At 39.2% G+C, this 139,585-nt stretch overlaps 1 protein-coding gene and 2 non-coding genes across 3 annotated transcripts; all 3 read right to left on the reverse strand.

Moving 5' to 3' along the window:
* Nucleotides 1–31,709: 31,709 nt before the first annotated feature.
* TRNAY-AUA lies at nucleotides 31,710–31,781 on the reverse strand. The gene has a single exon. It is a non-coding gene; the product is annotated as a tRNA-Tyr (tRNA).
* A 6,219-nt stretch (nucleotides 31,782–38,000) lies between these two features.
* Nucleotides 38,001–38,135, reverse strand: LOC122436202. The gene has a single exon (XR_006267959.1). It is a non-coding gene; the product is annotated as a small nucleolar RNA SNORA48 (small nucleolar RNA).
* Nucleotides 38,136–47,276: 9,141 nt separating this feature from the next.
* LOC122435193 (putative MAGE domain-containing protein MAGEA13P) lies at nucleotides 47,277–118,307 on the reverse strand. The gene is made up of 2 exons (XM_043459168.1): nucleotides 118,187–118,307; nucleotides 47,277–48,636 (listed from the first exon to the last, which is right to left on the reverse strand). The coding sequence occupies exon 2, from the start codon at nucleotides 48,570–48,572 to the stop codon at nucleotides 47,577–47,579; it is 996 nt and encodes a 331-aa protein (XP_043315103.1). The 5' UTR covers nucleotides 48,573–48,636; nucleotides 118,187–118,307; the 3' UTR covers nucleotides 47,277–47,576.
* Nucleotides 118,308–139,585: the final 21,278 nt, after the last annotated feature.

The following is a 139,585-nucleotide window of genomic DNA, read 5'->3' on the forward strand; positions in this document are numbered from 1 at the left end:
CATATATATGTGTTAGTATACTATATTGGTGTTTTTCTTTCTGGCTTACTTCACTCTGTATAATGGGCTCCAGTTTCATCCACCTCATTAGAATTGATTCAAATGTATTCTTTTTAATGGCTGAGTAATATTCCATTGTGTATATGTACCACAGCTTTCTTATCCATTCATCTGCTGATGGGCATCTAGGTTGCTTCCATGTCCTGGCTATTATAAACAGTGCTGTGATGAACATTGGGGTGCATGTGTCTCTTTCAGGTTCTGGTTTCCTCGGTGTGCATGCCCAGCAGTGGGATTGCTGGGTCATATGGCAGTTCTATTTCCAGTTTTTTAAGGAATCTCCACACTGTTCTCCATAGTGGCTGTACTAGTTTGCATTCCCACCAACAGTGTAAGAGGGTTCCCTTTTCTCCACACCCTCTCCAGCATTTATTGCTTGTAGACTTTTTGATAGCAGCCATCCTGACTGGAGTGTAATGGTACCTCGTTGTGGTTTTGATTTGCATTTCTCTGATAATGAGTGATGTTGAGCATCTTTTCATGTGTGTGTTAGCCATCTGTATGTCTTCTTTGGAGAAATGTCTGTTAAGTTCTTTGGCCAATTTTTTGATTGGGTCATTTATTTTTCTGGAATTGAGCTGCAGGAGTTGCTTGTATGTTTTTGAGATTAACTCTTTGTCTGTTGCTTCATTTGCTATTATCTTCTCCCATTCTGAAGGCTGTCTTTTTACCTTGCTTATAGTTTCCTTTGTTGTGCAAAAGCTTTTAAGTTTAAACAAAATTATTTTTTTAAGTAAAAAGACATACCATACATTAGGAGAAATATTTGCAATGTACATAACTGAAAACAGGATTAGCACCCAGCATATGTAAAGAAATCCTACAAATCAGTAAGGAAAATGTCACTTCAGGAGAAATTATGAAGACATTAGTTTAGCTCATGATGTGATGACTCCACAGAGAGGGGACTGAAGGAATGAAAATTCTACTGTCCATTCAATTTCTTTCTAATGCTCTCCATTTGAAACCAAATAGAAGTCAAAGACAAGGGAACTCTTGGCTGTCATGCATAGCATTCAACCCCTGAAACTAACACAACATTGCAAATCAACTATACTTTTAAAAAAAGGAAAAGAAAAAAAAGAATTCATTTTAGTCAGTAAGACTTTAAGTTTTATTCATTTAGAAACTACAATTTCTCCCAGGAAAATTTATGCTCAGTTCACAAAGAACTGCTCAAGGTAAAGGAATTTGTTATGCTATGGCTGTCTTCCCTTAAATTTGTATTGTGCTCTGCTGCTTACAAAGCCTGTAAATCCTCACAGTCCTGAGAGGTGGGAGGGCAGGCAGCTTTACCCCCATTTTATGGACACAAGTCAAAGCCTGAGAGAGGTACAATGACTTGCCCATGGTTACCCAATGAGTGATGGGGACAGGTCTAGAACTTATTCTTTCAAAATTTTAAGTTCAAAATTTATTCAGCTACCCTCTGCCTGTTTCACATTCTCACAGCTGAAGTTAGATCAACACTTGGAACACCTTCTCTTACATAAACACAAATCTACTGAAGAGCTTTTTAGCAAATTTGAATAGGATGAGAGTGCTCACAGACACATTGCTAATAATTTATTTGCACAAGGAAATGATTTATTGCAGTGGGGCAAACTGCCCAATCCCTTGGGAACAGTAAGTAATTGGGATATTCCAATAGGGCTTCCTATGTATAATGTCTTTCAAAGTACACAATCTGATTAAAAGTGTATTCTGGTAATAAATGGCTTCAAGGTTACATTTCTTCTACAAGACTAGAAATTCTATAAATGAAGTCAGTGGAATAAAGCTGATGTGTTCCGTTAATAAAGTGGTCATGAAAATTGTCCTTTGGCCACTAGGCTATAGAGTTTTTTAATAGAGACTGGAAAAACACTGTTAGAAATGTGTCTAATTTACACTTCTATTTTTCTCCCAGCAGCAGGTCAGCAAGCCTATGTAAGAGTCCACAGAAGGGACAAAAAGTGATCTCAGTGCAGTTGCAGATGATCGATTGGGCTAAAAAGTTTAATTTATTGGATTTTATACTCGGAGAGATTCATATAGCCCAAATGAAGTTAGTGCATTGAATGAGAACCGGCACTGAAACACATCAATGTTTACTTTTGGAAACCCCCTCTGACCTGACTTTTTTTTCTCTTGATATTATGGGGACAAACAAAGGTATGACATATCTTCTGCCTTCAAGAAATTTACGGTTGCGTTTGGAAACAGTAAAACATTTTGACACAGTTAATTATGAGGTGTAGACTGCAAGCACTGTTTGGAAGACAGTAATTGGAATACCTAGCAGATAGTTACTACTCAATAAAACTTGATAGAATAGCATCTGGTGAAATTTTGTCCTTGTGGTTGCTTTCTTTCTAAAACAGTTTAGGCATATTGTGAAACCACTGTGTTCCTGAGATGGTTTGAGCCCCACACTATATGAAAGGCAGCAAAGTGCAGAATGACTCCCGGACTGATTAGTCAATCAACCAAGGGGGTTGCTTCTGAAGCCACTGATTTGCAAAGAAGATGCAATTTAGTTTTAAACTGCATATACCTTGAGCTGAGAAAAGTTTAAATCAATAAAAATGGTTTGTTTAAAAATTTCAAAACAGTATTTTGTAACTTGTATTATTTCCCAAGTAACAAAGAGATGAGACTTCATCCACTCATCCACTCGTTTATTACATGTACCCCCCCATGAAGCATTTAACCATGATTTTAAATACAACTGGAAATATTTTATAATTAGGACAAGATCTAAAAAAAGTCTCATAAGAAAAAATAATAAAGCTAGTGTTTAGGACTAAGAAAACCAAAGCAGTATGCAGTAATTGGATGAGCTCAAAGAAAAAGAACAAAGGATAAGCAATAACATATTAAATTATTGTTAATTGGAAAAGCCAAGATGTTCCTCCAGGCAGAAATCAGTAATTAGAATGTGGTGAAGCTCATTATCATCATCTGGGTTGGAAATAAAAAGTAGATTGCATCTCCTCCCTACTCAAGTTGCTCTCAGTCAACATTGCGATATTTCCGCTGGTGAGATAAAGCCAGGAAAGAGGTAAAATGGAGCATCTCAACCCTTTTCTCCCTGAGAGATGGAGTACATCTGCAGGTTTCTGAGGTCCTTCTGTCTTTCATCAGCACCTATGAGCTCAGGGCCACCCCCACTCAGTGGGAAGTATGAAACAAGGCAGACAGCAACCCGCCTTAGAAAGAGGCTTCCACTCTTGCAGGTCTCAATGATGTACTGATTTCTGATAGTTGGAACATTGATTAAACCCATCAATGTTGATCTCCCCACCTTAGTTCATCTCCTTACCCCCATGGCCTCTTCAGTCTTGAATAACAAACCTACCAGCTTCCACCTGGCCTGCTTATTTCATTGTCTGTGCCTCTAGGGTCCCAAGATTCTAGGGATTCTTCCTCTTAGCCCAAAGCTCCTGATTCCCCAACCTATCTTGGGCTTCAGTATGAAAATTCATCCCCCCACACCAAGAAGCAGGCCTGAGATTTGTGTTTCTCCAAATGTGATTCATAGACCACCAGAATCAGCAAAGCCTTAGGGTGGGCATGAAGCTTGTTCAGTCACAGATCTGGGAGCTCAGCTCAGATCTACCGAACTCAAAGAGGGGAATTGGAGCTCAGAAATTGTCATTTAAATCAGTCCTCTTGGAGATTTTCACCAACATGAATATTTAAAAACCAGTCCTTGTTGCTTGCTGTTCCTTCCCTTGGATGTGTCTTACTGCCAATCCACATCTAGCTTACTTTTGATCCAGAGGCTTTTACAGGTCCCTCAAGAGAGAGATGCCCTGCCACTATCTTAAATCATTCTCTTGTCATTCTCTTTTATTTTCTTCACTGGAGTTAACACTATGGAAATGAGAATGCAAACTCTACACAAGCAAGACTCTGATCTTTATTTTTTTCTTCTGATCTTTCTTTCATCACACTTTCTTCCTGTGCTGAAGATAGTGCCTGACACATAATAGGTAGATTCTCAATAAATATCTCTTGAATTAATCACTGATCTAGTGGAAACACTCAGATATTGGAATGCCACGGTATATTAGATCAGTGAGAATGGGGAAGCTATTTGCCTACTCAAGACCTTCCTTTGCATAAAGCCAGATGTGGAAATACACAAAATTGAATCTGAAGCAGTTAGGTATGTGCATTTTGAATATGCCACAATGGTTGTGTCATATCCTTACAACTTTACAGTGGTTGATTAAGCTTTATAAAATTGAAATCTTTGAAGAAGTAGTTGTTTGAATAAACACTTTTTCTAGATAGGTGAAGATTAACCCTTTGGTGTCAAAAAAGTGTTAATGGTTTACTGACATTGTTTCTATAAGTTTTTAATGTATTTGCAATATTATAATTTATTAAAAATCTATATTTGGTCATTCATATGACCAAAATATATTTATCATATTTGGTTATTGCCCATATTTCCTGGCTTACAGCTCCATAGAACCTAGAAATTTCTTAACTGATAAGACTTTAAAGGTGTCTTTTGTTATATTTCCTCATAACTCAGTTGGTAAAGAATACGCCTGCAATGAGGGAGACCTGGGTTCAATCCCTGGGTTGGGAAGATCCCCTGGACAAGGGAAAGGCTACCCACTCCAGTATTCTGGCCTGGAGAATTCCATGAACTGTATAGTCCATGGGGCCGCAAAGAGTCGGACATAACTGAGTGACTTTCACTTTCACTTTTGTTATATTAATGAAATGACTTTTGTAAAGCTCGTAAGGATGGGGGCTGGTTGCCAGAGGAGTCAACCTCCTGAATGGAGGGTTGGAAATTTCAGTCCCACCCCTACATCTCCAAGGATGGGAGAGGGGCGGGAGGTTGAGTTCAATCACCCGTGACCACTGGGTTAGTCAATCATGCCTATATAAAAGAAGCCTCCATAAAAAGCCCAAAAGACAGGGTTTGGGTAAATTTGGGTGGATTCACCAGTTTGGTGAATTTGTGATTTGGGTAGAGTGGCGCTCCTGGAGAAGGCATGGAAGTTCTGCACCCCTTCTTCATATCATGCCCTATGCATCTCTTCCATCTGGCTGTACCTGAGTTATATCTTTTTATAATAAACAGGTGATCTAGATAGTAAAATGTTTCTGGAAGTTCTGTGAGCTGCTCTAGCAAATTAATCAAACCCAAGGAGGAGGTTGTGGAACCTCTGATTTATAGCCAGTTGGTCAGAAGTACAGGTAAATATCTGGACTTGAGGCTGGTGTCTGAAACCCAAGGTGGAGGTTGTTGGGAAGCCCCACTTTGTGGTCAGTTGGTCAGAAAGACAGGTGACAACCTAGACTGGTATCTGAAGTTGGAGAGAGGACAGTGAGTGGAGGGCAGTCTTGTAGGACTGAGCCCTTAACCTGTGGCATCTAATGCTGTATCTCTGGTAGAAATGGTGTCAGAATCAAGTTAAATTCTCAGGCATCTTGGTGTTGTTCCTTCATTGCTGTGGGGGAAACCCCCTCTGCCTGCCTCCTCCCCACACACATTGGAAATTGAGTCTTAGAACACCAGAAGCGTATTTCTTGGCCTTAAAAAATATGTTAAGGGCTGGGAACCATGCATATGACTTTGGTTCACCTGAGCAAAGATTCCCAGGCATTCTGATGTCAGGGATTCATTGAGGATGAATTAATAAATTTATTCTGGCAGTTTATCAATGATTTTCTGAGCATTTGGGCTCCTATGGTGGTTCTTTTGAAGAAATGGACCTTGTTTCATTGAAATCCAGCAATTCAAATGATCATCAATCATTTTTTTTAGCCACTCTATTTTGATTTATTAATACTAATCATGGGGGCTAAGACCTTCAAAGTAGGCCTTGTTTCACCCATGCATTTGAATATGCCACCTAATTAAAAGTTACAGCCTTATATTATTATCTCTATTTTAACATATGAGCAACAAAAGCTCAGGAAATTTAAATAACTTGTCTAAAGTCCAAACAGGTGTGTGAGTATGTGTATACTGATCTTCCTGAAATTCATTACTTGCCTGTCCAGATCTCTTTTATTCAATTTTTTATTTTAGTCTTTCCTCTAGAGATTACCATGTGCATGTATGCTAGGTTGCTTCAGTCATGTCTGACTCTTTGAGACTGTGTGTACTGCAGCTCACCAAGCTCCTCCGTCCATGGGATTCTCCAGGCAAGAATACTCTAGGCAAATGGGTTGCCATGCCCTCCTCCAGGGGATCTTCCCAACCCAGGGATCAAACCCGCATCTCCTATGGCTCCAGCATTGCAGGCAGATTCTTTACCACTGAGCCACCAGGGGAGCCTGATTACCATAAATGTGTTTCAATTTAACAGTCTACTTAGAGTTAATATTTTATTACGTCATGGAATATATATATATATACACACACACACATATATATACCTTGAGTCGTATAGGTCCACTTTCTCCTTTTCTCATCCTTTATGCTATCTTTTTGTCACGTTCAATGTATAGTTCTACCCAAGACACTGTATTGTCTGTGAGAAAAGTTGAAATTTCATGGTACATCTTAAAGAAAAATAATTTCAAAATCACTTGAAAAGTGATTTTATAGGTTCCCAATGCTAGTAGACTACATATTAACAGAGTGAATCTAAGAGAGGCAGGTATCACAGGATCATAGAATATCAGACCTGGAAGGGATCTTAAAAATCCCATCTGGTCTTTCCCCAGAGGAGCACTACTGGTATTTTGAGGGGGACAATTCTTGCTCATGCAGTTACCTGCTAAATGCCAAAAAATAATGTCCCCATACATCTCCAAAGTCCCAACTGGGTGTATTATACAACCCTCAGTTAAGAACCATTATGAATTGAGAGAGTAGCATTGATTATATACACTACCATGTGTAAAATAAATAGCTAGTGGGAAGCTGCTGTTTAACATAAGGAGCTCAGCTCAGTGCTCTGTAATGACCTAGAGGGAGGGAGGTTCAAGAGGGAGGGAATATATGTATACATACAGCCGATCCACGCTGTTGTACAGAAACTAACACAACATTGTAAAACAATTATCCTCCAATTAAAAAAATTATTTAAGGGGAAAAAAAGAACCATTGCTCTATAATGACCTATAAGGGAAAATAATCTAAAAATAAGATATGTGTATATATATAACTGAATCACTTTGCTGTACACTTGAAACTAATATAACATTGTAAATCAAGTGTACTCCAATAAAATTTTTTTAAAAACAACCATTGTTACTAAAGTGTTAGTCTCTCAGTTGTGTCCAACCCTTTGCGACCCCATGGACTGTAGCCTGCCAATCTCCTCTGTCCATGGGATTTTCCAGGCAAGAATACTGGAGTGGGTTGCCATTTCCTTCTCCAGGGTATCTTCCCAACCCAGGGATTGAACCCGGGTCTCCTACATTGCAGGCAAATTTTTTACTGTCTGAGCCACCAGGGAAGCCGCATGGTTACAAAATGACCCCATTGTCCAGATGGAGAAACTGAGACTCAGAGAGGATAGGTAACTGGCTTAGAGTTGAACACAAATTTTTTTCAACAGAACTATGATTAAATCCTGGTTCACATTTCTATTCTCTTTTAATTCTATCATGCTCTGAGATTGGGCATGAAAAATATGCTAACTATAACTAAACCATTAACTAAACCCGGGGATATTTTTATTTTGGGGGGTCCTAAATTAGTATTATCTGTTGGAAAAATCACCCTAAAGAAAATAAGAGTTGAGGATTCTGGGTATGACTCTAGTATAAATTTCATGGACTTTCTATAGCCTTTTAACCGATGAGTAAGAGTTGCATTTCCTCTTATTCTCTCTGCTAGACTGATTTAGCCACTTTTATCTGCCTACAATGCATAAGACCCGGGTTCAATCCCTGGGTCAGGAAGATCTCCTGGAGAAGGAAATGGCAACGCACTCCAGTATTCTTGCCTGGAAAATCCCATGGATGGAGGAGCCTGGTAGGCTACAGTCCATGGGGTCACAAAGAGTCAGACACGACTGAGCGACTTCACTTTCACTTCCATAAAATGCTCCACCTAAAACCTTCACAGGCAAAAGGCCCAATATAATTTCAGTAGAATAATTAGTGTTTTATTTTGGTTCTGTATAAATAGGTATACCTTTCTATTTTTAAATTCCGAAAAACTCAGTATTTTTTTCTAGAGTTTAGTGAGCATGAATACAATCTTCTGCTGTGTACTGTCATAAGCATAACGACTCAAACGGCTCTTAAAAGCAGCTTGAAAACTCATTCCCCCGCGCTACCTCCCACACACAACTCAACTTGTCCGGACATTACCAGTAGGAGGTGGGTACTTGGTCTGTACAAGATCCGAACCTGCTTCAGATCAGTCATGTGGTGAGCAGGGCAGGAGGCGTGGCTGTGGAATAACCACTGAGAAGAGGAGCCTGTGGTTCAGAAGTCCTGGGAAAAGACAGAACACCAAGTCTCGAGCAGGAAAAGGCTAAATATGTACCAGACACCTAGATTATGCTTCTTCCTTTGGGCAAGAAGAAGTTTAGATGGGGCTGAAAACAAAGCCACAAGGCAAATATATGAATAGAAACGTTTAGCAGATGGATGGGGCAGAGGGGGTTCTGAGTGGGTGTTGGCAAAGATTGTCAAAGTTCCTGGATTCTATCCAACCAAATCGATGCTGCTTAAGTATGGAAGACTTTCTTTGTTAGCATTAGTTAGTAACTGATAGGAAAAGTTTTCATTAGGGTATTTCATCACTATGTTGCATTGGATTATTTATTCTTTTTTATATGGTGGTTTAGTTGCTCAGTCATGTCCAACTCTTTGCAACCCCATGGACTGTAGTCCACCAGGCTCCTCTGTCCATGGGGATTCTCCAGACAAGAGTACTGGAGTGGGGTGCCATTTTCTTCTCTAGGGGATCTTCCCAACCCAGGAATCAAACCCCAGCGTCCTGCATTGCAAGCAGATTTTTTTTTTTTTTATCGATTGAGCTACAAGGGAGATTCTTTTTATATAACAAATATTTATTTAATACCTACTGTAAGTCTAGTATTGTTCTAAACTGATGTAGTGAGAATGACACTGTATGATCTCAAATGTGGACTCTAAAAATAAACCTAATTCATAGATATAGAGGATAGATTGGTGGGTGCCAGAGGCAGGGTTGTGGGAGGGTGGGCAAAATGGGTAAAGGGGTCAAAAGGTACAAACTTCCAGTTATAAAATAAATAAGTCCTGAGGGTGAAATGTACAGCATGATGACTATAGTTAATAATACTGTACTGCATATTTGAAAGTTAAGAGGGTAGATCTGAAATGTTCTTATTGCAAAAAAAATTGTAGCTATGTATGGGTGATGGATGTTAACTTAATGTTTATTGTGGTGATTATTCTGCAATGTATACAAGTGTTGAATCATTATGTTGTACACCTGAAGCTAATGTAATGTTGTATGTCACTTATATCAATTAGAAAAACTGCTCCAGACACTCTAGGGATGAAAAGAAAGAGGAAAGGAAAAATATAGAAGAACTTACCCCTTTGAAGCTAACCCCCTCAGTGGGGGTGGTATATAGACAATATATAGACAATAAGAGGGATAGTAAGCACAGGTGAGGAGGGTTGGGGAATCTTCTCTGATAAAAAATGATATGAGCAGAGATGTGAAATAAATGAGGGAGAAAGTAGTGAGAATACCTGGGAGAAGATGGGTCCAAGCAAAGGCAACAGCAAGTTTAAATCCTGAAGGCTGAGGGAAGCCTAGTATATTCCAGGAATAGGAAAGAAACAAGGTGGCAGCAAAGGAATAAGAGAGTAGGGTGTGTTAAGAGATGAGGAATACTACCAGTACCATGAGTGCTAAGTTGCTTCAGTCGTGTCCAACTCTTCATGATCCCATGGACTGTAGCCCACCAGGCTCCTCTGTCCGTGGGATTCTCCAGATAAGAATACTGGAGTGGGCTCCCATTTCCTTCTCCAGGGGATCTTCCCAACCTAGGAACTGACCCCACGTCTCCTGTGTCTCCTGGATTGGCAGGCGGGTTCTTTACCACTAGCACCAACTGGGAAGCCCCATCAGTACCATGGCTCCTGTTTAATTAGAAATATATGGTGAGATTGATTGTGTGACTTTGCAAGAGGACAGAAGAGGCTATGGATGATACATTTTCTCATTGCTTTAGATCATTTTTTGTGTCCCTTTCTTTCCCAGTACTGACCCTCTGTTCCGTTTAGCCCTGTCTTCATCCACATCTCTCTGTTTATGCTTTCTCCTCTTCTAGAGAACTGAACCTAGCCGATATAGCTAAATCCAGAAGCTAGAGCAGGCATTTGTGGAAAATAAATGCCAGTTTAGAGTACTGAGATTTTCAGGTGGCTGCATTGCATCCGCAAAGGCAGGCTGAGGACTGTCATAGGAGTTATGGGGAGAAGAGTTAACTTCTCCCCAGAAAATGAATCCAGGCTTCTCAACTCCTGAGTCCTATCTCTTGTAGACTCTACTAATCTTTTCCTATCAACTGTAATCTTAAACTGTTCCACATAAAGATGGGTTTCTGTCACAACAGTCTCCTTAAAGATGACCATCTCTTCTCCTGCACAGAAACTAAGTTCTGGCCATGACCCCCTGATTTTATTCCTCTCCAGTGGCTTGAGAACCTTCAGAGTTGAGCAACTCTTTAGGGTGCCATTAACATTGTATTCCATATATGCTGTGTGGAAAGTAAATTACAGCAGTCCAGGTGAAATAGGGTGATGGCTTAGACTAGGGGAAAAGCTGTAGGAAGGGAGATATGTGGACAGATTTAAGAAATCTGTCGCTGAGGATCTTGACAGGACTTGGAGATAGATTAAATGCAGAAGGAGGAGGTATTATAGCTGACATATAGGTTTCTGACTTACAGAACTGAATAGAAACTCTTCACTGGGGCATAGAGTATTGAAAGAGGACCTAGCTGGTGGGGGAAGATTATAAGGAAAAACTGAGTTTGGAATGTCTTTGGAAAGTCAGATATCAAATAGACAGAGGAACAGGTGGATTTCTGGAGACCAGAAAAGAGATTTATGTTAGAAATATAAATTTTGGGAGTTTTCAACATGTAGGTATTAAATGTCTTTAGGTATCAAGGAAAGTCCCTAAAAAAGAATATAGTATGAGAAGAGATGTCCCCATGACCGAACCACAATGCACACCATTAATTTGAAGTCAGTTGTGGAGGAAGGACCTAAAAAGGACACTGAGTGGGACGGAAGGAAAACCAGGAGAACATGTGGTCACTCTCAGTCCCTTGAATTCTGATTTGCTTTCTTGAATGAGAAGAAAAGGGATGCAGTTATGATGACTGCACTGAGACTTTCTCAGAAGAATGGTGTAAGCATATTCATGCCTTCCATTCTATGTACCATGGGAGAAGCATGTTGAGAATTGCTGCATTGAATCATACTATCTTACAGTAGCCAGATAAATATGAAGTCTTTTTATTTAAAAAAAAATTATTTATTTGGCTGTGCAGAGTCTTAGTTGGGGCATGTGGCATCTTTAGTTGCTGCATGTGATCTCTTATTTGTGGCATGTGGGTTCTAGTTCCCTGACCAGGGGTCAAACCCAGGCCCCCTGTGTTGGGAGTGCCTACTTTTAGTCCCTGGACTACCAGGGAAGTCCCTAAAGTCTTTTTAAAAATGTATTTAACTAGAGCCAGGAAATTTCAAGTATATTAACACAAAAATGTTTTTTCAAGTTAAAGAAGAGTAACTTTGGAAGATGAGTTGATGGTGGTAGTATTGTAATGACACTGGTGAAGCACATGAAACCCAAGTTGTTTTAAAACAGCTTATTCCTTGCAAACTATCTCATTAATATTTTAAACTGCTTCCATGTTGATTGCTTAATATTTTGTATTAACTATATTAAATAATATAATTTTAAATAGTTTATTCTTAAATCCCTTTAATTCCTGGAAATATTTTAGCCCATAGAGCCAAAATATTCTGCAATTTGATCTCAGCCATAACTGGCCAATACGTGTCATTGCAGAGACTGCAGGTAACAGCTGGTAGGGAGGACAGTACTACTGAACCAAATGCAGTAGTCTGGGTGGGAGCAGTGAAAATGCTTTTATGGCTCACACTTAGCAGAAAGTAATGGGCTAATATCATTTAAAAATGCTGAGAATGCATTTTTTTTGTGCTTTTGGCTGCTAATCAACTGGGGCAGCCAATGGTCTTTGATATAGAGCCACTCTGATCTCTGTGGTAGCTGGGACTACAGATACTTTGTAATGAAGAAAATTACCAGTTCCTGTTCCTAAGGACAGAGTAGTGCCAAAGATGGAAAATTCATTTTGTATCCAAGAAAGGAGGGTGAATTTGAGTTAAGAAGGGAAGGGAGAGAGATTGGTTTCTTGGTGCATGGCCAAGAAATAGTTCATCCCTGACATGAGTATCATGTACAGAAATTGTCTAGGATAATGTCTGGTTCTCACTGAATGTTCAGTAAATGTTTGTTGGAGTTGATCTTCTCTTTAACTCTTTCCCTGACATGGAATAATTATAATTAACTCATTATTCTGATTAGCATCTGGCATCCTGATACCAGATCATTAAATGAAATAAATAGCAACTGAAGAAGTGGTTAGATGTTAACCCTTAATTCTGTATTGCATTGTGGGCTTGTGGTTTATCTTACACCAATAACTTAGTTCTTCACAAGTCTTCTGACCATTCTTCAGTACTTCTTAGTAGGCATTGAGTAGGAGTGGCCTGCCAGGAGAGGGATATTGACCAGGTGATGTTGAGCAGCTGTTGATCTTTACTGAGATAAGGGCAAGAGAAAATGGATTTCCATTGTATAAACACCTCCTGTGATAGCAGATAAAACTCAACTATATAATCATTTGAAACTGAAACAATATGCCCAGATTAAACTTCCAAAAGCATAGCTCTGATTTTATAATTCTGTATCAAAAACGTTGGATGGCTCCCCATTGGCTGGAGAATAAAATTAATCCCTTAATCTGGCACTCTATGGTGTATATTCTACCTTTCAAGGTTATATCCTGTTCTCCTTCACAGATCCTGAAACTTGACCTAAGCAATACTTCACATGTTTCCTTGTCTTTCCATCCAAGGATTTTCCCTTATGCTATGCTTTCTAATATGTATGTCTTCCCTCACATTCAGATTTATTCAAATTTTATTCATCCTTTATGTTAGATTGGGTTCAGATGTTATGCTCTTCAATAAGTCATCCTTTATTCTTTCAGAATAATCGCATTTTCCTTTCCCCAGAAACTTTGATGAGGCTTTATGGTGCTGACAGAGATAGGCTGACCATCTTTTTCTTGCAATTCTCAAACCCCCAAAGCTACGAAAATAAAAAAATTTTCAAAATTCATTAAAAAATCAGATCTGACCTGAACTCATTTGATAGTAAAATTCAACCTGAAGTGATGTGAGACTCTCTCTAGTCTTTATTTATCTCAGTTAATAAGCATTTATTTCAGTTCAGAAATAGAAATGTATTTGATAATGCACTACTCTCTCAAATCCCTCTGTGTGTTATTTAATCACTGGCAGGTAAAGAAGAAGCTGCCTTCCAATGCAGGAGACATGGGAGACTCAGGTTCGATCCCTGAGTTGGGAAGATCTCCTGGAGGAGGAGATGGCAACACACTCCACTATTTTTTGCCTAAAAAAATCCCATGGACAGAGGAGCCTGGTGGGCTAGAGTACCCATGGGGTCACAAAAGAATCAGCCATGACTCAGTAACTGAGCATGCACGTATGCTTGGTATACTACTTGTACTTGAATACTACGTGTATATGAATCTTATTACTGTCCTAAGTCTGAAAATGTATGAATCCTGAAATACATCTGTTTCCAAAATTCTTGGAGAGGAACTGTAAACTTGATTAGATTTATATGCAGTTGTATTTTTTTATTCTGCCTATATCTAGACAACCATTCAATTCTGAGAGAACCTGCCATCATGTGAGTCAGTGGGAATTAGGGCTCCATCTCCATCATGAATTTTGAAGTCACCTGGTACTTCAACCTCGTCTTCCCTGATATTTGGTCACAGATGTATAACCTAGGCTTCACCATTTGAATGTTCCCTCCTGGGACTTGGAATTTTGAGAGTGATGCAAAGGAACAGAGAGATTTAGAGATTATTCCTTGAGGCAGTAGTTAAGTGACCTGTGGCAGTGGTGCCAACACCAGTTGTTCCTGTGGAGTGACTGGCTGTATTTCTTGCTGCCTAGTTATTTTTGGTTCTTGATTGTTTTTTTCCTAGTTTTCTTTCTTTTTTAAAATTTATTTACTTTAATTGGAGACATTACTTTATTACAGTATTGTAGTTGTTTTTTTTGCCATACATTGACATGAATCAGTCATGGGTGTACATGTGTTCCCCATCCTGAACCCCCCTTCCCACCTCCCTCCCCATCCCATCCCTCAGGGTCATCCAACTGCACCAGCCCTGAGCAGTCTCTCTCATGCATTGAACCTGGACTGGCGATCTATTTCACATATGACAATATGCATGTTTCAATGCTATTCTCTCAATTCATCCCAACATTGCCTTCTCCCACAGAGTCCAAAAGTCTGTTCTATACATCTATGTCTCTTTTGCTGTCTCGCATATAGGGTCATATTTACCATCTTTCTAAATTTCATATATATGCATTAATATACTGTATTGGTGTTTTTCTTTCTGACTTACTTCACTCTGTATAATAGGCTCCAGTTTCATCCACCTCATTAGAACTGATTCAAGTGCATTTTTTTTAATAGCTGAGTAATATTCCATTGTGTATATGTACCACAGCTTTCTTATCCTTTTGCCTGCTGATGGACATCTATGTTGCTTCCATGTCCTGGCTATTGTTAACAGAGCTGTGATGAACATTGGGGTATATTAGTCTCTTTCAATTCTGGTTTCCTTGGTGTGTATGTCCAGCAGTGGGATTGCTGGGTCATATGGGAGTTCTATTTCCAGTTTTTTAAGGAATCTCCACAATGTTCTCCATAGTGGCTGTACTAGTTTGCATTCCCACCAACAGTGTAAGAGGGTTCCCTTTTCTCCACACCCTCTCCAGCATTTATTGTTTGTAGACTTTTTGATAGCAGCCATTCTGACTGGCGTGAAATGGTACCACATTGAGGTTTTGATTTGCATTTCTCTGATAATGAGTGATGTTGAGCATCTTTTCATGTGTGTGTTAGCCATCTGTATGTCTTCTTTGGAGAAATGTCTGTTTAATTCCTTGGCCCATTTTTTGATTGGCTCGTTTATTTTACTGAAATTGAGCTGCAAGAGCTGCTTGTATATTTTTGAGATTAATTCTTTGTCTGTTGCTTCATTTTCTATTATTTTCTCCCATTCTGAATGTTATCTTTTCACCTTGCTTATAATTTCCTCAATTGTGCAAAAGCTTTTAAGTTGAATTAGGTCCCATTTGTTTATCTTTGCTTTTATTTCCATTACTCTGGGAGGTGGGTCATAGAGGATACTGCTGTGATTTATGTCAGAGAGTGTTTTGCCTACGTTTTCCTCTAGGAGTTTTACAGTTTCTGGTCTTACATTTAGATCGTTAATCCATTTTGAGTTTATTTTTGTGTATGGTGTTAGAAAGTGTTCTGGTTTCATTCTTTTACTGGTGGTTGACCAGTTTTCCCAGCACCACTTGTTAAAGAGATTGTCTTTTCTCCATTGTATATTCTTGCCTCCTTTGTCAAAGATAAGGTGTCCTTAGGTGTGTGAATTTATCTCTCGGCTTTCTATTTTGTTCCACTGATTTGTATTTCAATCTTTGTGCCAGTACCATACTGTCTTGATGACTGTAGCTTTGTAGTATAGTCTGAAGTCAGGCAGGTTTATTCCTTCAGTTCTGTTCTTCTTTCTCAAGATTGCTTTGGCTAGTCAAGGTTTTTTGTAATTCCATACAAATTGTGAAACTATTTGTTCTAGTTCTCTGAAAAATACCATTGGTAGCTTGATAGGGATTGCATTGAATCTATAGATTGCTTTGGGTATTATACTCATTTTCACTGTATTGATTCTTCCAATCCATGAACATGGTATATTTTGTCATCTATTTGGGTCATCTTTGATTTCTTTCATCAGTGTTTTATAGTTTTCTATATATAGGTCTTTGGTTTCTTTAGGTAGATTTATTCCTTAAGTATTTTTTTCTTTCTGTTGCAATGGTGAATGGAATTGTTTCCTTAATTTCTCTTTCTGTTTTCTCATTGTTAGTGTATAGGAATGCAAGGGATTTCTGTGTGTTAATTTTATACCCTGAAACTTTACATTGATTAGCTCTAGTAATTTTCTGGTGGTGTCTTTAGGGTTTTCTATGTAGAAGATCATGTCATCTACAAACAGTGAGAGTTTTCCTTCTTTTCCTATCTGGATTCCTTTTATTTCTTTTTCTTCTCTGATTGCTGTGGCTAAAACTTGCAAAACTGTTGAATAGTAGTGGTGAGAGTGGGCACCCTTGTCTTGTTCCTGACTTTAGGGGAAATGCTTTCAATTTTTCACCATTGAGGATAATGTTTGCTGTGGGTTTATCATATATGGCTTTTATTATGTTATGGTATGTTCCTTCTATGTCTGCTTTCTGGAGGGTTTTTTTTTTTTTATCATAAATGGATGTTGAATTTTGTCAAAGACTTTCTCTGCATCTATTGAGATAATCATATGGTTTTTATCTTTCAATTTGTTTATGTGGTGTATCACATGGATTGATTTGCAAATATTGAAGAATCCTGGCATCCCTGGGATAAAGCCCACTTGGTCATGATGTATGGTCTTTTTAATATGTTGTTGGATTCTGTTTGCTAGACTTCTGTTGAGGATTTTTGCATCTATGTTCATCAGTGATATTGGCCTGTAGTTTTCTTTTTTTGTGGCATCTTTGTCTGGCTTTGGTATTAGGGTGATGGTGGCCTCATAGAATGTGTTTGGAAGTTTACCTTCCTCTGCAATTTTCTGGAAGAGTTTGAGTAGGATAGGTGTTAGCACTTCTCTAAATTTTTGGTAGAATTCACCTGTGAAGCCATCTAGTCCTAGGCTTTTGTTTGTTTGAAGATGTTTGATTACAGTTTCTATTTCCATGCTTGTGATGGGTCTGTTAAGATTTTCTATTTCTTCCTGGTTCAGTTTTGGAAAGTTATACTTTTCTAAGAATTCATCCATTTCTTCCAAGTTGTCCATTTTATTGGCATATAGTTGCTGATAGTAGTGTCTTATGATCCTTTGTATTTCTGTGTTGTCTGTTGTGATTTCTCCATTTTCTTTTCTAATTTTGTTGATTTGATTCTTCTCCCTTTTTTTCTTAATGAGTCTGGCTAATGGTTTGTCTATTTTATTTATATTCTCAAAGAACCAGCTCTTAGTTTTGTTGATTTTTGCTATAGTCTCCTTTGTTTCTTTTTCATTGATTTCTGGCCTCATTTTTATGATTTCTTTCCTTCTACTAACCCTGGGGTTCTTCATTTCTTCTTTTTCTAGTTGCTTTAGGTGTAGAGTTAGGTAATTTGTTTGAGTTTTCTCTTGTTTCCTGAGGTAAGCTTGTATTGCTATGAACCTTCCCCTTAGTACTGCTTTTACTGAATCCCATAGGTTTTGGGTTGTTGTGTTTTCATTTTCATTTGTTTCTATACATATTTTGATTTCTTTTTTGATTTCTTCTGTGATTTGTTGGTTATTCAGAAGCATGTTGTTTAGCCTCCATATATCTGTATTTTTGTAAACCTCCTTTGCCAGATATCCTGTTGATTATGTGAACTCTCCAATATCCTTTCAACAAACTTCTCCCCTTAAGTTATCCAGTTAGTTTTTGCTATTTGTCTCTAAAAATCCTAACTGATTTTAGACTATCTTTTCTTTCAACCTTCATCTTAGTTAGTTCAAGCTTCTATAAACAAAGTACCATAGACTGGGTAGTTTACAAACACAACAGAAGTTTATTTCTCACATTTCTGGAGACTGGCTTTCCTGGTGGCTCATATAGTGTAGAATCTGCAGACAGTGGAGGAGATCCAGGTTCTATCCCTGAGTCAAGATCCCCTGGAGGAGGAAATAGCAACTCAATCCAATATTCTAGCTTGGAGAATTCCATGGGCAGTGGAGCCTGGTGGGCTATAGTCCATGAGGTCACAGAGTTGGACATGACTGAGCAACTAAAACTTTCACTTCACTTTTCTGGATATTGAAAGTTCCATGTCATGGTGTCCATATGGTCAGGTTCTGAGGAGGACTCTCTTCCAGGCTATAGATTTCTGACTTCTCCTTGTATCTTCACAGTGTTGGAAAGGAAGCTAGCTAGATCTCTGGCCTCTTCCTATATGGGCACTAATCCCCTTCATGAGAGCTCCACCCCCATGACTGCATCTAAACCTAGTGCAACCCCAATTGCTTTCCAAAGACTCCATCTAATAAATATCACACTGGGATTGGTGTTTCAACATATGAACTTGCGGGGCACAAGCATTCAATTCATAATGCCACCCTCATCTAGATTTTTATCTTTGTGTACTCAAAGCACCTAGCAACAACAGATAATCGATTACTTCTACATATGGCACTGACAAGACCATACTGGTATTTTAGAGAGATCACTCTCTTTGATGTATAGAAAACGGGATAGAAGAGGAAATATTGGAGTATTCCAGTTGGGAGCTAATACTGTTGTGATTAATGTAGTAGATATGGAGATGGGGAGAAATTTTATGGATTTGAGCAATGTTTTAGGAAATAAGTCAGGATTTGATGATTGATTGATTGTGGTGGGAAATGAATAGGGAGGAGGAGAATGACTACCAAATATCTGGCTTGCATTATCAGTTGGATAATGGTGCCATTCAAAGAGTCAAGGAACATAGGAGCAGTAGCAGTTTGGGGGTGGTAAGGGAGAGAATTGGGTCACCTGGCAATGTATTGAGTTTCATGACCAATGGACAAGTCCTGTAGAGAATGACTGGTGGATCTAAAGGTCAATCAGAGTCAGAGATTAGGCATCACCACAATATTGATGGTACTTTAATCCATGGGAGTAAATGAAACCTCCCAAGAGGTTAGTATAGATTGGGAAGAGTACTGGACCTAGGACAGAGCAATGAGGGATATGAAAGCGATCAACTAAAGCCAAGGGAACCATCGAAGGGGGGACAAGAAAGGACAATCAATAACAATCAATAACACATGATCTTTGTTTTCAAAGGTTGCAGGAAAGGGAAGAACAAGCACATCAGCGTTTGCAACACAATGTGACAGGTATTAAATCTGAGGTATATTAGTGCAGAAGAGGTGAGTATAAGGAGAAGCCTAGTAATGAATGGGACACATCCATTATTTTGAAGTGTAGTTGACCAGTTATCTGTATGGCATAATATATTCATGGGTATATTCATGTCGGTCACATGACCAACAGACTACATATTTAATATTAAGCTTCCTTTGATTAAATTTCCTTTCAGCATCTCTTTTGTCTGCTAAGCAAGATTTCTCTACTATTTCTTTCAATCTGCTTTGTGGTGGTAACTACTTACAGGTCAATAGAGATTTCTTTTTTTTTGTTTTTGCCAGTGAAAAAAGTCCATGGGTTTAGTTAAAAATAGTTAAATATCTGATAATTTCTTTAAAAACTTTCTAGATAATTTTATTTAGTATGATTACAATCTGAAGAGAGATATTTTCATTGAATCTGGAAGTGGCTGAAAGTGACTGAGTATGAAGTGAGTCAACCATCTTTATCTTCTTGGCTTGTACTTAGCCATTGATTTTTTTCTTTCCAGCAGTAAATATTTTAAAGCACAAAGAGCTCAGTAGTGAAAAGAGGCCCCTTGGTTTCTAATTCTACCTCTGCCACTAGTTAAATGTGTAACCTAGAAAAGTCGCTTTTGCAGTCTGGGTCTTGGTTGCTACTTCTTGACAAAGGAGTTGCTATCTGTCCCAGACACCTCACAGAATTGTTGTGGGAATCAAGTGATAAATTGATGCAGAACTCCTCGGATAACATAATGGTGCTTGTGGAAGACATCAGTCCTTTCCCAGCTTTCCATGTGATCCCATAAACAGCCCAGTATCCTTTTAGTTATGTTGGAACAATGTGAAAACTCTGCTAATGGACTGAGTGGGTGTGACATGTAACTGCTAAGTCAAAGCATTAAGAGTTCATAGGCATCTCCAAGCTCTCTATTCCCTTTCTTTAGTAACCATGGAGAATATATGTTCTGAGGACAGAAGGAGCCTCAGTCTCCGAGTCACTAAATGGTGGAAAACCCCACCTCCCAAATGCTCCCCAGTTGATTTTGCATCAGTGAGAAATGTTTGTGTCTTTAGTCTCTGTGATTTGGGGGCTGTGTGGTTGAAACATATCTAAGCCCCTTCTGGTGAACAGTGTCACAAACCTAAGGCATGATGATGTGAGATTTTCTGTGGAAGTCTATGGGAAACTAGAGATATGCAACTCTAAACAGCTTTTAATGGTAGTTCCTGCTAGAGAAAGGAGAGGGTTTATTGTTTCTTTAGCAAAGACCCTTCATTTCCCATTGTCTTTCCAAATCATCTCAAAATTCAGTATTTCAGCCAAGATACCAGTGCTGCCATGGGTCCTATTTTGATGCTAAGGCTGAGAGCTCACCCCTGCCATTGCTTCCTCCCTTTTAGATTATTCAGACCAACCAAAAGAATGACACTAGGTAAAGAGAATAGAAGCATGGTAACTGCTCCACTAGGGCGAGTCCAACAGAGGTAGAGTGGGATAGGATAGGGAGATCTCACTTTGTAAGGGTATTTTTGCACAGGAAAACCCCCTTTGATTTCCTCTGATTATTTTCTCCTTGTCTGCTTCCTATTATTCTGCCTTCTATTTATTTTTTACTCATGAGCTTCTCTTATTTTAAGAGAGAGGGAGTGGCCACTCTGTGCCCAGGGCTGTAAGACATACAGAGCAGTTTAAGCTATGCTTGCCTTTAAGGGGTTTATAATACATTGGGGAAATGAGCTTTCCACACAGCAGTGAAAACCAGTGCAAAATTATGGAATTTAGTGCTAAACTGAGAGACACAAATTGGAAATGCTGTAGCAGATAGCAGAGAGGGAGAACAATGGAGGTCATTTGGGGTGAGAGAGAACTCGGAAAGTGAGGGCTGGTATAGGAGGCTATTGTCATCATCCAAGAGTAAGCAGACAAATCTTTGGAAATGGGCATAGAGAAGGGAAAGGGCTTCCCAGGCGGCACTAGTGGTAAAGAGCTTGCCTGACAATGCAGGAGACTTAAGAGACACAGGTTCGATCCCTGGGTCAAGAAGATCCCCTGGAGGAGAGCATGGCAACACACTCCAGTATTCTTGCCAGGGGAATCCCATGGACAGAGGAGCCTGGTGGGCTACGGTCCATAAGGTCACAAAGAGTCAGACACAACTGAAGCAGCTTAGCATGCAGGCATGCATAGAGAAGAACACATTTGGATGAAATGCATGCATTTGGATGAAAATGACAGTCATTTTGAAAGAAAATGGATAGAGTCTATGACTAATTGAAATGAGAGTTCTGTGAGTAGGAACTGCCAAAGATGATTCAAGGTTTTAAGCCTGAATAGGTTGAGAGAATAAAAGTGTTACTACCAGGGACAAAATTATTTGGAATAAAACTGAACGTGATTGGAAGAGGGGACTATGGAAAAGTGTGTTTGCTTGGTTTGGGATGGAAGAGCTCACAGCTCAGGAAGACATGTCTAGTATCTAGGCAGAGCTATTAGCCTTGAGATTCAAAGAAAAAGATCACATTGTAAATGTATATGGTGTGTGATGCATTCTTTAGCACTCCCAACTCGGGAGGATGGGATAGAGGATAAGGGGTTCATGAGAGAGACTGATCAAAATCAACTGAGGATGTTCATTCCCTCATTCACTCACTTGATAAGCGTTACTAACCTTAAACCATGTGTCACATATATTTGTTAAAACATTAATTACTCAACACACTGGTAATTAAGATTTGGGTTAATTTAACTATTTCAGTGCTTCCAATATGGAAAGCAGGTCCAATAGTCAAATTAGTACATATTTGAAAAGTTGTTTTATAGGCATGCTTTCTATTTAGGGCCTACCTGATAAAAGACAACTAATACGAAAATTCTTTCATTTGAACCATAAGATACTTTGTTTTGAATGATGTAGCTTGTTGAGTCTATAGCTATAGCTTTAATACTGTTATATCCATGCAGAAATAAGAGTTAGTGTGCCACTTACATATTCAGTGTTTATGACCATTACAGAGAAGTCTGATTGATACTAGGCATTTTCAACATTTATCCTCAAGGAAGAGGGGAGACCATTTTAGTTGTCAATGAAAAGTCATAGAACCTAGACACAGATGATTAAGTTTTATTTCCAATTCCATTAAATACCTTACAGATATGTAAGTTCTTTTAAAGAAATACAGATATGTAAACCAAATATAATTTGACATTCAAATATATATTAGCAGGGAATTGAAAATGTATTTCAAATGAAACCATCTCCAAATCTCACTTGTGTGCATGCATAGTTGCTTCAGGCGTGTCCAGCTCTTTGTGACGCTATGGACCATAGGCTGCTAGGCTCCTCTGTCCATGGGATTTCCCAGGCAAGTATACTGGAGTGGGTTGCCATTTCTTCCTTCAGGGGATCTTCCTGACCCAAGTATCTCCTGCATTAGCACGTGGGTTCTTTACTATTTTGTGACACCTGGGAAGCCCCAAATCTCACTTAATTTAATGTAATTGAAGGACAAAGGCTCTTTTGTCAACAAAAGCCTTGTTATCTGTAAAATGAGGAAGCTGGAATACTTGATCACAAAAGCAATTCTTGCTCTGACTTTCTATAAATATGGATCCAAGTCTACAATCATAGAATATTTTGAAGTTACAAAGCATTGCTGCTAGTTTGTATGGATTCCCACATAGCTTTTGGTAATAGCCACTTTTAAAAGACCACTAATATTTGAATTATCATGATCACTAATTTGAGGTAGTTTTTAGCTAAAATTCTGAGGTCATTTTAGAAATCAAAATGATTCTATCAGAAAGATAAGGCTTACTTCCAGCAGAATGGTAACAAGAGTGTGGAGGCCATCCACAGAAATAAAGAGAAAAGCTGGTTTTTAATAAGCCACAATAGCCCTAAAGATTATAGGAGGAGAACCCTGGCCTAACAAATTACCATGTTTAGCTCTAGGTTAAGATACAGTATTTTGTAAAATTTTTCATATGGCCAAATTTGTTTATAGTCCAACTGCAACATTTCTTAGATCACAAGTCCTTTTGTAATTTGTTTTCAAAACTCCAGGCAGTGTATGTGGAATGAATTTCCTAGGAAATGCCCTTGGAGTTGTTTCTCTAATTGTGGACATGGAAATACACTGATTCCTTCACTTCTGCCTGATGCCTGCATCACAATGCAGTGACCTAGCATTAAGTGGCTATTGAATCGGACCAGAAGACTTGGTTTGCTTAGTCAGTTTCTAATCAATCAAGTTAGCTGGCCATAGGTCAAATAAGGATTGGCTGTCTGAAATATGAAATCTCTTCTAGGAAACCTACTAGGCGTCAGATGTTTTCTATATATTTATTTAATGACCACTTTATAGACAGGAATGCAGGCAAGACATCTGCCAGATTGAATTCATTGTAGCAGTGAATATGTGATGAGATCAATAAGATACTTTTGCTATTTACCATTGACTAACGCTTAGTTCCTTTAGTTAATACTGCTTTATTGATTTTGTGATTATTTTTTTTTGAAACAGTATGTGTTTAATATCAGTATTTAATTTATTTCCACAAAATGCAAAGTTCACCCTGAGAAGAAATTGAATGTTAGCTAAAACTAACACAGATCAAGTATCCCTGTACTAAGAAAATACCTCCTGGACGGAGGGAAAGCTTTGCGATTCAGCCAGTAAATCCTGCTTCCTAAGCTATAGTGTGCATAAGGCTTTCCCACACATCTCCCGTTGCTACGGAAACCTCTTTCAGTGTCTAAGCTCTAAACAGCTGACTCATTTCAAAGTCTGGCTCTCAAACCTCTCAGCTCACAGCTTAGAGAGACAAATGGAAACAAAGAAAAACAAAGAAACAATGAAATATCAATATATACTATTTCGTTTTAAAAGTAAGTAAATTATGTGTCTTAACATATAGGCAAAAGGCAAAGTAATGCAAATCCCTAGTTGCTACAGACTGCAGAAAAGATATCTCAGAAGCATTCAGTCCATGGCCTGTAAAAGGGGCTTTCTATCCTTTGGACTTAGTGACACAGAGTAAAACTGAAGCTGAAAGAGAGATCCTCAGTGACTCCCTTATACCAAAACAGTCCAACCAGATACACATGAAAACACAAGCAAACAGCATGATCAGCAAAGCAGTTAGCTTGGAGAGGGAGGGCAGAGGGCGAAGGGGGAGGGCAGAGGTAACTTAGAAAACCCCAAAGTAGTCTTAGGAAGTGTCCAAACAAAGCTTAAGAATGTCCTAGAGGAAACTTCTTGCTTTGGTCTCTGTCTTTGGTTCTATTAAGTCAACTTATTCAAGGAATACACAGAGGCACGTTTATTAAATGGGCAGATGCCACAAATCTAGGAGTTGGATTTTAGTCCAGAGGACTTCATAACATTCCTTTGGAATTTCAAGCTTAGGAAATAAATGTCTGAACACTCTCATTGGTGCCAACTGGCCCAGAATGTATGCTGAGATTTTGTATACTTTTTACATTTACAGCTAGTAATTGTCATGGATAATAATGGAACTTTCTAAGCAGTCTGAATGCCTTTAAAAGTGATTTAGTTTTTGTGTTTTGTTTTCTAGTTTTTGGCCCCACCTTGCAGCATGTGGGATCTTAGCTCCCCGACCAGGGATCGAACCCACATCCCCTGCAGTGAAAGAGCGGAGTCTTAACCACTGGACCTCCAGAGAAGTCCCAAAAGTGGTTTAGTCCCCAAGTGATTTTGTAAATTGAAAATCAACTTTAGTTTGGTAGTGAGAAACCAACCTTTGAAGACCCAATATGGTATGGATTAGGGAAAAATGTTACCATTTGAGCATGCCTTCACATTTTAGTGTGGGGAGAATTGCTTAGTTTCTATGATGTTATTGATATTGTCTCTATTATCCTGTGTCTCTGAAAGAACTGATCAGAATATAGCTCAAGTGAATATTTAATCATCTCTTTGTTTTATTTACCACTATAGATTATTACTGTGATCTTACTGTGGGGAAAAAGCAAATCAATAACACATATCATTAAAATAGTATCTTGGTGGAAAGATGTGGAAAGAACCATTACTCAATGCATATTGAGTCTGCAAAATATCTCAAGCATTGCTCCCAAACAGGCAGAGTGTGGAAAGCAGTAAAGCAAGGCTTGTGTTTAATAAAAGTTATGACTCTTGAGAAGTCATTTTGTGTGTGTCCAGACACATGCAGGATAATTGGCATGTCCAGTTTATTGTGGTACTTTCTACTCAATTCATTCAATGAATTGCAGTTAAATTAATGGATTCAGTTGATGAGCCTTGAAAGCCTAACTAGGCTGGTAAATCAAGGGAATGCTGTTGAACCAAAATGTCTGAAATTCAGGGGAAAAAAAATCTGTGGTAGGTGGAATCAAATATGTTCACATTCTAAACTCTAGAATCTGGGAATATGTTAATTTACATAGCAAAAGGGACTTTTCAGGAGTGATTAAATTAAAGAAATGCAATGGAGAGATTAAGGTGAAATATCCAGGTGGGCTCAAGGTAATCAGTCTTATAAAATCGGGACGGGGAATACATGTAAATCCGTGGCTGATTCATGTCAATGTATGACAAAAACCACTACAATATTGTAAAGTAATTATCCTCCAACTAATAAAAATAAATGGGGAAAAAAAAGGAAGATAGTACAATTAGGGTCAGAGAAAGGGAGGCTGTGATGGTGGAGGCAGAGGCTGGAATGATGCTCTGAAGGTTGAAGAAGGGACTTTGAGGCAAGGGATGCCAGGTTTCTCTGAAACCTGGAGAAGGCAAGGAGTTTTAGTCTCCCCTGGAGTCTCTAAAAGGAACACAGCCCTGCCAATACCTCTTAAGCTGAGTCACTCCCACTTCAGACTTCTGCTTTTCAGAATTTTAAGATAATAAATTCTTGTTGCTTTAAGCCTCTAAGTTTATAGCAATTTGTTACAGCAGCCGTAGTAACTAATACTGATACTTATTAAATTAGGCAAAGAGTTTCACTATAGCTTTAGAAACAAGAGGGAGAAACATGGACTAGATGATAAGATAGGTAAGAGGCATCATACTTGGTAAAAATGTACACAAATATGAATGGAGCAATGTTTATGTGGCTAGAGAATGCCTTCACATGGTTTGTGCTTGGCCTCGGGTCTTTCATCAGTTTCTCTGAAGACATTGACCATTTGGTGATGTCCATGTGTAGAGTCCTCTCTTACGTTGTTGGAAGAGGGTGTTTACTATCACCAGTGCATTCTCTTGGCAAAACTCTGTTAGCCTTTGCCCTGCTTCATTTTGTACTTCAAGGCCAAACTTTCCTGTTGCTCCAGATATCTCTTGACATCCTACTTTTGCATTCCAGTTCCTTATGATGAAAATAACATCTTTTTTTTGGTGTTAGTTCTAGAAGGTCTTGTCATAGACCTACAAGACCTTCTATAAACTAAATCAGATTGATTATATTCTTTGCAGCCAAAGATGGAGAAACTCTATACAGTCAACAAAGACAAGACCAGGAGATGACTGTGGTTCAGATCATGAACTCTTCATTGCAAAATTCAGACTTAAATTGAAGAAAGTGGGGAAAATCACTAGGCCATTCAGGTATGACCTAAATCAAATCCTTTATGATTATATACTGGAAATGACAAATAGATTCAAGGGATTAGATATGATAGACAGAGTGCCTGAAGACCTATGGACAGAGGTTCATGACATTGTACAGGAGGTGGTAATCAAAAGCATTCTGAAGAGAAAGAAATGCAAAAAGGCAAAATGGTTGTCTGAGGAGGCCTTACAAATAGCTGAGAAAAGAAGAGAAGCAAAAGGCAAAGGAGAAAAGGAAAGATATACTCATTTGAATGCAGAGTTCCAAAGAATAGCACAGAGAGATAAGAAAGCCTTCCTCAGTGATCAATGCAAAGAAATAGTGGAAGACAATAGAATGGGAAAGACTAGAGATCTCTTCAGGAAAACTAGATACCAAGGGAACATTTCACGCAAAGATGAGCACAATAAAGGACAGAAACGATATGAACCTAACAGAAGCAGAAGATATTAAGAAGAGATAACAAGAATACACAGAAGAACTATACAAAAAAGATTTTCATGACCCAAATAATCATGATGGTGTGATCGCCCATCTAGAGCCAGACATCCTGGAGTGCGAAGTCAAGTGTGCCTAGGAAGTATTACTACGAACAAAGCTAGTGGAGGTAGAATTCCAGCTGAGCTGAAAGATGATGCTGTGAAAGTGCTACACTCAATATGCCAGCAAATTTGAAAAACTCAGCAGTGGCCACAAGACTGGAAAAGGTTAGTTTTCACTCCAGTCCCAAAGAAAGGCAATGCCAAAGAATGTTCACACTACCCCACAATTGCACTGATCTCACACACTAGCAAAATAATGCAGAAAATTCTCCAAGCTAGGCTTCAACAGTATGTGAATCAAGAAAGTCCAGATGTTCAAGCTGGATTTAGAAAAGGCAGAGGAACCAGAGATCAAAAGGCCAACATCCACTGGATCATAGAAAAAGCAAGAGAGTTCCAGAAAAACATCTAATTATGCTTTACTGACTACACCAAAGCCTTTGATTGGGTGGATCACAACAAACTGGGAAATTCTAAAAGAGATGGGAATACCAGGCCACTTCACCTGCCACCTGAGAAATCTGTATGCAGGTCAAGAAGCAATAGTTAAAACTGGACATGGAACAACAGACTGGTTCCAAATTGGGAAAGGAGTACATCAAGGCTATATATTGTCACCCTTCTTATTTAACTTATATGCACAGTACATCATGAGAAATGCCATGCTGGATGAAGCACAAGCTGGAATCAAGATTGCTGGGAGAAATATCAATAACCTCAGATATGCAGATGACACCACCCTTACGGCAGAAAGTGAAGAGGAACTAAAGACCCTTTTGATGAAAATGAAAGAGGAGAGTGAAAAAGCTGGCTTAAAACTCCACATTCAAAAAATTAAGATCATGGCATCCGGTCCCATCACTTCATAGTAAATGGATGGGGATACAATGGAAACAGTGGCAGACTTAATTTTCTTGGGCTCCAAAATCACTACAGATGGTGACTGCAGCCATGAAATTAAAGGACGCTTGCTCCTTGGAAGAAAAGTTATGGCAAACCTAGACAGCATATTAAAAAGCAGAGACATTATTTTGCCAACAAAGGTCTGTCTAGTCAAGGCTATGGTTTTCCAGTAGTCATGTATGGATGTAAGAGTTGGACCATAAAGAAAGCTGAGCACTGAAGAATTGATGCTTTTGAATTGTGGTGTTGGAGAAGACTCTTGAGAGTCCCTTGGACAGCAAGGAGATCAAACCAGTCAATCCCAAAGGAAATCAGTCCTGAATATTCATTGGAAGGACTGATGTTGAAGCTGAAACTCCAATACTTTGGCCACCTGATGTGAAGAACTGACTCACTGGAAAAGACCCTGATGCTGGGAAAGATCATATCAAGACTGAAAACAGTACAGATAATCATAATGTGTCCTTCCACTCCATCCCCACTATTAACAGTAAAGCATTCTTCCTAATATATTAGTTTTAAACAAACAAACATCATAAAGGAAACATTTTTTCACTCATATGGTACCCTTTCAAGATATAAGGTCTAAAAAAATAATGTTTAAAATACTTTTAGTTCTGTAAAACAAAAGTGAAGCAAAAAGTGGGAAGAACTTCTATAAGAAGTACTGTGGAGGAGTTAGAAGAAAAAATATTTTTTAAAAATAATCTGAATAGACACAGATATCTAATAGGTACATGAAAAACTGCTCAACACCACTAATTATTAGAAAAATGCAAATCAAAATTACAGTGAGGTATCACCTCACACTGGTTAGAATTGCTATTATTTTAAAAAAGAAAACAAAAACAAGAAATAACAAGCATTGGTAAGAATGTGGAGAAAAGAAAATCATGTACTATTGGTGGGAATGTAAATTAGTGCAGCTACTGTGGAAAACAGTATGGCAGTTCCTCAAAAAGCTAAAAATAGAACTACCATCTGATCCAGCAATCGCACAATACCTAGAAAGTATTAAATCCGAAGAAAATTAAAATACTAATTTGAAAACATATATGCCACCCAATGTTCATTGTAGGTTATTTACAAATGCCAAGATACGTAAATAACTTAAGTGTCTAGCAATGGATGAAAGTATAATGAAGTTGTGGTACATATACAAGGAAATATTATTCAGCCATAAAAAGAATGAAATCTTGCCATTATTTGTGACAACAAGGATAGATCTATAATCTTTAGAGGACAGATTTAGGACCTACCACAGCTCCCCAACATTGGAATTGGTGACCTTTCCTCATTTCTGTAGTGTAACGGTTATCACATTCCCCTCACATGCAAAAGGTTTTCTGTTTGAAACCAGGTGGAAACAAACTTTCTCTTTGGGCTTCCCTGGTGGTTCAGATAGTAAAGAATCTGCCTGCAGTATGGGAGACGCGGGTTTGATCCCTGGGTTGGGAAGATCCCCTGGAGAAGGGAATGGCAACCTACCCCAGTATTCTTGCCTGGAAAATCCCATGGACAGAGGAGCCTGGTGGGCTACAGTCCATGGAGTTGCATCACAAAGAGTCGGACATGACTGAGCAACTAACCCACTTTTTTTCCCTCCTAGTCAAATGCAAACATTTGAATGAAAATGAAAAAACCATATGTCAAGAATCTCAAAGAGGGATTCCTACACAGAAAAGGATGTAGGACTTGATAAACTTTAAAATAGTATTCAACACAGATTCTATGGCTTAAATCTAGGAAGGTAAATTGACATAAGGCAAAGCAATATGTTGATTATTTAATTTCATAACTGCTCAGAGAGGGAGGAATTCATGTTACACTCTTCCCTTTAAAGAAGATGTTATGATGCGAACTGTGAACCAGACAGTGAAATTAGAAATGCTTACTTTGACAATGATAAAAAGTAACTAGGCTATGTATTTTCATAAATAAATGTGTTTTAATGTATATATACACAGATATATGTTTGGTACATGTGTATGTATGTATATATGTGTGTATCTGAATTATATATATTGTTGTTGTTGTTTAGTTGTTAAGTCGTGTCTGACTCTTTGTGACCCCATGGACTGTAAGCTCGTCAGGCTCCTCTGTCCATGGGATTTCCCAGGCAAGAATACTGGAGTGGGTTGCCATTTCCTTCTCTAGGGGATTTTCCCAACCTAGGGACTGAACTTGCCTCCTGTGTCTTGTGCTTGGCAGGTGGATTCTTATATATATATATATATATTCTTATATATATATATATTCTTATATTATATATATTCTTATATATATATTAAATATAGACTTTGAAAATTGTCTCTCTGTAAAATGTTAAGCAACTTCTCTGAGTTTGTTTCCTCAATGATAAAATGAGAATGACCATATATCTAGTTTATAGGATTTCTGTGAAAGTTATATGGAATAACATGTAAATTGTTTAATTCTGTGTCTGATACATTAGGGTCTCAATAATCCACCTATATGTTTATTATTGGTATACATATCTTAGAGTCTTGTTAGGCAATGAAAGTCTGTTTTATTTAGCATTTAAATGTTCTTTCCAAGTTAAAGAGTTAAAGTGTTCTTCATACGAACTTAATTTTTCACCCTCTCCTTATTCTATACATTGACATTTAATTGAACAAGCTCCTTTGCTACCTAAAGCTACAACCAACATTGTTACAGAGTAGAAGTTTTAAACTGGATGAAAGGCCAGAAATTCCCTTTTATAAATGCTGACATTGGCTCAGATAAGTCATCTTGCTGTTGATGTTTTGTCATATCTTGTGATGGGAATGATATATGCATTCCACAAAAATATTGACTGTTATCTTTTTCTACAAATTGGCTTATTTCTAGCTCATGTTACACTGAGGTATATTAAATATGAGGTAATTCCACAAACAAGATAAACAGGAACTCCACCACATGATTTACAGTAAGTATTAATACAGTGTCCTGCCATGATAGTATATTCATTGTGCTGAATCTTTTTATGGTACATGGACGAGCCAGGTTTAGAAAGAACTATATAGAGTGACAATTGTCCTTCAAGAAGATTTTTAATTCTACCAATGGCAAGAATGAATGCTCTTAATTGGTTCTCTGTTTTGTTTTTTATAGTTTTAGCTCTATGCTAACAATTCCCAAGTCTACATTGACAAAATGGAACACTCCTCTGATACCTGCTGCTCATTTCCATTTGGTTGGAATTTAGCCAACCAGCTAAATAGAAAACGAAAGAAAGAAAGAAATTGAAGTCGTTCAGTCGTGCCTGACTCTTTGCGACCCCATGGACTGTAGCCTACCCGGTTCTTCCATCCATGGGATTTTCCAGGCAAGAGTACTGTAGTTGATTGCCATTTCCTTCTCCAGGAGATCTTCCCAACCCAGGGATTGAACCTGGGTCTCCCACATTATAGGCAGACGCTTTACCATCTGAGCCACCAGGGAAGTCCAACCAGCTAAATAAACATGCCCAAAATATAACTTGTCATCTTCCTTAAAAGTCCTGCCCTTTCTCCTACATTTTCCATGTCATACATCCTGTCACTAAGACAGGATCTGTGAAGTCATTCTAGATTCCCTCTCTCTTTCTTAACCCCCTTTGGTCAACTACCTAAACTTCTGGACTTTACTCCTAGAAGTTTCTTCCAGCACCTAATCTCCATCTCCCCCAAACATTGCACTAGTTTAAGCTCATCATTTCTATGGGATCAACCTTACATTAGTCTATTTAATAATTTCCCTGTCCCTACCCTTATTTGCTTCGATGAATGCTCCATATATTGCCAGAAGAACCATCTAAAAGAGGAGCTTGACTATATGGCCCTTCTGCTAAAAACTTTTCAATAGCTCACTACTGTTCTCAAAGCTAAGTACAAGTTGTCTGACTTGGCAAACCTGGTTTTTGATGATCTGACATCTGTCTTTCCAGTCCTGTCTCTCACAACCTCTGACTTGCACTTGACCTTCCAGCGACACAGAAATGCATTCAATTCATTTAGAGTTGCCAAGTTTAGAAAATAGAAATATAGGACAGTTAATTAAATTTGAGTTTCAGATAAACACAATGAGTGCTTTTTTAGTGTGAATGTATCCCATGTAACGTGCTGTTTCTTACCTTTTCCTTAGTCCATGCTATCACATCTCCCTTTAATGCACTTGCCAGTTTTAAGGTTCAACTCAATTACTACCTCTTGGAGTGCATCTGTCCTCCACACTCCCTTCCACCAATCCTGAATGAATCAGGTATCTCTCTTATCAGCACATACTATAATTATAATTTTTTGAGTCTTCCTCTATCAGTGAGAATCCTTGAGGACAGGGACACTATCTCATGTGTCTCTGTATTGCCTTTGCCCAGTTTGAAGATAGATACATAGTAGATACTTTGTAAATATTTGATGAATAAATGATTCTCCTTATACTAATGGTTGGATTTTCTCTTTACACCCAATGGAAAGAATATTTTTACCACTGCACAAGAGAAAATAAGAAGAAAATCCAGGGTGGGATGGGATGGGAGGTGGGAGGTTGGAGGGAGGTTAAAGAGGGAGGGGACATATATATACCTATGGCTGAGTTATTTTGATATAGGGCAGAAATCAATACAATAATGTAAAGCAATTATCCTATGATTAAAAATAAATACATTTAAATTAAAAAAGAAAACTCTTTCTAAATTAGAGCCCCAAATTCAAAGTTAATAGAATAATATATTTTCCCTCAGAGATTGAAAAGTTAAATATAATAGAAATAAATTTTTCTTTTTAAAAAAAAAAACATTTTGAAATCTATTCTATTTCATGAATTTTCAGCAGCTTCTTTGACCTCAAAACTATATGATGTAGTAGCTCATATCATCTGATTTTTTACTTATGTTCCCTTATATCTTTTAACATGTATTTTTCCATATTTCCAAGATCTACGGCCACTGGAAGCTGACAGATGTAATCCCAGCTAACTACCTAAGGAGGGACTCACACTAACACTTTAGTAAAGTATTCAGGACAAGTTCACTTGCCTGTTGACTGCATTTTACTTCGCTAAGGATAAGCTTTTACTTAGCACTTGAAAAAGAATGTGAGTATCCATCAAAAAGTGAGTCAGCTGCAAATTTGATATTCAACTCTATGCTTGTGGAGAAGACAGGTAAACACATTAATCAATGAGTAAGCAAAGGTTAGTCACAGCGAGGATCTGAACTCTAGGATGAAATTTCTGCTCCCAGTCTACCTTGTTTTCAAAGCATACTCTTTTGTAGTTCATTAAATTCTGCAACGATTCTTAAGCGGTAGAATATTCTCTAGGTTTAGTCATAGAAATTGCATCAAAATTTGCTTTGTACTGTACTCAAGACATCTTGCTGCTAGGTCTGGCTGCTGAACAAATACCTAAAAATGGAAGGATCTTGGGTTTCACGGGTTGCTTAAAAACATGTGGATGAGACTTTAGGGTGGTAGGGTTAGTGTGCTGGGGATGGTGAAACAAAGTACCACAAACTGGGTAAACTGGGCGTTTTGAAACCGTAGATATTGGTTGTCTCTCAGTTCTGGAGGCTAGAAATCTGAAATCATGGCATCGGCAGGGCTGGTCCCTTAGAAGGGTTCTCAGGGAGTTTCTGTTCCGTGCTCCTTTCCTAGCTTCTGGTGGCGGCCAGCAATCCTTTGCACACCCTGGCTTGTAGATACCTCATTGCAATGTCTGCCTCCACCTCTATGTGGTGTTTGTCCTGTGTCTGTGGTCTGCACATCATTTCCTTTTTCTGTAAGGACACCAGGCATATTGGATTCGAGCCCACAATAATGACTTGATTACATCTGCAAAGAACTTATTTTCAAATAAAGTCAATTTCACAGATACTGAGAATTAGAACTTCTTAACACATTGTGCATGCGTGTGCATGCATGCTCGGTTGTGTCCGACTCTGCGATCCCATGGACTATAGCCCACCAGGCTCCTCTGTTCATGGGATTTCCCAGGCAAGAATACTCGAGTGGCTAGCCACTCTCTTCTCTAGGGGATCTTCCTGACCCAGGGATCGAACTCGCGTCTCCTACATCTCCTGCATTGGCAGGCAAATTCTTTACTTCTAACGCCACCTGGGAAGCCCTCAACATGTGTTTTTTTTGGGGGGGTGACACAATTCAACCCATAACAATCTTCTTTTGCACACCCCCCAGTTCATGTACTTCTTGTGTACAAAATACATTAACTCCAGCCCAACATCCCCTAAAGTCTTAACCCATTCCAGCATCAATTTTAAGTCCAAAATATCATCTAAGTATAATCAATGGAAGTCTTAAATCTTATCCTATGCATCATTTAAATAAGTTATAGGTGAGACTCAGAATATGGTCCATCTTGGGGCAAAATTATTGTTCATCTATATACTTGTGAAACCTGGAAAAGAAATTTGCTTCAAATGTATAATTATAGAACAGGTTTAAGATAGACATGCTAGGGACTTCTTGGTGGCCCAGTGGTTGGGACACTGCACTTCCATCACAGGGGGCATGAGTTCTATTCCTGGTTTGGGAACTAGGATCATGCATGCCACAGGGCATGGCCAAATAAATAAATAAAAGTTATACGTCCTATTCTAAAAGGGAGAAATTGGAAGAAAAAAAAAGGTGTCAGTCTAAAAGTAAGTTCACAATAGGGCAGATTTCACTAGGTTCCAGGGCCTAGGACTAAATCTCTGTGACTTGATGCTCTTCCCTCTTATCCCTGGGCAGCAGCCTTACCTTCTGGAAACAAAGAGGCAATTCTGCCCCCTCGGCCTGTGCTCTCTCTGGCCTTTGCATCCATGGCTCTGCCCTTAGAGTCATGTTTCCTTCAGTTTGTCCCACCTCTGTCCCTTCCAATCTAGGCTAACTATGCCATGTTAGTATACTTCTCAAAAACCTGTCTTCCATGAATGTCAAGGGAATTCACACCATTTGATATGGGGTTTCCCCCAGAGCCTTCTGAGATCACCACATTCCTGTTGCTGACTTTTGCTGAGATGGTTGATTGGATCCATAAGGCACACACCTGAGTGATGTAGCCAATAGTTGTTCAGCCACACCTTTGACCTTATTTCCAGTCTATCTACATAGACAGAATTTTCCAAATCATTAAGTGTTGGTTGCTTTTTGCTTAATAATTTATTCCTTAATTTATATCTTTACTCTTACCTTTTAATAAAAGCAGTACAAAGGAAACAAGTTATATCTTCCACACTTTGTTTGAAAAACTTCTCAGTGAAATATCCAAGTTTATGGCTTTTTTTACATTTCCCCCAACAGCAAAACACAATTCAAACAAACTTTCTGCCACTCTATAATGTGGATTGCTTTTCCTTCAGTGCTCAATAATGCATTCATTTCTTTCTAAGGCCTCACCAGAAGTGCTTTTATTTTTTAATTTTTAATTATTTTTTTATTTTTAAATTTTTTTTATTTTTATTAGTTGGAGGCTAATTACTTCACAACATTGCAGTGGGTTTTGTCATACATTGACATGAATCAGCCATGGAGTTACATGTATTCCCCATCCCGATCCCCCCTCCCACCTCCCTCTCCACCCGATTTTAATATATTTTTATTTATATATTTATGGCTGTGCTAGGTCTTCATTGCTGCACATGGGCTTTCTCTAGTTGTAGTGATCGGGGACTACTCTCTAGTTGTGGTGCACAGGCTTCTCTTTGTGATGGTTTCTCTTGTTGCGGAGCATAGGCTCTAGGCACATGGGCTCAGCAGTTGTCGTACTTGGGCCAAGCTGCCCCACAGCAAGTGGGATCTTCTCGGAGCAGGGATCCAACCAATGTCTCCTGCATTGCAAAGTGGATTCTTAACTACCAGACCACCAGGGAAGCCCCCCATAACATTAATATGCCTGTAATATTCTATTTTTACCATCCTCTCTTAATGGTAATCCAAGTTTTTTTGATCAACACTTAAGAATTCTTCTAGCCTCTACCCATTCAGTTCAGTTCAGTTCAGTCACTCAGTCGTGTCCGACTCTTTGTGACCCCATGAATCTCAGCACACGAGGCCTCCCTGTCCATCACTGACTCCCGGAGCTTACTCAAACTCATGTCCATCGAGTCAGTGATGCCATCCAGTCATCTCATCCTCTGTTGTCCCCTTCTCCTCCTGTCCCCAATCCCTTCCAGCATCAGGGTTTTTTCCAGTGAGTCAACTCTTCACATAAGGTGGCCAAAGTATTGGAGTTTCAGTTTCAGCATCAGTCCTTCCAATGAACACCCAGGACTGATCTCCTTTAGGGTGGACTGGTTGGATCTCCTTGCAGTCCAAGGGACTCTCAAGAGTCTTCTCCAACACCACAGGTCAAAAGCATCAATTTTTTGGCACTCAGCTTTCTTCACAGTCCAACACTCACATCCATACATGACCACTGGAAAAACCACAGCCTTGACTAGATGGACCTTTGTTGGTAAAGTAATGTCTCTGTTTTTTTAATATGCTATCTAGATTGGGCATAACTTTCCTTCCAAGGAGTAAGCATCTTTTAATTTCATGGCTGCCATCACCATCTGCAGTGATTTTGGAGCCCAAAAAAATAAAGTCTGACACTGTTTCCACTCTACCCATTATCCAATTCCAAATCTGCTTCTATATTTTAGATATTTGTTACAGTAGCAACCAAAATCTGTATTAGTTTCCTTGGACTGCCAAAACAAAGTACTACAAACTGGAAGGCTAAAAACAATAGAAATGTATTGTCTCATAATTCTGGAGGTCAGAAGTCTGAAATCAAGATGTCAGCACTGTTGGGCTGCTTCTGAGTGTTCTAGGGAGAATCTGTTTCATGCTCTGCTCTAGCTTCTGGTGACACTTGCAAACTTCAGTGTTCCATGGGCCATAGGTACATCACTTGAATCTCTTTGTCTTCACATGGTATTCTCATCCTGTGTCTATGTCTTCACATTGTTTTCCCTCTCTTGTGAGGACACCAAGCATATTGGTTTAGGGTCCACCCTAATGACCTGGTTACATCTGGAAAGACGCTTTCTCCAAATAAGGCCATAGTTTCTGGGGGTTAGGACGTCAACATATCCTTTGTGGGACACAAACCTCACACAGGGAGGAATCTATCAACGTTCTGAAATTATATACAAAATTATGATTTTGTCTATAATTTTAGACAAAAATTATAGACAAAATTTTATGCACTTAGGAGAGAATTTTCTTGGCAAAATTTCCCATTTCCCTTACTTTCATCAGATTCTGAAAAGGATCCATACCCCAAAACATTAAGAGCCACAGTGATGATGAAAACAATGTTGAAGGGAAGGACACAAAGGGTCTTGGTCACAAAAGTTCTGTAGTGTTCTTTGAAAGTGACTATGTGACTTCAGGATGAACGTTGTGTTTCTGATTCATGACTCAAGAGTCTCTCTACTGCTGACTGTCTGTGAAGAGCCAAGTAGGGGAAAGTGAAAGGCCAACCAGACTCTTTTAACTTCAAGGCATGACTTCAAGTGCTTTGTCCTTTCCCATTTATGGCAAGCAATTATTCCTATTTCCTTATATATCTTCAAGAAATTATTCCAACTTCCTGACTTCATAATACGGATGTTGTAACATTTAACTGTATTGAAAAAATAAAAATTTTTAAAATTGCAGCATCTTCACTGAATAGAATGAAATCCTTTTTTTCCCTTGTGTCCAGGGCATGAGCCAAGCATGGGCACAAGCAAAAAGCCAAGTTGGGATAAACAAGGAGTTGTTTTGTCTCTGGTTAATATGAGACAGGCACCACCAACCAGGTGCCACTCTCCCCAGGTCAGGGATACACATGCCATTTTATGAGCTCAGCCCATTTTCATCTTGTTTACCATGTAAGTCACACATGCTGGGTGACAATTGTTCCACTTCCACAGAATTGGTAAGTTCCAAGAGATTTATTAAAATAAATGCTTTGGTTTAAAAGAGCGTGAGACCTTATAAAATATATATAGCAACCAGACATTTAGATATATGATTTAGGAATTAGGCAGAGATTTATAAGATTCTGATTTTTAACACTAATTATGTCTCATGACAATTACGTTTTAGGTTCTAAGTAGCAATTACTTATAGTTTGAAATGCGTATGTTAAATACAAATATCTACTCCACTAACAACAATTTTAGCCCAAACTGAGCAATTTAACTGACTTGGCCATGGTAATGGTTAAATCAGTCATTCATGTAGATAGTTAAAGTATGTACTAATTAGATGACTAACTAGTGAATTTGTTAGTACATTTAAATTGGCATTTAAATTCAAAGTGACTTGAATACTTAAAGAAATGATCTTTCAGGAGCAGAGAGAAATTCAGTACATGTAACAGCATGATATGGCATAGTTGGTGAGAATGAGTAGCTGACCCTTAGCTACCTCCCTACTTCCTGCCTCCAATCCATTCTATCCTTCAAGACTGTCTTTCTTCAAGCATAGCTCTGATCATGTCAGCACACTTCTCAAAAATCATTAATGATTTCCCATTGGTCAGCACATTAGGTAGAAACTCCTCACTGTAGCATTTAAGACCTTGACATTTATTTTCTTTTATATCATCAAGATCCCCAGATATCTGGAAATTAACCAGTACAATAGTAAACCATGGATCAAAAGAAATTATTGAAGGAAACTGGAAAATATTTTGAACTGAATGAAAACGTAAATACACCATATCACAATTTTGGGGACTTAGCTAAAGAAGTGCTTCGTGGGAAATTTATGTCATTAAATGCTTATATTAGAAAGGAAGAAAAGACTCAATTTGATAATATCAGCTCCTAACTTGAAAAATTATAAAAGTAAATTAAAACCAAGGCAAGAAGAATGATAGTATCACTAATAATATAGATACAAACAGAAATAAATGAAACTGAAATTAGAAAAACAATAAAGAGTAACAATGGAACAAAACAAGGGAGCTAAGAACCTTTTAAAAAAAGACTGTTATAAAACAATGGCTTTGAACACTGTCTTCATCAGCTTCAGTTCAGTCAGTTCAGTTCAGTCGCTCAGTCGTGTCCGACTCTTTGCGACCCCGTGAATCTCAGCACGCCGGGCCTCCCTGTCCATCACCAACTCCCCGAGTTTACTCAAACTCATGTCCATTGAGTTGGTGACGCCATCCAGCCATCTCAGCCTCTGTCATCCCCTTCTCCTCCTGCCCCCAATCCCTCCCAGCATCAGGGTATTTTCCAATGAGTCAACTCTTCGCATGAGGTGGCCAAAGTATTGGAGTTTCAGCTTCAGGATCAGTCCTTCCAATGAACACCCAGGACTGATCTCCTTTAGGATGGACTGGTTGGACCTCCTTGCAGTCCAAGGGACTCTCAAGAGTCTTCTCCAACACCACAGTTCAAAAGCATCAATTCTGCAGTGCTTAGCTTTCTTCACAGTCCAACTCTCACATCCATACATGACCACTGGAAAAACCATAGCCTTGACCAGATGGACCTTTGTTGGCAAAGTAATGTCTCTGCTTTTCAGTATGCTGTCTAGATTGGGCATAACTTTCCTTCCAAGGAGTAAGCGTCTTTTAATTTCATGGCTGCAATCACCATCTTCAGTGATTTTGGAGTCCCCCAAAATAAAGTCAGCCACTGTTTCCACTGTTTCCCCATCTATTTGCCAGGAAGTAATGGGACCAGATGCCATGATCTTAGTTGTCTGAATGCTGAACTTTAAGCCAACTTTTTCACTCTCCTCTTTCACTTTCATCAAGAGGCTTTTTAGTTCCTCTTTGCTTTCTGCCGTAAGGGTGGTGTCATCTGTGTATCTGAGGTTATTGATATTTCTCCCGGCAAGCTTGATTCCAGCTTGTGCTTCTTCCAGCCCAGCGTTTCTCATGATGTACTCTGCATATAAGTTAAATAAGCAGGGTGACAGTATACAGCCTTGATGTGCTCCCTTTCCTATTTGGAACCAGTCTGTTGTTCCATGTCCAGTTCTACCTGTTGCTTCATGACCTGCATACAGGTTTCTCAAGAGGCAGGTCAGGTGGTCTGGTATTCCCATCTCTTTCAGAATTTTCCACAGTTTATTGTGATCCACACAGTCAAAGGCTTTGGCATAGTCAATAAAGCAGAAATAGATGTTTTTCTGGAACTCTCTTGCTTTTTTGATGATCCAGCAGATGTTGGCAATTTGATCTCTGGTTCCTTTGCCTTTTCTAAAACCAGCTTCATCAGTTTAGGCTCCTATAATAAGATACCATAAACTGAGTGACTTATCAACTGTAGAACTTTATGTCTCTTAGTTCTGAAGGCTAGAAGGGTGAGATCATGGTGTCAGCATGGTTGGATTCTGATGAGAGCCCTCTTCCAGGTTGCAGACTGTTAACTTCTCAGTATCCTTATTTGAACTGTGGTGTTGGAGAAGACTCTTGAGAGTCTCTTGGGCTGCAAGGAGATCCAACCAGTCCATCCTAAAGGAAATCAGTCTTGAATATTCATTGGAAGGACTGATGCTGAAGCTGAGACTCCAATACTTTGGCCACCTGATGCGAAGAACCGACTCATTGGAAAAGATCCTGATGCTGGGAAAGATTGAAGGCAGGAGGAGAGGGGGACAGCAGAGGATGAGATGGTTGGATGGCATCACCGACGTGATGGACATGAGTTTGAGTAAACTCCAGGAATTGGTGATGGACAGGGAGGCGTGGCGTGCTGCAGTCCATGGAGTCGCAGAGTCGGACACAACTGAACGACTGAATTGAACTGACTGATCCTTACATGGAAGAAAGAGAACTAGCTAGCTCTCTGGCCTCTTTTAAAGGCACCCATTCATTAGGGCTCCATCTTCATGACCTAATTACCTCCCAAATACTTCACCTCCAAATATATAAGCATTTGGAGAAGACATAAATATTCAGTCCATGGCAGACACAGTTTAAATTATATGAAGCTGTGCATATAGAGGAAATGACATAGAATACAGGAGTTTGCAGAAAAGGCAAAAATGACAGGTTACTTAAAATCTTATACAGGTTACATAAAATCATATTCTTCTTACTATTGTAAGAAGAATGTCTTACAGTAGTAATTTGTTATGTTTAAAAGTGTAGAATAGTGATTAAATGATTTAGATCTAGTGCAAATGCATATAAAGGAAACAAGGTGATGACGTGGGAAAATTAGGAACAGTTTTAATTTTCCAAGAGGAAAATGCTAGCTAACTTATTAAATGACACTGGTAAAAAAAAATGGTATTGGGAAAGTCACTGGTACTTATTAATTCACTTGCACTTTTATTATTCTTTAAATTGAAGTATATTTTCACATGCATCCTTTTTTTTGGAGAATGTGAAACCTACATTTTAAAAATAAAAAATGAAAGTATTAGAAAATATCCTGTTGCAAAGAAATAGATCATATGTATATATTTTACACCTAACAAAAAACATAGAAACACATTTGGATCAAAATGATTTGGTAAAATTCAGGGGCTGATTAATTTCAGAAAGTAGGCTACAGTCCAATAAAGAGAAAATGTTCACATAAGGAAAGAGGCTATGTAGTTGTACTTTTTAAAAAAAAGAAAGGAATGAAAGGAAGGAACAAAGGGAAAAGAGAAAGTAAAGTAAAGAACAAGGAACAAGCAACACAGTGATTAGAATATACTAAGGCACACAAAAGGGCTTTCCTGGTAGCTCAAATGGTTAAGAATCCACCTGCAATGCAGGAGAGCCTGGCTTGATTCCTGGGTCAGGTAGATCCCCTGGAAAAGGGATAAGCTACCCACTCCAGTATTCTTGGGCTTCCCAGGTGGCTCAGAAGGTAAAGAATCCACCCACAATGTGGGAGACCAGGGTTTGATCCCTGGATTGGGAAGATGCCCTGGAGGACAGCATGGCAACCCACTTCAATATTCTTAGCTGGAGAATCCCCATGGACAGAGGAACCTGGCGAGCTAGAGTCCATGAGGTTGCGAAGAGTTGGACATGACTGAGCAACTAAGCACAGCACAGCACAAGGCACACAAATAATTTCGAATCATATCAATAATCATTAATGACTTTGTTAGGTCAGTGTGTGAATGAAACCATGAAAATAGTGAAATAGTTGAGTGCAGAAAATGGGTATGTGAAATATAGCCAACAACAGAGCATATAACCTGCAGTAGAGAAAATTATCAAACTTATCAATTACAATACTTTTTACATGATATTTACTTTGTGAAAGATAATCATGAGTTGGGAAATTGTGTGTTGATAATAGTCTATGAAAGAAAATGATAAATGTTCTAATGAAAATGTTGCATCAGTCATAAGAAAATAAAAGTGCATTTTCAGGCACAAGTTGGAATTAATGCAGTAATGACTGAAGAATATCATTTTAAAATAACATCATTTATTTATTATGAGCTCTGACAAGAGACACATAAACAACATTCATAGTAATGAATGTGATAATTATAATTCCTCCTCCTCAAATTGCCCATATACTCTCCTTTGTATAAATATTGGATCCAATCATATCATGGAGAATATGATTTAGATGTAAATGTAATTTTACTTTTTGAAATACAAGTTAATACTTTTTCTGGAGAGAAAGCTTTAAAAAGGAGATGGATTCTTATCTGTGCAGCACTGTCTTTGAAAGTGTGAGGGAAGTTGGATGGCTACACATAGCTTACTAATTGGATTGCATTTCTTTTTCTTTCTAGTCAAATAAGCAATAGGCAAGCCAGAGGCTGGGTAGAATTCAGCAAGAGGTTGATCAATTTTTCTGCAAACAAACCATCTAGAGGATATGTATTTATTTTTGGCAGTCAAAATCACATTTAAAATATTTATAGTTATAAAGGTAACTCATACATATTTCCAAAATGTTGGAAAATCTTAAAACCATGAATAAGAAAATAAAGAAATAACTTATATTTCCACTAGTAGAGAAACTAAAGAGCCTCTTGCTGAGGGTTAGAGAGGAGAGTGAAAAAGTTGGTTTAAAACTCAACATTCAAAACACTAAGATAATGGCATTTGGTCCCATCACTTCATGACAAATAGAAGGGGAAAAAGTGGAAGCAGTGACAGATTTTATATTCTTGGGCTCCAAAATCACTGCAGACAGTGACTGAAGCCATGAAATTTAAAGACACTTGCTCCTGGGAATGAAAGCTATAACAAAACTAGACAGGGTATTAAAAAGCAGAGACATCAACTTTGTTGACAAATGTCCACATCGTCAAAGCTATGGTCTTTCCAGTAGTCGTGTGCAGATGTGAGAGTTGGACCACAAAGAAGGCTGAGCACCGAAGAACTGATGCTTTTGAATTGTGGAGTTGGAGAGGACTTGAGAGTCCCTTGGACTTCAAGGAGATCACACCAGTCAATCCTAAAGGAAATCAACCCTGAATATTCATTGGAAGGACTGATGCTAAAGCTGAAGCTCCAATACTTTGGCCACTTGATGTAAACAGCCGACTCATTAGAAAAGTCCCTGAGGCTGGGAAAGATTGAGGACAGAAGGAGAAGGGGATGAAAGAAGTTAAGATGGTTGGATGGCATCACTGACTCAATGGACATGAGTTTGAGGAAACTCCAGGAGATACTGAAGGACAGGGAAGTCTGGCATGCTGCAGCCCATGGGGTCACAGAGAGTTGGACACGACTGAGCAACTGGACAACAACAGTAGAGAAATATATTGTTGACATTTTGCTGTATATTCTCCTAGTTGTATGTATGTCTATATTAGTACAAATGTGTCCCATAGCCTTTCAATACTAGTTATAATGTGAATGAGATTGAAATTTGAGGACGTTTGTCATGCCTTGATAATTTAGATTTTAAATTTGGATTATAGAACTTCTGCTTCTGGCCACAGTGGAGTGAGAGGAATGGAATCATACCTGATAAACCTAAAAATCCAGATATGAAACAACTTTCAACTGATTGGACATTGGGTCATGAAGGACACTTATCTCTAAGAAATGGAAAGCAAATGAATTAAGTCCTACAGTGCCCCAGTTTACACCTGGGTAGATAATGCAGGCCAATCCTCTGTCCTGGACAATCTGGTGGCAATGAAGACCAGCAGTCATAGCCACTGGACACCCACCTTCTAGTGTCCCAACAGCTCAGAAACCAAGGGAGGCAGCCTGAGCCAGGGACAATACCTGGATCATTTTTCAATGCATGCCCATGCCTAGCCCTTTAGCCATAGAGTCTCTGAGGTGATTAGTCCCAAGGATTGCCTCTCCAGTTGCCCCCTCCTTGTGGCTGTGCATTGCCTTCCACTCTTCACAGGTGCCCCTGACCTGTTTGAACTGGTAGACGTCGGTCCCCAACCCCACTCACTTACACAGCCCTAGCTTCTATGGAGAGGTTCACTCTGCACAGGAGCAACACCCCAGCCTCCAGCAAGCATCAAGACAGCTTCCAGTCCAGGGACATTCACAAGGGTGCCCTGCACCCCTAGAGGTGTCAAGAAACGTAGCTCATCCAAATGATGGAGGGTAGCACCTGTGCTCTTTCTAATAGGACACAATGGGTGGTGGGGAAGTGAACGCATGGTGTCTGGTACATGGCTGGCCCACTCCTCCAATTGACTTACCCACTCAGACCACACTGAGACTTCCAGCATTTGTGACCACAAATGCCGATTTCCCAGCCTGTTCTTTTTTTTAAAAATTAATTAATTTATTTTAATTGGAGGCTAATTACTTTACAATATTGTAGTGGTTTTTGCCATACATTGACATGAATCAGCCATGGGTGTACATGTGTTCCCCATCCTGAACCCCCCTCCCACCTCCCTCCCCATCCCATCCCTCAGGGTCATCCCAGTGCCCCAGCCCTGAGCACCCTGTCTCATGCATTGAACCTGGACTGGCGATCTGTTTCACATATGATAATATACATGTTTCAATGCTATTCTTGCAAATCATCCCACCCTCGCCTTCTCCCACAGAGTCCAAAAGTTTGTTCTTTACATCTGTGTCTCTTTTGCTGTCTTCCATATAGGGTCATCATTACCATCTTTCTAAATTCCATATATATGCATTAATATACTGTATTGGTGTTTTTCTTTCTGACTTACTTCACTCTGTATAATAGGCTCCAGTTTCATTCCCCTCGTGAGAACTGATTCAAATGCATTCTTTTTAATAGCTGAGTAATATTCCATTATGTATACGTACCACAGCTTTCTTATCCATTTGTCTGCCAGTGGACATCTAGGTTGCTTCCACGTCCTGGCTATTGTAAACAGTGCCCAGCCTATTCTTATAATGCATTCAGTACCACCCACCCAGGTTCCCCACCATCTTGTCTTCTGGCCCCTGAACTCTGGACTCAGAGAGCCCCACCAGCCTGCCTGGGCCTCTTCTGACTTGGTTTGGTAGGTGGTCTCTTTTCTGGACTCTGGCAATTGCTCTTGCCAGGATGCTCTTAACGACCCTCACTGACTGACTGTGTCCTGTCTGATCTTTTCCCCTGGCTCCTGGTCATTCTGGCTCAATGCTTGCTTCTTGAAACAAAGGGGAAAGGTCCTGCTGACATTAAATCCTGCCCTGAGGCATCCTTTTACTCAGGACTTCACTGCCTAAATCTGTCTTTATATGGGTGAGGAATTAAATTAATTTTCTGCTTAGCCTAATGAGAAAAGGGGAGACACAAATTAAAATAATGTTGATATAATATTTGGGGCTGTTCCACTGGGAGCAGGGCACAATCTTCAGAGAAGAGGAAGTGATAAGCTGATTAGCAGGCCACATTCCAGAGTTGGACAGAAGTGCACATGAAGGAAGACCACTGGAAGGGTGTGTAATGCAAGAAAGTGCCAGGCCCCAGGCAAAAGTGTCAGCTCCTGGGCACTTTTCAAGTCAGCTTTCAAGGAGCCCTGGGGCTCAGGCACAAGGGTCAGAGGTAAATTAAGGCCACACACACAATCCAGAAATCCAGTTTAATTCTCATTATCACCTTTCTTCTTTAGTCCTGCTTTTAGTATCTTGGCCACAGGGCCCTTCTTTCTGTTGCCATGATGCAGTACTGGGAAGAGAAATGAACTAAGAGACAAAAGGTCTGCCTTAGGCTAGGAGGAGTGGGGACAGCTTGGATCTCAGTGAATTCAGACCAGGGATCCAGTCCTAGCTTTGTCACTTACTGGATATGTGATACTGGGTCCATGACCAAGTGGCCAATATGAGCCTTAGGTTCTTCATTTGTGAAGCAGGTTTAACAAGCCCTGACTTGTGGGACTGTCAAGCACATGGCCTGGCATTTAATGGACCTTTAATAATAACAATAATTCTAATATGATTTTGACCCTAGACTCTATCATTCTCCTGGGATTGTGTGTGTGTGTGTGTGTACGCGGGTGCTCCATGGCATCTCAGAGAATATACGGCACTCTCTGACATAAAACAAGTGAACCTCAAATGTTTCTTTGTAACAAAATTCAGTAAATTTTCCTTGCTAGTAGGTATAATCTTTAACTTGGATATTGGGTGGTCTTCCCCAGCTGAATGCAACCCAAAACTCCCAGAATTTGAGTCAAGGACTAACCCTTTCCTTCCTCCCAACTGCTCTTCCATCCAAATGACTATTTTCATTCGTTTCACCCCTATCGAAGATCTAGCCCTTGCTTAGGGTTGGCCAAATTACACTGATGACAACTTATTAATAATTAAATGTCCTTTCAGTGCCATGGGCTCTGTTTCTCCTAGCAGGGAAAAAGTGCCAGCCTCTGGGCACTGCTTCAAAGAAATATCAGCCTTTTCTCAGGAAATCCTTTTAGACGATGTGTACAGAACACCAAGTTTGTACACTGTATTTAGTGGTGTGGGGACAGAAGGCAGGACATCTTCCACACCTGCTCCAGGTGGAGAGTGGGCTCTGTTTCTCCATGATCCCAGAGGAACTGCCAGGGGCAATTTTCCATTCTAGGCTTTTCTCTCACCTCTAAGACCCACCTATAAGCACAAATAAGCCAGTGAGCCAGGATTCTCATTTATTAGAATTTAACTTCTCATACATTGCTTAATTAGCCAAGCAAATCTAAGTGTATATCTTTAACTTTACAAAACAACAGGTGAAAAGAGATATAGGATTCTTAGGATAACCACCTTTTACATTTTTTTCTTCTGTTTCTTGATCCCATCTATTTTATTGTTGGGCTCTTGCAGGTTTCTAAGGAAATTCCTATTCTAATGCCAGGTTTAACAGAATAGCAAAATACTTATTCTAAAATCTGACAAACAGCAATAAGTATGTGACCAACGTCATTCATGAACCTAGACGCTGGCCATGGCAGAAGTAGCATCTCCACCAGCAGCTCTCGCCTGGGCTTTCTCTTTCTCATCTCTCAAAGCTTCCTCATACCAGGATGGGAAGGAAGTGGGGTCAGCCCCATTGACCTTGGAAAAAAACTTCAGGATTTTCATCTTGCTGGTTTCAGCATGGGCCCTTGGACCCCACAGGAATTCATAGCATGGAGGATCACTGTTGGGCACCTGCTGGTACTCCAGATACCTTTCCTTCACCAAATCTTCGGTGATGAGCTTCCTGGGCTCCCCGTAGATGAAATCCTTCAGCCCAGCACACACCCCAATCATATTTAGCACCTGCCAGATTCTCTCCTCAGTAGCACGGTTGCCCTCCATGAAGATCACACCCAAGATATATATCAGGAGGCCGGTCTTGGGCATGCTCTGGCCATCATTCAGCATCCCATCGTAGGTGAGACCTAGTGTCGTCTGGAGCACATAGGAGTGGCTGGTTGGGTCTACTTCCTTTGCTTCAAGGCCAAAGACAATCTCCATGCATTCACAGGCTTTGCTGAAGATCTCAGGGAAGTGATCCTCATCCTCCTTGATGACATTCTCCAGTATTTCTGCCTTTGTGATGGGCTCCTTTTTTGCATATTTGGCATTCATCAACTGTACCAATTCAGCCACCTTCTTGTTCAGCACATCACCAAGCAAGAATGTGGGAACCTGGAAGCTGCTTAGACCCTCTTCTTGGCTGCTGCCCTCATTTGATTTGCTCAGTGGAATGGCTTCAATGGTAGTGGAGGAGGAGCAGGCCCCCTGAGAACTCTGGGGAACACTCTGTGCCCCAGCAGTAGGCACAACCTCTGGGGTGTCTTGGATCAAAGAGGAGAGCAAGGAGGCGGTGGCCTTCTTCTCCTCAGCTACAGGAACCTGTGAACCCACCAGGCCCCGAGCTTCTTTTTCAGCCTGAAGGCCTACTTCAAGCTTCTGGCTCTGACTCTTCTGACTGTGAGACATAGTGATGTTGTTGAGGGTGGCAGGCAGAGGCGTAGGCAAGAGGTGGTGATTAGAGCTAATTGATCTGAGGAAAAGAGGAAGAATGTGAGAAACTCAACCCTGTCAAGGCTATCTTAACAGATCTCCCCTTAGATAGTGCTCGGGTGGAGGTCTCCTGTTTTCCTGACTGATCAGTGTCCTAAGAATCCCGAGAAAGCTCCTCAGGGTGTAACCAGCTGGCTTAGCCTGTAGATTCCAGGTGAGACAGCAGGGTGTCCAAGGTTGGGCACTGTGGTGTCCCCTCTGTTCTGGTGTGGCAGACATTCAGGGACATCACCTTGACTGACTCCTGGCCCTGTCTGGGCTTCTTCTGCTTAGCTGACCTGAGGACACACATCTCAGACCATGGCCCTCACCCCCAGGATGATGTGAATCCGTATAAGAGGAGCTAAGGGGCACCTCAGGCTGCAGCTACAATCACAATCCTGCCCCCAACTCAGAGCACCAACAGGAGGGGGAAGGCCAGACTTTGTGATGTCCTCACTGTTCCAAGGTGGATGGTCCCATCAGTGCCCACTGAGAGGCCTCATCTTTCTCCTGTCCAGGCAGGCCTGCACCCACTCCTCTGCTGCTCTGAGACAAAAGTCTCAGAACAAGAGTTCACACTCCTCAAACCAAGAGGAGGGAGTGAGGGGGGCACCACATTTGGCCACACCTGCCAAGGGTCTACCTGGGGTGACATAAGGGCTGGATGAACTCTGGGGAGCCAACTCTCTTAATAGGGCGTTCATGGGAGTCCTTATGTTGAGGCTTGTAACTCCTCCCTCTGCTGACCTGAGGTAGCCCTCCCGAAATTAAGGTCTCACTTCCCTGAGATAGCAGAGGAGAAAGTGAAGGGGCACCACACTCAACCATACACCCTGGGTCCCTGATGACTGAAAGCAGGGGCAGGGAGGCGTGGGCCCCTTCTGTTCTTCAGTAGTGGGTCCACTCCGTGCTCCATCCTCCAGTAAACCCCTGGCAGAGCCTGAGACTCATCCCTCTGCTGCACTGAGCCTCATGAGACCAGCAGATGGGGGTGCGTTCTTCCCCTTCAGCTGACCTGCAGCTGAACCTTTGAGGCCCAGGCTCTGCCTCCCAGAGACCAGACAAGAGAGTGGGGCTTGGGGGGCTGGTGGCGGGCAACACAGGGCACTGGAGCAACTCTACTTGGGAGTCTACTGGGGTTGACGGCAGGAGTGGGAGAGGTCGGAGATCCATCTTTCCACAGCTGAAGGGCCTCCCTCTCCTACCTTCGGAGTCCTAGTCTCCACTCCTGCTAGGACTGGGGCTCCTCCCTCTGCCGATCGGAGGGTGAGCCCCTCAGACCATGGCGGCCACCTCGCAGGGACTACTGAGAAGGGCAGAGGCCAGGAATCTGCCAGACAGACCTGCGGGGTCTCTGGGGCCTGTGGCAGGGGCAGGGCGATGTCTGCACAACTCTGTCTACGTTGGGGTTCTGGTCCGGTAGAAACACTCCTTTCCTCGGACTAGAGAGGGCTTCTGTGGGGCGAAGGCCACCATGTCTGAGACCCCAGGGAGGCGGGGTTGTTGGGAGGATGGAGGCGCCTCCCTGGGCCTCTGACGGTAGAGAAGGGCAGGTCCCTGTGGGTCTCCTCGACCTCTCAGCCCACCTGGAGCCCACCGTTCCTTCATCCTGCAACCATCATCGCCCTGAGGTGCCAGAGACCGAAGTCAGAAGACAAAGAGGGGCGCAGCGCCCCCTAGCCCAGCTCAGGTCGCCTCAGAGCTGACAGCAGGCGGGGCAGGCGTCATGGGCCCCTGGGTCCCCAGAGAGGCCCTCTCAGCCTCACAGGGCAGGGTGGGAGCCTTCCTCCGCATCCTCACCTCCATGTCCCCCACCCTGAGTCCCCCACTGACGATGCCACTGTGCTTCAGTTCCCTGGGGTGGAAGTTGAGACACATCTAGAACCCTTGCCTGGGGTCTCCCAGGGACGAAGGCAGGGAGAGAGCATGCCAGAGCCAGGGGCTGAGTGGGCCTGGTCTCCTTACTCTGAATACTCACTTTGAATCCAACCAACCTCTGGTGGGGCCTGGACTCCTTCCTCTGCTGCACCTCAGGGGCACCTTGCTGGGAAAACCCCACAGGTTTCACCTTGACCGCGGCACTCTGAGGGCCCTGCCTGGATCCACCTGATGCCTCACCCTTCAGATAAGGAGCCTTCCCTCCCCAAGAAGGGAGTAAAGGGGAACCTCCACCTGACAGGCTTCTGTGGGGGTCCATCAGAGCTGATTGCAGGGTCAGGGGGCTATGCATGGCTCCCTGTGTGTTCTAGGTTGGGTCACCCTCATCTTCCCCTGGGCCTGCATCCCCTGCCCTCAGAAGGCCCTTCTCTCCCGAGATGCCCACTGCAGAAATGGAATGGGTAGGGTGGTGTCACCTGTTCCTGACATTCCTGCTTGGGGTCTTGGGTACATTTCTGTGGGAAGCCTCTGTTTGGGATGGGCAGATAATTCAGCCCTCCATAAGGGTCCTCTCTTTCATGCCTGGCAGGGTCTGGGAGTCCTTCCTTGGTTGACCTGAGTGCTCCCCTCAAATCAAAATCCTCACCTCCGTGTAAATGTATCTCTTTTGCTGGTGGAAGTCAAGAGTCTGCCACATCTGACTATCATACCCCAGGGTCTCCCAAGGCTAACAGCTGGGGTAGGATGGAGACCAGTTTCTTCTGTGGTGGGAGTTTTTAGTCCTTTCTCAGGATCATCACCTTGACTCCTGGCACTAAGTTAGCCTTCTCCCTCTGTGGGCCAGAGTCTGTCCATATCAAATCAACTGTGGAAGACAGCTGCCCAAGCTTGTCATTCTGGAACAACTTTACTGAATTTGTTCATTATTTCTAACAGTTTTGTTGTTGTTGTTGCTGAGGTTTTACAGTTTTCTGTGTATATGATTATATCATTTCAACTTGAAGAACTGCCTTTACTATTTCTTGTAAGGCAGGTTCAGTGGTGATGAGCTCCCTCACCTTTTTTGGTGTGAGAAAGTTTATATTGCTTCTTCATTTCTGAAGGAGAGCTTTGCCAGGTGTAGAATACATGTGCATGTATTTCACTATTTTCCTTTTAATGTCCATGGAATCAGAAGTGATGCTTCCTATTTCATTTCTGATATTTGTAATTCTGTCTTCTTTTCTCTTGGATAGCCCAACTAGAACTTTATTAATTTTATTGATCTTTCTAGAAAACCAATTTTGCGTTTCCTTGATGTTCTCTATTGTTTTCCTGTTTTCAATTTCTTTGATTTTTTTTACTCTATTTTTCTCTCTGCTTTCTTTACAGTTTTGTTAAGATGTACTTCCATTTTTACTTAGGCTAAGCTACATATTTTAAATCTCTTTGGGCTTTTTTCTTTAACTTACAAATTATTTAGAAGTATGTTATTTCATTTCTAAATATTTCAGAGATACTCTAACTACCTTCTTATTACTGATTTTCAGTTTAATTCCATTGTGGTTTGTGAACAAACAGTATAATTTCTATTCTTTTAGGTATGTTTAATGGTTCTGAATTTGTTCTATCCTGATAAATGCTTTATGTCACTTGAGAGTAATATGTATTCTGTTGTTGTTGGATGGAATATTTTATAAATGTCAAGTAGATCAAGTTGATTGATAGAGTTCTTCAAGTCACCTGTTTTTCTACTGATTTTCTGCCTTTTTGGTCTATCAATTACTTCCAGAGTGGTAGTGAAGTCTCCAAATATAATAGTAGATTTGCCTATTTCTCCTTTCATCTCTATCAGATTTTGCTTCACATATTCTGATACTTTGTTTTTAGTTGCATATGCATTTAACATTTCTATATTTTCTTGGAGAATTGACTTATTTTTCACTATGTTATGCCTCTTTGTGTCCCTAATGATTTCCTTGTCCTATAGTCAAAACCAAAAAACAAACAAAAATTTTTCCATATCTTTACTCTTAGCCTACCTGAATCTTTATCTTTAAAATGAATTTCTTTAGACAAAATGTGATTGGATATTGTTTTATATCACTTTGACTATCTGTGTCTTTTAACTTGTATAATAGATCATTCACATTTAAAGTGATTGTTGATATAGTTGGATTAATGTCTACTATTAATATATTTGTAACTGTTTTCTATTTGTTTCATTTATTCTACATTTCTCCCCACTTTTTCTGCCTTCTCTGCTTTTATTTGAGAATTTAATATGATTCCACTTCATCCCCTCTTTTAATTGATCTATATCTTACTTCAGCTTCATTGACTACAGTAAAATCTTTGTGTGGATCACAACAAACTGGAAAATTCTTAAAGAGATGGGAATGCCAGACCACCTTACTTGCCTCCTGTGAAACCTGTATGCAGATCAAGAAGCAACAGATAGAACTGGGCATGGAACAATGGACTGGTTTCAAATTGGGAAAGGAGTACATGAAAGCTGTTTATTGCCACCCTGCTTATTTAGCTTATATGCAGAGTAAATCATGTGAAAATCCAGGCTGGATGAAGCACAAGCTGGAATCAAGACTGCTGGGAGAAATATCAATAACCTCAGATAAGAAGATGACAGTATCCTTATGGCAGAAAGTGAAAAGGAACTAAAGAGTCTCTTGATGAAGGTGAAATAGGACAGTGGAAAAGCTGGCTTAAAATTCAACATTCAGGGTGGTCCTAAGATGGTGGAGGAAAGGACCAGGAGACCATTTTCTCCCCCACAAATTCATCAAAAGATCATTTGAACATTGAGCAAATTCCACAAAACAACTTCTGAACACTGGCAGAGGACACCAGGCACCCAGAAAGGCAGCCCATTCTCCTTGAAAGGAGGTAGGACAAAATATAAAATATAAAGAGAGAGACAAAAGAGTTAGGTATGGAGACCTGTCCCTGGGAGGGAGTCATGAAGGAGGAGAAGTTTCCAAACACCAGGAAACCCTCTCACCAGCGGGTCTGTGGGAGAGTTTTGGAATCCCAGAGGGCAACATAACCGGGAGGAAAAAAAAAGAAAAAACACCCACAGATTAGGCACCTAACTGCACCTCCCAGAGAAGAAGTAGCCCAGAAGTTTGCGTCTGCCAGCAGCGAGCGGTGGCTGAACAGGGAGTCATGGCTGCATGCTTAGGGTAAGGACCAGGCCTGAATGCCCTGAGGGCTCTCTGAGGGAGCTAATGTGAGATAGCAACCCAAACTGTGGGACAGCCAGAGAGAGAGAAATAAAGAGAGAGAGAGAGAACTTTCCTGCGAAAAGCTCTAAGACACATCCTGGCCTGCTCACAGAACAAAGGATTGAGGGTACACTAGAGGAGAGCTAGCCAGCTGCAGACCATCCCCTCCCCCAGCTGGAGGCAGGGAGGCAGGTGGGCGACAGCCAGAGCTGGAAGGTGAGGGGCAATCTCAGCCCCAGAGACTGCATCCTCCACCAAACTGTGAACAGGCTTCCAGTTGCTAACCAAGTCTTCCTGGGATTCTGGATGGTTGACATCTGCCCGAAGGGTCGCAGTCAGAGATCAGCTCACCAGAGGAGACACACGGCACACCTGAGATGGTGCTCTCGCTGCACACCCAGGAAACCAAGGGGTTGGGACCGGGAAGGTGATAAGATGCACAGCCCACCTGGGAGAGTGCACTCACCAAGCACCTGGGAAGGGCACAAAACGCAGGCCCAGCTGAGTCTGTGCCCTTGTGGAGTATCAGAGAACCTGAACCTGAGTGGCTTAGACCTGGGAAGTGTACGCAACCCAGGGCCCACTTTAGACAGTTTCCCTGTAGAGCAACCAGGAGCCCGAGCAGTGTAGACCGGGAAAGCACACATGCTGTGAGCTGGGGCAAACCCAGCATGGTCCATACACTATGAGCTCTCCCCCTACACAGTGTTCCTCCCTCCCCACAGCACAACTGAACAAGTGAGCCTAAATAAGTAACCACCTTCGCCCCCTTGTGTCAGGGTGGAAATTAGACACTGAAGAGACTTGCAAATAGAGGAAGCTAAAATAAACAAAGAACAGGGACCTGCTTTGGAAGTGACAGGTGCAACAGATTAAAACTCTGTAGCTGGCATTGACTACATTGGAAGGGGCCTATAGACCTTGAGAAGAAGTATAAGCTGGAACAAGGAACTATCTGAAACTGAAGTGACCCCACACCATCCTCAACAGCTCCAGAGAAATTCCTAGATATATTTTACTATTATCATTTCTTAATTTTTAATTTTTTAAGTTATTTATTACTAATTTAATTTTCATTTTTATAATCTACTATTACCTTGCAAAAAAAGACCCTATTTTTTTTTTTAATTTTTTTATTAGTTGGAGGCTAATTACTTCACAACATTTCAGTGGGTTTTGTCATACATTGATATGAATCAGCCATAGATTTACACTTATTCCCCATCCCGATCCCCCCTCCCATCTCCCTCTCCACCCGATTCCTCTGGGTCTTCCCAGTGCACCAGGCCGGAGCACTTGTCTCATGCATCCCACCTGGGCTGGTGCTCTGTTTCACCATAGATAGTATACATGCTGTTCAAAAAGACCCTATTTTTAAAGCAAATTTTATATATATATTTTTTATAGTTATTGTGATTTTTTTTTAATATTGTATTTTTGAGAGTCTAACTTCTCTAGATTTTTAATCTTTGCTTTTTGGTATTTGTTATCAATTCTGTACCTTTAAGAATCCAATCTTTGGTACCCATTTTTACTTAGGAGTGTGATTACTGGCTTGCTCTCTCTCCTTTTGACTCTCCTTTTTCTCCACCAGGTCACCTCTATCTCCTCCCTCCCCCTTCTCTTCTCTACCCAACTCTGTGAATCTCTTTGGGTGTTCCAGGCTATAGAGAACACTTAGGGAACTGATTACTGGCTAGACCTGTCTCTCTCCTTTTGACACCCCCTCTTTTCCTCCTGGTCACCTCTATCTCCCTCCTCCCTCTTCTCTTCTCCATGTAACTCTGTGAACCTCTCTGGGTGTCCCTCACTGTGGAGAATCTTTTCACCATTAACCTAGATGTTTTATAATCAGTGCTGTATGGATGGAGAAGTCTAAAGGCTACTGCAAGAATAAGACTGAAAGCCAGAGGCAGGCGGCTTAAATCCAAAATATGAGAACACCAGAAAACTCCTGACTCCAGGGAACATTAATTGACAAGAGCTCATCCAAAAGCCTCCATACCTACACCGAAACCAAGCTCCATCCAAGAGCCAACAAGTTTCAGAGCAAGATATACCAAGCTAATTCTCCAACAATGCAGGAACATAACCTTGAGCATTAAAATACAGGCAGCCAAAAGTTACACCAAACCCATAGACACCTCAAAACTCACTAATGGACACTTCATTGAACTCCAGGGAGAGGAGATCCAGCTCCTCCCACCAGAACACCGATACAAGCTTCCCTAACCCGGAAACCTTGACAAGCCACTCATTCAACCCCACCCACAGGGAGGAACCTCCACAATAAAGAGGAACCACAAACTTCCAGCATAAAGAAAGGCTACCCCAAACACAGCAATCTAAACACGATGAAAAGACAGAGAAATATTCAGTAGGTAAACGAACATGATAAATGCCCACCAAACCAAACAAAAGAGGAGGAGATAGTGAGTCTACCTGAAAAAGAATTCAGAATAATGATAGTAAAAATGATCTAAAATCTTGAAAACAAAATGGAATTACAGATAAATAGTCTGGACAGGACCAAGAAGATGTAAGAAATGTTTGACAAGGACCTAGAAGAAATAAAAAAGAGTCAATATATAATGAATAATGTAATAACTGAGATCAAAAGCACTCTGGAGGGAACCAAGAGTAGAATAGCTGAGGCAGAAGATAGGATAAGTGAGGTGGAAGATAGAATGGTGGAAATAAATGGAGCAGAGAGGAAAAAAGAAAAAAGAATTAAAAGAAATGAGGACAACCTCAGAGACCTCTGAGATAATGTTAAACGCACCAACATTCAAATCATAGGAGTCCCAGAAGAAGAAGATAAAAAGAAAGACCATGAGAAAATACTTGAGATTAGTTGAAAATGTCCCTAAAATGGGGAAGGAAATAGCCATCCAAGTTCAAGAAAACCAGACAGTCCCAAACAGGACAAATCCAAGGTGAAACACCTCAAGACACATATTAGTCAAATTAACAAAGATCAAACACAAAGAACAAATATTAAAAGCAGCAAGGGAAAAGCTAAAAATAATGCACAAGGGGGATTCCCACAAGGATAACAGCTGATCTTTCAATAGAAACTCTTCAGGCCAAAGGGAATGGCAGGATATACTTAAAGTGATGAAAGAGAAAAACCTACAGCCCAGATTACTGTACACAGTAAGGATCTCATTCAAATATGAAGAAGAAATCAAAAGCTTTACAGACAAGCAAAAGATCAGAGAATTCAGCACTACCAAAACAGCTCTTCGGCAAATGGTAAAGGATCTTTGCTAGACAGGAAATGCAGAAAAGCTTTATAAACTTGAACCCAAAACAACAAAGTAAATGGCAATGGGATCATACTTATCAATAACTACCTTAAATGTAAATGAGTTGAATGCCCTAACTAAAAGACAAAGACTGGCTGCATGGATTCAAAAACAAGACCCCTATATACGCTGTCTACAAGAGACCCATCTCAAAACAAGGGACACATACAGACCGAAAGTGAAGGGCTGGAAAAAGATATTTCATGCAAATGGAGACCAAAAGAAAGCAGGAGTAGCAATACTCATATCAGATAAAATAGACTTTGAAATAAAGGCTGTGAAAAAAGACAAAGAAGGATACTACATAATGATCAAAGGATCAATCCAAGAAGAAGATATAACAATTATAAACATATATGCACCCAACATAGGAGCACCGCAATATGTAAGGCAAATGCTAACAAGTATGAAAGGGGAAATTAACAGTAACACAATAATAGTGGGAGACTTTAATACCCCACTCACACATATGGATAGATCAACTAAACAGAAGATTAGCTAGGAAACACAAACTTTAATTCTTTTTATTTTTATTTATTTGTTTATTTGATACAATGGACCAGTTAGACTTAATTGATATCTATAGGACATTTCATCCCAAAACAATGAATTTCACCTTTTTCTCAAGTGCACATGGAACCTTCTCCAGGATACATCACATCCTGGGCCATAAATCTAGCCTTGGTAAATTCAAAAAAATTTAAATCATTCCAAGCATCTTTTCTGATCACAATGAGGTAAGACTAGATGTCAACTACAGGAAAAAATATTAAAAATACAAACATAGGGAGGCTAAACAACATGCTTCTGAATAACCAACAAATCATGGAAGAAATAAAAAAAGAAATCAAAATATGCATAGAAACAAATGAAAACACAACAACCCAAAACTGATGGGATTCAGTAAAAGCAGTGCTAAGGGGAAGATTCATAACAGTACAAGCTTACCTCAAGAAACAAGAGAAAAATCAAATTACCTAACTCTACACCTAAAGGCAACTGGAAAAAGAAGAAATGAAGTACCCCGGGGTTAGTAGAAGGAAAGAAATCATAAAAATGAGGCCAGAAATAATTGAAAAAGAGACAAAGGAGACCATAGCAAAAATCAACAAAACTAAGAGCTGGTTATTTTAGAAGATAAATAAAACAGACAAACCACTAGCCAGATTCATCAGGAAACAAAGGGAGAAGAATCAAATCAACAAAATTAGAAATGATAATGGAGAAATCACAACAGACAACACAGAAATACAAAGGATCATAAGACACTACTATCAGCAACTATATGCCAATAAAATGGACAACTTGGAAGAAATGGATGAATTCTTAGAAAAGTAGAACTTTCCAAACCTGAACCTGGAAGAAATAAAAAATCTTAACAGACCCATCACAAGTATGGAAATCAAAACTGTAATCAGAAATCTTCCAAAAAACAAAAGCCTAGGACCAGATGGCTTCACAGCTGAATTCTACCAAAAATTTAGAGAAGAGCTAACACCTATCTTACTCAAACTCTTCCAGAAAGCTGCAGAGGAAGGTAAACTTCCAAACTCATTCTATGAGGCCACCATCACCCTAATATCAAAACCAAAGATGCCACAAAAAAAAAAAAGAAAGAAAAGAAAACTACAGGCCAATATCACTGATGAACATAGATGCAAAAATCCTCAACAAAATTCTAGCAAACAGAATCCAACAACATATTAAAGAAATCACATATCTTGACCAAGTGGGCTTTATCCCAGGGATGCAAGCATTCTTTAATATCCACAAATCAATCAGTGTAATACCCCACATTAACAAATTGAAAGATAAAAACCATATGATTATCTCAATAGATGCAGAGAAAGTCTTTGGCAAAATTCAACATCCATTTATGATTAAAAAAAACCTCAAAAAAAAAAAAAAAAAAAAACAACCCTCCAGAAAGCAGGCATAGAAGGAACACACCTCAACATAATAAAAGCCATATATGATAAACCAACAGCAAACATTATCCTCAATGGTGAAAAATTGAAAGCATTTCCCTTAAAGTCAGGAACAAGACAAGGGTGCCCATTCTCACCACTGTTCAACATAGTTTTGGAAGTGTTGGCCACAGCAATCAGAGAAGAAAAGGAAATAAAAGGAATCCAGATAGGAAAAGAAGAAGTAAAACTCTCACTGTTTGTAGATGACATGATCTTCTACATAGAAACCCCTAAAGACACCACCAGAAAATTACTAGAGCTAATCAATGAATATAGTAAAGTTTCAGGATATAAAATTAACACACAGAAATCCTTTGCATTCCTATACACTAACAATGAGAAAACAGAAAGAGAAATTAAGGAAACAATTCCATTCACCACTGCAACAGAAAGAAAAAAATACTTAAGGAATAAATCTACCTAAAGAAACCAAAGACCTATATATAGAAAACTATAAAACACTGATGAAAGAAATCAAAGATGACCCAAAGAGATGGAGAAATATACCATGTTCATGGATTGGAAGAATCAATACAGTGAAATGAGTACAGTACCCAAAGCAATCTGTAGATTCAATGCAATCCCTATCAAGCTACCAACGGTATTTTTCAGAGAACTAGAACAAATAATTTCACAATTTGTATGGAAATACAAAAAATCTTGAATAGCCAAAGCAATCTTGAGATAGAAGAATGGAGCTGGAGAAATCAACCTGCCTGACTTCAGACTATACTACAGAGCTACAGTCACTAAGACAGTATGGTACTGGCACAAAGACAGAAATATAGATCAGTGGAACAGAATAGAAAGCCCAGAGATAAATCCACACACCTATGGACACCTTATCATTGACAAAGGAGGCAAGAATATACAATGGAGAAAAGACAATCTCTTTAACAAGTGGTGCTGAGAAAACTGGTCAACCACCTGTAAAAGAATGAAATTATAACACTTGCTAACACCATACACAAAAATAAACTCAAAATGGATTAAAGATCTAAATGTAGGACCAGAAACTATAAAACTCCTAGAGGAAAACATAGGCAAAACACTCTCCAACATAAATCACAGCAGGATCCTCTATGACCCACCTCCCAGAGTGATGGAAATAAAAGCAAAGATAAACAAATGGGACCTAATAAACTTAAAAGCTTTTGAACAACGAAGGAAACTATAAGCAATGTGAAAAGTCATCCTTCAGAATGGGAGAAAATAATAGCAAACAAAGCAACTGACAAAGAATTAATCTCAAAAATATACAAGCAGCTCTTGCAGCTCAATTTCAGAAAAATAAACGACCCAATCAAAAAATGGGCCAAAGAACTAAACAGACATTTCTCCAAAGAAGACATATAGATGGCTAACAAACACATGAAAAGATGTTCAACATCACTCATTATTAGACAAATGCAAATCAAAACCACAATGAGGTACCATTTCATGCTGGTCAGAATGGTGGGAATGCAAACTAGTACAGCCACTATGGAGAACAGTGTGGAGATTCCTTAAAAAACTGGAAACAGAACTGCCATACCACCCAACAATCCCACTGCTGGGCATACATATCAAGGAAACCAGAGTTGAAAGAAACATGTGTATCCCAGTGTTCATTGCAGCACTGTTTACAATAGCCAGGACATGGAAGCAACCTAGATGTCCACTGGCAGACAAATGGATAAGAAAGCAGTGGTACATATACACAATGGAATATTACTCAGCTATTAAAAAGAATGCATTTGAATCAGTTCTAATGAGGTGGATGAAACTGGAGCTTATTATACAGAGTGAAGTAAGTCAGAAAGAAAAACACCAATACAGTATATTAATGCATATATATGGAATTTAGAAAGATAGTAATGATGACCCTATATATGAGCCAGCAAAAGAGAGAGACACAGATGTAAAGAACAAACTTTTGGACTCTGTGAGAGAAGGCGAGAGTGGGATGATTTGCAAGAATAGCATTGAAAGATGCATATTATCCTATGTGAAATAGATCGCCAGTCCAGGTTCTATGCATGAGACAGTGTGCTCAGGGCTGGTGTGCTCGGATGACCCTGAGGGATGGGATGGGGAGGGAGGTGGGAGGGGGGTTCAGAATAGGGAACACATGTACACCCATGGCTGATTTATGTCAATGTATGGCAAAAACCACTACAATATTGTAAAGTAATTAGCCTCTAATTAAAATTAATTAATTTAAAATAATTCAACATTCAGTTAACAAAGATTATGGCATCCAGTCCCATCACTTCATGACAAATAGATGGGGAAACAATGGAAACAGTGACAGCCTTTATTTTCTTGGGCTCCAAAACCACTGCATTGGTGACTGCAGCCATGAAATTAAAAGACACCTGCTCCTTGGAAGAAAAGCTATGACAAACCTAGATAGCATATTAAAAAGAAGAGACATGCTGACAAAAGCTCCATCTAGTCAAAGCATTGGTTTTTTCCAGTAGTCATGTATGGATGTGAGTGTTGGACCATAAAGAAGGCTGAATGCCGAAGAATTGATGCTTTTGAACTGTGGTGTGGGAGAAGACTCTTGAGAGTCCCTTGGATTGCAAGGAGATCAAACCAGTCCATCTTAAAGGAAATCAATCCTGAATATTCATTAGAAGGACTGATGCTGAAGCTGAAGCTCCAGTACTTTGGCCACTGGATGCAAAGAACAGACTCTTTAGAAAAGACCCTGATGCTGGGCAAGATTGAAGGCATGAAGAGAAGGGGACGACAGAGAAGAAAATGGTTGGATGACATCACTGACTCAATGGACATGAGTTGCAAGCTCTGTAAGATGGTGAAGGACAGGGAAGCCTGGCATGCTGCCATTCATGCGGTTGCCAAGAGTCGGATATGACTGAGCAACTGAACAACAATAATCTTATATATATCAAATATACTTCACCTCAGGTTTATTGAGATGTATAAGACATATAATACCATGTAAGGTTAAGTATACAATGTAATAATTTGTTATGAGTGCATGCTAAGTTGCTTCAGTCATGTCTGACTCTCTGCAACCTATGGACTGTAGCCCACCAGGCTCCTCTGTCCATGAGATTCTCCAGGCAAGAATAGTGGAGTGGATTGCCATGCCCTTCTCCAGGGGATCTTTTAACTCGCATTTTCTGCATTAGCAGATGGATTCTTTACCGCTTCACCCTGCACCATCTAGGAAGCACTCATCATCTAGTGTGTGTGTATGTGCGTGTTAGTCACTCAGTTGTGTTCAACTTTTCGTGACCCCATGGACTATATATAGCCCACCAGACTCTGTCCATAGAATTCTCCAGGCAAGAATACTGGAGTAGCCATTCCCTTCTCCAGGGGATCTTCCCAGCCTAGGGATTGAATCCATATTTCTTACATTGCAGGCAGATTCTTTACCGTCTGAGCCACCAGGGAAGCCCATGGTATGTGTATATGTTGCAAAGTGATTACCACAATAAAGTTAGTTTAACACATCCGTCACCTCATATGGTTATAATTTTTTTTTTTTTTTTTGGTGGTGGTAAAAACTTTTAAAATGTACTGTTGGCAACTCTCAAATACATAATACAGTACTGTTAACCTAGTTACCATTCTGTGTATTATCTTACCAGAACTTGTTCCTCTTGTAATTGAAAGTTTGTATCCTTTGACCACCTTCACCCATTTCCACATCCCCCTTCCCCACCCTACCCCAGCAACCATCAATCTGTACTCTGTTTCTTAGAGTTCATTTTTTTTTCAGGTTAGACATGTAAGTGAGATCATATATTATTTCTTTTTCTCTATGAAACTTATCAATATGTTTTTTAAAATTAAGTTTCCCTAATTTATAATATTAAATATTTTTCATTCATTTACATTTACCTTCAAATAACACGAAGCTGCTTCACATATAGTGTATGTATTTTATTAAAGAGCATTCACAATTCCTTCCACCTATTCCTTCTGACATTGCTATTACATTCATATTTTATGTATATGTTATAATCACCCAGTACATTGTTACTAGGCAGTTATCAGAGCATTTAAGAATAGGAAAAATTAATCATTTTATTTCTTTCCCCTTTTCCCATGCTCTTCCTTTCTTTATGTAGATCTAAGGTTTTGATCTGTATATTTTCCCTTCTGTCCAAGGAAGTTTTAACTTTTTTTTTTTTTTTTTTGCAAAATGCATGTATGGGCAATGAATTCCCTCAGTTTTTTGTTTGTGTGAGAAAGTTTACCTTCTCTTCACTGTTGAAGAACAATTTTGCTGGATATAGAATTCTAGTTTGGTGGATTTATTTTTCAATACATTAAATATTTCACTTCACATTCTTTTCTGCATAGGTTCTGATGAGATGTCCACTATAATTCTTGTATCTGTGTATTAGTTTCCTAGAGCTGCCAAATTATCACAAACTGGGTGCCTTAGAACAAATTTATTTTTTTCACTGTCCTGGAGGCCAGAAGTCTGAAATCAAGGTATTGGTAGGACTGCTCTTTCCCCAAGGCTCTGGGGCAGAATGCTTCCTTGCTTTTTTTGTCTTCTGGTGGCTCTAACCTTTGTCTTGGGGCTGCATGACTCCAATCTCTGCCTCTATTTTCTCATGACCTTTTCTTTTCGTTATCTCCTTTGTGTATTCTGTATCTTCTCTTATTTTTACAAAGATATTTGTCATTTGGTTTAGGGCCCATCCAGATAACCCAGGATGATCTCATCTTGAGATTCTTCACTTAATTACATTTGCAAACAATGTTTTTTCCCAATAAAGTCACATTCACAGCCACTGGGGGTTAGGACTGACACATCTTTTGTGGGACCACAGTTCAACCTACTAAAACCTCTTTCTCTATAGATAAGTTGTTTTACCTCTCATTATCAGTTATTTAGATCTTCATTAGTTTATACCTACAATGATATTTAGTTTTTGGTATATAGTTTTTCTACACCTTTTGTCAGATTTATCCCTATGTATTTCATATTTTCTGATAACTACTTTAAAATCACTATTTTTCATTTAAATTTGTAATTATTCATTGCCAGTATGTAAAAATAAACTTTATATTTGTATATAGACTTTGTATGCTGCAACATTACTAAATTCAAATACTGGTTTTTGAAGCCTTTTTAAAAAAAAAAAAAGATTGATAAAGTGTTCTATATACACTATCTTGGAGTCTGAATAATTTTTACATCTCTCTTTCTGATCTGAAGGCCTTTTCCCCCTCATGTTGCACTGGATTGAACCTTCAGTATGAAGTTGAACAGTGCTTCCCTGCACATCAGTTTTAGATAGTAGTTCTTGAATACAAACACCCAAGAACAAATTTCAGCATGTGAACATTTGCCGCCTCACCACCTGCACTGAAAAAAACCTAAGGTTAGGTAATATACTTTTTGAGTTGAATATAACCCCCTAGTTTTAAAACAAGAGTAGGATACTTACTAGGGCAAGTTTAATTCACAAAAACCTTGACAGAATGAAGGCAGTGATTTCAGGCTAGAAACAGAGAACTGAGAAGAGCTACGTGGACATTGTGAAAATGAGGAAGAATGGAAAAGTTGCATATAAGGGAAATTTGTAGGAAGAAAGTGAGACAATTCACATATCTGCTGAGACTTATATATTAAATGTAGTCACATTACACTGGGGGGATTTTAGATAAGACATCTAAAATAATAGGTCATGCATGATGAAGGGTGGGAGAGAAAGAACAGAATGAACCACTGAGTGGAGTGGCTGTGATGAAAGGCTTGGAGGAGACACTCTTTCAGGCATGTCGACTGTCAGAGCTGATCGTGGGAAGATGAGGAAAAGTGAAAGTTCATTTTGGGAAGGCTCTTTAGAAGTGCTAAAAATAAATGTTCCCTTTCTGCAATTAGAGTGTTTTGTCTTACAGGATCCCCTTACACTCCCATACTGAGGTATCAAGAGTGGTGCTTTTTAAATGTTGAAGCCACCCCAGAGTTACCACTCCTGGGGAAATTCCTTGCTGACTAAAGAAAGCCTAAGAGTATGGTTCTTCATTGTCTTGGGAAGGGACATATAGGGAAATAACAAAATGTGTTCAAGCACTCAGAGATCTGAAACCTTTGCCATTTGGCTCTGGTGAAATATATAATCAGTTTTAGCATGCACCTGAAAAGGCAGAACTGAAACATTCATGAATCACCATTCCAAAGTTTTCATAAGTTTAAAATCTAAAGATTCTATCCTCCTGAATTGGGGAAGTCTTTAGTACTTCGTCAAATAAGATAGTTTAACATAGTTATATCAAGCTGAGAAACATGCTTAACAGTGGGAACCACGTTAATTAAATAAAATTTAGAAGAATTTACTATAAAAATGATGCTCTCACCTTGTGATGTTTTTGTGAAACGCAGACATGCTTCATATAGAAAATAAAACTCTAAACATACATAAATATACATAACCTGTATGTAAACATACATAACCTTTCTATTCGCACCCTCCAAGTTTCCTACTGTGAACGATTTCTGTATATTCGTGCAGAGAATTTAGCTTGAACATTTTTCCATGTTTTAATTTGCACCATCACTTTATTTTCATTGACTGAATAATATGGATCTTTAGGGTTTTTTCAGTTTCTTATATTACAGATAATATGACAATAAACACTCTTCCATCTTAGTGTACTTACATAATGGTTTTTGTAGGATAAGTTGCCATAAATGGCAATCAAAAACTTATGCACTGACTTCCCTCGTGGTCCAGTGTGGTTAAGAATCCACCTGCCAGTGCAGGGGACATGGGTTTGAGCCCTGGTCCTGGAAGATTCCACCTGCTGCGGGGCAACTAAGCCCCTGTGCCACAACTACTGAGCCTGCTCACTGTGGAGCATGTGCTCTGCAACAAGAGAAGCCACTGCAATAAGAAACCTGTGCACCATGGTGAAGAGTAGGCCCTGTTCTCTGCAACTAGAGAAAGCCTGCTTGCAGCCACGAAGATTAATTTATAAGTTAATTAATTAATTAAAAAACAAAAAAAGTATGTACATGATAAATTTTAAAATGTATATACACTTTACAATTTGTTAGTTACTGTCATATTTTCCTATAAAATGGTGCCAACTTATATTCTCACAGTACTCAAAAACACTTGCTTCCTTTACATTCTTGCCAACACATTTTAATTTTTGCCAATACGACTGGAGAAATAACTCAGAGTTTTAATTTGCCTTTTACAATTATTAGTAAAGGTTGTTTTAAGTGCACATTGGACAGTTTTATTTCTTATTCCTTAAAGTGTTTGTTTCTTGTCTTTGTGGATCTGTAGTTCTTAATATAACATTAACAATGATAGGTAACATCTTTAGAGCACCTGACTATGTGCCAGGAATACTTTAAGCACTTTATATATTTATTATTTTATTTATTCTTCACAAAAACCCAAAAGGGAAGGCCATACATTATCTCTATTCATCTGACAACATAACTGAAGTACAGAATGGTGAAGTAACCTGCCCAAGGTCATATAGTAAGTGGCTGCATTGGAATTTGAGCCCTGGGAGTTTGACCCACAACTTACTCTCATAATTGGAATTACATTGAATTTGTAGGTTAATTTGGCAAGAATTGGTATCCTTACTCTGTTTATTTATTTGTGGCTTTCTTGGATCTCTGTTGCTGTGTGTGGCCTTTCTCTAGCTGTGGTGAGCGGGGACTATTCTCTAGTTGTGGTGCTTCTCATTGCGGCAGCTTCTCTTGTGGAACACAGGCTCTAGGGTGTGCTGGCTTCAGTAGTTGTGGTGCAGCGTCTTAGTTACCCTATGGTATGTGAAATCTTCCCGGACCAGGGATCGAACCTGTGTCCCCTGCATTGGCAGCTGGATTCTTATCCACTGCACCACCAGGGAACTCCAATATCCTTACTCTTTTCAGTCTTCCCATGATCACTTATTCATGCTCTTCATTTATTTAGATTTTTAAGGTAACTTTCAATTAAAATTTTTATAATTTTATATGTAATGGTCTTGCACAACTCTCAATGGACTATTTCTAGGTATCTAAGATTTTTGTTGCTAGTATAAATGATACTTAAACATTTTGACTGCATTTATAACTCTTTGTTGCTAGTGTGTAGAAATATCAATAAAATTTTTTTTATATATCAACACCACTTTCAGCAGTGTGTCTGAATCCCCTTATTAGTTCCAAAATTTTTTGACTCTGTTCTCTTGGTTTTCTATGTAGGTAAACTTGTCTTGATTAATACTAGTCCTATTTCCTTCCTTTCCAAATCTAGTAACTTGTTTCTTTGTTGTTGTTGTTTTTTTACAGTGCTAGGAACTCTAGTGCAGTGTTGAATAGGTAGGATGCCAGTCCATTTCTTAGTAGTTAGACGCCTATAGATTCACAAGGAACATAGCCATGTTAAAGGCATGGTGAGGACAGACTTCCTGGTGGTTCAGTGGCTAAGACACTGCAGGGGGCAGGGGTTGGAACCCTGACCAGGGAATTCCTACATGCGGCGTGGTATGGCCAAAAAAAAAAAGGTATGGTGAAGGCTTGCAGTTAATACATCTGCTACCAATTATATAACATTACTATGTTTAAGTTACTATTCTAAGTGCTTTATATGTGTTAGTTCATTAAATCCACCTAAAATTCTGTGAGGCTGGGACTAGTATTAACTTTATTCTGTTGTTGAGGAATCTAAGGCACAGGGAGAATATGTGACTTGTTCCATGTCACACGGCTAGTAAGGGATAGGGTCCACATGGTGAGGTTCTAGAGTTTACCCTTTTAACCATTACACCAGACTGAATTAAAATTCTATTCTAATACATTTACTTTAAATAGAAGATGGAACTGTAATGTCACTTGCCTATAATAAAATAACAGCTAGTGTGGGTTACATTTATTTTGAGGTTGTGAGAGAAATGCAAACCATCTTAAATTATACCTATATGGAAATATAAAAAGAGGTCTACACTAACGAGTTAATGTCTCCATCTTCTCTGCCTTTATAATCACATGCAGACAACGTGAGCTGGGTTCTCCAATAAGATGTGAAATGAAATAACAAATGTTCATCTAAAGCAGAACAATGATCAAGGAATGATGGCTTTGCCATATGTAATAATAAATAGTGTGTTTTTCCCCAAAGAGTTTGTAACCAGGACTTTTACATACAAAGTCTGATTACTTTAAGAAGACTCACACTGATGTTTCCAAAATTGGTGTGAGATCACTTGCAGGTCTTTTTGTTCATGTATAATTATATTTGGGTAGTATTTCTAAGGTAGAGAGAAACATTTTCCCAGTCAGAGCCAGTCAGAAGTGAAATGCCAGTGCCCCTGGTATGAAATAAGGCCATCTGATACCTCTGTAATGGAATAGTAAGTCAACAATTAACAATGTGAACTGGCCCATAGGAGCTCTGAGCCATACTATCCATTTATTTGTAAACTGATGAGTTACAATGAGTGGGCAAAAGTCATGCAAGTTTTGTTTTCATACATTTCCTCTGTAAACACAGTTACAATTTCTAAATACATAGGTGACATTTGCTATCACAGCGAAGTGTAGCACTTCCCAAACTAATCTGATATTAGCGTCATGAGCGATGGCAATGGGTGGTTTTTTAGAAAAGGAATTCAATTATCAAATTAATTTAGTCTGTCTAACCTACCCTACAACTTGATCATACTTCTCTCCCATGTGAGATTATTTGGGATGTGGGTACAGTCATCTTGTATCAGCCCAATTTCAGATATCCATTCCCTTTTTCATCAAACCTACTTACAATAAATATGCCTTAAGAAAAATAAGTGTGTTGTTTGTATTCATATTTTATAAAGATATTTTTGCCCTAAGAGAAAAGATAAATGTAAACCAGCAGTAAGAATACTGTGTGATAAGTGATCGACTAAAGCAAATAACAATATATATAGCAGACAATGGAAACTTAAGTCTTCTGGGGAATTTGGGAAGGTTTCATAGAGATGGTGGCCCTCAGATTGAGAATAAAAAGATGAATAGGAGTTTTCTGGGCAGTCATGGGTCCTTGCTCATATACGGTATACTTAAGCAAGCTGGTGAGGGGCAGAATCAGATTTAGGAGGAGGGCAGACAGGCAACTGCACAGGGTGTCAGTATATTCTGGGTGCTAAAACACTAAAGTGTTAAATATTAAATAGCAAATGACACCAGTTCATTCATGCTTCAATCTACAGTTCTTTACATAACTGGCAAAATGGAAATCAGATCCCCTTTGACTGAAATATTCAGTACCTGAAGTAGAAATAAAAATATTCCTGGTGGTGCTGACTTGTCATGGTTGAACAGTTTTTGCAACACACACATGCAAGTTGCAGGTTCCAACTACAGGCAGATGGCACAACCAAACCCACGACCAGTCAGAGGACAGTCACCTAAATTCAGCAGCAAAGAATAGGACTATTTATTTGGAATAAGAAATTTCATCTAGTAGCTACATGTTAAATGGTTCACTATGCCTCCCAAGAGGTTGTCAGAATTTGGAAATTGTATGGAATAAATTAATGTCACAAATCCTTTAGCTAAAATGTAAAGAAGCATATAAATTTTATTATTAGAAAATTCATATCTTTCCATCCTCACTTTAAAATATGGCCGAGGAAGTATGTATTTAAAGAATATCAACTTGATGGGGTGCCGAATTAGTAGCCATCCAGGGAGTACCACTTGTTATCATTCTGTCTCTGAATATAGGGGAATAATGAGAGATGAGGCTTCAGAGATCAGCAGGGGACAAATAACTAGCAGACCATATAAGCAACGTAAAATATAAAATTTATCTTATGTGTCATTGGGATCCATGGAAAGGATTTAGCTAAGAGATTGGTGTAATCCCATTTATGTTTCAGACAAATCACTCTGCTAGTCATGCAGAAGATAGCCTGAGCAGAGAGAGGAGGGGGCATGATTAAAGGCAAGAAAACTACTTAGGATGCTGCAGACATAGTCTAGGTCTGAAATGATGAAGCACTGAACTAGGCACTACCTGCGGAGATGAAAGGGATATTAGAGATTCGGAAATTTTTTTAAGAGGCAGATGCCACAAGACTTGGTGGCCGATTGGGTGTGGGGGATAAAGTGGAGTTATGAGTCCAGAAAGACTTATTCGTCCATTCATTCCAAAAATATATTAATGTTCTGTGTTGTGCTCTGCTAGAGTGCTTCAGTCGTGTCTGACTCTCTGCGACCCCATGGACTGTATCCCACCAGGCTCCCCTGTCCATGGGATTCTCCAGGTAAGAACACTGGAGTGGGTTGCTGCGCCCGTCTCCAGGGGATCTTCCCAACCCAGGGATCGAACCCATGTCTTTTCTGTCTCCTGCATTGGTAGGTGGGTTCTTTACTACTAATGCCACCTGGGAAGTGCATTAATGTTCTACTTTGTTCCAGAAATGGCTTAGAACCTAGAAATCTGAAGATAATTAAAACATAATCCTTGTTTTAAGGTGAAAGAAGCAGAAATGAATACGAATAATTATAAAAGAGCATGATGGGTTATTGTAAAATTATGTACAAGCTACAGTGGGGGCAGGAATAGGAGGAAGTGTTTTACTCTACCTGGGAAATTTGAGGAAGGCTTCAGAGAGGTGGTAGCACTTGAACCAAGTCTTCAAGAATATATAGGAGTTGGTTGGATGATCACAGATCATCCTGGTAAAATCATTCCTGGAAGAAGGAGCTGTGTGTGCAAAGGCTCATAAGTTTAAGAGAGCATGACTGTATTTGGGTACTGAAACTTCAAATTTTTCAACCTGACAGTGTGGGTGAATGAGGGGGCGAGAGATGAGAGAGGCCATAAGCAATGAATAAGAGATAAGGGTGAAGAGCTAGAATGACTAGGTCATAAAGTGCACTGGAAAAGCCCACGCTGAGGAGCGTGGCCTTGTCAGATGAAGAACTAACATCGTCTGCATCTCATTCTATTTTTAAATTTTGAACTGAAGTATAATTAATTTACAATGTTGTGTTAATTTCAAGTGTACAGCAGAGTAATTCTGTCATATATATATATATACTGGGTTGACCAACAAGATGTTACAGAAAAATGTGAATGAACTTTTTGGCCAAATCAATATAAATATGTATAAGAAAATGTATATATAAATAATTTATAATATATATAATATATGTACTTTTTCAGATTCTTTTCCTTTATAGATTATTATAAGATACTGTGTATGGTTCCCTGTGTTACAGTAAGTTCTTGTTGTTTACCTATTTTATATTTAGTAGTGTGTATATTAATCCCAACTCTGTATCACTTTAGAAATGATTCTGCTCTTTTTACATAAATATAAAATTTCATTCATTTGTTTATTTTTGCCTGTGCTGGGTCTTGGTTACTGTGCGCAGACTTTCTCTAGTTGTGGCAATTGGGAGCTACTCTGTAGTTGCGGTGTGTGGGCTTCTGATTGTGGGGGCTTTTCTTGTTGCAGAGCATGGGCTCTAGGCTGTGTAGGTTCAGTAGTTGCAGCTTGCAGGCTCTAGAGCTTGGGCTCAGTAGTTATGGCACATGGGCTTAGTTGCTCTGCAGCATGTAGGATCTTCCTGGATCAGGGATCGAACTTGTGTCCCCTGCATTGGCAGGCAGATTCTTAGTCACTGGACCTCCAAGGAAGCCCTGATTCTACTCTTTGAAACAGAGTCATGCAAACAAATTTGATCCTGTTTTTCTGTGTGTGTTTCTACAGTCCCTACTGTTTTTCCATTTATCAGACTTGAGTCAAACTGAAAAAGTTTGAATCCTAGGTACATTGCCACTTATTATTAGACCTTGGGCAAGTCATTTTACCACTGATTCTTTTCCCTGTTCTGTTAAATGGGGATATTGATAGTACCACCCACATTGGGTCCTGGTAGGCATTAAAAGAGATAATACATATGAAATGTTTGTAACAATGTCTTAAATACCATAACCACAAAACAAAACATTTTTGTTTGTGTGCTTCCAAGACAATCTATCCTTCAGACTTTGAGTTTTCCAAGGGTAAGAGTTATTTCCAAGCCCTGGTATAGTGCATAGTTAGGGTGGACAAGATGACATGCTACCCAGACCCCCTTCAGTGAAGGATTTATTCCCCTTACTATTGGGAGGACTGTTGACAAACAGCCTTCAGTTGTCAGCTCCTTCAGGAATCACCTCAGCTACATAGAACTGCCTTGCTCAAGGTCACATCCCTTCCCAAGGTAGTTGAGACACAATGATTAATTAATTTAGAAGTATACAGGCCTAGTAATGGCATCCTTCAGGATGGCAACTCTGAAGGGGAACTATAGCTTCAGAGATCCCTGTGGGGTTAGACAAGGCTGTCATTGGGCTACATCATAACTTGACCTCTTCCACAGCCCACTCCCACTTCCTTTCTTCTCCCTTCAATAGGTGTTTATCTCCAAGGCACTCCTTAGTAAATAGCCTGCACAATGATGTCTATCTCAGAACTGGCTTCCTAGGGAATCCAGCCCACCATTGTGGCATTTGTAGTCAAAAGGTTAGTCAAACGAATGAATGGATGAATGCTCATCTTAAATTTTCTGCAAAATGTGAAAATCATGGACTTTGTGTGTTATTTAACCTTTCTTCTATTCATCTTTATGGGGATATAGTAAACAATGTGCTCTGACAGGAGAATATATATATATACTCTTAAGTATGTGACACCAGGAATAAATTGTACTTTGGCAGAGTGCAAAATTTCTGTGCCAAAAGTATTTCTGTTGGTTTCTCTCCTTGTAATTAAACTATGCTCATCCTTGAGGATGCCTTAAAAAGAAATGCTTGGATTTTAAGACAGCACTAATACAATATGAGAGAAAGCTATGTTGACAATGTCTTTTTAAAGAGATAGCTAATGCAAAAAACTTTAAAAATGTTACTAAAGTAAACCAACTCAATACAGCATATGAAAATATAATTTCTTGTTTCCTCATGTTTTGTTGGTAGGAAAGGACTTTTAATTTCTGTATTCATCGTGTTGCATATAACAAGGCTTATATATATATATATATTTAAAGCATTTATATATAAAGAACTCAATTCTAGTCTTCTGTGGTGATTATCAATTCACTATAAATGCATGGGTTTATTTCTGGGTTCTCTGTTCTGTTCCATTGGTCTATATATCTGTTTTTATGCCGGTACCATACTGTTTTGATTATGATCATTTGGTAATAAAATCTGAAGTCACTTTCAACATACTTTTATTGCATATGTGGTTACATGGGAAAATAATACAAAAGTTGGATACCTGTCTTTTCATTCTTGGAGCTCACAGTCACTGGGACATGGAAAGGTAAAGAGAATACTGCAACCCAGTATAAGAGGGACTATGAAAGAAGCTGGAAGTGAGAACAAGAGGCTTTGGTTGCCCACAACATGAACACCTAATTAAGAATGGAGCAGGGAAAATATGCTAGGGTAGCTTCCTGGTGGAGGTGATGATGACCAACCCAAGTTTTGCATGACCATTAACACTGAATCAAGAAAAGAGAGGGAAACTACTTATCAGGCAGAGGGATCAGTACATACAAAACATGGAGCAAGGACTAAGAGGGAGTCGTGATGAGAATTCTGGAAGTAACAAAACAAACAAGAACTTCAATGGGATTGACATATATACAGTACTCTATATAAAATAGCTAACTAATGAAAACCTACTGTATAGCACAGGGAACTCTACTCAGGGCTCTGTGGTGACCTAAATGGGGAGGAAATCCAGAAAAGAGGGGGTATATGTATATGTAGAGCTGATTCACTTTGCCGTACAGCAGAAACTAACATAACACTATAAAGCAACCATACTCCATTAAAAATTATTTTTTAAAAAAGAACTTCAGTGGAATTGTTGTTGTTCAGTTGCAAGTTGTGTCTGACTCTTCATCACCCTGTGGACTGCAGCATGCCAGGCTTCTCTATCCTTCACCATCTCCCAGAGTTCGCCCAAGTTCATGTCCATTGAATCAGTGATGCCATCCAACCATCACATCCTCTGATCAGTGGAATATAAAAGCTTATTTTTAGTCCTAATGTGATATCTCATCATCTCATTAAACAATTCATCTTGGAAGTCACTTCTATATAGATGGCATATGTCTTTCACTTTGTAACTCATGTGTATGTGTGCTCAGTTGTGTCTGACTCTTTGCGACCCCATAGACTACAGCCTACCAGGCTCCTGTGTTCATGGAATGTTCCAGGCAAGAGTACTGGAGTGGGTTGCCATTTCCCCCTCCAGGGGATCTTCCTGACCCAGGGATCGAACCTATGTCTCCTAAGTTTCCTGAACTACAGGCAGATTTTTTACCATTGAGCCACCTGGGAAGCCAAACATCCATTGGATCACAGAAAAAGCAAGAGAATTCCAGAACGACTTCTACTTCTGCCTCACTGACAATGCTAAAGCCTTTTACCGTGTGGATCACAATGAACTGTGGAAAATTCTTGAAGAGATGGGAATACCCCTCTACCTTACCTGCCTCCTATGAAACCTGTATGCAGGTCAAGAAGCAACAGTTAGAACCAGACATGGAACAACAGGCTGGTTCCAAATTGGGAAAGGAGTACATACATCAAGTCTGTATATTGTCACCCTTCTTATTTAACTTATATGCAGAGCACATCATGCAAAATGCCAGGCTGGATGAAGCACAAGCTGAAATCAAGATTGCTGGGAGAAATATTAATAACCTCAGATATGGAAATGACACCACCTTTATGGCAAAAAGCAAAGACGAACTAAAGAGCCTCTTGAAGAAGGTAAAAGAGGAGACTGAAAAAGGTGGCTTAAAACTCAAATTCAAAAAATGAAGATCATGGCATTTGGTTCCATCACTTCATGGCAAATAGATGGGGAAATGATGGAAACCATGACAGACTATTTTCTTGGGCTCCAAACATCACTGCAGATGGTGACTGCAGCCATGAAAGTAAAAGACACCTGTTCCTTGGAAGAAAAGCTATGACAAACCTAGATAGCATATAAAAAAGCAGAGACATTACTTTGCCAATAGAGGTCCCTATAGTCAAAGCTATGGTTTTCCAGTAGTCATGTGTGGATGTGAGAGTTGCACCATAAAGGCTGAGTGCAGAAGGATTGATGCTTTTGAACTGTGGTGTTGGAGAAGACTCTTGAGAGTTCCTTGGACTGCAAGGAAATCAAACCAGCCAATCCTAAAGGAAATCAATCCTGAATATTCATTGGAAGGACTGATGCTGAAGCTGAAGCTCCAATACTTTGGCCTCCTGATGTGAAGAGCAGACTCATTAGAAAAGACCCTGATGCTGGGCAAGATTGAAGGCAGGAGGAGAAGGGGACAACAGAGGATGAGATGGTTGAATGGCAACACTGACTCAATGGACATGAGTTTGAGCAAACTCTGGGAACTGGTGAACAGAGAAGCCTGGTGTGTTGCAGTCCACAGGGTCGCCAAAAGTTGGACACAACTGAGCAACTGAACAACACCACCTGGGAAGCCTAATTCCCAAAAGTGAAGATTTACTATCAATTTTATCCATTTGAGAAACAACTTTCAAATGGCCCAGTTCTTATAAATATCTATATGTGGAGATTAATATAGTACTGATTTGATAGTTTCACTATATATTAATATTTAGTACTGAAATTGGCCCAAGCCTGGGCTTTTCAAGCTGACTCTCTTCCCCCATCCACCCTGAGGCCAGCATGCCTTAGTAATGGGAACTTGCAGCTTTCTGAATAATAGAACATGGCAGCACCCCTTAGGTAAGTGCAGAGATCTCATAATTTAAAACTCATCACCCCCCCTTTTAAATCACTTTCTATGGCAGCCCATTGCTTTTAAAAACAAAGTCCAATTTCCTATGAAAAGCATTCAAAACCTTGGACGAATTCACCCCAAACTTCTATTCCCAGGCTTCTTTCCATGCATTTTCCCTCCCCTTCACACCCTGAAGGTAGCAGCAATGCCAGAATTCCTTGTATTGTCTGAATATCTTCTGTAGAGCTTTAGCTTTGCTCATATATCCCTCTGCCTAGAATTCCCTTCCTTACTACACCCCACCCTTTTCTGACCCCTTTCCTTACTATTTAATGCATCACTTTCCTTTGAGGAGCACTTATCACCTATTGGACAATGGTGATTAATACTGAGTCCAAAAGAATTTTGTTCAAATTGAACCTCTGCCTTTTATCCTAGCTGTGTTCAAATTGAAGCTCTGCCTTTTATCCTAGCTGTGAAACCATGCACCAGTTAATTAACTATTTTAAGCCTCTGTTCTCTCATTTGTAAAATGGGAATAATGATAATACCTTTGTCATAGTAGTGTGGTGAGGATTATATGATATAATTATCATAACACAGTGCCTGGCACAAAGTAAGCATTCAATAAATGTCAGTTCTATCATTAGTAATTTTCTAAATGTCTCTCTCCGTTTTTGGACTTGAGTCTTCCAAAGCCATGTCTGGATGATGAACACAACACTTATCATAGGTGATATACCTAATGAGGACCCAATAACCAGTTGTTAAAATGAATTATTCAAAAGGAGCTATGGCCAGTTCCTTCGTGAATTAACAGGTTTGTGAATAGATAAGGATTTGTACTGAAGGATTTAAACTGTTTGTTCTTATCCAAACATATATCTGACTATAAGTAAACTTACGATTCTCTTAGGTTTCACAGCATTCTGTAGACATGGTATTATTTGAGTATCACATGACTTCTTATAGCATTTCAGATTATGAAATACTGCTAGGTTTTTTTAAGAGAAGAATATTTGTAAGAAATTTCAAATTTACATAAACTGACTCTTGTTTTTCATTTGTTCCTGTATTTAGAGTTCACTGAGTGAAATAATTTCCTAGTCACAGTTGAATAGAAACCCATAGTCAAATGACTAATTAGAGTAAAATACTAGCTTCTTGATATATTTGTTCAAAATGCAATTTCCCTTTGCTCCCAATAAATTTACTAAGTGAGTACAATCTAATTACATGTCAAATATTTTTTTCTCTTTCTGTGCCACACTAAGAAATTTTTCTACCATTTAGTTGATTATTTGAAATCTTGACAACTAGGAACATCCTACTCAGAGCCTCCTTAACACAAGAGGCTTAGGGAGCGTTGAAACACACATCCATTAGAGGCAGATAGTAATCAGAATGCTTCGAGCGCAGTTTCGAAAGCACAAAGCCATTTGATTTTTTAAAATCAAATTAAATATATTTGTTGTGATATTTCAAAGCATCATTTAGATAACTATTTGCAGTTTCAGGCATATTGTATAGGTCAGCACACTCGTATAGCCCTATATTAGAAACGTATTTATTTACTTAAATTGCAGAAAGCAGAACAAAGGCACAAATACCAAGACCTTCAGTAGTATCTGACTCTCATGAGCTGGGTTTTTGGAGGTCATTTTGAGAGGGTCTAAGGGTGAGATTCCCAAGTATGAGTTTGCATAATCATGACCAAGTCATATTGATTTTGGAATTTCAATAGTCAGTTATTTCTAAAGTTTCGTTGTAGATTGTGTTATTTGCTTCAAATTCCTCATCCTTCCATATGTCTGTGTTGCAGTAGCATCCTCCCAAACTCAAATTTGAGTAGGACTGTATGATTTGCCTTGGACTTTAAAATAAGCTGGAAGTAACAGGGAGCCAGTTCCAAAGCTAGTCCTCAAAAGGTTTGCATTTTTCCACTTGATCTTGTGCCTCTGCTGTTGCTGGAAGAACATGGCGAGCTCAGGATAGCCCACTGGACCCCAAAGAAGGATGAGAGAAAAGTGAAGCAGAGTTTCTACCACAGCAAAGCCTGGCCTGCATCAGCCAACTCCCAGCCAACTTGTGTGAACAAGTATATCTGAGGTTACCAGAGCTGCCTACTGTATCCCAGACTAGATCAAACAACCACTGGATATGTGAGCAAACATATCTGAGATCAAAAGGGCTTCTTAGCTGAGCTCAACACAGATAAACCAACCCCTAGACATATAAGCAAGCGAAACTTGAGATTAGCAGATTTGTCCAGCAGAGTCCAGCCTAGATTAGTTGACCCAGTGTTGTGAGCTAAAAAAAATATGATTTAAACCACTGAGATAACAGTAGTTGTTTGCATGTTCCTGTGGCCATCTGTAGCTGATAGGTTGTATACAGACATGTAAAAGGTTTTGTTAACAAAAGATTTCATAAGAACTCTATTATCATGAGTAAAGATCAGACACATTTATAGGTTATTACATGCGTGTGTATGTTAGTCACTCAGCCATGTCTGACTCTTTTGAGACCCCATGGACTATAGCCTGCCAGGCTCCTCTGTCCCTGGGATTATCCAGGCAAGAATACTGGAGTGGGTTGCCATTTCCTCTTCCAGGGGATCTTCCCAACCGAGGGATTGAACCTGCATCTCTTGTGTCTCCTGTATTGGCAGGCGGATTCTCTACCACTGAGTCACCTGGGAAGCCCCAGATGTATTCATTCAAAATGATTTTATTTCCACCTCTCAGCCTATCTACTTATTGTAATTCAAACTATAAGTATCTTCTCTAATAAAACTTGATGGTCAGAAATAAAATCAACTAAGATAATCTAAATCCAGAAAACATGCATCTAAATGCAGAGAGCAATATTTACTCTCTTTTTAAATCACATTTTAATGTACCTAGTAGTTCGTTGTTGTTGTTTAGTTGCTAAGTCGTGTTCAACTCTTTTGTGACCCCATGGACTGTAGCCCACCAGGCTCTTCTGTCCATGGGATTTCCCAGGCAAGATTACTGGAGTGGGTTGCCATTTCCTTCTCCAGGTGATCTTCCCAACCCGGGGATCGAAGCCACGTCTGCTGCATTGGCAAGCAGATTCTTTACCACTGAGCCACCAGGGAAGCCCTAGTTGTTTATATGAAAGTAATTCTTAACCATTGGGCCTTGGATATTTCAGGGAAAGGGTGTATGGAGTTATTGGAAATTATCTGGGAAACTATATTTATATATATGCTCGCACACTAACATGGAATAAATATTTTACATAAAGGGGCTGGGAATGACCATTAAAGAGTGTTTCATGTAAGGCAATGAAACCAAAGATATGAAATCAAAGGCAATGAATCCAAAGATAGAATTAAGAAAATTTCACTCACAACAGCATCAAAAAGAAAACAAATGCTTAGGAAAAATTTTACAGTAGTGGTGCAGCTCTTTCATGTGAAAACTATAAAACATTGCTGAGAGAAATTAAAGAAGATTTAAATAAAGGAGAGAACTTCTATGTTCATAGATTGTTAAGTTTTAACATTACGTGGCAAACTGATTTATGGATTCATTGCAATCAAATTCTCAACTGGCATTTTTGCAGAAATTGGCAAGGTATCCCCAAAACTACATGGAAATGCAAGGGACCCAAAATAACCAAAACAATATTTAAAAAGAACAAAGCTGGGGGGGCTCACACTTCCCAAATCAAAAGTTACTGTGTTAGTAAAGACAGTGTGGGAGTGGTGCACAGATAGGCATATCAATTAATGGCCCAGAACTGAAATTCTCAAATTACCTTCACATTTATGGTCAACTGATGTTTGACAGAGTTGAGAAGTTAATTTGATAGGGAAAAAATGGCTTTTTCAACAAGTGGTCCTGGGACAATTAGATAACATGCAAAAAATATTTGCAACTCCTATATCTGCTAAAGAACTGGTATCAAGAATAATTACTCTCATAACTCAATAATAAGAAGGCCATCCAATTAAGACATGGTCCAAAGATCCAGATATTTCAACAAAAATGACACAGAGATGGGTGAATAAATACATGGAAATAAAAACCTCAACATTGTTACTCATTACAAAAATGCAAATTAAAATCAGATTGGTACACCACTAAAATGCAACCCGTAGAATGGTCATACATCACTGGTGAGAATAAAAAATGTTGCAGGCACTTTAAAAAACAATTTGACAGACTCTTAGATAGTTAATCATAAACATACCACACAACAAAAACAATTCTATGCCTAGATATCTATGAAAGATACGAAAACTTGTTTACACAAGGACTTGTGGAGGAATGTTTACTGATGCATTTTTTTCACAGTATCTACAGACTGGAAGCATCCCAAATATCTATCAATTGGTGAAAGGATAAAAAAAAAATGTGGTTTTACTGCAAAATTATTCATCAATAAAAAGAAATAAGCTACTGATACATTCTGCAACAAGCATTAATCTCAAAAACATAATGCTAAGTGAGAATAGGCAAATGCAAAAGATTATATACTGAATGATTCATCTTAAATGTAATTTCCAGAGAAGATAAATCTTCAGAGCCAGAACAGTTCACTGGTTGTCTAGGGATGGATCTGGGAGTGGGTTTAGACTACACATGAACATGAAAGAACTTTTTGGAGTGATGGAAGTGTAAAACTAGACTACAGGGAGAGTTGAACAACTTTAATTTTGAACAATTGTTCTGACTGAACAATTTTGTTCAGAGTTGAACAACTCTGATTTTACTAAAATGATTGAAATCGATACTTAGAGTGGGTAAATTTTATGTTATATAAATTAAACCACACTAAGGCTATAAAAAGTGGCAGATGAAAACATCTATGCTGTTACCCTGAATCCCATTAAAACAACAATGAAGAAATAAGACACATATTAATCATAGCCACAAAGAACAGGAGAGAAGACTCAGCAGGAGAAACAAACAAAAATCTGAAAGATCTACAGTAGATAGAAGATTGGTAAAGGGTTTAGAACATAAAGAACTGAAGCCTAAGTAGCTACAGAGGGGAATAACAACAAGATCTGAACTAATCTTTCTTTGTCAAACTTAAGCATGGGTAAAGTTGAGGTGATATGAAAGGACAGGTTAAAACTCTAAAAAAAAAAATGCTGTTAGACTTCCTAGTCTCCTATACTAATTTGTGTAGCCCCATGTCTGTCCCAAACATTGACATGATATTTAATTTCTGGAGAAATTATACATGCTAAAGGAAGAATCTCCCTGTAATGCAGGAGACCCAGGTTTGATCCCTGGGTTGGGAAGATCCCCTGGAGAAGGGAATAGCAATTCACTCCAGTATTTTTGCCTGAAGAATTCCATGGACAGAGAAGCCTGGCAGACTACAGTCCATGGTGTCTCAAAGAGTCAGACATGACTTTCAAAGACATTCACTTTCAAAGAGGTTCTAGGCTGTCTGGTGCAATGTTTAATCATTGGTCAGTTTAGAATATTTCCCATTCTGAAAGAGACACGTGCACCCCAATGTTCATCGCAGCACTGTTTATAATAGCCAGGACATGGAAGCAACCTAGATGCCCATCAGCAGATGAATGGATAAGGAAGCTGTGGTACATATACACCATGGAATATTACTCAGCCGTCAAAAAGAATTCATTTGAACCAGTCCTAATGAGATGGATGAAACTGGAGCCCCTTATACAGAGTGAAGTAAGCCAGAAAGATAAAGAACATTACAGCATACTAACACATATATATGGAATTTAGAAAGATGGTAACGATAACCCTATATGCAAAACAGAAAAAGAGACACAGAAATACAGAACAGACTTTTGAACTCTGTGGGAGAAGGTGAGGGTGGGATGTTTCAAAGAACAGCATGTATACTATCTATGGTGAAACAGATCACCAGCCCAGGTGGGATGCATGAGACAAGTGCTCGGGCCTGGTACACTGGGAAGACCCAGAGGAATCGGGTGGAGAGGGAGGTGGGAGGGGGGGATCGGGATGGGGAATAAGTGTAAATCTATGGCTGATTCATATCAATGTATGACAAAACCCACTGAAATGTTGTGAAGTAATTAGCCTCCAACTAATAAAAAAATTAAAAAAAAATAAAATAAAATAAAATAAAATAAAAAAAAAAAAGAATATTTCCCATTAATCCAGTATCTCAAAAGCTTTTGGTGGATTTTTAGGATGTGAATAAAAGTCACAATTCAATATAAACTGAAAAACAAATTTTTTCTATGACTAAAGAAATAATGAAATTAGATCATCAATTGGAGCAATGTAAATTTATATAACCTTTATGAGATTGAGGAAGTTCATTTCTACTGTCAGATTTATGGGGGTTTTCTTTTTATCATATTAAATAGATATAAAATTTTGCTAAATGCTTTTTCTTTATCTATTGAGATGTTGATATGGCTTTCTTCCTTTGTCAGTTAATATGGTGAATTCTTCTGATTAGGATTTGAATATTGAACTAGCCTTGTATTTCTGTGATAAACCCCACTATGTCATAATGCATTATTAGCCTTTTTATATACTGTTGGATTATATTTTTTGCGTTTTGTGTCTAATTTGTGTTTCATTGAGTATATTTGTTTTTAATGGAGAGCTATTATTGTGTAGTTTTCTTTTGTTGGAATGTTTTTGTCTGGTATCCTTATCAGTATAATTCTGGCCTCATAAATTGAGTTAGAAAGGGTTTCCTTTTGTTACAGATTTTGGAGGAATTTGTGTGGAAATGTTATTCTTTCCTCAAATGTGTTTTAAGATTTGCATGAGGAGCCATCTAGACTAGGATTTTTCTTTGTTAAAAGTTTTTAAATTACAAATTTAATTTCTTTTAATATCAGCACTATTCAAGTTATCACTGTTAACTTCAGTGACCTGTAGAAGCTTGTATCTTTTGAGGAATTCATTTCATCTTAGTTGTAAAATGTCTTTATTGCCACATGTTGTTTGTGGTATCCTTTATTATCATCTTAATATATGCACTGTTTATAGTGATTTCCTCTCTCTCATTTCTTATATTTGTAATTGGTGTCTTTTTTATTTTTTTGGTCAATTCAGCTAGTTTATCAAATATATTGACTTTTTCAAGGAACCTACTTTTCTTTTCATTGAGTCTCTCTACTCTTTTTTGTTTGCTTGTTTCTCATTTTGGCTGCTTTCACATTTATGTTTTTCATTCTACTTGCTTTTTTTAAAATTTGTTTTTCTTTACCTAGGTTTTTTGTTTGTTTTTTGGTGAAATCTTAGGTCATTGATAAAGTTTTCTTCTTTTATAGTATAAACCTTAAATGTTTAAAATTTTCCTCTCAGCACTGCTTTGGCTGTCGTATGAATTCTGCTATGTTGTGCTTTTGTTATACTTCAGCTCAGAATACTTTCTCATTTCTCTTATGATTCCCACTTTGACCTCGGGAGATTTTACAGAATATTTATTTTTCTAGATATCTACTTTAATTCTGTTACAGTCAAAGAATATGTTTTGTATAGTATGGACTATTTTAAATTTGTTAAGCTTTGCTTTATATCCCAGAATATGTTCTATCTTTGTGAATGGCACTTGTGCACTTTTCTTAACAATGCCTTTTGAAGAGTTAGAGTTTCAAATTTTGATGTAGTCCAGTAAGAGTTGTTGATTGTTACTAAGTGTACTGATGCCCTGAGAGATAATAAGCAACTAAGAGTGGTTAACAAGTAAAGGCCAAGTGTGAGAGCCAGACAGTCTCCTTGGTAGCTTACTAGGGGGCCTGTATCTCTTGTGGGAGAACAGGCGAAGCTGAGGAATAAATTCAGGATTTGACAGTTAGGATCCTAGAGCTCCATAGACATTTGAATTGTCAGCCAAAGTCAAGTCTATTGTTGGGAGGGTCCCTGAAACATGAGATGGGGACATCTGAGAAAATGCTCTTGAGGGTTTTGGCTCTGTAGATTCCCTGAAACCTCAGACAGCTTGCAAGAGATGGCCCATCATTCTGGAATAAGAGTTAGCACTTGGTCCATGAGGGAAGAAACTGCAGTTTTCTCTGATGCAAGGCAATAGGTACGCCTCAGCCCTCAGAGGTGCCTTACCTCCTCTCCAACCAGGGTTAAATCCCAGGGTAATCTAGCTTAGGATGGTCTGATAAGGAGGAAAGAGATTATACCCGGAAGGCCTGTAAGAATTTGGTAGCATGTCCTGTAAAATCCATAGTACTCCCTGGGATTGGATTATGAAGATGCTTCTACAAAATAACTGGAATCTAAGACTGAGTTATGAAGAATTAATTGACTCAAAGCATTTTCTTAGGGCACAGGATTTAATACCTGTAAGCTCCTATCGGTGGTAAAAATTCACTTCGTATGTCTCAGAAACCTAGAGAAAGATACATCTCATGTCATAGGAAGTGGAAATGCCAGAGTTGCCCTAGCAGATGGTAGAGGAAAATTTTTTTAAAGCTCAGGAATGTGGGCATACTATAAGAGATATATTATGTGGGGCCATAAAACCCATCAGAGAATTATCCCCAGGGGAACCCAAAACACCCACCATTTACCAAGGATCTCAGAAATGTGATGGCTAGAGGGGCCCTAGCATTACTAAGGAGTTGAAAGGTGGTTCTGTTCTGCAGGCCAGGGATGATGGTAAAAGATGTTGTCTCCAAGCTTGGTTTGTTAACAGCCATGGGAATGACAAGTAATCAAGTAATAGAGGCTAGAAGCCATAACTGAGACATTCTCCAATAAAGATGATTTTTTAAGAGTTATTCAGGTGATTCTGAGGCACATCTAGTTTTGAGATCCATAATCTCTGGTGACTAGCTCAGTGTTCTTTCCATTAAATCAGTATGACTCCCTTGTTTATTTATCTCTGCTCATAAATAAGTTATTTTTCTCCTATAACAAAAGTAACTGTTCATTACAGAAATGTAGGGAAAGAGGAGATCAGAAAGAAAACAAAAGGAGTCATTTTTGGTATAACATGAGTTAACATGATTATGTCCTTCAGACAAATTCCAAGAAGCAGAATGACTAATGTTGGCAATGGAATGAGGAATGGGAATACTGATAGGCTGAAATTGGGAGAGTAATCTGGTAAGTCTCTGGAGAATGTACCTAAAGAACCTTAAAAATATATATCACCCGGGACACAACAATTCTGCTTTCTTTTCATCACTACAAATTTTACTTCGTGGTCTTATGCTATCAACCACTTGCCTGGCCTATCAAATAAATATACCAGGCATCTTTTGTAAAAATACGAAATGGACAGAAATATGGGATAATTCAAAAAGAGAGAAAACACTGAGATAAATGGGTACCCAAGGAAAGGATGGCTGTGCTTCAGGGACTTAAAGAGAATGCCTGATGAAAGTTTGACTCATTGATTCAATAAAGTAGTTTAATTGATTCTCAGAATTTGGTTTAATATATTGTTAGTTCCTGTCTCCAGGCAGTGTTTATTATAAGCCTGGCATTTCTCTTCAATGATGAGGAAAAACTCCCATCAGCAACTGGAAAAGCCATTTGGGCTGAAAATAGAGATGGTACCACTCAGTGTGAAAGTCTTAGTGGAAGGCAATCTTGGCTTCCATCAGAGGTATCATTCTCATCAATGAACTTGAGATCTTAATGGAGTTGTACAGCATTTTATATGTTTGAGTGTATGCATGTGTTTTAAGGATGAAAAGAAAAAAGAATAAGGACACTTTACAGGTGTGCTAATTATAATGGTAAGGAATGGGTGGTGAGGTCAGAATTTTAGAAAATCTTATTATAAAAGGACAAAAGTGATTAACAAATTAAGTCCTCTAGTGTTTCTCTGCTGTTTGCTAAAGAGACTTCTAGTGTGGTATGTGTCAGTTTCTTATTTTCCTGCATCTTGGAAAGATGGTTCTGCCTGATCAAATTTACTCTTGGAGTTTTGCAACATAGAATAAATCAACTGTAAAGAGCAGGAGCACAAGACATTAACAAGAATCATGTAGAGCGGAGAGATGGAGGGCTTTTTAGGGGTTATGGAGAGAAGAGCTGTGATTTATGAAGGAAATGGATGAAAAAGAAGTGGAACACCTTAAGGACACTTCAAGGATGTGTTGATGTGGCTTATGAATTCCTGTTCACATTTGTGCTGGTTATTTTCTGTTTGCTCTTGCAGGGTCATTCTCTACCTTTCTCTGCTTTGCTTTGTACTCCTGGAGGCTCCAGATACTACATCTCCTGGGTCTGTGGCTGGGGCTAGAGCCAGATTCAGCCAGAGGGAGGCACTAGCATAAGGTCAAGGTGTGCGAAAAGAAGCTGGATAGGGTTTTGATTCCCCACCCCATATGCAGGCTGGCTAGGTTTTTGGCAGTGACTGCAGTCCTTTACCTGCTTCCCTGTCAATGCAGGAGATGCTGGTTTGATTCCTGAGTTGGAAAGATCCCCTGGAGGAGGGCATGGCAACCCTCTCCAGTATTCTTGCCTGGGAAATCCCATGGATAGAGGAGACTGGCGAGCTATAGTCCATGGGGTTTCAAAGAGTTGGACATGACTGAGAGACTTAGCACACACGCACAGAGTCTTTTACAAGAGCCACAGTTCCCACTGAGGTGCCCTTCTCCCATTGCTACAGCTCTCAGTTCTAGTAACACCACCTCCCTCCCTTGGCTCCTTCAATCCTAAGTAGTAACGGATTCCCTCTGTTTTCAGTATCCAGGCACTTTACTATCTTTGCTGGTTTCTCATACCCTGCTTACTCCTTTGTAAAACCTTCTTGATTTACACCCTTTGAGTATGCCATCTATATTCTGCTGGGACTCTGACTGATACAGCAATGTTAAGAAATACAAGTAAGGACTTGGCTTATTTTAAAATTACTTTTGACTGTGTAGCGTGTTTTGGGCCTGGACACAACTCCAGGAGTAAACATAGAATAAAAACTTGTGTCTTATCATATAACATAATTTCAGCTTCCCTTTCCTTCACTATCTCTCAGAGTTTGCTCAAACTCATGTCTATTAAATCAGTGATGCCATCCAACCATCTCATCCTCTGTTGGTGCCTTCTCCTCCTGCCCTCAATCTTTCCCAGCATCAGGGTCTTTTCCAACGAGTCAGCTCTTTGCATCAGCTGGCCAAAATACTGGAGCTTCAGCTTCAGCATCAGTTCTTCCAATGAATGTTCAGGGTTGATTTCCTTCAGGATTGACTGGTTTGATCTCCTTGCAATCCAAGGGACTCTCCAGAGGCTTCCCCAGCATCAAAATGTGAGAGCATCAATCCTTTGGTGCTCAGCCTTTTCTATGGTCCAACTCTCACATCCGTATATGACTACTGGAAAAACCATAGCATTGACTATAAGGACCTTTGTTGGCAAAGTGATGCCTCTGCTTTTTAATACACTGTCTGAGCTATTTCAAATCCTAAAAGATGATGCTGTGAAAGTGTTGCACTCAATATGCCAGCAAATTTGGGAAACTCAGCAGTGGCCACAGGACTCCAAAAGGTCAGTTTTCACTTCAGTCCCAAAGAAAGGCAATGCCAAAGAATGTTCAAACTACCACACAATTGCACTCATCTCACATGCTAGAAAAGCAATGCTCAAAATTCTCCAAGCAAGGCTTCAACAGTACATGAATTGTGAACTTCCAGATGTTCAAGCTGGATTTAGAAAAGGCAGAGGAACCAGAGATCAAATTGCCAACATCCACTGGGTCATCAAAAAAGCAAGGGAGTTCCAGAAAAACATCTACTTTTGTTTTATTGACTACACCAAAGCCTTTGACTGTGAGGATCACAACAAACTGGAAAATTCTGAGAGATGGGAATACCAGACCACCTTACCTGCCTCCCAGGAAATCTGTATGCAGGTCAAGAAACAATAGTTAGAACCGGACATGGAACAATGGACTGGTTTCAAATTGGGAAAGGAGTACGTCAAGGCTGTCTATTATCACCCTGCTTATTTAACTTATATGCAGAGTACATCATGGGAAATGCCATACTGGATGAAGCACAAGCTGGAATCAAGATAGCCTGGAGAAAGATCAATAACCTCAGATATGCAAATGACACCACCCTTATGGCAGAAAGCAAAGAGGAACTAAAGAGCCTCTTGATGAAAGTGAAAGAAGAGAGTGAAAAAGCTGGCTTGCAACTCAACATTCAATAAAGGAAAATCATGGCATCCGGTCCCATCACTTCATGACAAATAGATGGGGAAATGATGGAAACAGTGACAGACTTTATTTTCTTGGGCTCCAAAATCATTACAGATGGTTACTGCAGCCATGAAATTAAAAGACGCTTGCTCCTTGGAAGAAAATCTATAACAAATTTAGACAGCATATTAAAAAGAAGAAACAGTATCTTGCCAATAATGGTCCATCTAGTCAAAGCTATTGTTTTTTCAGTAGTCACGTATGGATGTGTTAGTTGGACTATAAAGAAGGCTGAGTGCCAAAGAATTGATGCTTTTGAACTGTGGTCTTGGAGAAGACTCTTGAGAGTCCCTTGGACAGCAAAGAGATCAAACCAGTCAATCCTAAAGGAAATCAGTCCTGACTATTCTTTGGAAGGACTGATGCTGAAGCGCCAATACTTAGGCCATCCGATGTGAAGAACTGAATCATTGGAAAAGACCCTGAAGCTGAGAAAGATTGAAGGCAGGAGAAGGGGATGACAAAGGATGAGATGGTTGGTTGGCATCACCAGCTCGATGGACATGAGTTTAAGTATGCTCTGGGAGTTGGTGATGGACAGGGAAACCTGGCATGCTGCAGTCCATGGGGTTGCAAAGAGTTGGACATGACTGAGTGACTGAACAGACTGACTAGGTTTGTCATAGCTTTCTTTCCAAGGAGCAAGAGTCTTTTAATTTCATGGCTGCAGTCACACTATCTGCAGTGATTTTAGAGCCCAAGAAAAGAAAATCTGTCACTGTTTCCGCTTTCCCCTTCTATCTGCCTTGAAGTTTTGGGACCGGATGCCATGATCTTAGTTTTTTTAATGTTGAGTTTTAAGTCTTTTATATAAAGTTTTAAAACTCTAACTAGGAAAGAGGCACGAGGATATGAATTATGTTTCTGGCAGGGTTTTGAGGTAATATTGGATAAATTTAGAAGAGAAATAGATTTCATACTTATTGCTCTATCTGTGGGCTTTGTGATCTTAGACATGCAATTTGATTTCCTAATGACTGACTTGTCTTAATGAAGTCAGCTAATGCTTTCCTTTAATTTTAATATAAATTAATTTTATTTCCTTCTTGCCTTTCTAATTTCTCCTCTATCAGCAAAAAGTTATAGCTGCTATATGTGGACAGCTTGGATCCCTAGAATCATTATTAAATAGGTTTAATAGTAATATATAGCTACTAAACATAATACTTATTGCCAGAGATTCTGGTGCACATAGCAATGTTATGGCAGTGTTTGATTCCAAACAGACAGTTCAGGAGACATACTTTTATTTTCAGCCCATTGGATAACTCTTTCTCTTTGTGATTGGTTTGTAGCTTAAGAAAACCACCCAGAAGGCACTGGAACAAATTGGAAAGAATTGTGTCCAGTTCATGCTTGCTCTCCCTGGCTCTTCATAAAACATCATGTCTTTCTCTCTTTGTATAGGACTTCCTACCTTTGCCCAATAGACGTTCATGGGAGTTACATATGGAGAAAAGCCCTTCTAAAACACACTATTGAAAGAAATCCTGATATGAATATTTTTATAAAGAAATCATTTCTAATTTATCTTCAAGAAAATTCAACATAAATTCCAATTTTACATCTAAAATATGGCATGGTTGTAACATGCTTGCTTTTTCTGGGCGTTCCTTAAAGCACTTGTGGAGTTGAGCTAGGGAAGCAACTTAACTCTTTGATAAGCATTTGTAACTTTCAACTACTCTGTGAACTAAATTCTTTGTCATGAGTGGGCTTTACATCACTGTTCCATTAGGTTTTTTTCTGACAACTTAGTACTGATCCTAAGCAAGGTAAGTAGGGCAGCCTACTTGGCAATACTGCTGCTGGCATCTTTCTTTCTTGGTTTTCTTCTTCCTTATTCCCCAAAATGTCTGCCTATAAAGACTTTTAGTTAAGCTCTTCAGTTCTTAGACTTTTCTGATCAGTCTTTATGAGATCTTCATGAATGGAGATCTTTATCAGGCATTTGGGGGTGAAGCTGGGGGACCACTGAGCTTCCCACAGCATATCTTAACCCTGACAAGGCCCATACCCTCTCCAGCTCACCTGACTGAAGTCTTCAGAGCAAAGATGCACAGAGAAGACCAAGGAAACTTGGGAAGTCATGACACTTTCCCTCCTGCTTCTTGTTCCGGTTTAAAAATTATTTATTTTAACTTCCCTTCTATGTGCCCAGACTAATACAGAAGAACCTTTCAGAGCCCACAAGGCAGCAGTGGTTTACCTTTACCTACAGTCTGGAGAAAAGAAGTGTCACGCTTAGTCACCCTTCATTTTCTGGCCTTCTCAGGCTCATGTGTGTTTCTATGACTTAAGCCCTTGTACTCCAAGAAGCCAAGAAAAAATGAGGGCAAAGTGGAGGGGGAGTGAATACCACTTACCGAGCACATATTATGTGCCAGATCCTTGTGTGAGGGGCTTTATATACAGTATTCTAGCTAAGCCCCATTCAGCCTTAGTAAATAGGTGCTATTACTGGTCCCGTTTGACAAACGAGAAAACAGAGACCAGGTTTATTGAAGTCACAGAATACACATTCAATGTGTATTGATCTGGGATCTGAACTGGGCAGATCTGGGATCTGAAATGGGCTCTAAAATCTGCAATTTTCATCAAACTGTGAGACAGCCCACTTTGTAAGGCACCCATCTCTCTGAGTTTCAGGAACATTTTGAACCAGGTCTTTGTGGCTAGACAACAGTATATCAAACTAAAAAGATGTTTGGTTATTACAGCCCAGCCCTCTGCCTCTTGGAAGGGCTGTACCTACACAATGAGGGGACATGCAGGAATCATAAACCTCTAAGACCTTCCTATACTCGCTTATAGGAATGGATTTAATCTTCTATTTTAGAATGAGAACGCTTGCATTTTCATGCTACTTTTCTCACACTCACCCCACAGGCTGAACAAGTGAATGACTGGGGTAGGCTTCATTCTCTGCTGCTACCCTCCTAACACAACAACCATGAGCTGGACTGCAAAGGTAGCAGCAAACTAGTCAGAGCCATGTGGCCAGAGACACAAAATGCTTCCAATCTTAAGGAACCAAGTAGGATGTGGGTCTCATCCAGGGGTCCCCTACTTTGGGTGGAGATGAGCAACCATGAGAACTCCATTCAGCCAGAGGAGAAGACAGAGGTGATGAGGGAGGCTGCATGCATGCCTCCTGACGGTCCTAAACCTGCTGGGATCTATTAGTCCTTTTCACTTACATGTACACATTCCCCAAGTCTTCTGTGGCTTATTAACTTTGTCAGCCCTTGAGAAGCTGGCAGTATTGGGCTGTCAAATGTGAAATAGGGCAGTTTCCTTTATGTGCGTTCCCTAGACCTCTCCAGTGAGTCTCTGGAAGAGGCTGTCCTGTCTAAGAGCAGCATATCTCAGGCAAAATCATGAGAGGAAACTCTTTCAAAAATTGCCTGTAGAAGTATGATAGCCTAAATGGGCACTGGATGATTAGAACAGATGCAAACAATAGGTAGGACTGTAGAGGAATGTAATAGCTGGATATCAGCCCTGTTGGAAGCTGTTATTATATTACTCCTAGGATGAGTGACCAAGAGAGATGTATGACCAGGAGAGACTGAAGACAGGCTTTAGCAGACATCTAGTTAACTCTTTGCTTTCCATCATTAGGCAGGAACTTGAATTTTCATTTCTTCCAAGGCTCTGCCAAAAGCTGTCTCGGAGAAATTTTCATGGGCGTGGGCAGAACACTTAATGAAAGAAGATGGAGCTTTTGGCTGATTCTCTATGTGTCTCTTGCCCTTATCACACTGCATTATTCCCTGGAAATGCTATTCACTGGCCACAACTTCCATGTAAATTCTTGTTCTTTTCTATAAAGTCCTCAGCTGGTGTTTATGATTGTGTTTCTGGAACAAGTGGTATGTGACTCCAAGTCTCAGTGAGGAAGGTTTACATGTCATTCAATCTGTTCTCCTGCTGCCAAACTTGAAATTACACGTGACAGGGCTTTGTCACTTGCCCTCATGTTTTGCCGTCTTTCAGAGAGAGAGACCCCCATAGATCCCTGAGAGATAAAAAAGACACTTGATGCTTCCTCTCTTTCACTCTTTTCTTCATCTGACACCGGATCCCTTTTTCTTGATTTCCTATGGCTAGTAACAGGGAACAGCAGGGCAATGCACTTCACAGGCAAAAGCTCTGATTCTCCCAGACTGGTATTGTCTCTCCTCACCCCCAAAGACTTCTTGCTGACTCTGTGTTCTAAGCGGTCAAAGGAAACCAAGAAATAATATGAATCAAAGGAAGAGAAACCAGGTCTAAAGAAAGTGAACACAGGAGCAGTGCAGGGGAAAGGGTAGATGGGTAGGAAAGTGATTTTTCTCTCTTATTCTGGGAGTGTGGATGTGATTAGTGGTGAAAATTGAGAGATCCCTGTAACAGGGATTTGAGATTCCTATTTTTTTTTTTTTTGCCTGTCTCTGGCCCCAACACTTTATCATTGTGAAGCCTTGTCAGAGCTCTGTCCCTTATATCATTTATAATCTAATCTGTCAACTGTGGGCTTCCCTTATGGCCCAGTGGCCAAAGAACTTGCCTGCCAATGCAGGAGATGTGGGTTCAATCCCTGAGTCAGGAAGATTCCCTGGCAAAGGAAATGGCAATCCACTCCAGTATTCTTGCCTGGGAAATCCCATGGGCAGAGGAACCTGGTGGGCTATAGTCCACCAGGTTGTAAAGAGTTAGACACGATTCTGATTAAACAACAACAATAACTGCCAGCTGAGGGGTCTTGAAGAATCTAATAGCTAATGTTATTCTCCAACTTTGAGTCAATAAAGTTGAGTCCCCCAAACCAAAAGGTCTCACTAGTAAACCTTATTCATGCACACGACAATTGTTCTCCTAGTCCCTTCTGAAAGGAATGGAAGTACAGCAGATGTAGTCCAGGAAAGATTAACCATAACTTTAATAATATGAACTGGACATGTGATATTATCATTCAAAGCCTTAATATAATGAAACACCCTAATTGAGACTTCCCTTGGTGTTTACCATGGGCCTGTGTTGATCTATTGCTATGAGATTAGAAAAATAAAAAATAACCAAAGTAAAAGGAATGCTATGACATGAAGGGGTCAATAGGAGGTCAAGACTCCAACCTCAGCAAATCAGTGACTTGGAGTTATCTGAGAACTATTCACAAATATTTACAGTTGCAAAAGAGACCTTTATGTTATGTTTTTCACTGAAGGGCATTTTTAAAAGGGTTGACACATTTTTTTTTCTTTTCCCACATTTCCAGTTAATTTAATGTTGTGGCTATAACTGCTTCGTCAACAACTTTTTGACCTGGATATGCTATTCAATCAATCAATATCCAATATGCAATACATTGAGCACCTGTACTTTCTGTCTAGATCACAATAGGCTTTTGATGAGTTTTCAGATCATTTCAAATATTTTTTCTCTCCTAATACCCATCCCCCCAATTCTATACCTAGGTAAGAAAATGAGGTTAGTGGTAATTTAGTGGCAGAGTCAAAATTAGAACTCAGATCTCCTAATTCCCAGGCAAGCAATGCCTCATGTTCCAATGTTCCTTGCCAAACAGGCTCCAAGAAGACCCATAATCTTCCCTGAAATGGGCCTACTTGACACCTTTTGGCAACTACCAACGTGCTTCCTATTTCATAAGATGTTACTATGGATTCAGTGAGGTCTTTTAAAGAGAGGCTTCATAATAGCTGGCAAAATTGCCAAAGCAAACATCAGACCATTATCTTGACAACACATATGCTCTTGACTTTCCCTGTTAAAGTACTAATAAAAATCAACAAAATAATTAAAATTTGTAAGAGCAGATGTATCGATAATAATTAGGTGGCATCGGTGACATAAGAAAATGAAATGTGTTTTTGATTGTAGAAAATATGTCTTTTGCCCGTATGCACAATAAGATCCCTATATATAAAATATATTACAATTACATAGCTTCACCAAATGTTAATAGGAGTCATAACTGAGTAGTAAGATTCCAGGTAAATTTCATCTTCCTTTTGTGCTTATATATTTTCCAAATGCTCTACAATGACAATGAGTTACTCTAGTGATTAGAAAAAGATTTGTACTTGCTTTGAGTTCTGACATAAATGCATATCATATACAGGATTGGGAGCCACTTAGCTATGTATCCATCAGTAAGTGGTTCTCCCATAGAGTGACTATTCTCATTTTTTATGTTATACTGCTGCTGCTGCTGCTAAGGCATTTCAGTCGTGTCGGACTCTGTGCAACCCCATAGACTGCAGCCCACCAGGCTCCTATCCTACATCCCCGGGGTTCTCCAGGCAAGAATACTGGAGTGGGTTGCCATTTCCTTCTCCAATGCACGCATGCATGCTAAGTCGCTTTAGTCATGTCCGACTCTGTGCGACCCTATGGACAGCAGCCCACCAGGCTCTGCCATCCACAGGATTCTCCAGACAAGAATACTGGAGTGGGTTGCCATTTCCTTCTCCATTATGTCATACAAATGAGGCATATTTATGTGCTAGTACTTCAACTTTAAAGTTATATAATTAATTTTTACTCTTCTTGCACATATGTGGCCTGGTTTTGGGTCATCTCTCCTGTCACTTGAGTTTAGGTCCTATGTTTCAAAGAAGTTACATTAACTACATTGACCTAATAAGTGTATACACATTGACTGTTTTTAGGAACTGCCTAGTTAGATGAATGTCTTTACAAGGAACTACTTAATCATTTTATTTTTCATGTATTTATTAAGTTGGCACCATGGTCCAAATGGAAACCATTTTGCTATGCTTCAGCGTTAATCTAGTTTTAATGAGTCTCTGGAGGTCTCTGGATGGATTTTTGCTGCCAAATACCATTCAGCCTAACACTGCAAGTGAAGCATCGAACTCAGGGTATTTTGTCTGCCAATAGATTTCTGCTTGGAGTAGCATCCTATACATTTGGAAGATTCTCAAATGACAAATTTCTAATACTTTACCACAAGACCATCCAGATGAATTCAATGTGTTGGTCTTGGTTCTAATAAGTTGCATATAATTATCTTCATGTAACTATGGTGCTACAAAAATATTCCATACCTACATTTAATAAGAATGAAATAAGAGAATAAATGAAATAAGTGAACTGACTCAATGGTTTTGATCTCTAGTTAACAGCTATTTAAGGGCTTCCCTGGTAGCTCAGCCTGTAAAGAGTCCGCCTGCAATGCAGGAGACCCCAGTTCAATTCCTGGGTTGGGAAGATCCCCTGGGGAAGGGATAGGCTACCCACTCCAGTTTCCTGGGTTTCCCTGGTGGCTGAGATGGTAAAGAATCTGCCTGCAATGTGGGAGACCTGGGTTAGATCCCTGGGTTGGGAAGATCTCCTGAAGAAGGGAATGGCAACCCACTCCAGTATTCTTGCCTGCAGAATTCCATGGACAGAGGAGCCTGACAGGCTCCATGGGATCCATGGGATCACAAAGAGGCGGAAACGATTGAGTGACTTACTTTCACTTTTAACAGCTATTTACATATTTGTATACTATAAAGCAATTAAATGGTATTTGTGTAATAGTTGTGTGGACAATGATGGGGGAGTTGATAGTATAATCTTTGCCTTCAAGTTGCTCACAAAGAGGTGAGACAAGAAACACTCCCCTCTGCCCCAATGTCTAATAAATGTGTACACAAGAAATGGGTAAATGCATTTAAATGGGAGTGACAGGAATAAAAGGGAGCCATTCTTCACACTGTCACTACGCAGAAGAATGAGGGAAGTCAGTTCAGCTTTTGCAGTGGTCTGTGTCTGACATGATAAAGCCCTGGATTAGGGTGGGAAAAGTGGGAAATGGAGACATAAGAGTTCCAGAATATTATAATGAAGAGCAAACAACTGGTTTAGTGATTAATTGATCCCGAGAAGAAGAAAGTGGAGGTTATCAAAAACAATTCAACTTTCAAGCCTGGGTGACCTAAAGAAGAAAGGGCCTCTTCATCAGAAAGAGGAAAATGAAGAAGCAGATTTGTCATGGAGTAAGGTGATGAGATAGGTTATGTTGAATTTTGTCAACTGACATATCAAAGGTACTCTATAAAAGCGGTGCAAATGGACTTCTATGTGGCATTTGACAAAGCCTTTATTCTTATCCTATGCATAAGAGGGATAAATAGGGACCAGATAATTGTATTGATACATATTGGATTAAGTTATCTGTGTCCTAATTAATAGATAAATATTAACACATCTCTAACACAGATGACACCACCCTTATGGCAGAAAGTGAAGAAGAACTAAAGAGCCTCTTGAGGAAAGTGAAAGAGGAGAGTGAAAAAGTTGGCTTAAAGTTCAACATTCAGAAAACTAAGATCATGTCATCCGGCCCCATCACTTCATGACAAATAGATGGGGAAGCAGTGGAAACAGTGGCTGACTTTATTTTGGGGGGCTCCAAAATCACTGCGGATGGTGACTGCAGCCATGAAATTAAAAGATGCTTACTCCTTGGAAGGAAAGTGATGACCAACCTAGATAGCATATTAAAAAGCAGAGACATTACTTTTCCAACAAAGGTCCGTCTGGTCAAGGCTATGGTTTTTCCAGTGGTCATGTATGGATGTGAGAGTTGGACTGTGAAGAAAGCTGAGCACCGAAAAATTGATGCTTTTGAACTGTGGTGTTGGAGAAGACTCTTGAGAGTCCCTTGGACTGCAAGGAGATCCAACCAGTCCATCCTAAAGAGATCAGTCCTGTGTGTTCTTTGGAAGGACTGATGCTGAAGCTGAAACTCCAATACTTTGGCCACCTCATGCGAAGAGTTGACTCATTGGAAAATACCCTGATGCTGGGAGGGATTGAGGGCAGGAGGAGAAGGGGACGACAAAGGATGAGATGGCTGGATGGCATCACCAACTCGATGGGCATGAGTTTGAGTAAACTTCGGGAGTTTGTGATGGACAGGTAGGCCTGGCGTGCTGCAATTCATGGGGTCGCAAAGAGTCAGACATGACTGAGCGACTGAACTAAACTGAACTGACCTTGGGAGTTTCTCTTTCAGTATCCTATCTTTTTGCCTTTTCATACTGTTCATGGGGTTCTCAAGGCAAGAATACTAAGTGGTTTGCCATTCCCTTCTCCAGTGGACCACATTCTGTCAGACATATTTCCACCATGACCCATCAGTCTTGGCTGGCCCCACACGACATGGCTTAGTTTCACTGAGTTAGTCAAGGCTGTGGTCCTTTGCTTCTTTGTGGTCCTTTGCATTTCTTTACCTCTCTCCAATCTTTATTTGTAAAAATCTGACCTCATCTTTGGGCTTTCATAAATGCCATCTCTCATGATTTTCTTAAACACTGCAAACTCATTTCATCCTCGAAATCTTCATATTTGCAGTTCCCTCTGACTGGAATGCTTTTCCCTGAGACACAGGCATGGATAACTCCTCTTCATTCAGGTGTCAGCTCAGTGCCATTCTGTAGCAAGAAAGGCCTCTCCCTAACTTAAATAGCAACCCTAGTGGATGAAGAATCTGCCTGCAATGCAGGAGACGCAGACAGATGCAGGTTCTATCTCTGGGTTGGGAAGATCCCCTGGAAGAGGAACTGGAAACCCACTCCAGTATTCTTGCCTGGGAAATCCCATGGACAGAGAAGCCTGGTGGGCTACAGTTTATGGAGTCACAAGAGTCGGACACAATTAAGCACGTGTGCGGCAACAGCATTGGTAGTCTCTCCTGCTACTCCATTTAATTTTTAAATCTTACCTGTTGCTATCTAAAATACTATCAAGACCTAAAATCACCCTACTTACTTGTTTTCATGTTGTCTCCCTCATTAGAAAGTAAATTCCAATAGGCTAGGAAATTCATTTATGTTTTACTACTCTATCTCAGAATGTAAAATAGTGGTTGACCTATAGAAGAGCTTCATAAATTTTTGCTGAAGGAAAGAAGAAAAAAATGGATATATTCTCTCATTGGGATGTCCTGTTCCCCTTCTCTGAATCCAGCTGCATTGTGCTTATCATTTTTTAAGATAAGTGCATTAATATTCTGCCTTTCATATGACAATAATAACTATGCCTTACTTACTTTTGATTTCTCCTATGATTTGTACCATCTAATACAGGGTCAATATATGCCCAATTGGACATGGTCAACAACTCTTGATACGTTCTTTATCATACCTATATATGAATAGGAGTTAAACCAGCATTTCAAATATGAAGGTATGTACGTATCTATCTGTGGTTTGAACAGAACTGCAAACCAAAGAGTATCAAATATAATGGGGGATATAAATCATATAAGAAGTAAACAAATATAGATATTCTTTAACTCATGATGGAATTATGTCCTGATAACCCATTGTAAATTGAAAACATCATAAATTGAAAATGCATTTAATACATCTAACCTACTGAACACTATAGCTTAGCATAGCTTACTTTAAACATACTCAGAACACTTACATTGGCCTGCACTTGGGCAAACCATCTAACACAAAGTCTGTTTTATAATGAACTGTTATATATTTCATGCAATTTATTGAATACTGTACTGAAAGTGAACAACAGAATGGTTGTGTGGGTACAGAATGGCTATAAGTATACGAGTTGAGATCACGTGGCTGATCAGGAGCTGCAGTGGGAGCCTCTGCCCAGCATCATGAAAGAGTATGGGCCCACGCAGTGCTAGCCTGGGAAAAGATCAAAATTCTAAGCACGATTTCTACTAAACGAGTTTTACTTTCATGCCATCATAATGTTGAACCATTGTAAACCAGGGACTGTCTGTAGACCCATATATTTAACAGTTCTTATTAAAGGTCGGTGTGATGGTTAAATTTATGTGTCAACTTGGAGGATGATTTTAAATGATACTAACATTTAAATCAGTGAATTTTGGGTAAAGCCAATTGCCCTCTGTAATGTTGGTGGGCCTAATCCAGTCATTTCAAGGTGTAAGTAGTACAAAAAGACCAGCCTTCTTGAGCAGGAGGGAATATTCCCACAGAGTGCCTTTGGACTGGAACTGCAACATCAGCTCTCCTAGGTCTCAAGAGTGCTGGCCCACACTGCAGATTTAGACTTGCAAGCCTCCATAATCATGTAAGTAATCCTTTAAAGTCAATCTCTTTCTGTGCATATATACATGCACACAAACATCTTACTGGTTCTCTGGAGTACCCTAGTGAATACAGTAGCATTTAATTTATTTGCTCCACTCATTTCATTGGTGGCCAAATTCACTCTTTTGGCTCAAGATTTCTTGTTTTCCTGTGAAAATGAGAACCTCCCTGGAGGAGCAAATACCTGAAGTCTTACTAGGCATTTGTATTTCTGCAAATGACTCTCAAATCTATAATTCTTTAGAACAAGTTTTGACAAGAGAAGGGAAGCAAAGGAGAAACAAGGTTGACAGAGAGTGATCCTCCAAGTCTTGGCCCACTTTGTTAAATGGAGTTTGATAAAATATTGGCTGTAACCTGATTTAATCTATGAAAGAGGTTTTAGATATATTGTGCTTTACATCCAAAATGCTTAAAACTACAATTTCATCATTTGGACCTAGTCACAGCTAATACTTATACTAATTGACCAAACCATTACAGTTACTGCTTCCCAGAATAATGTAGTCTTTACACCCCAGAGAAAAGCCTAAGGACATCCAGGAAGAAGTCTTAGGCCATTAGAGTGATGGAACATTTATCAGGCTTTCACAGCGCACTACATTGGCTGGGACGCTCAGGAGACATACACTCTGCTTATACACAGCCTTATTTGAAAGGAAAATGGCAGAACTCTGCTAAATCACTCTCTATTAAAGAAGCAAATGAAAATTTTAATTCAGCTGATTGAATTCTATGAAGCTTGTCAATTTGAGGGGTGTATGTCCCTTGAGAGGAAAAAGTCTATTTGGCCTCATTCTGTAATGAGCAGGCTAAATGGGATCTTTTACTATGATGTAGTCTGAAATATTTGCTTTCCCAAATCTAGAGAGAGACCTTTGGCTGCCTAAAGCCCCTAACTGTGGCAGCCCACCTCATTCACCCTTCATGTTTCCCTCATCTTCCCTGGTTCCCACAATGAACATCTTTGCTTCCTGCTGCTAGAATTGAAATTCGTTTTTTAGGGGCAGATAATATGTGCATAAATTTAGAGTCAGGACAATTTAAATTTTCATTGAGGTTTTCTCCTCACTGTCTGTGAGCTCACAACACGCCCTCCAATCCATTTACCTCTCATCATCTCTCTTGCCACCACTCTGCACCTCACCCTCATCTCTCCTGTGAGCCACTGAAATATTCTAACTGGTCTTTTGGTCTCCGCTTCTAATTCTATGAAATTCTTTCTTCACAAAGCAGCCAGCTATCACCTTTTTAAATTGAAATTAGATCTTGATCAGTTCAGTTCAGTCGCTCAGTCATTCCGACTCTTTGCAACCCCATGGACTGCGGCCTGCCAGGCTTCCCTGTCCATCACCAACTCCCAGAGCTTGCTCAAACTCATGTCCGTTGAGTCGGTGATGCCATCCAACCATCTCATCCTCTGTCATCCTCTTCTCCGCCCACCTTCAATCTTTTCCAGCATCAGGGTCTTTTCTAATGAGTCGGTTCTTCACATCAGGTGGCCAAAGTATTAGAGTTTCAGCTTCAGCATCAGTCCTTCCAATGAATATTCAGGACTGATTTCCTTTAGGATGGACTGGTTGGATCTCCTTGCAGTCCAAGGGACTCTCAAAAGTCTTATCCAACACCACAGTTCAGAAGCATCAATTCTTCGGTGCTCAGCTTACTTTATAGAACAACTCTCACATCCATACATGACTACTGGAAAAATCATAGCTTTGACTAGACAGACCTTTGTTGGCAAAGTAATGTCTCTGCTTTTTAATATCTGGATGCTTCTCTGCTAAAAACCTTCCATGACTTCCCATTTCACTCAGAGCAAAATCCACAGTCCATCCATATAAACAAGCCCCTTTGGCATCTCCTATTCTGATACTTGCTCTGCCCATTCTCCAATTCTAACTCAAATTCAGATTCACTTCCTCTCTTTTCAAAGTCATTCTCCCCTTAGAGCTATTGCTATTCTTACTTCCTAAATAAACTCTGTCATGAAATCTTACACAGGGCAGCTGTTTTCCTCTTGTTTATTCTCAGCCCCAGTGTTTTCTTCTCAAAAGCAACTAAGTCTCCACCACTGTCTTTCACATAACCTTGTCTATTTTATTTTATTTGGCTGCACTGTGTGGCTTGTGGGATCTCTGTTCCTTGACCAGAAATTGAACCAGGGCCCTCAGGCAGTGAGAACTCAGAGTCTTAGCCATTGAACTGCCAGAGATTTTCCTCTGTTGTTCTTGTATAACTTGTAACGAAGTGAAATTTCTATTTGCTGTGTCTCTTGCTTCAGGAATGAAAGCTCTTTGTGAGGAGATACCAAATCTGTTTGCTCACTGCTGCATCTCCAAGGCCTTGAAGAGTATCTGGTATACAGTATGTACTCAGCAAATAACCACTTAGTAAATAAAAAAACAAATGATCTTCAGTAAGTGGTTAAGAGCTTAGGCCCTTAGAAACAGACTGCCAGGATTTGAATCCTGGTTCACTGCTTCCCTGATGGCTCAGACGGTAAAGAACCCACCTGCCAATGCAGGAGACCTGGGTTTGACCCCTGGGTTAGGAAGATCCTGTGGAGAAGGGAATGGCTACCCACTCCAGTATTCTGGCCTGGAGAATCCCATGGACAGAGGAGCCTGGAGGGCTACAGTCCTTGGGGTTGCAAAGAGTTGGACACCACTGAGCAGCTTTCTTTTTTTTTTTCCACTGCTCACCAGTCCAATGCCCTTGGGCAAGGTGCTTACCTTTTCCATGGCTTGGCTTTATCATCTTTAAAAATGGTAATATAAATAGAAGCTACTGTGTAAGGCTGATGGGATAATCAAATAAGTTAATATACATAAAGTACTTAAAACACTGGCTCATAGTATGTGGTATATAAGGGTTTCATCATTAATATCATTATTATTGCTGCTACTATTACTACTACTACTACTATAACCAACTAAATCATATGGTTCTGATGAAAATCAAATAAGTTAAAGGAGGTGGAAATAATTCCCCAACTATAATTTCTAAAGTATAGTTATTCTTAATAAAATATAGAGCACTATAGATATCTTAGAAATTGCTACTTCAGTTTATCATTGGAGTAATCTGTTGACCCTTAGGTTGTTTACATTTTAAAAGAGATTGCCAATCCAAATGGGCAAATAATAAGCAGTGAGGGATATGTGGCAGAAATAATTCTTGACAGAAGAAAATATCGTTCTTCACATTATACCACTGGTAATATCTGAGTTAAATAAGGCCACTTCTTAATATTGGCCCAACTGCTTTCTTTAGAATGCAAATTCAGAACATTACACAGATGTGATATATAGAAATATTTTAATGGAGAAATAGCTATTGCACAGTAAAAGACATGAACATATGTTTTTAGGTATCCGAGTATTGTTTCTAAATATGATTCATTATAAAGTCTTGTATTCATGAGTCTGTTATTTACAGACACTGACTAACATAGAGACAGAACTTTATAACTATTACACCTGAATGGACTTCCTTTGTACTGTGACTTATAAAAATATGTCTCGTGCAGTGGGGAAATTCTGGTGGACTACAGGTAACTTCTCAATATGGCTCAATATGACTAAATTCACTCAGTATGACTAAAGACAGAATGTTATTTCCCTGGTGCTGTATGACAAAGGACAATTTTCAAGATATATATGTATGTATGCCGGTAGCACCATGTGCCATGTGGGACCTTAGTTCCCCCACCAGGGATCAAGCCAGCACCCGCTGGATTGGAAGGCAGATTCTTAAACACTGGACCACTGGGGAGTCCCAACAGTGTATTTTTAAGTAGAATAGTAGTATAGGAAGAGTTGCAATTTTTGAGTCACAGGTCCACTATAATTTGGCAGTTTCATCATAGCTAAGATCATTTGCTGTGTTTGATGGAATCATAATACACTATTTTGGGTGTTCTTATCCTGTCTAATAACATTTGGGAGTCAGTAGCAATAGAATTTGGGATCGAATGTTCTATGATGTAATGTTGTTCACGTATTTCTGGACTTAATTTGACTTGAGTCTGAGAGGAAAGTTAAAATCTTCCAGCTTTAGTCATTTCCAGTTTTACTTAATATTTTGAGTTTCAGTGTTTAAAAAAAAATGTGCACTGTCAAATGCTAAAGTGGACAACAGTAGATCCATATATAAAGAAAAACTTTCAATACCTTTGGACCATGAAATTTGTGCACCTTATTTTATGTCCTTGGATATATTCCAGTGTCTCCTAGCTTATAGTCTATGGGAACTTGAATAGAATTTGTATTTTACTGTTGTGTGAAAATTATACAAATCTTAATTATGTTGAATTGGTTCATAGTGCTTTTCAGGTCCACTATATCCTTCTACTTCTCTGTATATTCACTCTATTAGTTTTGAGAGCTTGATATTGAAACTCCAACTAAAAATATTAATTTATGTACTTGAAAAATAATTATAATATATAGTAGAACCATAAAGTCTCTTATAAATATGTTATTATGCTTTCATAATTTAAAACATGAAAAAGAAAGAGAAAAAAAGTTCAAAGATTAGACATACATATAAATATGTACTGAAGCTAGAGAAACTGGCCTCCAGAAATTTTCCACCTTCTTTTTAAGTACTCTGCTACCAGAATATAGAAGTAAGACATTGATTTTAGAGTCAACTGACCTATACTTGGGTCCTGGATTTTCCACTCACTGGCTCAGTAACCCTGGGCAAGTAACTCCAACACTGAAACTCAGTTTTTTTATCTATATGATGGGGAAGATAATGCCTACTTTTCAGGATAAATATGAGTTAATAATCCATATAAAATTCTTGACACCTAGTAGGTCCCTAATAAATAGCAGCTATTAAAGTTGCTTTAGCATTGAAAACCAATAAATATAAATCAGGACATTAACAGGAAGCTATATGATTATTTCAATAGATATAACAAAATCATTTGATTAAACTCAACCCTCTCTCATCATAAAAAATTCTCAGCTGACTAGGAATCCAAGGGAATTTCCCTGTAAGAGAAATGACATCTATCTAAAAATCTACAGGCAATGTGGTAGATTTTTCTGCAAAGTTGGCTACCTACAATTCTCACATTTATTTAAATGCATATTACTCCTCCCAAAAGGGGTGGGGCCTACTTTCTCTCCTTAAATTTAAGCTGGCACTGTGGCTTCTGTTGACCAATACATTTGGTATTATAAATGTTCCTGTGTGTCTTCTGGGCTAGACTTTAAGAGGCCTTACAGCTTCTGTTTTGGCTTGCTTGAAATGCTCTTATAGACCTGTAAGAAAGTCTTGCCGACTTACTGAAAGATGGGAGAAAATGTGCAGAGAAAGGCCCTGAGGTTTAATGAAGAAAGGCCCGGCTGCTCTAGCACCCCAGCTGAGCCTAATCCTGAACTGTATGTTATGGTGAAAGCATCCACATGAGTTATCCCAGGAAAAACTAGCAAAGGAAGCCCCTAGCTGATACACAGATTTGTGAGTAACAATAAATCAGTATGGTTTTTAGCCACTAAGTTTTGTGTTAGATTGTTATACAGTAATAGATAACATCACACTAGTGAAATATAGAATTCTTTTCTCCTAAGACCAAGGCAAGCATATTGATTCTCACCAGTTCTATTGACAGTGATCATAGATCCAAATGTAAAATTTATACATTTTCTAGAAGAACACTTAAGAGAATATATTTACAACATTTTGGGTAAGTGAAGGTTGATTAAACCAGACACAAAAAGCACTAACTATCCACGAAAAAAATAATGTGATGCATTAAAAATTAAATATTCTGCTCTTTAAAGAAATAGTTAAAAAATAAACAATGGATAAATAAACTATGGTATGTCTGGACAATAGCATATTACTTAGTGCTAAAAAAGAAATGAACTATTATGTCACCAAAAGACATCAAGGAACCTTGAGGTGGTATAGTTGCTAAGTCGTGTATGTTTCTTGTGACCCCTATGGACTGTAGCCTGCTAGGCTCCTCTGTCCATGGGATTCTCCAAGCAAGCATACTGGAATGGGTTGTCATTTCCTTCTCCAGGGAATCTTCCCGACCCAGTAATTGAACCCAGGTCTCCTGTATTGCAGGCAGAATCTTTACTGACTGAGCTACGAGGGAAGATGCATATTAGTAAGTGAAAGAAGCCAAATTGGAAAGGTACCTACTGTTTGACTCCAACTATATGACATTCTGGAAAAGGCAAAACTGAGAGCAGTTATCAAGGGTTGGAGGGGGGAAGGAGGAAGAATAGGCAGAGCACTAAGGATTTTTAAGACAGTGAAACTACTCTATACAATGTTAAAATAAATGGTGGATGTGTGTTTGTGTGTGCGTGTGCTAAGTAGCTTCAGTCATGGGTGACTCTTTGCCACTCCATGGGCTGTAGCTCACTAGGCTCCTCTGTCCATGGGGTTTCCCAGGCAAGAATACTGGAATGGGTTGCCGTGTCCTCCTCCGGGGGATCTTCCAGACCCAGGGATTGAACGCACATCTCTTATGTCTACCTGCATTGGCAGGTGGGTTCTTTATGACTAGTGCCACCTGGGAAGCCCAAAATGGTAGATATGTGTCATTATAAATTTGTCCAAACTCATATAATGTACAACATCAAGAATGAAGCTAAATGTAAACTTTAGACTCCAGATGATAAGTATGTGTCAAAGTAGGTTCATCAGTTGTAACAAATGTACCGCTCTGGTGGGAGATGTTGATAATGCAGGAGTCATACAGTGGAATGCTAGATAGGGATTTTACAAAGTGAACAGTAATATGCAACAATTTAGTTGATTTTCACTGAGCATTGAGTTAAAGAAGCCAGAAAAATAAAAAAGTAAACCATTTATATGATTCCATTTATATTATGTACAAAAACCAGAAAAATAAATCCATGGTAATAAAAATCCAAACATGGTTGTATTGGTGGCTCAGACAGTAAAGAATCCACCTGCCATGCAGGAGACCTGGGTTTGATCCCTGGGCTGGGAAGATCCCCTGGAGGAGGACATGGTAACCCACTCCAGTATTCTTGCCTGGAGAATCCCCATGGACAGAAGAATCTGGCAGGTTACAGTCCATGGGGTCACAAAGAGCCAGACACCACTGAGCGACTAAGCACAGCACAGGAATTGAGTGGGAAGGGGAAGAAGGGTACTTTCTGAGGTGATGGGCATAGTCGGTGTTCTTCATCATGTAATAATTACACAGGTATTTGTAACTATCAAATTTAATCCAATGGTATGCTTAAAATATGTGCATTTACTATATGTGAATTTTACAATAACAGAAAAGGCCAAAGGTAAATAAGGGAAATTGTGATTGTTGGAGGCATGATTATTTTTATTTTCACACAGTGCTGAAGTTATAACCTAAGTATCCTTTGTCTTTACGATACTTACTGTGTCATTCCATATAGGCCTATCACACACACAAACACACACACACACAATGAAGAAAGCTATCAACTCCATATTTCGTGGGTTTGCTTCCAACCTTCATCTTAACAAAATTCTCATTTCACTAATACTGCCATTTCAAATGGTTTTTGTGGCGGAATATAACTGTATTTAAAAGTGATGCATAACAGTCTTTTTAGGTCCGGGATTATGGCATAATTGTATTTGTGTTGAGTGTAAACAACTAGTTGGGTTATATCAGGCATGTTACTTCACCTCCCTAAGCCTTGGTTTCCTCACTTGTAAAATGAAAAGGGTTGATTGCTAATATTCTATAGTATTTCTACAAAATAAATTAAATATTTGACTAGGAATTTAACAGGGGGGCACAAAGGAACACATACATTTGGGGCACTAGACTGTGGGAAGCCACTGAAGGCAGTTTTTGCCAACCCTAACTTGGAGGTGACTTGTAGAGAAAGAGGGAACAAAAATATGACATTGCCCTTGGACACCCCTTCTTGGACAAAAATATGACATTGCCCTTGGACAACCCCTTCATATGGGTTGCTAAAGAGATGAGGGAATTCAAGTGAACTACTATAAACTATCTCCTTTATTTTAACATCATCAATACTTGGATACTTAGGAGGAGATTCAAGTTGGACATTAACCAGACCCACTCATTTTCTGCAATGGTTTGAGGGTCACAGTAATAGAGATTCAGTTATTTTAAGCTATAACTGAGTTCTATGTTGTTACCACTATTTACTTCCCACATACACAAATACTTAAGAAGAACAAGCAAACCAGAAGTGAACAAGAATAATAAGCACATTTAAGTGAACAAGGAAGATAAGCACAATATCACCTCCACGTGATTGCCCTTAGTTTAATTCTTCTCCAGATAATGCGAAAGGACAAAGGAGGGGTACATGTTAGGTATGTGTGTGTATAGGGGCAGTTTAAGTAACAATGCCTGATGCTGCTTGAACTGATTTTTCTGAACTGTTTGCATTCATGTTTACCTTCAATTATGGTTTCTTTAGTGTTGGTCCTTTTTATAGCATTGTAGTATATGCTTTAGATTCAATTAAATTTCATAGAATGTATAAAATATTATTTAATCAATCCTACAATTTAATTCCTAATTAACAGTCTCTTCACAGCCTGTGATTTTCAGGTAATCAGTCTGTAATTCACCAAGAATCTTCACAGAGCCCGCAGCACTGGGCTGGCTCTTGAAGGTCCATAATCAAGGTTAATGAGGTCTCCATCCTTAAAGAACTCACAGCTTGAAGTAAAAGGTGGCTCTTTGTCTACATATATTTGGAGGAGAATTCTACTATCTAACCAGCACATAAAACATAATTTTGCACATGGACTTGGGAAAACTGGTTGCCGACACCAGCATTGGCATCTGCAAATCCTTTTTTTTGTTTGTCTTTGATATTTGGCTACTGCTAGGGACTACTGGCACTTGGGTTTACGGTGGGATAGGAAAGTGAAAAGCTAGGGAATGTGGCTTGAAATGTTGATCCTAAACACATCTGTCTATGACATCTAGATAGATTAATGAATGAAAAGTAGGTTTATTTGAATGATTTTGATAAGTGCTTTCAGTTGATCATGAAGACAAAATCAGATCAAACCAATTTCAGGGAAATAACCCACATGCTACATGGTTAGAAATGGCTACACAACTTAAACCAATATTAAAAGGATCCTCCAAGGAATTATGAGGAGGAAAAAGAAACTTAGTCCAGTTTATGGTGTAAAATGACATTTGCATTTCTAGTTTTCAAGATCTCAGGAAAATCAAAGCAGAAAGCTAGCTCCTTAGCTACATCAAGGGAAAGACTGAGGAAAAGTACGATCAAGGCAGAGCCATCTGTGGCAATTTAATGATGATTTCAGGCTTCTACTGAAAACACACTTAATAAGAAATTAAGAGCTAAAGGGAAGACAATTTCAAAGGGATTTGCACATTGAAGAAAATATCTGTGTATATAGATACAAGTAACTGTTGATTAGATTTTAATTATCTTGAAACAGGATGTCTTGGTGGAGTTGGGAAGACCTAACAAAACAAACTTCAATAAGGCCTTTGTTCTTATTTGGGGCAAATAAAAAAATCACTTCCCTACCTCTTATTTGATATCTCTGTCATATTAGGCAAAAATGAAGAGACTCAGCTGAAAAAAAGAAGAAGTTGTAGACATTTTAAACTCAGCTATACAAAATCATTTGCTGAAAGTGTTTTTAGTATATTAGTGTATGAATGGGAGGAGGCAATGGCACCCCACTCCAGTACTCTTGCCTGGAAAATCCCATGGATGAAGGAGCCTGGTAGGCTGCAGTCCATGGGGTCGCTAAGAGTCGGATACGACTGAGCGACTTCACTTTCATTTTTCACTTTCATGCATTGGAGAAGGAAATGGCAAGCCACTCCAGTGTTCTTGCCTGGGGAACCCCAGGGATGGGGGAGACTGATGGGCTGCCGTCTATGGGGTCCCACAGAGTCGGACACGACTGAAGTGACTTAGCAGCAGCAGCAGTGTATGAATGAAAATGCTGGTGTTCTCTGATTTTGAGAAGTTTGGCCCTAATACTTAGTGAGATGGGACTTGCCCTGAGTCAGATGCACACAATGCCCTACGGCCTGCGGAGAGTAGTCCGGAACTCTGGGAACTCTGTGATCAAGGTTATAGTCCTCTCCTACTTTTGGAAGTAGATAACTCCAAGAATGATACAAAATAGGACAGAGTGGCCTGGTAATTTCAGAGAATTCTCTTTTCTGTCGCCAATTGAAGTGAACAAAATAGTAACTCTATGAGTCAGAAATGAGATAGAACCTTTCCTTAGAACACAGAAAAATTAGTCAAAATAATTTCCCTGGGGAAAATCTTACTTCTGCTAGTAATATCAATAATACTGTGGTCAAGAAGCCTAACACTGAGCTGCTTATTTAATATACTCAACAAGTGATATATTACAATAAAACAAAAATTAATATTCTGATTCAGTTAGCAGCTATTCACTGGGGAACCTTTCAAATTTGATTGGTGCTGTCACCTTTCATTAATGATTTTACTAAGTACCCCAGGGGCATGGTTATGATTTTTTAAAATCAATGTCTACACTTTAGGTGCTTCCCAGGTGGTTCAGTGGTAAAGAATCTGCCTGTCAATATAGGAGACTTGAGCTTGATCCCTGGGTCGGGAAGATCCCCTGGAGAAGGGATTGGCTAACCACTCCAATACTCTTGCCTGGGAAATCCCATGGACAGAGGTGCTTGTTTGCAAATTCTAGTATGAGAGGGTAACAACTTGGATTCCTATGACCGGATCAGCCTCTTTTTTATGTCTGTGCCAAGTAGTAAGGGAGAAAGTGAATCCACATCCATCCAGTCATCCATGGGGTGACAATGGTGTAACAACTAGTGCTCTCACATTCCCTTAGAAATGGTTAAGTTAGAGGAATGAGGGGATGGTTAGTTAGCTCTTAGCTGTAAGAAGTTCTAGGCTAAATCCTTCTGCCTCTGTAGCATTTGGGTAGCCATAAATAAAGACTTTCTGATTATCAAGGGATGTTGGAGAAAAGCAGTCATTAAAATAAAAGGCAGACAGCATGAATACATGGGATCAGTCACTAAATCTACCTCTTCTCAAATATGTGCTGGACTGATGCTTAAAATGTCTGCTCTGATGCATGGCAGGGGGTTTGACTGCACCAGACTAATCCTTCAACTGAATGTCTTTTGGCACAGGAATCCCTTAGTGAATAAAATACAGTAAAGGTCCATGAGCAAGAGTGAACTGAAGGCCACAACATATGAAGAGTCCAAAAATGTTCAGAGTGTCCCTGCTTCACCCAAGTCTTGGTCATTTGATAAAATTCTGAAATTTATGGAACTTCTCACTAGCATCAGCATTGCTCAATGATTAAAGCCCCAGAGTGAAGTCAGCCAATTGGAATGATTTCTGTACATCACAGAGCTGTGGCACCCATCCTCATTTTAGGATCAGAGGTATTTCACAGGTTTAAAGTAGCAGATTAGCTTGTTTGGGGAAATAGTTGATGAAACTGCTCTTTGTTCAGCTGTAAAAAATAAAAAAAGGATAACAACAGCACCTACCTCACAAAGTTATGGCATTAAAGAAATTATTATACATGTAATGCTTAAAACAGTGCCTAGCATGAAGTAAGCATTGAAAAGGCATTATCATCACCATTGCTATTGAAAGTGAAAGTGAAAGTGAAGTCGCCCAGTCATGTCTGACTCTTTGCGACCGCATGGACTGTAGCCTAGTGGCTCCCCTGTCCATGGGATTTTCCAGGCAATACTACTGGAGTGGATTGCCATTTCTTTCTCCAGGGGATCTTCCCAACCCAGGGATCAAACCCAGGTCTCCCGCATTGTAGACAGACGCTTTACGATCTGAACCACCAGGGAAGTCTGAAAATTGCTATTAAGATTATTTAATAAGGCTTCCCAGGTTTCTCAGTGGTAAAAAATCTGCCTGCCAATACAGGAGATGCAGGAGACCGAGGTTTGATCCCTGAATCAGGAAGATCCCCTGGAGAAGGGAATAGCAACTCACTCCAGTATTGTTGCCTGGATAATCCCATGGACAGAGGAGCCTGGCAGGCTACAGTCTATGGGGTCACAAAGAGTCGAACACGACTGAGCACGTACACACACATACACACACACACACACACACAGCCCATTCACACTTATTTTAGTAACTGTGATTTTGACCAAAATCACTTGACAAAAAATAAATTGCGCAAGTTCTGAACCCATTTCCTTCAAAGAATTTGCAATTAACTTTTATGGTCTTGGGAATCCTGTAACCACCTTCATGAGTGAGCACAAGGTTGCTTGCTGGACCACGAGAGGTCACATGGAAGATGTCTTCAGTCATGTTTCCCAGAAGACAGATTCTGCGATGGAGACTTTCAAACAGAAAGTTTACTGGGGAGTGCTATTAGCAACAACTATGAGGCAGGATACATGTACGATTGATCATGGGAAAGTTAGGCTGCAGCACAGTTGGAACAGAGGTCTCAGCTGATCCCTTAGGGAGCTCTGAAGCTGAGATGGCTCTTCAAAGTTGATTCACATTAAGGCAAAGGGGCTGGGCACTTTGATGTCTGCATCAACCAGTCATTGGATGAGGGCTGCCCTCAAGGAGGGAGTGTGATCTAGGGCTCGGTAGCTGCTTTTGGCATTATGGAGGTAGAGGTTCACCAGCAAGTTGTCAGCAGACAACACTTCTAGTCACTGTGGGAAAAATGTCTTGGCCTTAAAGAGGGGGATCTGGGTTGCATGTCATAGTATTCACTACAGAGGATGCCTAGGATGCCATCCCAGGTCATCCAGGTCCCACTCAACCGACTACCTGACCCCAGACACATCAATGAACCCAGCAGAGACAAAGCAAACCAGCCAAGATCAAAAAAATATCCTAGAAGACTAACAGAATCTTAAAAGATAAGAAATAGTTATGTATTTAAGCCATTAAGTTTTGAGGTAGTTAATTATGTAGTGATTGATAACTGATACAGAATATTACATTATATTACACTATAACAGTAATCATTAAAGGCTGTGAGTGTAAGATTAAAAGAGCTTCCCTGGGGCTCAGACAGTAAAGAATCTGCCTGCAATGCAGGAGACTCAAGTTCAATCCCTGGATCCCCTGGAGAAGGAAATGGCAACCCACTCCAGTGTTCTTGCCTGGAGAATTCCATGGACAGAGGAGCCTGGCAGGCTACAGTCCATGGGGTCACAAAGAGTCGGACACGACTCTGAGTGACTAACAGACACATAAGATTAAAGTGGTTCTAGTTGTAATGTTAATAACAGGTTCTACATAGTCTTTGCCAAGGGCATTAAAATCAACGTACATTTGAGATTAAAGCAGCAACTCAGATGCTACTGGTAGAAGCTGGGCTGTCACTATGCAGTACACCTCCCATGCCAAGAGGATGCCAATTGCCAGCACACGAGGTCGGCACACAGGGCTCTTGAGAAGGAACCAGCATACACTTCCGGGAATCAGTGTTCAAAGCATTTCTGTCATTGGGACAATACAATGACAGGGAGTTGTCAAAAGTTTTTCCCAAGGTATTATTTGAGAAACTGGGAACTTACAAAGGGGAATCAATGCCATTCTATTTAGAAATTGATATTATATATATAATTGAGATATATCTTATAAAAATTACTTATTTTTTTCATTTATTTTTATTAGTTGGAGGCTAATTACTTTACAATATTGTAGTGGTTTTTGTCATGCATTGACATGAATCAGCCATGGATTTACATGTATTCCCCATCCCTATCCCCCCTCCCACCTCCCTCTCTACCCGACTGGGAAAAATTATTTATTGAACAAACATAACTAGAAATCCCTTGGAAAAGGGAAAGGCAACTCACTCCAGTATTCTTGCCTGGAGAATTCCATGGACAGAGGATCCTGGCGGGCTACAGTCCATGAGGTCACAAGAATTGGACACAACTGAATCGACTTAGCATGCATGCATGCATGCCTTGCTCAGTGATAGAAAAGCTCCAGTAACTATACATTAGTGTAAGTTTGGAGAAGAATGGCATCCAAATAAAAAACCAAAAAAGTAGATGAGAGAAATTCAAAAACAGTGAAGAGGACAAGGAAGATGGCAAATAAAATGAGAATTCTTAAAATGCTTGATAATAGTGAAACCAAGACTTCCGTGCCACCCCAGGTGGCACAGTGGGTAAAGAATCTGCCTACCAATGCAGGAGACTCGGGTTGGATCCCTGGGTTGTGAAGATCCCCTGGAGGAAGAAATGGCACTCCGCTCCAGTATTCTTGCCTGGTGGGCTACAGTCCCTGGGGGTCGCAAAGAGTCAGACACAACTGAGCGACTAACACATCCTCCACCCCACACACATAACTAGAAAGAAAAAGAATCATCTACCAACCCTACCCTTCTATCAAATCCACTGTTTTCATTTTCTCATGTTCCATTTCAGTCCTTATCCATATTCATATCATGATTAAATGGTTTTAAATATAAGGTAGATTGAATTTTGTATTAGAGTAGGACTTTTCAAAGAAAATGATCAGAACTAGGACTTTTTTTTTACACAAAGCCTAAAATCCTTGAAAGTCAAATTCGATTAAGAGCTCTAGACTGAAGGGCTTCAAAAATTTCTCACTGTCAAAGAGTGGTTACGCTTTAGAGACCTAGGAGAGGATTCATTTCAGAAAGGAAGAAATTGAACCTACAAAGAGTGGGATGTGAAAGGTAAAAAAAGGAAGGAGGGACTGGGAAATTAAAATTCAACAAAGCTCGGATTGTATAAACCAGAACATGGCAAACTATGGCCTTGGGCCAAAAGCAGCCCACTGCCTACTTTTGTACCTATAGTTTTATAGAACCACAGTTACTCTCATTCTTTTACCTACTGTCTGTGGCCACTTTCATACTATAGCAGAACTGAGCTGTGACAAGGACTGAAAATATTTACTATCTCATCTTTACAGAACATGCTTGCTAACATCAAATCAAAGACTAATTATGTTAGTGAGTGATTTTGCTACAAACAGTTATATTAATGATGAATTTTAGGGTGATGTGATTAAAAAGAGGGTGGGACTATAATACTAGAAAACAAAAACATGGAAGATAGGAGAGGTGATATTGGAGTAATTCTATCATCTTTGTATTGCTTGGAAAGAGTTAGGAATAATGTCAGGCATGTATGTTAAAAATATAAGGATAAGACTTTTCATATACAATACAGCATGCATAGATTTCATATTGAAAGTTTAAAATAATTTCAAGTGACCCTTTAGGTTGATGATATAATAATTTGTCTCCCTCCCACCCTGTTAGCAACCATCAGGAGTCACTTAGCTGGCAGGTAGAGCTGGTGGGTTGGCAACCACTTCCTCTGCAAGTGGCATGATTGTTCCCTAGTCAACCTCACATAATTCTAAGTGATAAAAACTTGTGTGGGTAAAAATAGCCCCCACAAGAAAGTCAACTGTTGGTGACACATGTAGAAAATTTCTCCAAAATTTATTATTCTTAGCCATAAAACAGGAGTTTAAGGGGGAAAATTGTCTGTAATCTTAATATTTGTGAATTTTGAAAACTTAAAAAGTATATGTCCTTTATAAATGCAAACAAACTGCTTTATGTAACTGCAAAAAGTTCTGTACCCAATTGATTCAACAATTTTTGCTTGTACAGAAATATACTAAAGCAAAAATTTTGTGAATCAGTATTTGAACATTGTTATATTTATTGAAAATTATTGTTGTTACATTTAAATCATTTAGCATAAAGTAGATAAAAGCTAGTTAACCAAGTCTTACATTTCCCAACCAGTGATTTTAAGCTTTTATAAACAACCTAGTGTCATAAATTGGAATTTAATCCAAGGGAAATATTTGAGGCACCTTAATATAATTTAACTTACAGAAATCATAATTGCATTGTGAATCATTCTGGAACTTCAGCTTTATATTTTTTTATACACAATAAAACTCAGTAAAATAAACTGTTAACCTTCATATAATAGATATTTCTGAGTCTTTTAATGTACATTGTTCATTATTTTGTCCACAGGATTTTTCTATTTTTTACATTAAGTCAGTTATATATCTTTCAGAAGGTTAAGGATTCTATATTTTTTGTTGTTGGTATAATAATCCATCTGATGCAGACATTTTTAGAACTTCACAATATATAGCTCCACTGAATGGTGAGCTCCTCCAGGGAAAGAAATATTTCTTATTCATCTTTTTACCCTCATGATCTGACACATTGTGGGCACTTATTAAATGTTTATTGAATGTATCAGCTGGCAACATCTCATAACCCTCAATTCTTTCAGAACAAATTGCGGTTCTCTTCACAGGGTCCATGTATCTTCCTAGTCCTACTCTATTGTAAATATTTATCTCTTCTCTCCATTTTTTCCACGTACATCTCAATTACAAATTTAAAAAAAATCATCTATGTGCTCCCAGTTGCTAGCACTGGTACCAGTTTCTGACACAGAGTAGATGCTTAGGAAAACATTTTTGAACCGAATGGATCTCTGGAAGTCTTCAAAATGGTGGGTTTCAAATGGAGAGAAGATGGAAGAATTCGTCCTTTGTGATATTATCCCTCCCCTTTGATTCTTCTCAATATACCATGGGCTCCTTGATAGTAGGGTATGAGGCCTTGCCCTCCCTTTCTCCCTGGACCCACTACCTATATGCTCAGACACTGAACTGAATTGAACTCCCACCTCTAATCTTAGGTTTGACTTCATCATAGATTAACCTAGCCCAAACATTACAGTCAAATAGCTTCCTGGCTTGATTCAATAAATGCAATCAAATTCAAATCTTGAATGTCTGTAATAAATCTTAGAGTTTAAAGTGCCAGATTAGACTATTTTGCCTTAATTAGTTTAGCTTTCTTTGATTTGAACATGGCCCATTAATTTAAATTAAATAAGCAATTCAAAGCCTGTGGACAATAAATTAGACAAATGTAAATGTCAGGAACTGCAATCCCCTGGCTATATTTTACAGACAGTAAATATGTAAGACATCAGAACCAAATATTCCTTTTGATGATGATAATCAGATGTTCTTGATTGAGACTAAAACTGAGCCTTATTGTTTGTTTCACCAGAAACAAAGTGTCTAGTATGGGATGGTAAAGAGATTCTTAAACCATTGTCACAGACTGTCTCTTGAAAAATAGCATAACATGCAAGCAATTTGGTCATAACTTCTAAAACTGTTCTTGAAATAGGGCAAGTTTCACACACAGAAATAAGAAAATTTGTTGCCGGGATGTTTCTAGTGTCTGTGGATTTAAAAAATAAGTCTCAGTTTTAGTCTCAAAAAAGCTAAAATAGTTCTTTTTGTTGGATTTACCGATCAGCTCTGTGAAACAACCTCTCAACTGATTCAAATAACTCAGGTTTTGCTGTTATTGTCCACTACATTGACCATTTATCCAAATCACTAGTTGTGGAGGTTTTCTGTAGAAGAGGTTAAGTTCTGGCAAACTCTAGTGGGTGGAGGAAAGCAATGTCGTTAGCTTTGTAATGAAATAATGCCATTTGCAGCTACGTGGATGGACCTAGAGATTATCATACTAAATGAAGTAGGTCAGACAAAGACAAATACCGTATGATATCACTTATATGTGGAATCTAAAATATGATACAAGTGAACTTATGCACAAAATAGAAATAGACCCACAGACATAGAAAACAAATTTATGATAACCAGAAGGGAAAGGGAGGAGGAAGAATAAATTAGGAATTTGGGATTAACATATACACACTACTCTATAGAAAATAGACAAACAACGAGGTCCTACTCTATAGCCCAGGGAACTATATTTAATATAATAACATATAATGGAAAATAATATGAAAATGAATATATATGTGTAATTAAATCACTTTGAGATACATCAGAAACTAACATGACATTGCAAATCAACTATACTTCAATTTAAAAAAATACCATTCAGGGTTAAGACAGCAAAATCTCATTGTTCAAAAGTTCAAGCTCATTTGAGGGCTTCCATGGGCAAGTACATATACAGGCTTTACTCTACTATATAGATAATTGTTGCCACTAGCTCTCTGGTTGTTGTAGAGATTCTTTTGCCTGGGCAGCAGGTGCTAACCTGCAATACAGCAACCCATGTTCAAAGGGTTCTAGTTTCAAAGGTAGGGGGAAAATGTAGCCACAGAGAAGTCAATTTATGCTGTGAGTCCCTGGCAATATTAACACTTAAAATAACAGCTCTCTTCCCATCTGTGAATATTTTTTTGCATAAGAATCCACTGTTGGTTTTTTCTTTCTTTCAAGAAATAACCTGTGTTGAGAAAGGCACTGTGTCCAAGTGACAAAAACAGTTTCTAGGATGCATGGTCATCATAATTAAATAGTACATCTTGGACTTACTAGTGCACTATCAACCACTTAAAGCTGAAAACTGTTAAAACCTACATCCAGGTGAGACAGATATGTCTATCACAAATATGTTATATTTGTGAAATGTGTCATGAGTCTTGCCACGACTCTAGTGCAATTACATTTTAAGCACCAACAACTCCATAGCTCTTTAGGGACTCAAAGGTTACTCCCTTAAACACTAAACACATCTGACAGAAATATTCATATGAACGCTTCCATAACTAAGAGCTAGCACTGACTGGAACATGAGGATCTTGGGCGACAGTGAGGACAAGAATACCTCAGTGAACATAGGATGGTTATTAGAAAACCAGGAGCTTGTATGAAAAGACAGATAGGAAGAAACAAGAAAAGTTAGGGGCTTTATCAGCCAGGGTCCAAGCAGGAAGCAGATGGCACACTCTTCTTGGATAATATGAGAAAGAATTAGTATAGGGACTATTTACAAAAGTGTGGGAGGGTTTAGGAAGAGCAACACAGAATTGTGAAATACCCCAGGGATAACAATAGAGGAGCTGTTACCAACCCTAGGTTTGAAGAGGTAAAGGACAGAATGATTATTGGTACCAAGAAAGCACACAGAAATAGCTCAGACATATTGTGGGTTTGAATCGAGACCACTGCAATAAAACAAATATCGCCATAATGTGAGTCATTAATTTTTTTGGTTTCCCAGTGCATGTAACAGTTTGGTTTATGCCATATTGTAGCGATAGCATTACGTCTTTACGTCTAAAAAAAAAAAAAAATAGTACATACCTGTGTTAGGAAGTCAGGCGTGAGCAACGAGAGGTAGCTTAGCTGAAAAAGATTCAAGCTGGTCTTTAAAACCCACCTCAGACACGCCCCAGTGTGGCCCAGGAAAGCTCACAGATATGCTACAAAATAACCACAAGAGACTTTCCCACGTTTCCAACGCCAGCGCATGCGCCCTAGGCACACAGTGGATACAAACTAACCGCAGGGGCTTCTCCAACTCCCACACACGTGCTCTTGAGGCACAGCTGTGTCCTCAAAGGGTTCATAAATACTCTATACGTATGTACGTCTGATTATAACAGACTGAATTCTGGGAAAGACATGTGCAATAGAGCCTGTTGTTATGTAACTTGCAACTGTCAATAAAAACTGTCAGTCCACGCCCACCTAGATGGATATGTAACAGCCTTGTCTTGAAAACCCCTGTACCTCATCATTCTGATGCTGGTACCAGTGCCACTTTTGGTCTGGCCCACTCTCCCTTGAGGTGTTCTTTCTGTTCTTTCCTTAATAAACTTGTTTTTGCCACAGGAAAGACCTCAGATTCTTCTTTGTGTCCTTACCAAGAGCCGAGGCCCACAAGGGAGGGTCCCCTTCGACCCTCTCTATATCTGCTAACACCTCAATTAAAAATACTTACTTGCTTAAAAAAATGTTAACCATCATCTGAGTCTTCAGAGGGTTGTAATCTTTGTAGTGGAAGAGGATCTTGCTTTGATATTGATGGCTGCTGACCAATCAGAGTGGTGGTTGCAGAAGTTTGGAGTGGCTGTGGCAATTTCTTAAAATAGGACAACAGTGAGGTTTGCTGTATTGATTGATTATTCCTTTCACAAAAGATTTCTCTGTAGTGTGCAACACTGTTTGATGGCATTTTACCCACAGTAGAACTTCTTTGAAAATCAGAGTCAATCCTCTCAAAACCTGCTGCTGCTTTATCAACTAAGTCTATGTAATATTTGAAATCCTTTGTTGTTATTCAACAAACTCTATAGCATCTTTATCAGGAGTAGTTACAACCTCAAGAAACCCCTTTCTTTGCTCATTCTTAAGAAGCAACTTCTCATCCTTTAAAGTTTTACCATGAGCTTGCAGCAATTCAGTCATATCTTCAGGCTCTACTTCTAATAGTTCTTTTGCTATTTCCATGGCATCTGCATGACTCCTTCCACTAAAGTCTTGAACCCCACAGAGTCATCCATGTGGGTTGGAATCAACTTCAAACTCAAACTCATGTGGGCAGGAGGAGAAGGGGGTGACAGAGGATGAGATGGTTGGATGTCATCATCGAATCAATGGACATGAGTTTGAGCAAGCTCCGGGAGATAGTGAAGGATGGGGAAGCCTGGTGTGCTGCAGTCTATGGGATCACAAAGAGTCGGACATGACTTAGCAACTGAACAATAACAACTCTAGCTATGAAAGTCTTACATGGCATCTTCTTCCAATAGAAGGCTGTTTCATTTCATTGAAAAAGTGTTGTTTAGTGTAGCCACCTTCGTTAGTTATTTTAACCAGATCTTCTGGATAACTTGCTGCAGCTTCTACATCAGCCCTTGCTGCTTCATCTTGTACTTTTACATTATGGAGAAAGCGTCTTTCCTTAAACCTCATAAACCAACCTCAGCTAGATTTAAGCTTTTCTTCTATAGCTTCCTCACCTCTCTCAGCCTTCATAGAATTGGAGAGAGTTAGGACCTTGTTTTGAATCAGGCTTTGGCTTAAGGGAATGTTGTGGCTGCTTTGATTTTCTCTCTAGATCAGTAAAACCTTCTTCACATCAGCAATAAGGCTGCTTCGCATTCTTATCCTTTGTGTGTTTACTGGAGTAGCACTTTTTTAATTTCCTTCAAGAACTTCTTTGCATTCACAATTTGGCTAACTATTTGGCACAGACACCAAACTTTCAGCCTCTTGGCTTCTGACGTGCCCTTCTCACTAAGCTTAATCATTTCTAGGTTTTTGATCTAAAGTGAGAGACATGTGACTCGAGTTCACCATCTTATATGAGCATAATTAGTGTACTCAAAACAATGACAAAAGTAACATCAAAGATCACTGATCACAGATCACCATAACAATGCTGTTGGAAAAAATGGTGATGACAGACTTGCTGGCTGCAGGGTTGCCTCACACCTTCACTTTGTAAAAAAATGTAGTATCTGCAAAGCACAATAAAGCAAAGCATGATAAAATGAGGTGTGCCTGTAGTAATATGGAGAGGGTCATGGCACAGGAGCTGTGACCTTTCATAGAGGGACATTGTCATCCCACTGTTGGCCAGTAGTGAGGAAAGCAGGGGAATACACTCCAATCTCACTTTCATTTTTTCTCCTACCTGTCATTGTCTCCCATTGGCCAAACCCAACAAGAAGTTGAAGGCAAGGGAGTTTATTGATGTAAGTCTACGTCAGTCAGTCCCCCAGGGTAATAAGCAAGGTAGAAAAAGAATACTAAATTTTCTACTATATGGCTTCATGGAAAAAAAAGTTACCTCATGCCTGCATGTCTCTCAAGGTGGATATGATTATAAATAGGTTTACTGTGAAGAAGTGAACAAACTTATTTTAATTAATTGATGTAATTGAAGAACAATATAAGTACAACTGCAATTTTATGGCATACTTTGCTCTGTACATTGGTTTTAGATTTTGATAAATAAAGTATGTGGCATAGCAGAAAACTTAGTATCAGAAGATCTGAGCTTTGGTTCTGACTCTGCAAACTGACCTTCTCTGTGACGTCTGATAAGGATTTTACTTCTCTGAGTTTAGTTTATATTGGGTTATCCAAAAAAGTTCATTCAGGTTTTTCCATAATATCTTACAGAAGAACCAACTCAATGTATGAATAAAATGGATAAGAATACTTGTTCTATTTGCCCATACCCCGAAGAGTAGTTGTATAGATCAGATGAAAATACACTTAAAAAAATGTATGAACCAGAATATCTCTTCTAACACAAGTATCTACTCTCCTAGCATTGCAAAATGGAGTTTAAAGATAAATGCTGGGCATGTAGAGAAAGAAGCTGACTTTTCGTTATTATTTTTTTTTTAATACTGACAGATCTATCTCCTTCCACTCAGACAGGACTCTGCCAGCTTCCCACCAGATCTAATTAGGTTTTAAATGAGATTCAGGGAGACATAATAGCTTATTCTGATTGTTCTTTTTATATCATACAGTCTCTAAATATTCATTGTACTCATATGATTAAGCTGTAAATCAGTGGGCTTTTTTGAATTTTTTATTTTGCTCCATATATTTGGCTCTTAACTTCATATCAGTTTTTACTCTTTTCACATTGCCTTTACTCAATTTGCTTTGTTTGAAAAGCTCCTAATCATATTTCAACACCCTAAGTAAATATCCCCTCTTCAGGAAAGCTCTTCCTTACTCCCATCTAAGTAGATATGTACCTTTTCTGTTTGGTATATATAGTACTTGGAACATATCTCTGTTCTCAGATGTATCATTTTCACTGTATTAGAATTATTTGCTCTTGTTTCTGTATTTCCCAGTAGACTGAGGGTCTTGAACATAGGGGCCATGCCCTATCTGGGGTTCTATTATATTTCCACCAACCAGCCTGACACTTCACATGGGCTCAGTTCATTGGAACTCAAGTTCTGGGGATAGGTCTAAATAAATTAATAAAGAAATGCAAAAGCCTAGTTTAAGCGAAGTATCAATTCTACTCCTCAAATTAGTTCGTCAGACTCAGACTGCTAATATTTGGGACAAAATACTCACCCTTTTCTTTTAGGCTAGAGCTTTAGCAGAAGATAAAACACTGACTTTGATGAAAGTTCTCAAAAGGGTCTCGAGCTAAGAGTAATCATAAATGCATATGTTGAGGGAAAACTTGCCTGAAGAAGGAACTTGGAAAATTTTACCAAAGTCTTCAAAGTTGCAGTCGTTTGAGATGTTGTGGATAAGGTTTTGTTAGCGTTTTTTCAGTTAGTACCTCTTTTCCACTTTTGCTAATTCATTTTTGTTATCTATGAGTACTCACTAGCAGACATATTGTAACAAGTGCCAGAGGTTTAAGAAAAAAACATTTATGGGAAGAAATCATTAGAATAGAAAATATTATATCTATTGACTCACTCCCTGCCTCCACCACTACCATACACAAAGACAGACAACTTAAGGGTAAACACACGTATAATCAACATTCTGTGACACCTAGTTTGTTCTGTTGGCCTTTTTCTTAGCCAGAATTTGTGAGATTTGAGGATAAAAGCAGTGGCTCAAGAGGACAATCGCTCTGCCTCTGCCTTTATGAGATAGATGGACTGATGGACAGTAGCAGACGATTCTGAAAGTTCTGTTTGTGATTATCTGATCTTAAAGGTTGGTGTAAAGAATGGGGAAGCATATTTGAGATTCTGTACATGAGTTGCCCTCTTTTGTAACAAATAAAGGAAAAACCGATGCTTAGATTTTATTAGCATGTTTTTTGAAATGTCCTTTCAAAATACCTGAGGGTTCAAAAGATAACTTTGTACTTTGGGTACATGGGTCAGCATGACCCAGTGAGGAACGTTTTGAGTTTTTAAAAAACTTTCTCCTTGAAGAAGACAATGTAGCAGAACCCTCACTCTCCTTTGTCTGTATTTTAGGAGGCAATACATCAATGAATCGTAAGTGCTTCTCTCCACTTCTAGAGAGTTCCAGGCTTGGGGGAGAAAGACCAGTGGGAAGCTGGCTCTACTGCGATAGGCGGAAATTGTAAAAAGTATTACAAACATCAATGCCCTGAGCATCAACTCTACTACACACTGGTGCTCCCTGGAATAGACAAAAAAGTGAGGAACAGGGGCTAGCAGGGTACTAATGCAGCTGAGCCGTGGTTTAATAGGAGCCACTGACATTGTCCACCAGAAGCAACATTCATCTGTGTGGTGGCATGTGCCCAAACCATAAGAGTGTTCCATACTTCAGCTAAAGGATAATGAATGAGAGAGAAATATTGAATAGTTTGTCTCATTTCTTCTATCTTTCCATTTTCATCAGTCCTTTCAACATAAGCTTCTTTTTAAATGCCCAATTTTGAAGGGTGCTTAATTTCATTGAACTATGTGGTTGCGTTAGGGAGAAGTGAAATAGAACGTAAATTATTGAAGCTAGCTCACAGAAATCATTCTATAATGCACACATCTCCCTCTTCTGTTTAATCCACATTCTGACTTTTGAAAAGAAAGCAGGCAGATCTGATTTTCAAGGGCACAAATGCTTATAATAGTTTCATTTGCTATAGCATTCTGCCAGCTCATCCTTTATTTCTTCAAATTTAAATTCTTCAAATTCAAATTCTTCAAAAAGTCTTAATTTCTTCAAAGGCCATAACTCTTTCATAGCTGGTATAGTGTAACAGTCCTGGGCTAAAGCAAAATAACTGAATCTTAGTCCTAACTCCACCTGCTGACTGTGTGGCTTTGGACAAGTCATTTCATCTAATAATGTCTCAGTTTTGCCATCAATAAAATGGTTATATTACCATCCTGCTTACCATACAGAGTGAAATGCATCATACATTATGAATGTGAAGAGTATTCCATCTGCAAAGAGATACACAAATATAAGGAACCATGCTCCTGTTCCTGTGGGATAGCAGGGAACAGCACAACCATTTCCTGACCAAGAGTTGTCTAGGGACAGAAAGAAAAATGAATGACTGAATCATAGAGCCAGTCCTAACCCTCAGAGAACAAGCCTATGTGTTTAAATACTGCATGCACAAGCCTAATATATCTACAGATGTGTCTAAAACAAAACTCACATAATCAGAAAAACTGAGAGTGAGAAGTCACCTGAAAGATCTAGTCCTCACTCTATTTGATGGATGGAGAAGCTGAGGTTTTCTTCTCAACTAAAACAAGGTTTTCGTTCTCACTTCCCAATATATCTCTTGGTCAGGTTTCATCTTGACTCTCTCTCCCAACCAGTTAATTGCCAAAACCTACCTTTGCAATGGCTAGCTATTTGTTTCCATTCATCCTCTTTCAGGAGCTAACAATACTTCGTGCCTGTTCTCCTCTAGTAACCTCCTAGTTCGCTCCCCTCTCCTCCCCAGTTTATCTTCATGTTGCCAGGGAAATGTTCCTAAATGATTACTTTTATCATGTTGCTTCACTGACAAAGTATTTTAAATGGGCTCCCTGTGGCTGTGTGATACGCATTGAAGTCCTTGGTCTAACTTGTAAGATTCCCCACAATATGTCTCTGATACTCCTAGTATTTTCCCTACTGTTTTACACGAATCCCATTGGCCCTGGAAAACTGGAATCCTTTACTATTCCTCCAAATGCCTCCCTACAATACACAGGTCTTTTTTTGCTACTAGGATCCAGTCATCCTCTTCTGGTATGTAGGTGCTAAGTCGTTTCAGTTTTGCCTGACTCTTTGTCATCCCACGGACTGTAGCCAGTCAGGCTCCTCTGTCCATGGGATTCTACAGAATACTGGAATGGGGTGCCATGTTCTCCTCCAGGGCATCTTCCTGACCCAGGGATTGAGCCAGGGTCCCTTACAACTCCTGCATTGGCAGGCGAGTTTTTTACCACTAATGCTACCTGGGAATCCCATTCCTCTTCCAAGTAGCCAATATTTTTCTGGGGAACAATCCAACCTCTATTGAATAGAAGCTTGGTAGACCATCAGACAAGGTACTCAAAGTGGGAATGTGGCTGTAATTGGCCCAAACCCTTTCTGTCTGGAATTTTCACTCAGAATAAACTTATATAAGTACTAAACACAAAGAGTGGGCCTGATTCATCCAGAAAGTGATCCCTGAGATATTCTTAATTAGATCTTACTCCCTAGGATTCTCTGCCCTCTATCCTTTCAGAAGTTTGGTTCCACAGTGTTTCCTTAAATTTTCTAAGCTATCTCACATCCTTCCAAGAAATGTTCTTTTTTGCACATTTTTTCAGGACAAGTTGCTCTTATTATCAAGAGTTCAGCTGAGCTTGGAGAGACGGCTGAGCTACTAGATGCTGGAGTAGCCCATTAAAGCCATGAGCCCCCAAATGAAAGCGTTCAGCCTTTCATCACTCTCTGTGACAGTATGAGCAAGAGGCTAAAACTGAAGCAAGTGCTGATGCCCCCGTTCCATTTTTCCCCGTGGAACTATGTACCCACAGAGGGCCAGGTGATCAGTGCACATGCGAGGGTCATCTTACTGTGGAAGGAGTCTGGAACAAAAGGGCTCTGACATTTTTACAGACCCTGAGGTGATGCAGGGGAGAGGTATGGAGAAGAGCTCAGAATGGAGAAGTCTTGGGTACTAAGTCAGAGTGGGGAAGTGTCTTTAAAATTTTCCCCTCCTCTCCTGATAATGAGGCCTGGGCAAGAGCTCCTGAAGAGGACTTCTGTCCAAGGCCTGAGATAAAGGGACCTAGGAATGAAGGCACAGGGTTAGAAATACAAATATGTGAAGTGGGTGACTGGCCAGAGGGATCTGTCATTGAGCGCTGCTCCCCTCAGAGGCTGTGGTGTTGTGACTGAGTCCTGAGTCCAGCGTGGGGAGGGAAGCTTTACCTCATGAAGCCAGGGAAAGCTTTGTAACTGCCTATGGTTGGGCCTGAAAACTCACACAAACTCGCTTTTACTCAATGCCTTTCTTTCCTCCCCAGTTACTCTTCCTATCTAAGACTACCCAACTCCAAGGCGAAGTTCATCTTACTTACTTGAAGCCTTGTAGATCAGTCCAGTCCATATTCGATCATTTCTTCCTCTAAAGCCTCATGTCATCTATTTGGGGGTAATTCCCTTGAAAAGATACTAACGGGTATGACCTTCATGACAGCTATAAGTTACTTACTTTTAATTTCTTGCCTCCTCACCTCAGATGGCACTATCTTTAGGTAAAGAGTTATTTTTACCTTTCACATGTCTGTAATTCTTAACTAAATTATGTGTGTAGTAAATAATTCATACAATTGTGTGTGTGTAGTCTGTAGTGTGTGATTGGAAAGGCACATGTCTTAAAATCTCCCCCAAATGATTCTTGATGTGACTATTATTTTAAGAAAGTTGGATCTACTACCTCCAAGGGTAACACAGTATCAGCGATTGCTTTTCCCATTATCCATTAGCACTCATCTTAAGGAAAGATTTCTTCTGTATGTCAGCCAGAGGTCTAAAGGAGAGTAGCATTTATTAAATAAGCACCATGTGCCAGAAGGTTGAAGACACTTTCCAATACTTATTGATTCCCTACAGGAATCCTGAAGCAGGCATTTTCTCCATTTTAAAGACGATGATATTGGGGCACAGAAAGTGATTTAATTTTCCTATGATCCCACAGTTCTTGAGTGACAGAGATTGCATTAAACCCAAGTCTATTTGAATATCAGCTCTATTATATTCCCAAGAAAAATACCTAAAGATACCATGAATGCCATAAAGAGCCATCACAGTGTGATAGGAGATGGATGATTGCCAAAGACCACCCCATAAAAAAGTTCCTTCTACAAAATTATTAGATTGAAATAAATTAAAGAAAAGCTAAGTAAATGGAATGATGTCTCACGTTCATTGGAAGACTTAATATTGTTAAGATGCTGACAATCCTCAAATTGATCTACAGGTTCAATGCAATGCCTATCAAAATTCAGCCTTTTTTTTTTTTTTGCAAAGATTAACAAGTTGATCCTCAATTTCATATAGAAATGTAAGGGACCCAGAATAGGCAAAACAATCTGTGAAAGACTTACTACACTGCTCCAGCAATAAATATACTGTACTACTGACCTAAAGATAGACATATAAATCAATGTAATAGAATTAAGAATCTATAAATAAACCCATATATCTATGAGCAATTGACTTTTTCTATTTCAGAGCTCTTTATTTTGTTCTATTGGTCTGCCTGTTTGTTTTGCATCGGTATCAGGCTCTCTTAATGACAAAAATTCACCTTATCACATTAATAAATTCAGGAAGAAAAATATATCAATGTGCCATACAGGCATCTGACAATATCCAGCAGGCATTTTTAATAAAAGAAAAACTAAATAGGGACTGAAGGAAACAAGTGAACTATACAATGTGTGTTTATTTCAAACATGGAGCAAACATTACACTAAGTGATTTCCATTACGTTGGGGAAAATAACTAGGTGCTTGTTATCACCACTAATCCTAAACCTTGTTCTGGAAATTATGGTATATTAAAATAAGAATAATAAAATAATCATTATAAATACTCAGGAAAAATAATATCTACTTGTAATTGACATAACTGCCTAAACAAATCAGGAGTCTAGTAAAAAATAAATTTTAAAGGTTATTGGGTAATAAAGAAAGCTATGATTATGAGCAACTGATTTTTGACAATGATGCCAAGATCATCTAATGGGAAAATAATAGTCTTTTCGACAGATGGTGCTGGGTCAACTCGATACCCACATACAAGAGAATGTAATTGGACATCTACCTTGCACCATATAAAAAAATGAACTCAAAATGGATCAATGACCTAAATGTAACAGCTAAAACCATACAACCTTTAGAAGAAAACATAGGAATAAATCATATAATTTTGGATTAAGGCAACAACAACAGTTTCTTAGACACAACATAAGCATATCTTAGATACAACATGCACACAGGCAACTAAAGGAAAAAAACAGATAAGCTGCATTTGACCAAAAAAATTTAAACTTGTGTGTCAATAGATATCTTCAAGAAAGTGAAAAGTAACCCATAGAATGGGATAAAATTTTTGCAAATTATGTCCCATACAAGACTTGTTTTCAGAATATAAGAACTCATAAAATGACCAACTTTAAAAATTGAGTCTTAAACAATTTTCCTTTTAGAAAATACACATATGCCCAATAACCACACAGAAAGATGCTCAATATCATTATTCAACCAGGAAATGCAAATCAAAGCCATAATGAGATACCACTTCATACCCATCGGGATACCTATAGTCAAAAAGACAAATAATAATAAGTGTTGGCAAGGCTGTGGAGAAATTGAAAACCTCAAGCACTTCTCAAGGGGATGTAAAATGGTATAGTTGCTTTGGGAAACAGCCTGGCAATTCTTCAAAAGGTTAAACATATGGGAATCATGTGACCCAGGGATTTTACTCCTAAGTGGCTCGGCAGCTAAAGAACCCACCTGCAATGCAGGAGACACAGGAGATCCCTGGGTTCGATCCTTGGGTCAGAAAGATCCCCTGGAGGAGGAAATGGCAACCCGCTCCAGTATTCTCCCCTGAAAAATCCCATGGACAGAGAGGAGCCTGACAAGCTATAGTTCACAGGGTTGCAAAGAGTCAGACATGACTGAGCGAGTAAGCACATATATATTCAAGTGTAGTGAAAACATATGTCCACACAAAAACTTGTATATGAGTACTTATGGCAGCACAATTCATAAAAGCCTAAACATGGCAATGACCTAAATGTTCATCACATTAACATTAAATGAAACTTGATATATCTATACAATTAAATATTATCAACCAATAAAATGGAATGTGTACTGATATATGCTTCAACATAGATAAACTTTAAAAATATTATGCTAAGTAATAAGTAGATTCAGAAGGCCATATATTGTATGGTGCCACTTTTTGAGATGTTTAGAATAAGCAAATGTATAGAAACAGAAAGTAGGTTAGTGGTTTCCAGGGTCGGAGAGTAGAAGAGGAAAATGGGGATTGACAACTTTAGGGGTGATGAAAAAGTTCTAAAACTGGATGATGGTGATGGTTGCATAGCACTGTGAATATACTAAAACCCACTGAATTCTCTATGTTATACTACTGAATCTTATAACGTGAATTATACTTTAGTAAGACTGTTAAAAGTTAAGTTATTTGCCTTGGTCTTTTATAAGGGGATAGCAATTTTCTAGATTTTTTTTAACCTTTCAGTTTTTGCCCTCCCCCCAATTTGGCCCAATCTCATTTGCATATTTTATAGTTCCATATCTGTTTCTGGTTCTTAATGTAGCCTAAATCAAAAAGAGGTCAATTTCTCCAATTTCACTGGTTCTGAGGGAAGACTTGGGTCACAGATCGACAGACATCTGTGTGCCTATCTAAATAAGCTTAATCATTCTCACTTCCCTTACACATAGATGGCATAGTTTTGAAAGGCAGGAGAAAGTTCTAGCTAACACACTTCTAATCTCAAAAAGAATAGCTAGAATTCTTTAAACCAAGTGACACAGCTAGATTTTTCTACTCATTGAAAGTTACTTGAGTATATTACTTATATTTCAATCAGAAAGAACATTTCATTATTTTGGCAAACATTTTTTTGTAGTTAATGTGTTACTTTTCTCCTGAAATGCAGTGACAATGCTCAGTACTTTCTCTACTACTTTGGAAAAGTCCCATGTATGCAGTGAAATGTAATTAATTATACTGATTAGCAACCAACAAAGGAATGTAAAAATTTGCATATCTAAAACTCAAAAATATCTGTAAGCTGCACCTCTCTGTCTCTTAACTTTATATAATAGGTTTAGAATGGATAAAAGAAAGGATTTGACATAACACAATTTTTAATTTTTTACATAATTTTGAAGGTTACACTCCATTTACAGTTTTACAAAGTATCGGCTATTCTCCCCATGCTGTACAATACATCCTTGTAGCCTATCTTACTCCCAGTTGTTTGTACCTCCCACTCCCCCAGTTCTGTATTGCCCCATCTCCCTGTCAACTGATAACCACTAGTTTGTTCTCTATATCTGTGAGTCAGCTTTTTCTTTGTGCTATATTCTCTATTTTGTTGTATTTTTTAGATTTCACTTATAAATGATATCATATAGCATTTGTCTTTCTCTGTCTGATTTATTTCACTTAGCATAATGCTAAGTCTATCCATATTGTGATAAATAGCAAAATTGCATTCTTTTAATGGCTGAGTAGTATTACATTGTGAATATCTATTACATTTGTTGATGACCATTTAGGTTGCTTCCATATCTTGGCTATTGTAAATACGTTGTTATGAACATTGAGGTGCATGCATCTTTTCAAAGTAGTGTTTTTGTCTTTTTATTTGGTATTTTGTTTTGGATATATACCTAGGAGTGGAATTCCTGGGTCATATGATCTATTTTTAGTTTTTTGAGGAATCTCCATACTGTTTTCCACAGTGGCTGTACCAATTTACATTCCTACCAACAGTGTACGTGGACTCCTGTTTCTCTATAACCTTGCCAAGATTTGTTATTTGTGTTCATTTTGATGATAGTCATTCTGACAGGTGTGAGGTGATATCTCATTATATGAGACCAGCATCACCCTAATACCAAAACCAGAAAAAGATATCACACAAATAAATTACAGGCGAATATCACTGATGAACATAAATACAAAAATCCTCAAAAAATATTAGCCAACCAAATCCAACAATACATTACAATAATCATGCACATGATTAAGTGGAATTTTTCCCAGGGATGCAAGGATTTTTCAATATTCACAAATCAATCAATGTGCTACAAACATATTAACAAATTGACGAGTAAAAGCCATATGATCGTGTCAATAGATGTAGAAAAAGCTTTTGATAAAATTAATTTATGATAAAAACGCTCCAGAAATTGGACATAGAGGAACATACCTCAACATAATAAAGGCCATATATGACAAACCTACAGCTAACATCATACTCAACTTAGTGAAAAGTTGAAAGCATTTCCTCTAAGATGAGGAACAGGACAAGGATACCCACTCTCACCACTTTTATTCAACATAGGTTTAGAAGTCCTAGCCACAGCAGTCAGAGAAGAAAAAGAAATAAAATGAACCCAAATTGGAAAGGAAGAAGTAAAACTGTCACTGTTTGCAGATGACGTGACACTATACATGGAAAATCCTAAAGATAACACTTTAAACTTGTATTATCTGGGTATTATTTCTTCCTATTTTACAGATGAAGAAATTGAAGCACAGAAACACAAAGGGATTTGTTGAAGGTCATATATGACAACTATGAGTTCTGATTCTAGGTCTTCCTGACTCCAACACCTGTCTTTTAATCTACTGTAGTACATAGCCTCCCAATTAAGTGAAGTTAATTTCATAATCAGAAGACTAACTACATATTTTTATTAATAAGTTGTAGATATTTCTATTTAATGGAAAGACTAAAACATTTATTTTGCCACTGGATTTGAAAGCATACTGAAAAAGGAAATCGTTTCCTAACTCTAGCAAGAATGGCATGAATTTGAGATAAAATCCAAATGTTATCACTATGGTAATCTTCAAAGGCTCCGAGTTGGCTTACTTTTCTTATTATATAAACCAGAGTTCACTTACCCATATGATGTGTACATGTTGGAGGGTTGCTGATTACCTCTGCTTCTGTTCAAATGAGGGCTTTACTATGCGTGCATGCATGCTAAGTCGCTTCAGTCGTGTCTGACTCTTTGTGACCCTGTGGACTGTAGCCCACCAGGCTCCTCTGTCCATGGGATTTTCCAGGAAAGAACACTGTAGTGGGTTGCCATGCCCTCCTTCAGGGGATCTTCCAGACCCAGGGATTGAACTCAGGTCTCTTATGTCTCCTGAATTTATCCCTTATGTTTCTTGAATTTGCAGGTGGGTTCTTTACCACTAGCATCACCTGGGAAGCCTGGTCTTCACTATAGTCTTGTGCAATTAGGATTTACACTATCAGCTTATATTTGTCTTTTCTACTTTCACTTGTTGTTTCTTTGACTATTGATAAGTTATGAAATATTCATTTATGTTTGTACTCTCTAAGAGAAATTGTTTCAACTAAAAAAAGGATTAGAATGTGCAAGGGCATAGAGTAGTATCAATATATGTATGAGCATATTAGTAAAATACATGAGGATATGTTAATAAAATCAATGAGGATCAAATGAACATGCTTAACACTTCAATGACAGAAAAACAATAAATTGAATGCTTTTAGTGAATATTTCTGTTATATCCAGTAGTCTTAAATCAGCATAGTCTAAATCGTGGTATCCAGGAAGAACATTTCCAGAAACATACTACCTATTGGAGACATTATTAAGTATCAACAAGATGAAATAATTTAAAGAAGAAATGCCCAAAGATTAAGACCCAAACTATATGTCCTTACTTTACTCCAACTCTATGTCAGAGAGCCATCTCTCTGCCCCCTGGTGGTCCTGTCTTTCAATTCAAGCACCTGCACTACATAGGAGCAGAGTGAGAATAACCTTTCTCTACAGGGGACTCTGTTGCTGACTACACTGATTGTGGTCAATGAGAATTCACTAATAGCAACCAATGCTCTCATTGATATGACCCAATTTATGTTTGATTTTATGCAGTGGGGAGCTGGGGTTCATTCATTTATTTAAAAATTTACTTATTGTGTGCGTGGCACATATAAAAGCATTGGAGATACAATCATAGATAATGCATAGTTTATACCATCATGGAGTTTCAATTTTGGTGAATAATGTAACTTCCCCTTATTTACGATCCATTTTTATGCCAAAATTTATCTTAGACAGTTTATATACATAACTTCATTAAATCTTTACAACATTAAAGGGTAGCTATTATTCCCTGCCCGCTAAAAAACAAGTAAACTTAGGCATGGAGAGATTAAATTAATAAATAGGAGAGAAGTGAGGTGAACTCAGTTTGTCTCCACAGATAAGTTTTCACACAATCTTATAAGACCATATAGAAACCTGTATCTAAAAAGTCTACTTTGACCTTGTGATTAAGCAGTCACTCGTGGTATGTCTAAAAATGTTTGTATATTTCTTTTTTTTTTTCATTTATTTTTATTAGTTGGAGGCTAATTACTTTACAATATTGTAGTGGTTTTTGCCATACATTGACATGAATCAGCCATGGAGTTACATGTGTTCCCCATCCCGATCCCCCCTCCCACCTCCCTCTCCACCCGATTCCTCTGGGTCTTCCCAGTGCACCAGGCCCAAGCACTTGTCTCATGCATCCAGCCTGGGCTGGTGATCTGTTTCTGTCCATAAACATGTACTAGTCTTTTTGTTTGCATTGAAATTTAGCAATCAAAATAGAGAAGACATTCATTTTCTTCTTTCTTCTCCTATCCCGTACCACAAAAACCAAGAAGTGATCAGTAATTTTTATTTTCTTTGATGCTGAATGTTTGCTACTGATCTAATGCAGCTTTTATGTTCAATATATTAAGAACCTGGGCACTCTAATATAAAAATTCAGGGAAATGAGAAGCTAGTAGATTGTCCCTGAAAATATAGTTCTACCATCTTCCTAAACATCTGGATATTTTGCATTCATTTCCTTTTTATTTTTGAAAACCAACGTTTTGCTCTTCTAAAACTTAAATTGACTGTCTCCTCTAAAATGAAGTTTTTATGGATAAATCTCAGTTATACTAAATATAGCATTATTAAAGGGCCACCATTTGCACTTCATCAATTATCAGTTATTTTTAAGATTGGTTGCTTATTTGTTATTCAATATGCCTCACATTTTCCTTCACATTAACGAACTGAGATATTACGACGTAGGTTTTTCACTTATTGGTTGATTTTGAACAGTGTTCAGGGAAGAGGGAAAAAAAGAAAAGTCAAAGAAGGAGTTTTAACAAGCTCTTCTCTCTCTTTATAAACCTGATTAAACTGCTGATGTTGGAATAAAAGGACAGGAAAAGTCTCCAGGAAGCCCAGTTAGCAGTTAAGCAAGATCATTGCTTATTTTTCATAAGAATGTTCTGAGACTTCCTATTCTAGCACATGAAAGAACCCCTTTGGCTTTCTGCTCTTTGATCAGGTCTAGGAGTTTTATAACTCTATAGCAACCACACTTCAACTTCTTTCCATAAGGCTTACCCCTTCTTCTCTGGCCTATTTTCTCCACTTTTGTAGGTCAGTACTTAACCCATCAAAAAGAACTATTCCAGCCCTCTGCCTTTTAATAAAGAGGAGATAGGTATTTCAAGTGCTTCCTCTCAATTCCTTCTGTGTCACCATACATTTGAAGGAGCCAAGTATAGTATCCTCAATTATGGGTTAATCATGAAAAGTACAGTATATTGATTTTGGTTTTATCATTTTTCCAACATAGAAAAAGGAGCAATAAAATTGTATTTCATTTTTCCTACTAATGTAATTTCATTTTTATAAGGTTTGATCGAAACATCTATTTAAAACTCAATTTATATTTGTCTCTAAAATAAGATAGCTGAAAACATTTTTACCATGTTACTCAATATAGTAAGAAGCAAGGGGACTAATATTGTAGTTGCTAAATTAAAACCCAGGAATGGTTTCGAACGAGACACAAGTTTGTGCGTGGGTTGATCAAAAAATAAGAGGTCAAGGAATAATGAAATGAATAGGTCATTTAAAGCAGAACAGTGAGGGGAGGGAACTAAGATGGTGGAGGAATAGGACGGGGAGACCACTTTCTCCCCCACAAATTCATCTAAAGATCACTTAAGTGCTGAGCAAACTCCACAAAACAACTTCTGATTGCTAGCAGAGGACATCAGACACCCAGAAAAGCAACCCATTGCCTTCAAAAGGAGGTAGGACAAAATATAAAAGATAAAAAGAGAGACAGTAGAATTAGGGATGGAGATCCATCCCAGGAAGGGAGTCTTAATAGAGGAAGTTTCCAAATACCAGGAAACCCTCTCACCGGCGGGTCTGGGGGAAGTTTTCGAATCTCGGAGGGTAACCTAACTGGGAGGAAAAATAAATAAAACCCACAGATTACATGCCTAAAAACAACTCCCAGCAGAAAAGTATCCCAGACGCCCGCATCCACCACCAGCAAGTGGGGGCAGAACGGAGAGGAGCAGGCAGCGGCATTGCTTAGGGTAAGGACCGGGCCTGAAAGCCCTGAGGGCAATCGGAGGGAGCTAATAAGAGATAGCAACTTAAACTGTGGGATAGCAAGAGAGAGAGAATTAACCTGGGAAAAGCCCTAAACTTAGGCACTACCCGCCCATTCCCAGAACAAAGGACTGAGCGAATACCAGAGAAGAGCTAGCCGGCTGCGGACTGGCCCATCCCCCGCTGGAGGCAGCGGGGAGGGGAAAGGGGCAAACTCGGCCCCACAGGCGGCATCCCCTACCAAACTGCGAACAGGCTCCTAGCTTCTAACCAAAGACTTCCTGAGATTCTGGATGGTTGACGTCCGCCAGGAGGGTCGCAGCCAGAAATCAGCTTCCTAGAACAGACACAAGGCGCACCAAACCGGTGCGCCTGGAAACTGAGGCTGGGAGCGAGGAGGGGATAAGGCGCACCACACCCGGGGAGAGTGCGCTCGTCAAGCTCCTGGCTGCCTGAGCAGCTCGGGCAGGGAAGGCACAAAATGCAGGCCCAACCGAGTCTGCACTTTTGTGGAGTACCCGAAAACCTGAATCTGAGTGGCTTAGACCTGGGAAGTGCACGCAACTCAGGGCCCATTCCCTGGAGAACAACCTGGAGCCTGAGCAGTGTAGACGGGGGAAGCACACATGCTGCAAGCGGGGGTAAACCCAGTGTGGCCGGAACACTGCGAGTGCTCCCCACGAACGCCAGTGACATTTGTCTGCAGCGCCCCTCCCTCCCCGCAGCACCACTGAATCAGTGAACCTAAACAAGAGACCACCTTCGCCTGCTTGTGATAGGGCAGAAGTTAGACACTGAAGAGACCTGCAAACAGAAGCCAAATAAACAAAGGGAACCGCTTCAGAAGCGACAGGTGCAACAGATTAAAATCCCTGTAGTTAACACTGACTACACTGGAAGGGGCCTATAGATATTGAGAAGTGTAAGCTTGAACAAGGAGCTATCTGAAACGGAACTGAACCCACACTGCCCACAACAGCTCCAGAGAAATTCTTAGATATATTTTTACTATTATTACTTTTTTAATTAAAATTTTTTTTCTCTTTCTTTCTTTTTTTTTAAAGTCCTCTACTACTCCTTTTCATTTTTATAACCCACTATAACCTGGCCAAAAAAAAAAAAGACCCTATTTTTTAAAGTGAACTTCATATGTATTTCTTTTTTTTTCTGATAGGATTTTTTTTTTTATTAGTTGGAGGCTAATTACTTCACAACATTTCAGTGGGTTTTGTCATACATTGATATGAATCAGCCATAGAGTTACATGTGTTCCCCATCCCGATACCTCCTCCCACCTCCCTCTCCACCCGATTCCTCTGGGTCTTCCCAGTGCACCAGGCCCGAGCACTTGTCTCATACATCCCACCTGGGCTGGTGATCTGTTTCAAGTGAACTTCATATATATTTCTTAAATTTTTTCTGTTTTTGTGGTTTTTTAATATTGTAGTTTTAAGAGTCTAACCTCTACTCTAGATTTTTAATCACTGTTTTTCAGTATTTGATATCAATTTTGGACATTTAAGAATCCAAACTTCAGTACCCATTTTTACTCAGGAGTGTGGATTACTGATTTGATCACTCTCTCCCCCTTTTGACTCTCCTTTTTCTCCCCCAGATCACCTCTATTTCCTCCCTCCCCCTTCTCTTCTCAATCCAATTCTGTGAATCTCTGTGGGAGTTCTGGGCTACAGAGAACACTTAGGGAACAGAGTACAACCTAAATCTGTCTCTCCTCTCTTGAATCCCCCTTTTTCTCCTCCTGCTCACCTCTATCTCCTTCCTCCCTCTCTTCTCCATGTAACTCTGTGAACCTCTCTGGGTGTCCCTCACTGTGGAGAATCCTTTCACCATTAACCTAGAAGTTTTATTATCAGTGCTGTATGGAGGGAGAAGTCTTGAGGCTACTGAAAGAATAAGACTGAAATCCAGAGGCAAGAGGCTTAAGCCCCAAACCTGAGAACACCAGAGAACCCCTGACTACAGGGAACATTAAGTAATAAGAGATCATCCAAAAGCCTCCATACCTACACTAAAACCAACCACCACCCAAGAGCCAATAAGTTCCAGAGCAAGACATACCATGCAAATTCTCCAGCAACGCAGGAACATAGCCCTGAGTGTCAATATACAGGCTGCCCAAAGTCACACCAAACCCATAGACCCATCTCAAAACTCACTACTGGACACTCCATTGCACTTCAGAGAGAAGAAATCCAGCTCCACCCACCAGAACACCGACACAAGCTTCTCTAACCAGCAAACCTCGACAAGCCAAACATCCAGCCCCACCCACTGGGAGAAACCTCCACAATAAAAAGGAACCACAGACTACCAGAATACAAAAAGGCCACCGCAAACCCAGCAATCTAAATAAGATGAAAAGGCAGAGAAATACCCAGCAGGTAAAGGAACAGGATAAATGCCCACCAAGCCAAACAAAAGAGGAGGAGATAGGGAATCTACCTGAAAAAGAATTTAGAATAATGATAATAAAAATGATACAAAATCTTGAAAACAAAATGGAGTTACAGATATATAACCTGGAGACAAGGATTGAGAAGATGCAAGAAATATTTAACAAGGACCTAGAAGAAATAAAAAGGAGTCAATTAAAAATGAATAATGCAATAAATGAGATCAAAAACACTCTGGAGGGAACCAACAGTAGAATAATGGAGGCAGAAGATAGGATAAATGAGGTAGAAGATAAAATGGTGGAAATAAATGAAGCAGAGAGGAAAAAAGAAAAAAGAATTAAAAGAAATGAGGACAACCCCAGGGACCTCTGGGACAACATGAAACACCCCAACATTCGAATCATAGGAGTCCCAGAAGAAGAAGACAAAAAGAAAGGCCATGAGAAAATACTCGAGGAGATAATAGCTGAAAACTTCCCTAAAATGGGGAAGAAAATAGTCACACAAGTCCAAGAAACCCAGAGAGTCCCAAACAGGATAAACCCAAGGCGAAACACCCCAAGACACATATTAATCAAATTAACAAAGATCAAACACAAAGAACAAATATTAAAAGCAGCAAGGGAGAAACAACAAATAACACACAAAGGGATTCCCATAAGGATAACAGCTGATCTATCAATAGAAACTCTTCAGGCCAGAAGGAAATGGCAGGACATAACTTAAAGGAATGAAAGAGAATAACCTACAACCCAGATTACTGTACCCAGCAAGGATCTCATTCAGATATGAAGGAGAATTCAAAAGCTTCACAGACAAGCAAAAGTTGAGAGAATTCATCATTTGAATCAGTTCTAATAAGATGGATGAAACTGGAGCCCATTACACAGGGTGAAGTAAGCCAGAAAGATAAAGACCAATACAGTATACTAATGCATATATATGGAATTTAGAAAGATGGTAATGATAACCCTATATGCAAAACAGAAAAAGAGACACAGATGTACAGAACAGACTTTTGGACTTAGTGGAGAAGGCGAGGGTGGGATGTTTTGAGAGAACAGCATCGAAACATGTATATTATCAAGGGTGAAACAGATCACCAGCCCAGGTTGGATGCATGAGACAAGTGCTCGGGGCTGGTGCACTGGGCAGACCCAGAGGGATCGGGTAGAGAGGGAGGTGGGAGGGGGGATTAGGATAGGGAATACATGTAACTCCATGGCTGATTCATGTCAATGTATGGCAAAAACCACTACAATATTGTAAAGTAATTAGCCTCCAACTAATAAAAATAAATGGAAAAAAAGAAGTTGAGAGAATTCAGCACCACCAAACCAGCTCTTCAACAAATGCTGAAGGAGCTTCTCTAGACAGGAAACACAGAAAGGTTGTATGAACGTGAACCCAAAACAACAAACCAAATGGCAACGGGACCATTCTTATCAATAATTACCTTAAATGTAAATGGGTTGAATGCCCCAACCAAAAGACAAAGACTGGCTGAATGGATACAAAAGCAAGACCCCTATATATGCTGTCTACAAGAGACCCACCTCAAAGCAAGGGACACATACAGACTGAAAGTGAAGGGCTGGAAAAAAATATTTCACGCAAATGGAGACCAAAAGAAAACAGGAGTTGCAATACTTATATCAGATAAAACAGACTTCAAAATAAAGGCTGTGAAAAGAGACAAAGAAAAAAAAAGAAATAAAAAGGAGAAAAAAAAAAAGAAAAGAGACAAAGAAGGACACTACATAATGATCAAAGGATCAGTCCAAGAAGAAGATATAACAGTTATAAACATATATGCACCCAACATAGGAGCACCGCAATATGTAAGGCAAATGCTAACAAGAATGAAGGGGGAAATTAACAATAACACAATAATAGTGGGAGACTTTAATACCCCACTCACAACAATGGATAGATCAACTAAATGGAAAATTAACAAGGAAACACAAACTTTAAATGACACAATGGTCCAGCTAGACCTAATTGATATCTATAGGACATTTCACCCCAAAACAATCAATTTCACCTTTTTCTCAAGTGCACACGGAAACTTCTCCAGAATAGATCACATCCTAGGCCATAAATCTAGCCTTGGTAAATCCAAAAAAATTGAAATCATT

This window comes from Cervus canadensis, chromosome X (genome assembly GCF_019320065.1).
Source record: "Cervus canadensis isolate Bull #8, Minnesota chromosome X, ASM1932006v1, whole genome shotgun sequence".
In the NCBI taxonomy this organism is placed as follows: domain Eukaryota; kingdom Metazoa; phylum Chordata; class Mammalia; order Artiodactyla; family Cervidae; genus Cervus; species Cervus canadensis.

Coding starts and splice junctions, on each gene's coding strand:
- LOC122435193 (XM_043459168.1), bottom strand. CDS start 48,572: ATGTCTCACAGTCAGAAGAGTCAGAGCCAGAAGCTTGAAGTAGGCCTT.